The 112,593-nt window shown below is 39.8% G+C and overlaps 1 protein-coding gene and 1 long non-coding RNA gene across 3 annotated transcripts; both read right to left on the reverse strand.

Annotated features, from left to right (window-relative positions):
- Nucleotides 1-16,445: 16,445 nt before the first annotated feature.
- LOC309879405 lies at nt 16,446-21,093 on the reverse strand. The gene is made up of 3 exons (XR_014317738.1): nt 20,372-21,093; nt 18,165-18,360; nt 16,446-17,537 (listed from the first exon to the last, which is right to left on the reverse strand). It is a non-coding gene; the product is annotated as an uncharacterized lncRNA (long non-coding RNA).
- Nucleotides 21,094-26,090: 4,997 nt separating this feature from the next.
- CWF19L2 (CWF19 like cell cycle control factor 2) lies at nt 26,091-93,917 on the reverse strand. Of its 2 annotated transcripts, none has more exons than XM_082784007.1 (18): nt 93,816-93,917; nt 84,397-84,507; nt 83,567-83,686; nt 82,057-82,164; nt 80,012-80,131; nt 78,436-78,529; nt 77,163-77,278; nt 74,930-75,627; nt 70,075-70,171; nt 67,088-67,177; nt 49,761-49,886; nt 48,412-48,549; nt 36,756-36,968; nt 35,095-35,211; nt 31,407-31,562; nt 29,951-30,031; nt 27,537-27,638; nt 26,091-26,647 (listed from the first exon to the last, which is right to left on the reverse strand). In XM_082784007.1, exons 1-18 carry the CDS (start codon nt 93,897-93,899, stop codon nt 26,507-26,509), a joined length of 2,712 nt encoding a protein of 903 aa, XP_082640133.1. In that variant the 5' UTR covers nt 93,900-93,917; the 3' UTR covers nt 26,091-26,506. The 2 variants fall into 2 exon arrangements, with proteins under 2 accessions (XP_082640133.1, XP_082640134.1); XM_082784008.1 differs by lacking the exon at nt 93,816-93,917 and adding an exon at nt 90,814-90,914.
- Nucleotides 93,918-112,593: the final 18,676 nt, after the last annotated feature.

The raw sequence follows: 112,593 nt of genomic DNA on the forward strand, positions 1-112,593 counted from the left end.
TTCATCTCTCCTCCTTGTGGCACCCAACTGAGGCTTTGGTGTCTCCAAGTGCAGCAGTGATGGGGCCACAGCAGGAAGGCAGGTGAGACCCCAGGAAAGCTGTCCTCACAGTGAGCTTATGAGGAACCTGACACCATGGTGGGTGGCTAAGGGGGAGAAGTGGCACCTCCCTCCCGCTTCAGTCCATCCATTGATCACCAGCCAGCAACACTTCAGCAAAACTCCTCCTGCTACAGAGCCACTCCGTGTCCCAGAGTCCTGGGTGGTGAGGACTGGCAGCAGATAGGGTCCCAATGAGGCTCTTTTCTCATGTTGTTCCCACCAGGGCCTCCATCCATCCCAAGTACAGCCAAAAATCCTCCAGAGATGGAGGTCTCCCACCCTTCCTAGGCTTAACTACTCTTTTCACCACAGCACCAGCTGCAGACCCCCAGCTGAACTGCTCTTCCCATGGCTCCCTTTGCCCAGACCTCCCACCTCTCAGTTATGTGGTCCCAGCTCTCACGCTCATTCCTCGCAGGTCATGTTTTCCAGACCTCTGACAATTTGTGTTGCTTTACATTGAACTCCGTCCAACTGGGCCACGTCCTTCTGGAAGTTCAGAGCTGAACAGGACATCCCTGCCGAGGACTCGCAGGCCTTGAAAACAAAAGTCACTCCATTTGTCTTGCAGGCTGTAATTTGGTTCATATATCTCGCCATGGAGACGACCTCCCACCAGTGATTCATGCTTAGCCTTTGACTCGTTGTGACCCTCAGACCCTCCTCTGCAGAGCAGTGCTAAGGCAGGCATTTTTCCACATGCAGATGCTTGTTTTTGTGTAGGGTGGGAGCTCTCACTTGTCCCTGCAGAGCTGCTGTCCCCAGACTATTTCTCCAGTTTGACAAGATCAGTTGTCAAGCTCAAGCTGTGTCCTCCAAAGCATTGAGTCCTCTTCCAGCCTGTTGTGGTCTGCAAAGCTTATGACTTATTTTACAGACAACCATTAATAACAACATTGCCTGATGCTTCCCCGTTAATGACTCTATCTCCAGAAGCCAACTTGTTCATTCTTCACAAAGTTTTTATGTGGAAATTGGATTTGGTCACGGCAAGAGTATTCGTGACAAGAACAGAATATAAAAGCCTATTAAGAAACAAGACAAAGCAAGTGATAAGAGGTAACAAAGCTAAACTCAAGTTATTACCTGTCTCCCATCCGAGTACAAAAAATAATACATAATGCATGTCATCTGCATCACCTTGGAGCTCCTAGCCAGTGGCAAGTCAGAAACATGTCCATATGCCACTAGGATGCAACACAGCCGGGGCCAAGCTCCCAGCCCCATAAGCCAGTGTGTCCCAGCGAGGACCTGAAAGATGGAAGGGGTTGGTGCCTGGGGCACAGCTTGTCAGGGAGCCCCAGGGAGCTTCAGCAGGAGCTATTGGTGATGTTGAGGGTCAATAGGAAGCAGCCATCACTCCTGTGAGAAGAGAAAAGCTCTCTGGCTGCACCTTACTTGGCCAGCAAAGGACCAGTTTTACACTGTCTAATGTCCCCGTCTAGCAATGAACTTTGAGCAGTTGCCCAGCTGTCCAAGTTCATTCTCAACAAATGTGACCAGTTTCCCAACACCTTGCTGTCGTACTCCTCTCACCCTGAAAGCCACTCTCAGAGGACACAGGAGGCAGCAGCAGTGGTTACAAAGGTTGGATCACACCAAGCTGCTGGAATAGCAGTTCCTACATTTCCAAATCTGGGGGCTACCCAGCAACTGCTCTTCCAGGATACTCAAGACGAATGCTCATCCTGCAACTCTACTGCAGCTGCCCTCTGCCTGCCTGCTCTTTCCCTGCCATGCTCAGGTCCAAGGAGCATCACAGCTCTGTCCCACTGTGCCCACGAAGGCTTCTGCAGTAATGAAGGGATTACATATTTTTCCTCCTGTGGCTATACTAAGGGATTAGCACTGACAGTTAAAACCTTTTCTTTTCCGTGATCTCCTTCCTGCCTTTGTATTTTCAATATCCAGTCTCACAAGGAAAATTCATTTTTGCTTAAGGTATTTTCATTGTTTTTTTTAATTTCTTCCCTTTTTCCCCTTGGTTTGCAATCAGCAAACAGGCCCTTGGTGTGTATTAGATTAAAGAACACCTGAAACTCAGATTTGAGCCAGGAGGCTTGTTATTAAAGAATTTAGGACTTTGCAGACAGCATTTAGGAGGGTTTAACTCTTCAAATGTCCCAAGTTCCCAGACAACACAGAAAATATCAGAAGCAGGTGCAAAGAAAGAGCTCAAAAGAATAAACCTCCACGGCTTAGAAAACAGAAGGGATGAGATCGCATCTGGAAACTGATGAAAGTAGAAAAGAGACTCAGCATGCATAAACTGGAAGGGGGAGAATAAATCGGGAAGGAATTTAGAACTAAATCAAGGGACAAGTCTAGAGAAGAGTTTTGCCTTCACACTTCTGTCAGCAAACTACAATATACCCAGTCTTATACCAGTTCAGTCCTAGACAACATTTCAGCAGATATGGCTGTTTCATAGCACCTGAGCCTCCTGCTCAAAGAGCCAACATCAAAGTAAAATTGAGTTTCTCATAGTGATGTCCAGTCAAGTTCTGAAGGTTTTTTACCCAGGAAATATTCTTTTGTCAAAGTTGTTTATCTTCTCTCTTCAAGGAAGAGCCTTCTCTGCACCACCTGCAGAGAATTCCTTACACATTTTTAAGAGTAGTTGCAAAGTGGTTTTATATATGTGATACCAAAGCTGAGTTCAACATAGGGAACAATATTTAAATTATTCTCAGACAGCTTCTCTGAGACAGGTGAAGGTGTGGGGACAAGTAAGGGATGTATGAAAGACAGAGCGGGGATATTCCAGACCCCTTCTCACCAAGAAGTTCAACCTCTGTCTTTCCAATCTAACATAATGAGAAATCCTCCCTTCGTGGGCTCACAGTCTGGTGCTGTCCCTGAGTGGAGGACTGAGTGTTGAAGAAAGAGAAAAGGAGGTAGAGGTTGAAGTGAAGGAGCTTGCCCAGCTGAGGAAATGTTTATTAGCAGGGATGTGGGAGTCATCGCTGATGCCCTGGATGCCTGGAAAAGTTCAGTGTATGAGCAGACACTTATCCAAATAATTCAGTGGCATTGTCCTCCAGCACCCCAGCATAACAAATGCAACTGCTGATTTTCCTACCCTTCCAGTCCACGCCTTACTCTTACAGCAGGGAGGGTTTTGACCTTGACTCTAGAAGGAGGCTCTTCACCTTGGAAGGGTTAAAAAGTAATGAGAGATGAGAGGGAAACATGAAACTAAATTTAGTTCCTTGTTTGTTTTCTAGCTCCTCACTCAGCTTTCTTCCACAGGCAGAGCTAATTACTGGTGTGAATTGTTTTCACTGCTTCCTGCTGGAATATCCCAGAATCACTGACCCATGCCACTGCCTCTGGCTGCCTTCTCCCCAGGCAGCCAAAAGAGAGCAAAAAAATACAGCAGACATTGAGCAGGGACTTTTCTCAGTGAGGATCCCACTTCTGGGTGGTCCTGTGTGGACAAAGGAGTTGAACTCAATGATCCCTGTGGGTCTATTCCAACTGAGACATTCTGTGACTCTAACTCCTACGGGGAGTGACAGGGGGACAGGGCTGCCAGGGTGGAAGCTCAGATTCACCAACAGAGAGTAAATGGGAAAAGTTATATGAAAGTGGAAGACAAAGAAAATAGACTCTACCAATAGAAATAATAGAAATAGAAATAAATAGAAAAAGAAAATAGACTCTACCAATGAGTGTGACTCAAAAAGAGCACAATTCAGCTCTGTGGATACAATGAGAAGCTGTAAAACATCTCTCCCTTTTTGGCCTCAGCCAGTTTAGGGCCTCTTCCCTCACCTCACTCCTCTTCAGTGCTTCTCCTTACCATCCTGGGTTCTTCTGCCACTGCTCCACCCTAAAGCTGCAACTCTCCTTGTATTCTGAAAGACTCACTTGTACCTGTCATTGTTTCATGAAAACACTTCACCCTTCCTCCATTATAATGCTTAGAAGGAGGGATGACTATCATGTATCCATGAATATGTCCAAATCAACCATGCAGCTCCTGGCCTCAGCTCTGTTCCTTTCATTCCAGTCTTCTCAGCAGAGCATCTCAATATCTCCAATTACTTTGTGCAAAGGTGTCACCCTGAGTATTTTTGTTTTCCAGACTCCTGTAATCCATTTGCAATGAAGTCAGAAATGTGCCACCTTGTAGGTACCTTTCCTGACCCTTCATCACCTCCATCACACCTTTCCATCACCTCCTTCAGCATCAAGAGCTCCCACTCAGCTGTTCTCAGGAGTTCTTATTTTGTCCTGCTTGCTCAAGGTGCTGTAGACAAAATGACACACACAAGGACGCTGACTGCAATAATAAATATGGGGTAGGGAGCAGACACAATCTCACAGGGTACTAAGCAGGAACAAGTTGTTTGAAGAGTTTTATTTCCCACAAGCACAGGAAGGACTCAGGGTGGAAAGGAAGAAACAGGAGCAACTAGTTCCAAGGTGAATTGCAAAGATTTCAACAACAATAAATAAATAAATACATAAAACAAAACAAACAAGTAAATAATTTAAAAACCCTTTCCTTTGTACCAAGAGTACAAAGAGGAGGCAGAAATCTCAGAAGACAAAGGAGGGAGGAAGAACATCCTTAACACTTTCAAGTTCACAGCCTTTTTCTACACTCACACATTTGAAATTTGTTCATGTTCATATCCTCTCTGATAAGTAATTCTTTCTTAAGAAGTCTGTGAATGGTCCTCAGTAGCACCCATAGGCTGAAAGTTTCCACACACACATTGAATATCTGAACGCATGGACACAGCTGGTTCAGCCACACATTTGTTTAGTCCCAGCTGGGAGCTCAGGCATTCAAGCAGTGTCCAAAGAAATCACAGAGCCCTTATGCAGCAAAACGGACTGCCTGCCACTTGGCATGCACTCAGAAGCCTCACAACAGGGATATTTAACCCTTTCCACCTAGGCCTTGGAAACAGTTTTGATGTTTCAAGTGATTATGTTTTTATTGCCCTGTCAGTCCATCACCAGGTACTTCTCTTGCTCATCTATGCTGTTAAACTCCACAGATCCATCTATTAACGCAGGAGAGCACCAGACCTAAAATCAGAACATAACCACTGTGTACATGAAAGGGCAGCAAGGTCATATATCTTCATGGGTGGGTATCCAATATTCAGAGATAAAGGCCCCTGAGGTAGTTCAGTTTTCTGGTATAGCAATTCCTGTTTACAATTAGATATACTAGGAAAATTCATAACTCATCTGTTCTCAAAGGAAGGAAGGACGTTAGGAGGGACGGAAGGACGGAAGGACGGAAGGAAGAGAGAAAGAAAGAGAGAAAGAGAGAAAGAAAGAGAGAAAGAGAAAGAGAGAGAAAGAGAGAGAAAGAGAGAAAGAGAGAAAGAGAGAAAGAGAGAAAGAGAGAAAGAGAGAAAGAGAGAAAGAGAGAAAGGAAGGAAGGAAGGAAGGAAGGAAGGAAGGAAGGAAGGAAGGAAGGAAGGAAGGAAGGAAGGAAGGAAGGAAGGAAGAGGGCACTCTGGAATACACTTAGACAAAATGGTGTCATTCTTGTCATGACTGCCCCCAAAGGATTTGCATTAGCTTTGCATTATTATATCACTTTCATATTCCTCGTTCAATTAAGTATGTTGCTGTACACATCACTGATCCTTTACATGGCATTAAATATAAAACAGATGCTATGTCTGCATGGCAGGTACCTAAAAAAGCACTAGTCTTAGAAGTTATTTCTTGGCCATTCTGACTAGCTTTTGGCCCTCCCCATTAATAAAGAAAACTCTTAAATTGGCTGAATCCAAATGCAACAGAATGTCTTCTTGAATAATAAATAACCCTGCTTCTGGGCTGTGAAGATCTAGCAGTGAAATCCTGGGAGAGAAATCCATGCCCATTACTCTTTCAAATTTATTATTTGACTAATGTAGGATTTTGTACTGTGTATGCCCCTATTCTACAACTCTGAACCTTAGGGCTTGTTGGGGTCCACCATATAGTGACAAGGCTCACATCAGCTTCTCACTTTCTATCCATTCACACACACCATCCCTTCAAAAAGCAGCTGTAATTCACAGCTGCATGTGGTTCTCTCTTCTTAGAAAAACATGAATTAGATACCAGATGGAAACCCAAGACTTTACAGTAATGGTTCTGTTTCTTGTGCAATCCTTTACCCTGTTGCACAACAAGAGCTTTTCAAAATGTTTAATCTTACATTCCTGAATTCATGCCTATTTTGCCTTTAAGTCACCTTTGAAGTCAAATAGTCAGCCCCATCCACTCTTTCCCCATACCATTGCCTCTGTGGCACCATGTGGAGGACAGGAGCATTGATGTGACAGCCACTTAGAGAAACATTCACACTATATGATTTACATCTGAGAGTCCTTGTATTGATGGAGGAGCTCTGTCTCATATTAACTGTCTATTCTGGTGACAGACCTAATAAGTAAAAACCCCTTTAGCAGACCAGGGTCCCCATGGTGCTTGGCTCTGTGCAGCCAAGGAGCAAATGGATATTCCATGTTCTAGTCTTTTTTGCAATCTGAACACATTCATATCCACATGCTTGCATGCATAGAATCACAGAATGGTTATCACCTAGTTCCAACCCCTTCAACACCCTGAGTTTTTGACACCTTCCATAAGATCAGGTTGCCCAAAGCAGGTTTTGTTTCATCAGTGCATTAAGCAGCCTTTGGACATCACTCCCAACTGAAAAAAAAAAGCAATACTAGCCATTTGCAAATTCTGAAAGGAGTGAATTTAAATTTGCCTATGGATCAAAGAAGCTTAAATAATTAATATTAAAGCTGAAAAATAGGTGCCTTCAACACCTTGCAAAATGCTCGTGTCATGCAGCATGACCTCACCTCTGGGCATTTCTAACAAACTACCTCCATGACAGCAGTTACCTCCAAAAATGCCCTAGAAAGTTTCTTGTTTCCTCCTTCAAATCAACAAGTGTTGGACTCTAATCTGAACTGGAAAATAAACGGCATCAGAAGACACTGCAGTCTAGCAGCTCCTCTATGATTAATGGCATTCTTCTTGCAACCCACCACATTCCCTTTAGAAACAATACAATGCATCTCCAGCACTGCAAAGTTTGAACTTGGATCCTCATTAAGCAAATGTCACCAAAGTTCAGAGCTCTTACAAGCCAGCTTATTTCCTCTGAGAACATTTTAATGAAGTACTTATTTATATTTTCCCTGTAGTAGAAATATTGTATCTGATATTATCTGTTATTTTTTATTTTAGTAGAAGTTTTGTTTTTGCTTCCACAAGTGTTTCTTTGACCTGTAATAAAATCCTTACTGAAGTAATGTCTAATTCTGAACAACCAAGTAATTATTCCAGTAAATCCAAAGGAGGGTACAAACAGCTACATCCCTCTGACCTCTTTGTGCCTTGTTTCAGAAACGAACATGTACTTAGCACGGTAGAACAAAATTTCTTGTGTTGTGTGGTTCTGCAGGGTCATAGCAGAGTGCTGCCTATATTCATGCAATTAAAAAGGAGGTTAATGAATTGCTAAAATGCATGTTTCTAGTGGGTAAAACAGATAGAAAACATATTTAAATGGGCTGAACGCTTTATTAAATGAAATTATAATAGATACTTGTCCATTGTCATTTCAAGATGAATTGCTGTAATTCCTCACCTCTGCAAAGTCCATTAGTTAAAAAAGGGCCATAGTCTCTGTGATGCAAATCAGTATCATCTCTCGTTTCTTTTGACCTAAACTATTTCTCTCTCTCTCTTTTTAATCCTTGTCCTTTGATGTTTCACATCCCCTTTCTGATTTTTCTAGCAGAAAAAACAATCGGCCTCAACCGTGATTTCATATATGTGCTTTCCAGTGCCCATTACTGCATCTGAGATTTCGTTGTTTTGCCCAGCTTCACTGCAGTGTTTGCACAGACATTTCCATGGAGTGCAGCTGCCTTCCCTAAGCAGGCTTCAGAAGCTGATTTAGGAAAAAGACAGTCTTTGGGGTAGCTTTCAAATGCTGCTATCCTGTTGGACAGAAGATTGGAGGGACATCATAACACCCCTGCCAATTTGCCATATCTGGAACAGGTTCTTTTGTACATCTGTGAAGGAGGCCTATCCTATGCCAAGGTCTGGAGCCCTTGCTGAACAGGACCAAGCAAACAACATTTACTCCAGCACTGCTGCTCCTTACGTCCGTGTGAAGCTTTCATAACATTTTCAACAATGCATTTTACCCAGGGCATTCTAGCAGTGGTGATTAGAGTTTTTCTCCTTAAGTTATGATGTCTGTATAACCGGATTTGTTGAGGGAGAATGAGGTTTCCTCTTCCCATTTCAGAGGATGAGGATATGTTTTGAAAGAACCAAGCTGCAGTGGTAATTCAGCTTGGGGAGAATCTAAACACAAGGAAAAAACAGCACCTAATCTTCTTTCTTCTCTAAAGCATGATTATGAAGGATATTTTAAAAAGAAAAAAAAAAAAAAAAAAAAGAAAAAGAAAATGGGTTGTATCCAGAAAGCAGATAGCACCATTCACTGTTCTCACAATACTTTCAAGCCTCAAGTATGTAGAAGTAACATCTGGTTTTACAAGAACAAGTCTCCAAAAAAGTGCTACAATTTTAACACTTTGGTAAAATCTGTGTCTTGATTGTAGTTGTAGTACATATACCAAAGCCTCATTATGCATCTATTTTTTTTCTTGGTTCATCACAAAGGCCTGTCAAAAAACAACTACTGCCTAAACACCCAGTTCCCCTTCTTCTCTAAATGTTGCTTGTCTGCTGTTTCAGTTGTCTAAATGCACCTCTGTCATCTGTAATAAGGTAATAGACCTAAAAATTACTTAGTGTCATCTTGTGTCTTCCACTTAGGTACAGAAGATGTTTTAAACCTAAATTGATGCCTTTATTACATCTTTTTCTTTCTGTTGCTTGTAGCACTTTTAGATATCAGCTCCCAAGGACTACAAGAGAGAGAAAGAACATAAAACCACTCTAACATTAGTGTTTATTTCTTGTGCTGAAAAATCGCAATACAGAGTTTAGGTTCAGCTTGTACTATTTCAGTTCTATTTCAGCCTAACTTGTCATTTGTGTTTGCTGTATTAATTAAACAACACACAGATATTCCACACGATGAGGTCCGGTAGGAGCTGGTGTCCAGACTACATTGCCTGGAGCCCAGATAATGAAGCAGCCTTGCTGGCATTACACGTTCATTAATAGCTTGTGTGCTGAAGTTAAGTGGAGGGGGGGGAGGCGTTGGGGGGGAGAGAAAAATAATATCATGGCCTGACAGGAAAGAAGAGCAGGACAAATTACCAGTATCCGTGTTATTAATTGCCCTCAGCAATAAAGACAAGGTACCCTGTGCTGCCCTGGCAGGAGTTACTGGCCAGCCAGGATCCTTTCTCGGCTGTCCAGTGCTGGCAGGCCTCTCTCCTCCAGCACTTCTCTGCTCATATGCATATGATGTTGTGGTGGTTTCACATCAAGGGCTGTCTAATCTCCCCCATACTGCTCTCTCATTCCCCCTCCATCAAAGGCCAGGGGGAGAAAATATAATGAAAAAAGTTTCAAAGGTTGAGATAAGGACAAGATCACTCACTAATTACTGTTACAGGCAAAACAGATTCAGGACAGGGAGACTGACAGAATTTATTGCCTGCTGCTAACAGACTGGAGCAGTGAGAACTAAAAGCAAACTAAAAACACCTTCTCCCTTGCACCTCCTTCTACTTCCTCACACCATGATACACAATGGAACAAGGAACAGGGGAATGGGAATGGATCAATCCATGGCATTTCATCTCCGTCGCTCTCTCATGGTCCCTCTCTGCCCCTTCTCCCCGTGGGGTACCTCCCATGGGATGCCATCCTTCCCGAACTGAGCCTGCGGGGGCTGTCCACAGGCTGCAGCTCTTCAGGAACTGCTCCCACACGGCTCCGTCCCACGGGGTCCATCCATCAGGATTAAGGGCCACAGGGGAACTTGTGCTGCCTTGTGCCTGGAGCGCCTCCTGCCCTCCTGCTGCACTCACCATGGGGTTGCAGGGCTGCTGCTCTCTCAGCTCTCACCCCTCTCTCCCAGCTGCTGTAGCACAGCAGATTTCCCCTTCCTTCAATCCACTCTCCCAGAGGCCCACCCAGTGTCACTCATGGCTCGGCTCTGACCAGCAGCAGGTCCCTTTTGGAGCCATCTGGAGCTGGCTCTGATCTGACCTGAGGCAGCTGCTGGGCTCTGCTCACAGAGGCCACCCACGCAGCCCTCCTACTACCAAACCCTTGCCTCATAAACCCATTACCTATGTCCCCCAAATTATTTCCTTTTCATTGTCTAGAACAACTCCCTAGAAAATAGTAAAGTTTTAATTCCAGTGCACTTATCTTCTATCCCCCTTACACCGTACTGCCAGTGTAAATGGACTTTTTTGTTTGTGTAAATGGACTTTCACTTAAGCCAGTTTTATATATATCCTAAGAGATGCAGGCTTATTTTGCTGTCCAGTAAACATAAAACACCAAGTCAGTTTACTGAGCACATTTTCTATGGATAAACTCAGTTAAAAAAAAAACACCTGTTTGCTATTCACCCCACTCAAACTATGCTTGTGTTGCTTAAACCTCTTAGGATCACTTACACAAGGCCTTTCTTGAAATAGGCACTACAGACCATTAGTTCACTATTTGTATACCAGCAGAATGATGGCAAAAAGATACAAGTACCTGAAATTTCTCCAGGTTGTCAAGAATGATTCTGCAGCTGGACTGGGAGGACTTGGTCTGGTACACACAAAGCTCATTTTTCCCCTGCCTTTTTCTTCATCCCTCTTTATGTCTGTAAGCTGTTTGGGCTAGGCTCCATATTATTACATATGTAGGGTGTCTTCTGTAAGAACTAGAGCTTCAAACTACCTCAAAGAGCTGTTGGGTTTCTGCTCTTGCTTCCCTCCCAGGACTTTTCACATGAACTTCAATAGCTCTGAAAAGAAGAGCTCTTTTGGGAGAGCTTATCTTTGAGTGAGATAACTGCACTAATACAAGGGTTTTTTTAGTTTGTTTTTTTTTTTTTTTTTTTTAAATACTACTGAAAAAAAATTCTAACCAACATCCTGAATACTGAATGTTAGTTTGATGATGCTATTTTCAATGAGCGAGTTGAAAGTACCTTGAAAAGACAATACGAATAATGGGAGTGAGCCAAAGACTACAAAATGGCTATAGAGCAGTCATGTGCTTCCAGCAATATTTTTTCACATAAAGCGATTAATAAATTTTGTCAACCACAGCTACCAAAACCTGAGTCATAATTATATTAGAAATCAAAGTGTGCTGAGGCTCTTAATGTAGAAATGTAATTGATGATAGATTAACACAACTCCTCGTTAGATGATGTTGTCCTGAGCAGCACAGAAAGTTGAGAGCTAGTGTTGTCCATGGACTAACCAGAAAATCTTTATTGTTGAGTGGTAGCGTATGTGTAAAGTAACCCATACTGTTGGAAAACATGACATCTCCAGCTCCTAGGGCTGAATGTGCAGGAAGTTAGCTATTTCTTACTGCATTTTTCACTTAGGTGTCTAATGAAACTCCTCCCAGTAGTTTCACAAAGAACAATTTAAAGATCTTAGGAAAAGAAAATGGAATTTGATTTTCTTTAGGAAAATCACCTTAAAAGTAGCTAGAATATATCCTGTGCCAGGGAAACACAGCCTTTGTTGTTCCTAACCACAGTGTTTAAAGTACTAATTAACTGAGAAAAAGTTTCCAGAGACACTGTGATCTGTAGGTTCAGATTAATTAGGATAACACTCTAATTATTCAGTGGTATGACGTGTCACCTTTGGAACCAAAATCAACAAAAGTGGGTGTTTGCAAGTTCAGCAACTACCCCAAACCCATTTCCTTCTGGCAGCACTTAATGCAATCACAATTTTCTCTGCAAAGCCTAAAACCACCTCAGTTAGGCAGACTAATTCCCAGACCCTGAAGCATACCCTCAAGAGGAGAGAAGACTTTGCAGAAAAATAATTCACCCCCACATTAGAAGAAATGACTCAGACTTGTTCAAAACTCTTTTCAGTCTCTCCTAATCTTCACACTGCGCAGGAGTGAAAATAAGAGAGGAAAGCACTCAGTCTCAGCCTTTTCTCTCAATTGCTCTTCCATTTTTTCCCTTTCTTTCGTATTCCCAAACACCATTTGTGTACTTTCTCTAAGCAGCCTCAGCAGGTTGCCCAGTGTATTTTCAGGGCTGCCAGAGTCACTTTGTCATCCTCTCTGATCAGCTTTCCCAGCACTCCTAGACCAGCTTAGCCTTTTGTGCCGTGACTCTCTTTTGGGGTTAGCTTCTCCTCTGGCTGGCAGATCTCCTATCACACCATGACCAAAACCTATTAGTTATGGCTCTGCCACAGGTAGGAGTGCACATTAGTCTAACTAGAGGCAGTCAGAAAAACAAGGTTATTTTATTAGCAAGATTCAGCTGAAGTTTGGACATCGCTCAACTGGATAATTACAACAATTCCTTCCGGCTTCCAAGATGCACAGAGTAAAACAACATTATTTTCAAGAGGCCATATCCCTGCAGCAAGGGAAGCAGAGGGGCAGGCGCTGAGCTCTGCTCTCTGGGGACAGTGACAGGACCCAAGGGACCGGCATGGAGCTGGGACAGGGGAGGGTCAGGCTGGAGGTTAGGGAAAGGGTCTGCACCCAGAGGGTGGCCAGGCACTTGGACAGGCTCCCCAGGGATGTGGTCACAGCACCAAGTTGACAAAGTTCAGAGAGTGTCTGGACACTGCTCTTAGAAATATGGTTTAATTTTTAGGTAGTTGTGCGTGGAGCCAGGAGCTGAACTTGATGATCCTTATGGGTCCTTTCCAGTTCAGGATATGCTAGGTTTCTATGAAACATGCCATGGAGCAAAGTCATTATGGAAGCGATGCCAGATAGATCTAGTGCCATAAAATCGAGAGAGTCACATACAAACTTTGTAATTAGGAAATAAAGAGAGGCAATGAGTCATTACATTCAAGGCTGTGAGAGTTTGAGGGAAGGTTGTTTTCTGTAACTCGTGGAAATAACACATGACCTTTGACCTAGCTAGGGTTTTTTAATTATTATTTTATTGTTAGCAGATGTCATTGCAGTCAAGGGAAGCAGGATACCATATGGACACAATTTTGTAAGAGTAATTCATTTAAGTCCATGTCCTTGATAACATATAATTAGAGTTTTCAGGAATGCCAGTCAACTACAAAGCAGACTTCAAATATCTCAGATGCAAAGATTCCCAAATTAGCTCAGCTTTACTAAATGTATTTAGTATTGCTTACTGTGGTCTTACACTTAAGCAGATATCATTACCAAAGAAGGACTGAGACGGCTTGACTCAATGGAAAAATTGAATGAGAAAAATCACAGGAGCAGTCAGCAGTGGGACAGGTACTTTAATCAATGCTCTTTGACTCAACATCCTTGTATATTCTGACCTAGGTTTAGCCTAGGTCAAAAGTCAGTCCTTTGGGTACTGTGCAGGTAATGAAGAGAGGCGATACTTCCTGAGGGCAGTTCCTACAGCAGCCCTTGGTGCCTTTCAGGGTGGAATGAATCATTCCTGTGTTAAAGATGTTACCGACTGCCAAATCCAGCTAGCTCTGGTCTCAGAGGACACCTCCTGCCTGGCCACTGGATCTGGGGACCTGAAGTCAACCAGTGAGAATATGCAGGCCTTCAGCCTCCAGGTTCACAAGCACACCCACATTCACGGAGCCCTCAAATAGCACAGCTCCTAGGTCCACCTAACATCCATGCCTGTCCCCAGGACCCTTACCCACCCACTGTCCCAGACCTCAAGCCTTTGCAGGGGCAGGTCTCTTCCTGCAAGTCCAGCCAAAGTTAGCTGGCAGATGTGTACATATGCACAATGGATTAACCTAACTGGGGAAACGTTAACATAGGCAGTTTATTTCCAGTCACTGCCGTTTAGGCTTCTCACATACAAGCTGCTCTCTCCACTTGCTGACATCTAGACCTCCAGGCCCTGTGACCTGCAGCCCCTCCACCAGCTGCTGGCACTTAGACAAGCAGCATTCACACACGGCACAGAGAGATGAAGGAAAGAATAGTCAAGAAAAGCCTTAAATAGGAAGATAGGATAGATTTGTCCATCAGGTACAGGGCTCAGCCAGGCGAGCACACTGACCAGCAGCTTTTTACAATTGACCCTTTTTATCCCTCCTTCTCTCGTGTTTGTTGCATGAGACGGAGATTTCCTATATCAAGTGTAATATAAGTCCACAAAGCCCTTCTGATAGCCCATGATAAGCTTCACAGAAGCACACAATCCCCCTCAAATAACCAACAATATTCACAATAATCATGTTTTCCCTCTTTGACAAAGCTGAGGCTGACACCTTCAAGGAAGTGCTATAGTTTCTATACTGGCCCATTGATCACCCACCAGAGAGTTTGCATTCACTGTTGTCTCTGCTACCACCTGCTCATTAATGCTTGTGTGCCCTTGGGTTTAATTTATCATTTTCCTTAGATTATTTTTTTTTTCCAAACTGAACTAACTTAACTTAAACAAATAAGTTAATGAACTAGATGTTCTTTTGTTCCACCTACTTTATGTTCTGTAAGTACCTTTCACTCATTGTTGGCTGTAGAAGCCTGAAGAGCTCTTTAAGCAAGACAAAGCAAGGCAGATTGCTGGAGCTCAGATAAGGTTAAAGGAACCCAATCTGCCAGGTGTTAGTGCACCAGCCAGGTCACAGGGTATTTTGAGTGTCCACCATTTAGAGCCACTGAAGAGTCTTTAGCACATTTCACAGGAGGTTTGATGTGAGCTTTAAATTCTACCCAAATAAGTCACCAAATGTAAAGTAGTAAAAGATACCACAGTGTTAGATAACCTCCAGTCCACCCTCCTGCCAGGGCAGGGACCCACCATTTTCTGAAGATTTTAGCCTTTATTAATCCAGCTTAGCCTAATTCTAATTGGCAATTGCATTTTGCCTAAAAAGCAGTCTGCAATGCTGGTACTGGTGATGACTCCAGTGGTGACTCCAGTTGAATCACTGTCCCTGGGGGTGTTCAAGGAAAGGTTGGACGTGATGCTTAGGGACATGGCTTAGTGGGTGATATTGGTGGTAGGGGGATGGTTGGACCAGGTGATCTTGGAGGTCTTCAACCTTAATGGTTCTGTGATGTTACGATACTGCCTCAATTGAAACAGATGTTTGTCTTACCAAAGGAGGGACCTATAAAAGTCACTTTGTGTGACCATATTAGTTGCTTTGTGTGACCCTTTATGTGGGACCATAAATCCTTAAGTTTAGGAGTTGAACAAACCCAACAATCATGTTAAACACAACAAACATCACTAATCACAGCTGCAATGTCACAGGAAATGTTATCTTTTTGTACCTCGATTTCCCATCTGCCAAAAAAAAGCTCACAGTCCTTCCTTTCCAATGGATGATGATTTTGGGGGGACAGAAACTATTCCGCTTCACTATACACATGATATTTCTGTTCTAGTATTTTTGGAGACCTAAGCAGCAATAAAATAAAAGTGTGGTTTTTTTTTCCTCAGCTCTTAAAAATGACTTTGGTTTCATCAAAAAAATTACTAGTAGATAATAAAGTCATCATACCTGTGAAAAATATGGATTAATAGGCTGAAATCTATCTATTCAGGAATGACCAAACTCAGACTGGAACATTGTCGTGGTTCCGCTCGAGTGGGCAGCCGAGCTCCACCACAGCCGCTCTCTCACTCCCCCTCCTCAAAGAGGAATGGGGAGAAAATATGTGAAAAGGGCTCAAGGATTGAGATAAGGACGAGAAAATCACGCAGTAACTATTGTAACGGGCAAAACAGACTCGGCATTAGGAGATAGTAAGATTTATTGCCTACAACTAACAAGCGAGAGAAGTGAGAAAACAAAGGAAAAAGCAAACCAAAAGCACCTTCCCCCCCATCCACCCTCTTCCACCTCCTCCCCCCGAGCGGCGCAGGGGAACGGGGAATGGGGGTTATGGTCAGTCTACAGCACTTCTTCTCTGCCGCTCCTTCTTGGTCACTCTCGTCCCCTGTGCTGTGGGGTCCCACCCACGGGATGCAGTCCTTGATGAACTGATCCGGCGTGGGCTTCCCACAGGCAGCAGCTCTTCCAGAACTGCTCCAGATATGGGTCCGTACCACGGGGTCCATCCCTCAGGAGAAAACTGCTCCAACCTGGCTCCCCTACGGGCAGCAGCTCCTGCCAGGTCACCTGCTCCTGCGTGGTCTCCTCTCCACGGGCTACAGGTCCGGCCCGGAATCTGCTCCGGCAGGGGTCTTCCACAGGCGGCAGCCTCCGTCGGTGCAGGGCCACCTGCTCCACCGTGGTCTCCTCCACGGGCTGCAGCGTGGAACCCTGCTCCACCGTGGTACTCCATGGGCTGCAGGGGGACATCCTGCTTCACCATGGTCCTCACCACAGGCCGCAGGGGACTTCTGCTCCGGCGCCTGGAGCACCTCTCCCCCTCCCTCTACACTGACCTTGACATGTGCAAGGCTGTTCTCTCACTCCCTTGACTCTCCCGGCTGCTGTGTGGCGCAGCGTTTTTTCCCTGTCTTAAATATGCTCTCACAGAGGTGCAAAACAACATCGCTTATTGGCTCGGATCTGGAAAACAATGGGGCCCTTCCCAAACATGGGGCAGCTTCTAGATCTTTCTCACAGAAACCACCCCTATGGCTCCCTGCTACCAAAACCTTGCCACGTAAACCCACTACAAACATCACTGTGTATCATTTCCAAATGCCTGAACAGTTCTACCAGAATAAAGTTCTTTAAAAAAATAATACAAAAAATAAACCTAATTATACATAAACCTTCATTCTTCTGATACAGTTGTAATCACAAGTGAAGACAGAGGCCACATCCTGGGCTCCTCAGCCCAGAACCAGAGGTTCTTCTCATCTCTTTGACCAAAAGTTAAAAAGAAGAGAGTTTAGTTTTTTAAAAACGTAGGCAATTGTGATGTACAACCAAACTCCTGGTTTCTACAGCTGCATGTTATTATTTAAAATAACAATAATAATAATCTATTTCCTGCTGTATTTTTACATGGTATTAAACTGCTGAAATTGGTATACTAAAAACATCTTCTGCAAGAGTTTATTTTTGTTGTGGTTCTTGCAGTGCCTCCAGAAATACCAACCACAAGGAACACTAGATCCTTCAATGATATATTTCATATCTGAATTAAGGGGCCTGCTGTCAGCTAAAGCATCCGGAGCTCCACGCCTGCACGGCCTCTTCTTGGCTGTGTTCAGGACAGGAGTGGAGGATCGAGCTCTGCACCTGAATGCCTGCCGGTACCTGATGACCCGATGGAAAACTCTGTCAGCATTCTCTGTGCAACCACAGTGGTATGAAGCGAGAGGATTTCACCTATCCCTGGACAGAGACCTGTATCAGGAAGATAAAAAACGTCTAGATGATGTTGTTAAACTAAATGGTTTCTAAAAGCCTCCTCAACAGGAGGACTGAGTCAGTCAAACAAAGAGGCTATGGACATAACCTATGGAATAGCAGCACTGTTTGTGTAAGAAGGATGTGAGAAATGGAGCTCAGCAGAACACAATTATCATATAAAAAATAGGCCTAACTTAAGGGGAAAGACATAAAAATGTGAGCTGCTCTTCCCATGTTCTTTTCATTGGGGGTAGGAGAACAAGGACTGTGGGGAGGGACTGCTTCTTTTCATGAGTTAGCCCAGACGATGCATAAATATACGTGTAACCACAGCTTGTCTCATTCCCAAGGGGCATTTTCCTGTGGTGCTGAGAAAGTACTGTAGGAGTCCTGTCTGGTTACAGTAGCTCTTAAACACAAACTCTACAGACAAGATTGGTTTTCATTCCAGCAGTGGTAGAGGACTGTTGAAGGACAAAAGAAAGTTTTAATAAAAAGTTATAGTTTTTTTGAATATACCACTTCTGAAATGGATGTGTGTTCTTTGATTGTAGGGAAAGGGCACACGGGTGCCTTTTGGGATCGAAACATGTTGCTTCTAGCCGTGATGTGTTTACCTACTTCAGGGGATTTGGGACTGGAAAAGGAGCCTGATGGCCACAAGAGGGTGCAGAATAGCCCGGTAGAAAAAGATGTGCACTTCCAAACAACCTTTCTGCTGCACAAATCGTCAAGAGGAAAGTGATTTTCATACTCTCTTTCTTGGGCTGTAAAGCTCCATCTGAAAGAACTTTTTCACAGATGAACTTTAACGGGCCTGCAGAATTAAAAAAAAATAATAATTAAAAAAAATAGTAGAAATATTACAAGCTTTGCTTGGAGTGAAAGGTAAGGTCTTCCTTTGGCTTGAAGGAATGTGAAGACTCCCATGAAAAGAACTTCAAAAATTCAATTCTTTTTGAAACCTTCCTTAATTTCTTTTTTAAAGCAGGTCTTTCACAAGAGGAACAAAGCTATGGGACATAATTGTAGGTAATTGTATGCACACTTTAACATTATACTGTAATTTATAGTCTCTTTGTAAATATTTAATAGTCTACTGTAACAGTATTTTTACATCCCCCAAAGTACTCCAAACCATCCAGATAGTTTATTGCCGATTTTTCAGAGATTGGCATGCATATAAGTTGTTTAACATTTTGTTCAACCTCTTCTTTCCTTACTCTTGACTTGACTATTATCTACTTGGTAAACTTAATTGTATTATGCATCTGGTCAAAACTAATCTTTTTTTTTTTTTTTAAAGTTAAAAGCAAAATTTACTTCATCCATCCTTTGCACCATTGATTAATTGTTCTCCCTAACTCAGCAATGATCCCATGCTCCCATTGCCTTCTTCTTAGCGTGCACGTAGAAAACTCTTTCCTTATCTTTTACGACCTTACAAGTCATGAGGTCAGCGTTGCATCTTAAATCCTCTGATTTTGTCCCTACACATTCCTTCTATGTCCATGCATAGATCTCATGATTATTTTTCATTTCCATAAATTAGAAGTGGATTATCATCTTTCCAATTAAATGTTGCCCTGTGCTGACCTCCTCTGTGCAGGAGGGACTGCACTGTGTCAAGTGGCAATTCACACAAGCTCTCATCTTTCTGTGGGTCATTGCTCATTAGCAAAATGGGAGTGCAAAGTTTGACTTCTCTGCTCTGAGTTTTTTAGCCAGAGCTTAACCTCTTTATGACATGGCTGGCCTGGTTATGTGACTACGTAACAGCCAGCACAACAGCTGAGTTGGTCTGCAAGGATACCCGTGGCAATACAATATTAATAAATTCTAATTTATAATGTATTTGTTGTGTTTGAAAAACAGTTTCAAAATACTAATGCTAATACAATTCATTTCCTATTCTAATGACAGAAGTCATTAGCCATGACGGTATTTTTCTGTTAACAGCTCTAACTTTTCACTAGATGCTGTATATATGCAATTCTTCTAAGTACCCAGAAGTTCAAATACTGTGTTGAATATTTGCTACTTCAAGAGGACCTTGTTCAATTCTAAAAGTTCATTTCCCATCTCCAAGCTCTGTCTCCACACCTTTGGAGCCCCTCTTCCAAAAACATCCATCAGGAAGACAGCCTTCAAGGGGATCAAGCCCCTCTTTATGACTGCATTGGCCATTCATGGCTGTTACAGATCAATGCAGTCATCTTCTGGCCTTTAAGCAATGAACTGGGAGTAGATCTTCAAGCACAAGGAGACCAGGCATCTGCAGCCCAGCATGGCAGTAAGAATTATTTTGCCCAGAAGTGTGATGGCTTATTACATTTACCACAAAGGAAACCTATCCAGTTTCAATGGACTGGAGAAAGAATGAACCATGCTAGTGGCTGTCAGTGGGAGACAGACTTTAATAACTCTAAACAAAATAAAATTCTGTATTAATTAAATTCTTTAATCAAAGAATTAAAAGGAATCAAATTTTTCTGTCAGGCGTGCTGTCAAACTGACAAAGTGACTCAGCAAGCAAAATAATCGGTCTGTAATGTGATTATATTTGGGGATTCAGGCTGGGGTTTAGACATGCTATTAAAGACTAAACTGAAATAACAGATTTAATGCAAAGTTGTCAGACCTGCAGTTTTAAAAGGTCCTGCTGTCTGTCATTAAACAAGTAGGAACATAGCACAAAAAAAAAAAATAATTAGCTGCTATGTCACCATGCTAGGGTTTCGTTAGTAAATATCATTAATGCTGATCCAGATGTGGAACATGCTCCCTGAGGAGTTGGGAGCGATCACATTTAGATTAGTCCCCAGTACCTGTCTTCTTGCATAATGCAAGAAGCTCTCCAGAGCTTGGTGAGAATCGGAACCGCACCCCATCTCCAATAAACAGATGCCATCTCCAAAAAAACCACCTGTCAGGAAAGGAAAAGGTAGAGGTCTTCAGGGACTCCCCAGGATCTGGATAGGCCAATCTACTTAACTAAGTGGAAGTCAGATACAGGTGATAAGCATTATACCACTCAGAAAACACTTTAACCAGATTAACCAAAGTGCTGGTGCTACTTGGACAAACCATAAGCATGTCTCTTTTTGTACCTTCGTTATTATGCAATAGTAGCAAACCCTCTTCACCACCCATGGGAGAGGTTGATTCAGGCAAAAATGCGGTGTGTTTGTGCAGACTGGGAAACCTTAGTGGCTCACTGGCAGGACTTGCCAGTGCTGGCAAATATTACTAAGCCTTACCAAGTATCACTAAATCAATATAATCAATTGAAGATTGGCTTGAATACAAAAATGAAATCCTACTTCATCTAATAGCAGCCAAGAGAGAAGAGAAAGGGAAAAAAGAAAACAGTCACCATTTCTGGTTGAATTTGTTCACGTTCATTCTAAACTCAGCCTATATAGTTCCAGTCAGAGATGCTATCATAGCCACTATTACTGACTGTTGCCTTCTTCCACCTCACGGGGAAGTTGTTGTGAGAACTTGGACCTGCTGCTGGGGTCACAGATTCAAAGAGCTGTTCTGCACTAAAGGGGAGAACTCTGAAAGAAATGGAGGCGTTATAATGGTCTCCAACAGCTACAAAGCATGGGCCTGGGTCTAGCTATGACAGGCACCTAGACATGAGAAATCAGTTGGCATCCCTGAATGAAATCTTGTAAACCTATGACAACAGCAACGGAGAAGGCATACAGTGATAACTGCATTAATGCAACACTTAACATGCCAGCTTTGTTACGTGTTCATGTCTTGTCCTGCAAGTGTTGTTCTGAGCCATTTTAAAATCCAATACCAATATTGAAGAAGGTAATCTTAAAATCAACAAGGAAAGATCTGGGAGGGCCTTTGAGAAGTCATGTTGTCCTATCTCAAGACAGTACAAAGTATAACTTTATCATTCTAGATCGACTGGTGGTCAGTGGTTGAGCATCAGTGACCAAACAACACAAATCAAAAAATCTTGAATAAAAATATTGACCCCAAAGACACTGGTCTGTGGAGGATGCCTTCAACTTTAATCTAAATGGCTAATATTGTGAGTTCTTTTCTGAATTCCTATTTTACTGTGTACATGCTCTAAGATACTTTCATAAGAGTTTTAAATTGAAAAATAATGAATCGATGTATTTTCAGTTCTAAGAACGTAAAGCTGGTTCATGAGAGCCATTTCAGGCCACGAGTCTCAACCACTCATACAAAGGCACATGCAGCTTGGGCATTGCAAATGAACTTACCCACACTGGAGGAGTTTGGGCTGTGCTTTCTCTCATGAAACCAACACCCTCGTTTTGTGTTACGTGATGTGCCTCTGAGCTCTCTGTGTGCAGTGCTCAGGTCACACCTAGGAGGCAGGACACCAGGGAGGGCAGAGATGCTTGTAGTTAAAGATGCCCTGCAGTTATGCAGTCCTTCCGAAATGTAACTCTACTACTTTACCGACCCGTTACTGTAAGCATCAGAACAAAGGCACAGGTGGGCAGTGGTGCAGGACTGACCATCTTAGCAAGATACAATGCTTAAAACAACAAATTCATGAATGTCTACAATCACAGATAACTATTTTCCAAAGATTTCCTAGGTCAATTCTGGGGCTGTTGTATTTCCTTTCAAGTGTGGGACCCAATGAAAGCTTAAATGTTCTCTTAGAACTAACTTGCAGTGGTTCTTAATTTGAGAGGTTAAATTTACACTGGTTTCCCTGTAAAGGTGTAGCAGCATGATTTTCTTGAACAGAAACATATTATCCTTCCTCCTCACTTTAACTACAGAACAAAATACGTAAACTAGAAAAGTATTGTTTCTGCACAACTCTATCAATACGCCCATGAGAACTATGATGTTAGTTGGATTTGTAAAGTCTGCTCCTCTGTGCTGGATTAGGCTGTCTTGATTTGTAAGGGTTAACGAGTAAATAAATGAAGGGCACTTTTAGATAGGACATTAAGGGTCTTGCTTCCAACACAGCTATGCTTAAAAGCAGAGTACAGCAGCCTATGTGGTTCCAGCTGGAATTAGAGAGAGAAAACATGCTTTAACAACAAAAATACAGATGCAGAAGACAGGAAATACTGAAGAAATTTCGACCAAAGAGAATCCCTAAGGGTCACGTCAAATTGCTGCTTCTTTCAAAGATTTGTGATTTCTTGCTATGAGAGTTACCATTTATTTTAACATTTTAATTTCCAGTCAGAACTTATATGAAATTTAAAACAAGTTGGTTGAGCTCAGTATGCAAAAACCCAGTAAATCTCATTTGATTATGACCCTGGGACTAATTCATTCTTTGGATTCATGAACAAAATGAAAAAAAATAAAAATCAGTCTAACCAGACCTGAGATTGAATGCTGCTATATTCACTTTCTTGCAAAGCAATAAAAATCCACATTATATTCTTTCAGGTGTTCTAACAAGAGCAAAGCTGCGGTCCACCAGTGCTGCTTTAGACCAAAACTGCACAGAAGACAGCATCTTGTGGTCTTACCCTGGTGGAAAACCCAAGAAAAGAAGGGGAAAAACAAGTGGAATATGGATTCCACCTACCTGGAAGAATACCAGTACTTGGCAGAAAGCCTTGCTTTCCATTTTAGCCCAGTTTAACTACGCCTTCAGCAGATGACCTCAGGCAGTCACCTTGCTATCACCCACTGTGGTTATGGAGAAGGATGATGATACTGAGGTAGCTTTTGAGCTCCATTTTGTAGTTAATAGTGGTGTACAAATTCACAGTGCTTTCCTTCAACAACTTGAGCATAAGTAATAACCTCAAAACATGGGCTCTTAGTAAGCAGCCAACTGCCTCACGCTTCAGGCAGCCTTCTACAGCAACCACGTGGGCCCAGGGAATATTCAGGTTGAGAAAAAGAGATGGAGAGAACATCCCTCAGGAGCCTGTCAGCTCGTTTTCCCCAAGACAAGGCACTGAGGTCAGAGGCAGATGATCCCCTGGACTGTATCACCCGTGCTGGTTCTCTGTAGGAAGCTTAGCAGCAAACGTACCTGAACAAAATCTCTGGAGCCCAAGCTCCTGCTCAGATCTCACCTAGGGCACGAGCAAGCTGTAGCAACAGTGCTGTGCTGGTGCAGCACTCCTTCCCCGAACTGATGGAAAACCTGAAATGCTGGTGAGAGGATGCTATGCCTTTAGCACAGCAAGGAAATACAAATTCAGGGAAATGATCTCTTGTGCCCTCTCCCTCTCTCTCTCCCTTCACACAAGTCAAAGTGACACGGTAGCAGGGAAACGTTGCATTTTAGGCCAGGCACTGAGCAGAAAAGCAGGAGCACACAGCATATTGTAGGAGAATCTTCCTCTCTTACAGGGATAGACACAAATATGTTCCAACACCTGTTAGGATATACATATAGATTCACGTGGTGAGAGAAGTCCCTTTTTCTCCCTGGTTACACCAATAAGCACAGAGACACACTTTTATAGCAATGTTAAGAAATCCAGATTCAGATCCTTGTTCTCAAAAAACTTACATTTTCCACCTCAGCATCCCCAGACAATCCAGTTACTGGGTATTCTTCAGAACAGAGTCTACTTAAAATATTTTAATATTTTTAGGAGTAAGGACCAAAGTCTAAGTGTCCCGTTCCTTCCAAATAAACGTCTTAACAAGCTGTGCTCACTCTCACAACCTCATGAATATTTCAGAGGTATTTATGAAAAGGAACAGCCTATCCTGAAGCTGTCTGTGCCTGGTCTGTGACCAATTTCAACCAGATACTATTGGTGCATGTGGTAAGCAATCTCCCATTCTCAGGACTTCTAACAGACTAAGACATGCATCTTCCAGCATTACTACATTAAGATAGTTACCCTTACTCACATATTTCAAAGTCCTTTCTGGTCACAAGAAGATTAGAAGCACTGCTGAAAACAGAATAATAAAATATGCACAGATGATGAGTCAGAGAGGAAGATGTTTCTATGTATGAGTTAGATATCCTTTGTGCAAACCATACAGCTTCCCTCGAGGAAGGCAGATTTTCAAGCAGAAGTGACGCTATTTAGAAAAATTGCATGTCAAACACAGCATTTGATAGACTTTTCTACAACCTTAAAATACAATCACCTCTGTTGCTTCATGGCTATCCTCCGTGGAGCAGATGAGACCAGAGGCAACATGTGCTTTCAGAGAAAACAATTTTTAGTCATGCTTCATACACCAAAGACTGTGCTTTACCTAAATTTGCTTCAGCTTTACCACATTGTAAGCAACTTCTAGCAGCTACTATTTCACATCCTATTTGCTCCAGTAGCCTAAGGAAGATCAAAACTGACCGGAGAACAGTCGACATGGTTCTTTCATCCTGGCTTGCTAGTTCAAAAAAAATAATAAATCTCAGAATAAATCACTAAAATAATCAAGACAACTTATTTTTAAGCTATTTCTCTTATAGTAACACAAATTTACAAAGATTTTACAGAAAATAATTTACAATGTAGTAGCTTTCTACCTCTACCAGACTTGCAGGGCAAAATGAAAAAAAAAAAAAAAAAAAGCTTTGGGGTACGACAATAAAAAAGTATTAGTTCTTCAGAAAAGTTGCAAAAGACCACCAAGGGACTAGAAGTGAACAATCTTTCATCCCTGCAATATTTAGTGATCTGTTTCTTAATCCGAGCTCTACAGACAAGTAGTTAAACAGGAAAAGAGCGGCAGCAGGTTGGGACACCTGCACGCTGCTTTAGCCTCTGCTGTGCTAACGTTCTTCCACTTGCCTTTCTGGGGCTTTTCCATGCAACACTCAGTCTTTCATTTGCAAGTTGATTTCTTCTACCCATGCAGAGGACGCTGTGGCATCATCTTCATCTTTGTCCTTCTGTTTCTGTGCTGTTCCACTGGTCTGCAGCCTGAGACTGCTGCTCCAGCTTTCCCATGCACAGCGACTGATTGCTAGTGATGCGAGAATCTCCCCTTTCCCCCCTTCACCTTTTCCTCACCTCCACTTTTGTAAAATTTTACCCAGGAAAAAACAAACACAAAACCTAGTGAAGAGTAGGCCTTTAAGCAACTGACAAGCAGTCCCCAATTACGTAAGCAGGAACAAGTGAAAACTATGTATTCTTTATCAGGAAAGTATAATAGCAGACCACCTGCCACCTGAGGATGCTCAGGGAGAAGAGTTATTCAGGGAGGTCCCTGTGATGATTTTCTTTCTGGCTGGCCATCAGAGGTGTGGGGTTTTTTTGTTTTGTTTTGCTTTGTTTTTTTACCCCTTATGTTTCTTTCCCCCTCCTCTCTTTTTCCTTTTCATTTTTTTATTGTCACCAAAATTAACTGTTACTATTAAAGCCGAAATTTGCTGCCTACTATGGACAATCTCATCATTCTCTGTGCAACAAGTCTGTTTAAAAATATTACTTCATTTTGAACGTACAGAAAATGACATTAATTCTTGTGCAGAGGGCCAACAGGAGGTTTATCACATCTTAACTGAACATTTATATTGCAATGGCTTCAAGCAATTTACAATGCAATTGCTTCAACCAACAGAATACAGACTCAAAGCAGTGCAACAATATGTTTGTTTTAATCATGTTCATAAAATTTACATCGTTTTCTATAAAAAGTTGCTGCAATAATTAACTACTGGTCCTATGCTACAAGATAAAATTTTTTGTCGTTTCAAGTATTATAAAAAGCCAAAAGTAAAAGGTATACCTTGAAGAATTCCAACAGCCACAGGGACATTATTATTTTGGCTCAGATAAAAAATGAAAAAACAGAAACACTGTGCAGATCTGGTTTGTTGGGCTTGCAGGTTCACATGATACACAAACTATCCAAACCAGAAAGAGACAATCGGTTAAACAATATCCCTGGGTTTAAAACATCCTAGCAAAATATAATATACTGGTGTCCTATTTAACATATGAAATATCCTTTAGTATAATTTATGGCTTATGTAGTCCTTGACCTCAAGGACGTATTCATTCTTTCTTTTTGGTGAAATCATACGGCTTCCACCACTGTGCAAACTGCAACACTTTCTTCCTCTGCTCCTCAAAGTTCTGCCTCACTCCTTTTCTCCAGAGCCGTGGTTCCAGGTCCAGCATGCCACCAATGATTTCCTTTGCAAGTAGAACAAAGATAGATAATGGTAAGTGCTAAAATACTGTATCACTTAATGCTATTTTAATACAAAATATAATAGTTTTTTTCCCCAATTATGAAATCACTTGTCAATGTTTTTTACTGAGAGCTAGTTATAAAAACTGGAAATTCTGAAAAATATACCAATTCCAAATTACAAATGTAGTTTCCTAGATGATTGCCTCAGCAAAATTCTTTTAAGTACAACACAGCAACACACAGCATAAATGTCCTAACATTGCAAAATTGTTGATGGAACATTTGTGACTAAAAGAGGGAAGTTGAGAAAAAAAGCTACCCATCTTAATTCAAGCAAGTTATATCATTCCCCAATCCCTCTTAATATTTTTGCACTACTGACTCTTTTAATAATTGATCACTGTGACAGAATAAGAAAAGGAAGATTTTATTGCAGCACTTCCTGCATATACCCTCTATTCCACATGGGGTAATTTAACCACACAGGTATTACCACAGGAGCTGTCTGTGAGCCTGTGTGTGTATGTGCCCTATTTTATTCAAGCAGGAGTCAGTGTACCTATATGAGGACACCACTGTCATTAAAAACCAATCTTTTTTCCTTCTTAAACAGCTGCAAGTATTTTCCATCTATCAGACTACATGTCAAATCTCCAGAGTCCCTATTGATTCAAAAGAAAAATGGATCTATAAGTCTGAGGACCAACCAGTGAAGAAATCAGCTATTTCTTTATTCACAAGCTGAGTCATTATGACTCACCATGAAGAGATAAGCAATGAACTGTGATAAGGTACATCAAAGTGACTGTTCTGGCAGCAACTGGTTTAATTACTTAAAATTTACACAACAAAGTGTAGTTGGTAAATCGATCTTTTACACAACAATACCTTTCCGAAGTAATGAGGGAACTTGTGTTGATCTTCAATGACATGAGCAAATCCTCCTTGAAGGCCAAAGTCCACTGAGAAGTATGGCAATCCTTTAGGAACCTATACACAAAAAAATGCATTTTTAGATGTTTAACAGACTGTAGGCATTTAATTCATCTCCCCACAACTTCCTGAATTTGAAAGTGGTTTTACAGTTGGCAGTATGACATTTTATTTAAAACTACTTCTGTAGTTTCTGTATACTACACGTATGTGTAGTATAAAACTGCTACCGAGTAACAGTAAAACCAACAGGTATGGGGAAAGAAAATACACGTCAACTTGATAAAAAGACACCAAAACCAGAAGTAACAGTTTGCCAGGTGGCAGAACAGAGGACATCTACAGAGGACACCTTTGAATATCAGGTAAGAAACTGTGAGGGACAGACACAAGAGAAGAGCCAGACAGCAGCATGCACACCAAGCAAATGTCATCCTGACTTCACAGCTCTGCATTATATGGGACGAGTAGAAATTTTAAGACCGTTACCAGCAAGCTACATTTATTAAAGATCAGGTGATTTATGGTAAGAATAAAAATTTACCCACAGGAAATATTGATACTCTGGGTGAAGGGGGAGGAAGGAAAACGCCTCTACAGAGAATAGGTTACTGGAAAATCCCACTATGTGACTATAAGTCATGATTAACCTGCCAAATTGGATAATTTCATAATTCGCTCGGTTATTTTCCACTCTTAATTGTTGGAGATGTTCCTGTATAGATAAGACTTAAAAAGCCTCAAACACAAGCACCTCCTCTGCTACAACCCAAATAACTGCAATTTCGACAAGCAACGTTCCTTATATTACTTGTGGATGGAGTTCATTTTCTTCTTCAGAGCAGCCCATCTGGAGCTGTGCTTTGGACTAGTGACTAGGAAAACACTGATAACAAACCAGCATTTTAGCTGTTGCTGAATAGTGCTTGCTGCCAGGTCAGCTGTCCCAGCTGTGTCCCTTCCCAGCCCAAGGAGGAGAGTAAGAAACAGAGCAGGGTTTGATGCTGTGCAAGGGTTGGCTGCTTAGGCTCATGTACTAGGGTTCTGCCTCTGGACACTAGTCCCAATTTCTGCACACAATTAGCCCATTAGGTGTCTCAACCGTGTCTATTTTTGTGCCTGTTCTGTTTTCTGTTTTCATTCACCCTGCATCTTCCCTAAGTCTTTGCTTCAAATCAACTGAATTCTTTCTTGTCTGCACCTAATAGAGCTAGTGAAAGCGAACAGCTATGCATTATCATCCTTAAAACAAGCTCCTATATACAGGAAACCATCATATCACAGAATCATCTCGGTTGGAAGAGACCTCAAAGATCACTTAGTCCAACCTCTGACTTAACACTAACAAGTCCTCCAACTAAACCATATCTCTAAGCTCTACATCTAAACACCTTTTAAAGACCTCCAGGGATGGTGACTCAACCACTTCCCTGGGTAGCCTATTCCATCCCCTTTCAGTCTTTTCTTTCTTAGGCTACCCAAACCCTAAACCACTTTATTTAGTTAAGTTCTCTAACCTACACTCTCCTCCTCTATAACTGTCTTAGAACCAGAGCCGAATTTTCCAGCCGAGTCCTCACAATATATAAAGCCTCTCATACTGTGCAGCCACCCAACCTCTTCTGCATTTAATTTCTCACTGTTGTATTAGGCTTCATGTCCCGCTATTAAAACTCACCTCCTCTTCTTTCTCCTTCACAAGGATGTTTTAGCATAAAATCACTATATTTACTAAAAGATAGTTTCAGAAATTAGGTATTATTACTACACAGTAGTAAACTATACATGGTAAAAGCTATGCACCAAACAGCATTCACTTTCCTATTAAAAAGATGAACTAATCTTTGAACCTAAAATTTTCAGGATTATTCCTTTAAGATTTGTATACAAAGATGTTTCCATTTGGTATCCAGGAGACAGACGTGGTACTGTTTCTTTCTTTTAAAAATAAAGATTTATAATACTATTTATATCTTCACTTCATAAATTTAGCAACAGAAAAGGCTGTTCCAGGTCAATGCAAAAGAGACACCGTATTCTTTTCTGGACAGTAATTTGCAAGCCTTTTGATCTATCCTAATTCTTAAAGTTAATCAAGAAAATTATGCTGGTGCATGGCCTCAGCATGCCAGCTTTGTTCTCAACCAATGCTTGCAGCTCAGTCCATCTGTTGTTGAAATAAATGGGAATCTTTTTTAATGTCAATTAGGAGTTCAGTCAGACTCTTTAATTCTCATCACGACTATGCCATCTCCTGATCCACTAATTTAATTGTTTTCCCTTTCTTCTCTCTTTGAAACAGTTAATAACCAAAATAGACGAAAATAATTTGCTGAGAAATTCAGTGTTCAATACATTTCATTACTTACAGATTTCCGAATATCTTTTGAAGAAAGATCAATTAACTTCTTGTTCATGGACCACTCTTCATCAGACTCCATTATAGCTTTCTGTAAAATCATTTTTATCCAAATGTGAGAATAGTCCCTTCATACAGCAAGCAAAGTATTAACTTTTCAATGGAGTAAAGTGAATTGTAAGTACTTTGCACTGCAAGTACCAATTATTTCCTAACAAAGTAACTTCAATTTTGGCAACCTTCCTGATTTCAAGAACTTACGTACTTGATAGAAGTATCGTTTAATATCCTTAAACTCTCTTAATTCTATTCCTCTTTTTTTTTCCTGAAATTTATCTTTTGCCTGACACAAATTATCTTTAACAAGAAACTTTCAAATTATTAGGGACTAAAAGGTCACACTTTCTTTTTACTAAGCTCATGTTAAACCCACTGTGATTTTATTACACTATATTAGCATTTTTTTCTCCCTTTCCTTTAAGAGAAAAATCCAGATCAGAAGCCTGATTGCACTCAAGTACTTATAAAGCTGCCTCCGTATCTTCCATAGTATAGAAGTGGGTATAGCATAGGTACCTTTTAATTTTCATTTACTGTATATTTTAATGGTATAAGCTTGTACTTACATCTTTCTCTTTGTATTCCGAGAAAACACAAGTTTTACTAGCACTTAAAGCATAACCAATGATTTCAAACGTGGTAAAAGTTACTGCATTGCTATTTGTCACACTAACTGTTCCACTTCATCAAAAAACAATCACATTACTTATTTCCAGAAAACACAAATAATTTTTCAAAGAACAAATAAAATAATTTACTTATAAATATTAATGTGTGTGTGCACCCAGCTATATTTACCCTTATAAAAGTTTTTTCAGATACTAAATTGAATAAAGGTAAATCACAATCCAGTTTCTGAAAGTCAAAAGGCCTTGTAGAAGCATCAATGACATTTTCCTTACAGGGTTAGTTGAAAGAGACCAGAAAACCTATAGGAGAAATATTTATCATGCTACCTAATGCTCAACAGAAACCTAGGACACATGAAAATTTGGCCTACTGAAATAAAATGAAGATGATATAATGATATTTGTTAGATCAGTAGATTATTATTTTCTTATTTTATATGTCCCAAGGTACATGCATGGTTTTTCAAATTTATACTAAAGGACTTAAGCGAAGAGTATTGCAATCCTTACAGCTCTTCAACAAACTATGAATCTCTCATCTGTTTCCAGAACTAGTCAGTGCAGTCAGACTTGAGGCAAGCGTGACATACAGCTCTTCCACTGACTACTTGAAAAACAGAATCACCTCACAGGATTTGTTTTAAGATCAAGGAATATTTCTTCATCAATAATAAATCCATCTTTTTGATATACTTGTATATCAAAAATAGTTTTTCAAAAATAGATGAATTATGATAAACACATTCAAATGACCTAAGAAATAAAATTTTCATATACCTTAAAGTAGATTGGAGCCGTATCTCCTACTTCTCTTGGAAGAGGAATGCATTCGTACACCATGTGATATCGTTTCTTCATACTCATATTTGTTTCTATGAAGACACAGTCCAAGTCTCTTGCTTCAAACATTTTCACCAAAGCTGTTCTGAACATCTGTTTAAAGAAAAAGAATGTATAATTTGAATTAGGTTTTCAAACTTTCAGACATATTATTTTACTTACATATATATATATATATACATGTATATATATATATACATGTATATACACGTGTATATATATACACACATGTATATATATATATCCTTAGAAATCAATAATAAAATGGAACAGCAGCAATCATAGTAGGAAAATCCTGTATTCTTCAACAATTTAATAAGAACTACATTTGTTATGGCACAAACATAGGAAGTCTAGGAAAACAGCCCCCAGCTCAGGCCCTCGCTTCAGTCCTTGCCTGAGCAAAGTTTCAGGGATGCCTGTGCCTAGCTGTGCACCCAGCTGCCATCGTTCCTGACTTGCTCCTGAACCTCACTCATCACTGCAGATGTCTGGCCATCACTGGCTGTGGCTGACCCCGTCCACCATCATGGCAGTGAGGAGATGCTCCCCCAGCTTGCTGTCACCTTCCACCCCATCTCACCTGCCACCCGTCACCTTCCCTGCGGAGCAGCCTGATCTTGCTGCTCCCAGACTCTGGGCAGTTGGTATTTGCATCTAAGAGATACAAGAGCATAATGGTACAGCTTGCAGTGTAGTTGCAGAACTAAATTACTGAGTACAATAGATGATTTCAGAGACCCATTCAGACTCATTTTCAAATGCATAAAAGATTTTGACTTTGTGACAGGGTGGATGTTTCAGAAAGAGTCTCAAGTTAACATCCTGAAAACTGCTGTTTTAAATGAAGGCCCTTGTATTACACCCACTCCTTAAGCACTCCCATACTGTAAGCCAGGAATTCACAGAAACTGTGTGCTTCATAGACCACAAGTACCACAGGTCCATTACTTATGTAAGTCATAAATTAACCTTTTCGCATTGATTTTTTTTCATTCTTGATAAGTAACAACGCTTAGAAGTACAAACACCACAATTAAAAGGCTAACCCCATCTGAGGTTTAAGATTTCCTATTTTGATGCAATTGGAAAGTTGACAAATCAAACATAAGCAAATGAAGGCATTCATAAATATATCAAGTACTACAATAAGAGATGGAAAACGAGCCACTACCACAAATCATTACCACAACAGAACTAGAAGTTGAGGTCTCTTCTCCCCACCCCTTTGTCATCTTCCACAGTATAATAAACCAAAAGTATAAGAAACTTGATCAAATCTCTGCTTCTTAACCAAGCTCTCCAAATCAGACACATGTGCCCTGAATTCTTCCTTGTAACTAAGTTGTTCCACCCTGTGACAAAATAGTGCTACACCTTCCCCCCATAACAACCAATGAAACACAGCTGGAAGATACTTCCTACTAAACAGATCACTGTGCCCAGTGAACAGATCACTATGCCATGACAGATATGGGACCTTAATGGACACAGAGACAGGTAACCAAACTATGAGTTTGCTATCTTCTCCCCCCTCCACCTCCCAGACCTGTACTGCTGAAATGCACCAAAGCAGGTAGCTGTGGTGAGATAAGAGAAACATTAAACCAAAAGTTGAGAATTATTACTACTTAAAGTTGCTACCCTGCAATAACAAGTGAAATACAGATCCACTGAAAAGCATGGAATACCTACAGATGTTAGCTAACATTTCCCAGACTGCAGTTTCTTGTTTCTAAATGCATTGCACTTTTCCTCCAAATTCTGAGTGGGCCAAAATACCAACGGTAATCAGCATTGGAAAGGACAAAGCTGCTCGTAAGAGCAAACAAGAGGGCATGGCCTATGTTCAGATGCAGAGGATGTTGATACATGCCACTGTTCAAGCAACTGAACATGCAGATTTATATCTTTTCATATTAAAAAATTACATGTGTATTTACTTTGGCAAGTGAAGCGCATAAAAGTCTAAAACATGAATCGTTAAATTCAAGTGCCAGAAGCCAAATAGTATAAATGAACCTTTCCTGCTTTATTTGAACACATCTTGAAAAAAATCCCAGCAAAAATAGTTAGCTAAAACATGTGCTCAATCCAGTGTAACAGAGATGTTTTTTTCCCCTCAACCGCAACATCAGATATGGCTCTGGCATCATTAAGTTAGCTTAGCCAGTGACTAAGTGTATGTTTATACTCCTGTGGAAGCCTTCCAGACTCCTTCTACTGAATTACACAGGAGCTGAAAAATATCATGTCCATCACCCCCTAAGTACTTTCCTACAAATAAACGTTTAAACTGAAAATTATTACATTCACAGCATTGGTGGGTTTACCAATGAGCTGCATTTTCTAGCAAGGAAAAGTCATGGGTTGAATACAGAAACTGCATTTGCTCATTTTTTCTTTATCCTATTTTCCTTCTCATATACACTTAGGAAAGTGGTCATCTTTTACTTATAACTGTTTTGTCCACACCCCTACTTAGTTAAAAGCCAGCAGAATAAATAAAGGATACAGGATAAATATAGTTCTCTCTTCTCTCCAGTGCTCTGTTTTAACTCCTGATCCTACTCATCACACTTATTTGCTTCTTATACAACTTTCTAAGTCATTTCTGTCCTATGAAAAAGTTCTTTTCATTCCTGCTTGGGAGGAGCATAATTAACAAAGCAACACTGCATAAAAATTACACCAGCCATGCGAATCAATGCTGGGAGCAACCATGGAAAGTACGAGAATCCATCTGCCAGGCTTGAGGCAAGATCAAAGTTACTTAAACCATTTCAAACTCAGGGATTAACCTGTTTTTAAATCTAAGCAACTGTGCAAGCAATGACCTTTTTCCATAGTCTGAACTAGTCTCCAGTATTTTGATGTAAAACACAGGTTGTAAGTTATTTTTCCCTTGTAATAATCATAAAGGTGGGGCTGGGAGAGAGACTGATCCTTGTCAATCTTTTAGGCGTAAGTTTGTTACATTTCTCCCTTGATTTTCATTTTCCAAGGAAAACAAAACTCAAAACCTTCAAAATGTCTTCATATGACAGTTGGAAAGCATGAACCACTGTGCCTGGCACTTTATTCTAGTAATTCTTTTCAAAAAAAGTAGGAAATTGGATTCTAACAGGGACCTGACTTATATGAAGAAGAATGAAAATAGTTCTGTCTTGCTATCCGCCACAAAACCAGATTAGCTTAAAAAATTTCATGTAAACAACACATCTTTAGCCATTCTTTTATTATAAGTGATCTTTCCGTCCCGACAACCTTTCTTAAGACAGTTATTCCACTTTCTGTAAGGGATCAGCTGTACCTATGTTGTTCTTAATATGTTCCTCTAGCCTGCTTCCAAAGACCTCCAAGGATAGAAGCTCTGCAACTTTCTTAGGCAACATTTTTCTAGAGCTTATAAATGGGAATGTTTCTTCAGTGTTTACCCTGTGTTTCCCTTTACCCAGTTTTGACCACTAATATCCAACCACAGTGCAAGAATGTTCTGCCCCTTAGTAGAACCAAAAAGAGCTGACAAGCTGAAATTACGCAGTTACACATGACAAGTACAATATTATTCAAAACAACATTTTATAACAAAACCGTTAAAACATGAGAAGGTATCTCAGCTAACCTGGATTTCTTCCCAGATTTCTTCATCCAAAAGTGTGGCTGCAGTATGGTGCTGTAAGGGGGCTATCAGGCAGTGTCCTTCAGTAAGGGACTCGTTGCTCGGTAGAGACAAGTATACCTACAAAGAGTAAACAAAAACTGAAGTGCCTATCCTTCTTGTGTTAAAAACCTTCCTGTCGCTATGGCTAAGAATTACATTATCTAATAGATTTCAAACCAATAGAAGCCATTAACTTCTACTTACAGCAAGGTATTTACAGCAAGGACTTTAAACCAATTCAGCTTTCTCTCTGTTATTTACCTAACTCTTCAATAGTTAATGAACTTGACTGAAAAACACAGAACCATAGAATGGTTTGCACTGGAAGGGACCTTCAAGACCACCTGGTTCCAACCCCCTGCCATGGGCAGGGACACCGCCCACCAGACCAGATTGCTCAAAGCCCCATCCAGCCTGGCCTTGAACACCTCCAGGGATGGGGCATCCACAGCTTCTCTGGGCAATCTAGCCTTTACACCTGCTGAATAAAGAAATTTCTTCCAAATATCTAATCTAAATCTCTCCTCTTTTAGTTTTAAGCCATTACTCCTTGTACTGTCACTGCACTCCCTGGTAAAGAGTCCCAACTACTGAACCACATTCAGTAAAAGCCTAAGCAAGTGGGAAAAAATGATTTTTTTTTTCTTGTGCTGAAGTTTGTTTTGGGCAAGCTGCTCTTGGTGGCCTTGCATGAGCAGGGAGGTTGGACCAGGTGACCTCCAGAGGTACCTTCCAACCTAAACCATTCTGTGATTGTGACAGTTGGCATTATCCATCAGTAGCTCCAATGAAGTAGCAGTATCCAGACAGCAGCTCCACTGAAAAGTCAGTAATATCAGGCTAAGAGACCAACCAGTTATGAACCAGTTTATTATGAAATCACACTGGTTTTGTCCATTAGAATACACATGCTTTTTTTTTTAATATATCTTTTATATATATATATGTACATACAGATATGTATATATACATACAGATCCATACACACGTGTAGGTATATGCATGTGCATTTAATTCCTTGGTCTATAAAAAGTTTATAAAAATGAAAATCAAATGAAAAATATCGATAATAAACGACAACCTTGCATAATGATCAGAAAAAGCCTATATTAAAGCATTTCAGATGTTATAAATCCGAATATTTATACATATTTTAAAAGCATTAACAGAAACAAGAAGGTTCACTGTACCAAACTTTTCTTCATTTCAAAGGATTTTAGGCTTAAGAATGGAATTCTCCACTTAGTTGTCTTTGACATCATTGAGATACAGTTCGTAACCAGTTCAAATTTCCTCCAGTGCAGTGTGATTTAGTCTTTCACAAAACCACCTACAGTCTGATCTCTGCACTCCAATCTTTCATTATTGCATCTGTCTTCCACAAATCAGAAGTTCTGATATCAAAGACTAGCTTTCTAATTCATGACAGACTTGTATCCTTCTGTCGCCAACCCTCAAGAAATTCTTGAAATCAATAGGAAGGTCTGGGAGAATAAGATGAAGAACAATAAAACATTCCAAAGCAGCAATTGTGTTCTTAAACTTAGGCACTCTACCATTAACACTGCCTTCTTTTATTTCTTTTTTTTTTTTAATTTTGTGCTAAATTACTATTTTCTTACCTTGGTACCAATTGCAATAATAAGATGTTTAGAAAGTTCACTGCTATCAAAGCAGTACGGGCACTTTTCCATGCGTGCAGCAAGCAGTTGGTGCTCACGTATTGCTTTTCTTCTTTGTATTTCTTCCTCTTCCCCACTGCGTGCTCTTTTTGCTGCTTTGGAAACAAACATATCATCCAGAGTGTAGTACTCTCTGTCAGTTTTTTCCATCAGCTGAAAAGATACACACAAAAAAATGCATTTTTATACAAATAGGCAAGGAAAAAAAAAAAAAAAAAACTTAGCTCTTAGGAACATCCTTTACTGAGAAAACGATAAAGTATGTAGCAGCAGTAGCACTGCTGCATTCCATTCAGCACCTGCAAAACATGCTATTATCAGATACGTCTCCTGAGAGCAGTCAGACACAATCTCAGACAGCATAGATATTAAAGTATAGATGTGTGACAGCAGTGAGAGGAATATATTACTATATTCCATCTCAAGTTAGGGGCTAGGTATTTCAACATTACCCTGACATAACTCCAGCTTTAAATAGATGCACAATTTTTTCTTCATCACATATATCATACATTTTATTTCAGTCTTTCCTTTCCTCCTCCTCCTCTCCTATTACAACTATCACTGCCCATTAAACCATCTGTTGTAGAATAGCTACACCATAACTCTGCACCTCCTATTCATACTCTGTGGAAACATGCCAACAATTGTTCTTCTCAAGTGAACAATACTAAGCCATTTTGTGAAGAAAAGTCTTTCTTGAAAGTACCTGTTGCTAGATAGGCATAACCAACACAACATCACCAGAAACAAGGCTGAATAATTCGCATTTTTTAACGTTTGTTTACTAATTGTTACACTTTAGTTAAACACCATACGTTTAAAAGAAAGCTCTGAAAATATTTAGTATTTGTTACAAAGATGTGCTTAAGGGTCAATGGTATCTTACAGGATCTTTATTAAATGGAAACCCAGACAAAACGGCTGTGTCTCACCTAGACTTTGAAGGAATGGAGTCTGTAGCTAGGAACTGGAGGCGATGACAGGGTGACAGGGTGACAGCAGCAAGAGACAGTGAATGGAAAGGAGAGGAGGGCAGAAAAGCATGTATGTGGGTCACAGGACAAACTTAAATGACAGAAGATTTCACTAAGCTTCACCACTCAACACACACATGTAGATGTGCTTATAACATTAGCCTTTATCAATCTTTGGTGACAAATAAATCCCATGTGGTCTTGCCTAAATGAAGACTTAACAAGTCTTGATTACCAAGACTGTAAAGGATTTAGGAAAGTATTTATCCACTTACTTTTCTGGCTACTCTGTGTACCTTTAAAATAATGTGCCAGTAATAGCCTAAACATTCAACATAACTAAAGCAAAGGTAAAAAGCTTTCAAAATAATTTTTCCAAGTTTTTCCTCACTAAACAAAGTCCTTATGCTGTGATACTTTTATGCTATACCTGACTGCAATTTTACCTTGAATAGTTTCAGTAATTTCCTTATCAAAATGACAGGGGAAAAAAACCCAACACATTATATAGATCTCTTGATGCTGGAGGTGCTGGACCTTCAGAGCACTGGCAGATTTATGTATGAGTAGCTTTCCTTCAAGAATTAGCTATAGCATTTCCTTCAAGAAACAGCAAAGGTGTCTTTGCAACAAATCCTAATACATATTAAAATACAGACTGGGGTAGCATTAGTCCTTTGCTAGAGGTAACTGAAGACATTTTATTCAATAGGTAGATCGCTTTCTGTGACTGTGTAAATGACGTGTCTTTGTCAAGATAATGAAACAGAACCTCCTGAAAACTCTCTTAAAGCAGTTAGAAACATCTACCCAGGGAATAACTGAAGACCTGTACATCCATTTTCTCCTCCTTTTCAAGACCTGAAGTACTGTCCTCGCACGGAAAATAACATTGACATGAATGACGTTGTTCACTAGATATACTTAGACTAGCTGAAGCTTATTCTGCCTGCAGAGACAATAAAGTTGTATGTTTTCCCACAAAGAGCAGGTTTGAAAATTAAAGACTTTACATTTGATATTTTGAAGTAAAATATTAATATCTAGCGCACACACACAAAAAAAATTCTTTGTAGTCAACTTGCTAAATATCTCTTCCTTTGGGTATAAAGGGCTCCTGAACCTACAGATACATATTGTGAACATTCAAAAGATTCAAAAAGGTCTAGTGTCAAGGGTGTCGTTACAGTTTTATTACTTGCTGAGGTCTGATCTAAGGGGCTTCTCTTCAAATACAGTCTCTCAGATATTTTGGTTACAGGCATTTCATCTCATTACAGAAACAGTTATTAAATCCAATCGAACAACATTAAGTTAAATGTTTGATATCTAGACTATAAAGCTAAATAACAATGATTCAGCAAACTAACCCTCTGAGTTACAGACCCTCTGGAACCGTCTCCTTTGTAACCTACAAAAATCCTGTCACGATGGACTGTTGATTTATATATGTGTGATTTATTTCACATAATTTGCCTGCTTCATTTAATTTTCTTATACAAAGAACATATGGTGCTCGGAGTGGTCTGCCTTGTTTAATGTTCAAATGTAGCCACCATTTAAGACAACAGCAATATTAAAACCAACTGCCATAAGTGAAAAGTTTTCCTAATAAAAGAAAATCCTATGTATATCCCAGGAGTAGTCTGTTTAGATAACATAAGACAAAAAGAAAAAAAAAAGGAGGGGGGAACACTATTTTGGAGGGTAGATAGGTAGTTTTCCACCCCAAAACACAGACAACAGCTCTTACTTTTCCTGAATACTGAATGAAGTTCCCTAAAACAGATCAACAATTTCTTTTGAAAAGGCTCAGTACTTTCAGTACCAAACAACTGAGTTAATTATATAATACTAAACAGATAAAGTTATACGGTTATATATTAAGAGCCACCTTCCAACTGATATTTTAACTGAATTGAATAATAAAAATTATAAAACTAAATCTGGAAAATGCAATTCTGGTTTAAGATGTGACATTTTGTTCAACAGAATTGGATTAAGCAAAGTCAAGGAACTCAATAGCATAGACACAAGACTACTTCAGAGTAATAAGGGAACAATACAAAGGTAGGTAGCAATGCAGCATTTTGGCAATAGAAGCCACAGGAAAGGGATATAAAGAGTATGCACAGATCAGGTTTGGATCACTTCTAGCAACAAACAAGATACTGAATCATAGAATATCCCAAGTTGTAAGGGACCCACACAAAGATCATCAAGTCCAACTCCTGGGTCCCCAAAGGACCACCCAAAAAGTCAGACCATGTGTCTGAGACACTGTCCAAACGCTTCTTGAACTCCAGCAGGCTTGGTGCCATGACCACTGCCCTGGGGAGCCTGTCCCAGTGCCCGAGCACCCTCTGGGTGCAGACCCTTTCCCTAACCCCCAGCCTGACCCTCCCCTGTCCCAGCTCCATGCCGTTCCCTCGGGTCCTGTCGCTGTCCCCAGAGAGCAGAGCTCAGCGCCTGCCCCTCTGCTCCCCTCGTGAGGGAGCTGCAGGCTGCCATGAGGCCTCCCCTCAGCCTGCTCTGCTCTGGGCTGAGCAAACCAAGGGGCCTCAGAAGCTGCTCCTACATCTTGCTCTCTAGACCCTTCGCCATCTTTGTAGCTCTCCTTTAGTAGAGTAACTCTCTTAATAGTTTTATGTCTTTCTTATATTGTGTTGCCCAGAACTGCACACAGTACTCGATGTGAGGCCCCACCAGCACAGAGCAGAGCAGGACAATCCCTTCCCTCTCCCAGCTGGCAGTGCTGGACCTGCTGCACCCCTGAGTATGGTTGGCCGTCCCAGCTTCCAGGGCACACACTGAAATATCACTACAGATCCCACTGCAATAACAGAAGACACAAAAGACTGTAAGGCAGTTCAAGAAACCAACACCCCAGTTTCAGACATTAAATATGTGCTTGAAATAAACAAGATCTAAGAAGAAAGTTATTTCAACTTGCTTGTGCAATAAAAAAGCCTAGCCACTAATAACAACCATGCAGGTGTACGCTCCTCAAGCACCATATATACTTTCCCTTGCTGAAGAACAGGCAAGGGGGAACTGGAAAAATAAGGGCCTATTATTTTTTCCCCATTTTCACACATTTAACAAGTTTACAAGACCTTTATTCAAGTAATAAATCTAGCACACCAATGTACGCTGCCATTATACCGCAGTTTTGAGACAAAGAGACCCAGTTACAGATGGTCAGCCTGTCCCTGAATCTTTGTTTCTCGTCATGTTTTTCACATCCTTTGGATGACTTTAAAATAATGTTAAAATGGGACATACATTTGCTTTTAAAAACAACCGTCATGAAAGGAATAACATTTTCTTTGCAAATTCCCTATTATCACAATGTCCCTACAACATACCTGAAAATACTTCAGGAAGTTCAGAAACCTAAAGACAAGCACAAATATTATCCGGCAAGAACTGTGTATTCCTACTGAAATAAGATATACTACAAGTTTATGTCAGTTAATCTATTCAGCAATGTTTTTGCTGCCTTTATAAAAAAAAAAAAAAAAAAAAAAAAAAGTCTGCAAGACTCTGCAATACTGGAATAGTAGCAATGAACATCATTAACACATTCTTTGTCAGTAGCAGTTAAAAGGCCTCTGAGGGCATCAATCCTTAAATATCATCTTCCCTCAAGTGCTACAGATGCCAAGCACCCATGTGTCAGCACTGAAATGCAACAAAATGCAGCTGCTGTTACACCAAACTAGATAGTACTCTTCAATTACTACTCTAAACATTAGCTTTTCTTTTCAAATAAGTTATTCAGGAAGAAAATGGAAATTCTCCTTCCAAAAATTTATACTCTTGCTTTTCCAATAAGGTGTCCAGTATGTTTTGCCAATTGCATGATTTAGTTATAATGAAATCTCTCTGAACAAGGTACTAGGGAATTGAAAGAACAACAAGAGAGTTCTCAAAATATGCTAGAAGGGAAGCAAGGAATAAAAACTGATTTATTTCATAAATATCTTCTTCAGTACAAAAGATAGAGCTAGTACAAATCCAAAGAAGAAACTGTGCTGCTGTATTAGAGTTGCTGGAAAGCCCCTGTGCTGCATCAGGTGAGGTATCACACCTGTTAGACGTGGAAGGCACTGCATTCTGGAAGTTGTGCAGTTAGTTCCCTGGCCACGCTTGTTGCTACGCACACTGTATATCAGGTGCTGCACAGCAAAATAGGCAGTCACCTATGTATCACTTCTAAGTTTGGATGTCTTACTTACATCTCTGAACAGCCCAAAGTTTACATAAGAAGTTCAGACATCTATAAAGATGATGTACCTGAAGTCATAGTTCCTACCAGACACTGGACAATAACAAGAGCTGACTCAACACCCACATCCGAGGCAGCATCTTCTCAGTTCCTTGCCTTCTCTTTCCCATTTCACTTTTTAGTTCTGGGCTCATCTGACACATCCTTCTTTCATATGTGCCCTCTATTTTTCAACTTCGCCTTTGGCAAGCAACAATTAACCAGAGAATAAACAGGCAGCTTCAGTATGCTTAGCACCACAGCATCCTACACCTCACTGCATGCAACAGTCAAGTTTCTACCACCCATCTGATGGGGATCTGTTTTCCAAAACCAGGCTGCAGCTTTGGTTTAACCAACAGAGACGGCATCAGAATTTTGCTTGTCCTGGCCAACAAAGGTCTGCAATATACAAACATTTAGCAATAGTCAGGGAAGACATCCAAACGTCTTTCAAGAGCGCACAAAAAGCATCCTTTGGGCTCCCATTTAGACAGCTTTACTACAGTGCAAATGTGCAAATGTGGCAGACACCCAAAAAAAAAGAAAAAAAGATCTCTAACCATTCAGCAGAGGAATTCAAGAAAGGATTAGCATCTGACTGTGCATAAATGGGAATAATTTGAGATGGAAAAGTTACAATGTTGTATTTGCTGATGAAATCCGTAGCATACCCTTATTATTCATGTTAATTATCACATTGTGTAAGTAATTATATAATATTCATTTCATATTTTTTTTGTTATTTTTATTTTTATTTTTCCAGCGTTAACATTACTGAAGCCATTAGGCACCTTGGCATAGGGCCGCTTCTGAAAGTAACTTTTGTAGATCTGTATTCAACACACTCCAGAGTCAGCCTCATTTTTCTGCCAACACTTGTTCAGATCACTGGAACTGACTCTCAGTTTAATTTTACACTGATTCTGTTTTTCTTATTGCTACAGTAAAACCCCTGGAGTCTTATACAGTGCTGGCTGCCTCCATATTCAATCTGAAGCATGCTGCATCTCTTATCTCTCCCTCCGCTTCTATCACTTGCTCTCTGGGTACATCCTATGGAAAGAAAGCCCTACTGAAGAATTTAATATCGTCATTGAAGTTAACCTCAAGAGACAAAACTCCTAATCAATGGGCATTCCACCTACATAATACACCGAGTGTACCTTTTCCTCTTCATATTTCCTCTGAAATTTGGGGATGAAACAGGAAATTCCATTAAATGCAGTTAGCATGGTAACAAAATATTCCTGCATTTTTTTCAGGTGGATTTTCAGCTTATTTTCTTGTTCTATTTTTTATTTATGTGCTGAACTTCTGCTGCTTCTGTTTTCTCTCTAACACAATCATATTTAAAGTTACTTCCATATAAGCTAATAAAAGTAAATCTGCTTGGAAAATCTGTGAAAAAACGTATATAGATTGTATAAAATGTACCATTTTGATTTTAAATTGTCATGGCAACACTGACGTCTTCAACCTTAAATGACAGAGTTAATATCTGTGGAATGTTGTACTCATCATATATTTTGGGAAGCTGCAAAAAAGAATAAACTATTTTTTGGGGAATATAAACCTGAGTGACATAAGAACACATCTCACCACATTTAAATTTAGTCAACATTTAACACTTATTGTTTAGAACAAAATCACCTCAGAAAAAAAGCCTTTCTGACCTCAAACTGCATTTGTTCAAGCCATATCAAGATAAAGTTTTATCATGTTAATTTTATTATTATAGCTCCAACCTCCCTACAACAAAAGAAACTAATTTTGTAGGTTTTATTCCACAAATAATTCAACACATAGGCATTTCCCAAACCGATCTTCCCAGTGAAATCATACACTAAACACATAGCATCAAAGGATTTTAACATATCAGTGCACAGTCTTTTTAAGTCCTATGTCAGTGACAGGAGAACATTACAAATCATGCTGTGAGCAAGGTAGCTCGGGACCACCTTGGAGCAGCAGAAAGTTAAGCAAGAACCAAACAACAGAGGATTGTTCAAGGGTTAGGGACCACACTCCTTGCTGTTTCTGTTACTTGAAATGAAAATTGCTCATTTTGCTTCAAATAGTTACCAGGACAGATAACATTTTATGTAAAAGTCAACTGAATTTAATGTAAGCCAAACAAAATACCTTCAGCCACAGACTGTTAGAATTTTAACTTTACAGTTTTAGCATTTAACTTTACAGTTATCCCTGTCTATGCCTCGAAGTCATAAAAAAGGGCTGTCCTGCATAAGTCTCCATTTGTAACACACCTGGTACTTCTAACCTAATTCTTAACAAACACAAAACACTTATGCAGTCATTTACTATGAGCTGCATCCACACAGTTCCTCTTTTTCCCAAGTTTTCTTCTGTAATCTAGCTCTCGCAGGAACAGCTTTAATTTTGCATCCACACAATATACACAGAAAGCTGTCTACTGTATTAAACTGAAACCTAGTGGAACACAGGATAAGATGCTTGAAACTATCTGTCTCAGGTTTTTGTGTTAATGTTTCTACAGCACACCACTCACATGCTTAGATCATTAAGTAAATGTAAAAAGCAACAGTGCACAAGAGCTTTGTAAGAGTTTTATCAGGTGTATTAAATGCTGCACTAGAAGGGCTTCACCAGGTAAAGAAAGAAGAAAAACGTTTATTACATAATAGTAGAAGCAGCAGCAACATCCTGCATTTTTTAGTTTAGCTTGTAAAGTGCTTGCAGACTATTATTTTGCTTTATGGTGATGGAAATGCAAATATGTACAACAGGCAGGCTTGCACAGCAAGTGAAAATGATAAGGCTGAAAGCAATTTTCCATTTTACAGACTTCAGAACCAAGGAAAGGCAATGTGTAAATGCCCTGTTTGCTAATCTATAATACCAGCATATCTCTTTACTAAATCCGTAAGTGAAGGCCAGCATTACTAATGTACTTTTGTACTTATAAATAATTGTCTTATATGTTTAAGTTCATGTTACAGATTATTGCAGAGATTTTGAAATGAAATTAGTTTATGGGCAAAATTTAAATGGTCTGATGAGCAACAATCTTTCTCACTTGCTTTTTGTAAAACAATCAAAAAGGAAAAAAATGCCTTAGTAGAATTTCTGCACACAAATAAAAGGTAATTTCTATTGAAGTAATGTTCTAGAAACCAGTCTCCATACACCCACATGCATCTACTGATGAAATGAAAGGATTACATAAGTTTTAAGCATGAATTTGGGAAAATTGAACGACTTACTCAGTACTACTCACAGACGAGGGCAGAAGAAACTACAGACATGTTACTTAAAGCTAATAGTAATAAAAACTGAATACTTCACATATATTTTGTATTATAAAACTGTCAGTAAAAAAAAAAAAAACAACTCAATTTTCAACTTTTTTTTGTATCCTATAGTCATGCTTCTGTAGCAATGTGGTACATGCAAAGTTTAGTTTCACTCAGCTTCACGATTAGTACCATTTTGCGTTAAGAATGCAAACCTGGCATTCATCTGAATTTACTGCCTGGATACCTACGATCGGATCTCTTTCTCCTTATTTTAGAGGTCTGCAACACAATTTCCTGTGTCTGAGCTAATTCTCTTAATTCCTTTTATAGCCAAAAAAATCCTTTAGCAGCCATTCAAAATTGAACAGATGGCTCACACCACCAGAATATGTACTTGTCTCCAGTGACTCTCCAAAATGAATCTTGAGAATCAGTTTTATACAGGTTTTATAATGTTAGAAGAATCCCAGCTTTTTGTTTTGAAATTCTACCATTCTTTACAGTGAGCTCTGGTTTTGACAGTCCTGAATAGTTACGTAACAGTAACAAATCGTCAGGTTATACTTTCCTCCAGACGGTTTATGTACCTGTTAAGCAGAAGAGACTCCCGAAGAATCTATTAGTAAACTCCTTTTATAATAAAAACTAACCATTTATTCCTGTCTTCTATTTTCTTTTCAGATTGCCATTATACTTGCTGTCCTCTGTTCCCCAGCAGCATGGATAAATAACGGTTGCACTCACCAGCTCATGAGTTTCCATACTACTTAAGCAGGGACCATTTGGTTTTAGTGTTTGTTATTATTCATCTCAAATTCAAGTTTGGATTTAAAATGATGGATTTTTATAAACTGAAGCTAACTTTTATTTAACTGACACTGTTGAGACAGTTCATCATTTATTCTCCATAAATAATAGCTCATGCATAGGAATCTCTCTGACCTCATTTATAGTTAATACTAGAACCACTGAATAACTTAGGTTGAAAAGACTTTCAAGATCATCAAGTCCAACCATCAACCTGACCTACCAAGTCCCATCACTAAACCATGGCCCTTAATGTCATGTCTCAAATACCCCCAGGGATGGGGACTCCACTGCTTCCCTGAGCAGCTTGTTCCGATGCATAACAACCCTCTCCATGAAGAAATTCTTCCTAATATCCAATCTAATTTCCCTGGCATAACTTGAGACCATTTCCTCATGTCGTGTCACTTGTCACCTGAGAACAGAGACGGACATGCTCCTCACTGCAGCTTCCTTTCAGGTAGCTGTAGAGAGCAATAAGCTCACCTCAGCCTCCTGTTCTCCAAGCTAAACAACCCCAATTCCCTTACTCACTCCTCAAATGCAAATACTTCATTAGTTCTGTCAAGCACTCATCTTTCCTAAATGCTTTATTGATATCATTATCAGTTTTTAGCAACACAACATTCCTGCAGGCTTCTTCCAGTGAGCTTAATTCCTGATTTTATTGTTTTAGAAAACAAAACATCTACTCAATATAATTCTCTCTAGATCAATTTTCAATCTTTTTTATCAAAACCTACTTTCAGGCTGCTAGGCTCGGGTTCTGTTCCATTCTCCTTACTTGGACATGTCAAGCACTTTTAAATAACTGTTAAGTTTTGGATTTGATTTTTCTTTTACCCTCCAAAAGTTCTTTATTCTTCTGTTCACTCATCCTTGGATTTATTTATATAATAAAGTTTTATCCCATTTGTGGAAGGTGTTCTCTCCCTTAGAATGTTTTTGTCAGTAGCATACATTTGCAGTCAGCACTTAGTACTAGAGATTCCCAACAGCCTGCAAGCATTTTCTCTTTATGTATTCTTTTTCCAGTACATAGATACTGCATTTTTTTTTGTAATTGCTTCTTTTTAGAAGATAAACACTATATTACATTTTCCTCTATAAGTATGCAGTAGTTCAGTTGCCAAGGTTCATGATCTTTTGAGTAGAATTTTTACACATACCGAAGCCAGGCCATTTCTACCTGGATTGAATTTCAACACTATCCCAGAAAACCTTATAATGCAGGTAACTTAGATCTTTGAGGGACTGCCTGCAGGTAGAAGATTGCAACCAAAGATGCCATGCACACAGGGTTCATTTTTTTTTTTGTTTTCTTCAAATCAAATAATTATAGCCCATAGCTTTTAGCAGTTGGTACAGATAATAGAATGAGATTAGAAGTCACTGAAAGGAAGTAAAAGGGGATATTCAGTCCAATCCCCAATTACCTTAACAATCCATAAACCAAAAGCAGAGAGAAATACCAGCTATGGAATTATTTTTTTTTCAAATTGGTAATGGCCAGAAAAGCGCACAGAGGATGCATCATTAGAAATGTGACCTGCTTTTATACTTTCACCTAAGCAGTCACAGTCTAGAATAAATCCGAGTGAATCACTGGTAGGGGTGCTCTTACATGAAGTGTCTCAGTCATCAGAAACTTAGAAAATTTGTATTTCAAAGTTGAACAGAAAAAAAATACATTTACATGAAAAAAAAATACAAAGAAAAATTACCAGAATTTTCCCTTTGAAGACTTAGAAAACTAAATATCATAGAAGCCTTTGATCTCCGTTCAAGTTTGCTATGCTTCCCTGCATACAATCCAGTCCTTGCATTAAAAGTTACTTAGTACAACGTCAAAAATACAAAAAATGAAAAAGGGTAACTGAACACACAATAAGAATCTTTCCAGTTTGAAGCAAAGAAACTTGGAATCAACAAATATGGAAAGTATCTTTTGTGTATTCATATAAATTTTAGAAACTTCAGGGGTAAGCTAAGAAGAATGCATTTATAGCATGAAAATCTATAGGCAGAAAAACAGCACAATCAGTTCATGAAGGAGCTGAATGCACCATATTTCCTGCATGCATGTTTCTGTCTCTTTGATGTCAGTAAAATCATCCAACAGACTTGAACATTATTCAAGACAATCAGAATTCTCACCAAAAAGCACCATACCTAGCACAGTGAGGGTCATTGCCTCTTATTCTTTTGATTTTCCTTATAATAAAATGCAGAATCAGAAACCCATACACATCACACCTTACCTTTGATGCCATACGCATGAACAGTGCATTTTGATCCTCTGCTGTTCTTGTCTTCTCATTTTTGACTAAATCCTGCAGGTTCATACTGTCATCATCCGGAAAGTACCTTACTCTTTCTTTATCTACATGAGTAGTGACCTGGAAACAAACATATTGAATACAATAAAAACCTAGTGAGAAAGATCAAGAATGGAATTCAGACCCTGATAATTTCAGCAAGTTTAAAGAACAGAGGATCAAGCTAAGCACATCTGAAACAACAGGGCTTGCTGCTTCATTTGACCTAAGGAAAGGAGCAATGAGCATTTCCTATTCCTTCAATTGTTTCAGTAGGCCTAAATAAAAATATTGCCTTGTTTCACAATCACTATCTCTCTTATATCCTTAGGCTGTCAGAGCTCCAACACTACCAATTCAAGTCGCACAGTAATTCACTGAAATGGTTGATCAGTTCACAATGATGGAATATTCCAAAAAGTAATCTCCATTATTTACAGAAGTTTTTTTTTAATTCTCCAACTAAGACAGTTAAGCCAGGAAAGAAGGAAAAAAGAAAAAAAAAAAAAAAAGGAAAAAAAGGAAAGAAAAGAAAAAGCAATCAAACACATTATTGAAAACTTAGTAAATGTGGTACCTCTGCCATCTTAAGAGTACACAACTGCAAAATCGTAGGGTATGGTAATTAACATAACAGAGGTGGCGTTTTTCCAACATAGAAAGAACAGGAAGATGACAACCAATACCTCACCTCTTGTTCTTTTTACTCCTCCACAACGCTATTACAAACTGATCTGTTGTACTAATCAAGCATGTACTAGAAATGTAAGGTATTGTTTGCTCCTCCAGCCCCAAGTTCAAAACACTAGTTTATTTATTGCTGCAAACAAACATTAGAAGAATAAAATGTTCCTCCAGCCTCCAAGCTTCTCCATGTTCCCCAAAAGACTTTGCTGTAAAAGTTGGGTCATATTATCAGCAGCAGTACTTTTGATCAGAAGAAAAGTGAAATTACCCACAGATATTTTAGAAATATTCAGTTCAGATAAACTTTATGCAGTATAAACTGCTTTGCTAAGAGACTGATAATTTGAGAAAAGACTTACTTTTCCTTGACTGTATGTTTAAATAAGCCCTAAAACAGTCCAGAGGTCAACATAAGTCTGAAAATAAACTTAATATATGCTTAATATGTTCTCTAACACTTAATTACAATCATCTTCTGAAGAGCACTTTTTAACTACCTATCGACAGTCTGATAAGTCACACACATTAATTCATGCACCATAACAGTAAATTTACAAAATCATTTCTGAATTTCACTCCTTAGCACTCACTTCTGTAAAACTTACCATCTGTCTCTTTCTCCGTCCTCCTCTAGGCTCCTGTGGTTCAGCTGATGCAGTCACAGGCCATGCCCTTCCACTTTGATCTGTTCTGACAAGGATCACTTGCTCATCGTCTTGACGGCTTGAAGCCTGTGTCAGAAGATGTATTTTAAAACAGAGGTTACAGACAAAAACAAAAGCAGCACCTAATCTCACACTGAATAAAAGCATTTATTTAAAAGATTATTTAAAACATTTAAAGCTCTAAAGGTAAAAGAACAGGTTCTTTACATGTTGCATGTTTGTTATAATTCAAAGCAAGTAGCATTACATTACACAAGTTCTTTTCCACATTAAGAAGGGACAGGAGATTGAACACATATCCAACTACGCAAGTCCAGAGCGAACATAAATTTCCAAAAAGAACCAAGCTTGTATTTCTTGTTCTTTGTCATAAAGGTTCATCCCCAGAAGAAATACTATGCTTCTGAATACTTCAATAGATAATACTGAATAGCTGGTGAAAACTTTGGCTATGGCTTTTGAACACATTCCATTAGATCAGACTCATTTCCTACACAACTGGCACTGCAAGAAAGAGAATTTTACAGAGTGGTCCTTACTATCAGGTTAATTCCAAAACTACTGATGATGTTGGTTTTACTGTATCAGAATCCATGAAACAAGATGCCAATTGCCTGGTTTCAGCTCATTCTGTCAGCCAGCTACAGGTGAAGTCTCTATCATTCATATGAACACACGGGAGACCCCTTTATTTTTTTGCCAGATAATATAATTCTTTATTATATTGGACATATTCAGACTTTAAGGTCAGAAGCAAACATCTGCCTCAAGGAATTACCTACAAATGAGGTCATCTTAGCTTGGACAGAAAAGTGTAATCCCCAAAATCCCAGTTTACCCTTCAGCACCTAAGAGTTTACAGGCCTGTAGATCTATCAGTAGAGTTCTAGAGTTGTATTGAGTTATTCCTCCATGCATTCTCAAAACCTCTTCCATTTTGCCAGAGATGGATGGCTTAAATCTATTCTACATCCAAACCCAATCAGAATGCCTAGACTAAGCACCTTTATCCTTAAGTTTTATCCCTGGTTGGCTTAGTTCATGTCCAGCACTCATTAACACTCTTGAATTGCTCAAAAAAGGCTGCAAGACAGATTCCATGCAGAAAAACATGTCTTTTGGTGAAAATATTCTGGAGGAAAATCATTCATTTATGTGGGAGATTTAACTTCAGGGCAGCTCAAGAAATTGCAAATCCACCTCCCATGACTTCTCTGCCCACCAAGCAGGGAGTAGAGGAAATAGAAGAGGCCTGGAAGAAGCAAGACTGAAGAAAAGACATGAAGGACTCACTTGACCAGACAGAATTTATCAGTGCACCTGAAAAGTAAGGATTATCACATAGCCCAGTGATGAAGGCCCTCTACGGATCCCAGTCCTGTTGACACAATACCAGGGAGATGAACGAACGTATTCATTTCCCAAATGGCTTCTTAAATACTTCCCTGCACTTCAGCTATTGCAAATTCCATGTCCAGGTACTCAGTCCTAGCTTACACTACCACTGCCAGCTACCTAGAAGGAAAGCACAGGAGGGCGAGGTACTGCTTCACATCACCCCTTTTATGAACTCAGCCCTCAGTCTTCTCATACCTTCATCAACTAGTGTAACTGTAAAACCTTCTTTATCAGTTTATGAATTTATCTCCAACCACCCAGGTCCTCATTTGGGATGGAAGTTACCATCTTTACAGCTGAGCTGCACAATGAATGTCCTGTCAAGAGCCAGGTCAGTCCAGCTCCCTCCAAAACTTTCCCACTACATAGGGGTGCATCAGATTCAAATAAAGATAATAGACAGAGACACATTTGCACATATAAACAAAAAGAGAAAAGGTGAGAATTGTTCACCAGAAAAATAAGTATTCAACTTTATGGAAAGTTTAAGAATTAAAAAAAAAATATTAAAAGAAAGCCTGAGAGCTTCTTGATTACTCTAAAAAACAAAGATGTTTAGGTAAGTCAGATGATTAAATTAGAGCAAAAAGGAGGACATCACTAAATCTGGTGATATTAGGACAGCTTTTGTCAAGTCTTATAAACAACTTTATTAATCTCAATTTGAAGCTATTTTCCACCAAACAACTGACGTGCCTGCTTTACATCTGCCATCCTTGCCTAATGAAAGCCTGTCCCAGAAACCCCAATCAAGTCTAAAAGTTCTGTAGATACTGAAGTGTGCTGACTCTGATGGCCTAATCATATTTTTCAGGAAAAGTGACCCAAAGGTAGAAGTTACAGAACAAAAAACTGTCTAAGTAAACCAAAACTCTCTTCTGTATCAAAGGCAAATCTCATTTTTGCAGAGCAAACCAAGACGTCCAACACTGGTCTGGCTCCAATAAGCGTATTCAGGGAGGCATGTTGCATGCACCACCACTTGTTCCCTGTATCAGCCAGATTATCTGCCTCGGTTGTTCCTTTTTCAGAACAGAAGGTATTTGCTCTCTCCTGGGAGAGGGTAGGGGGAGAAGAGGTGATTCACTGAAACAGGGAAAAAAGGCTGTGTCCTGCACTTCCCATACTGTGAAGTTCAAACCTGCCTGATAATAGGCAGGTTTGAGACAGGCAACCAAGGCAGGAGTACGCTGTGTTTTCACACCATCACTGGGCTGTTCAGACAGATGTAAGAACTAGTTATCATCCCTGCACAAAATCAGCATTACTTTGAAAACATAACAGCAACAAAACACTCAGTATCAGATGCGCAAAGACAAAGGATGAGGGTGTAAAAGAAGCAGGACGTACACACAACTTAAATGGGATATAAATGCAAGTGGAGTACTCTGGGCATAATGACAAACAGGTAACCAGTGCAAGTTGCTAGGGCATTTGTCATTTCTTTCTGTGTGTCAAGAAAACAGGGAGACATCTGTGAGTACTGTAATGCTTAAATGGCCTATGACTTAGCACAGCTCAGCCCTGTGGTAGCAGAAATAATTTTAACAGTTGAGAGAAATGAAGAATGGAAAGTCAAAGAAAAAAATAAGTTCTAAAAAACAGGATTAGGAGGGAAATTTTGTGAGGAACACTTTGCTTGACAACAAGAAACTCACCAATCTGAAACACTTGAGTGAAATAACCACAAAATTTCATTTGAAATGGTAGAAAAAGACAAGAGAGATGCATGCGCTGGCTAAATTTTACCCCTAATGCACACGCCAACTAATTTTACCCTTACTGCAAGATAACCAGGTACAGGAAAAATCATAAAAAGAGCAGTATTAAAAAGTAGGAAGGGAATAACTGTAAAAAATTATGCACTGCAAATAGGGAAAGCAAAGACAGAAATAACATAACATATCATAGGAAACATACAGCAAATGCCTTAGTTCTTTAAAGACTTGGGTAACTCTACAGGTTTGGAAGCTGAAAATGTAACAGCTGACATTGCAGCGAACATTCAAAACCCAGAGATTGGTTTATTAGTCTGAAATGAAAATGACATTTCTAAAGGAAAAAAACGTACTGTCCTAAACCTGACAAACCCACCTGGCCAAGCAGGGACAAGCAGCTCTCCCATAAGGGCAAGTCAAATCCATATGCAAAAGGGGATGCAAGTAACATGAGGCAGGTGAGTAGAAAGACACACCTGACTAGGGATTTCATGTGAAGAGGACTCTTCAGAAATGGTTGCTTGTTAGATTATTACCTGAGAATTGTGATGGGTCCTGTTGCCTTCAGCAGATGTTGCTATGGAGTTTCTAAAAAGATGCTTATCTTAAGTCCCTCTCTCCCCACATCTTTACATTGTCAAGAAAAGGGACGAAAATTTTCCATAAAGAATGGCTGCATCATTTCCATTCCCAGTCTCTAAGCTTTCACCTCATTATATAAACGACTTTTCAGAAAGATTAACCATGAAAAACAACAGACATTACAACACCAATGTTGGTTTGCTGAGGAATTGCACAGAATGATAAACAGATTCTTCAACTTACAAGCATCTAATTCCTTCTGAGAACACCTACCTCAAGATTTACGTGTCTTCACTACAAATTTTAAAATGCTGCCATGTCAAAAAGGAAGCCATTTCAGCAGCGATTATTTTCCCAGAATGAAGGTTTACAAGGTATGCTACATCTCAGAAAAACAGATGTTACATGTTCCTGAAGACAAGCTCCAAAATACTAGATACTAACAACAGTTGCATTCTGTTTTTTTTCTGATTTCTGCCTGCTGTCACAGTAACATACAGGCAGAAGAACAGGCAGAAGTGGGAACGCTTCCATTTTTCCACATGCAAGACTTCAGATGGCCTTCTGCCCCATTTGGGGCATTACACTTCCAGAAAAATGCAAACTTAACAGGAGAGAAACTAGAGAAACATAAGAATGACTAAAGGCCTAGAAAAAAAATATTTTTAAAAAAGTTGAAAGAAAAAATTAGACATAATTAAGAATATGCTAGTAAGCTGCAAAAACTCAAAAGGTTTTGGCAAATGAACTGCATGATGAATAAAAAGAGTAAAATAAAAGGGTTTTAAATCGCAGAAGAAATGCAAGTTAGGTAGCAGAAAGGTTCTTCTAACATTAAAGAGTGTAAAACAACAACAGTACGATTACCTAAGAAGAACGTGGAATCATCATCATGTTTGGTTTGGTTTTAAAAAACAAGAAAGGCTAGAAAACTGCTAACAACCCCGGATGTGTACAATGGAGCTAGAGATGAAGGCAGCAGGGCAATAGACTTCAGCAGGCTCCTGTTCACACATGAAATGCTGCAGAGGATAAACAGATGTAACACATACTCTGAGCCAGTACCCTACAGAAATCAGGGTTTTTGTTTGTTTTGTCCACAGAGTCCTGGCACAAGACACACAAGAATAACCATATTTAGATTTAATATTCCAGAAGAATAGAAAAAGGCACAAAATAGAGTAATCTTTAACTTTAGAAGAGAAAGTACAAAAAAAAAAGAAGTCGTCCATCAAAGGGAATTTAAAATAAGCAGATAAAAGGATAAAATAATTTTGGACAGCACAAAGGCTAATGTGTAGTCATGTGAAAGACTAAGAGTAATTGCATACTATGAACCAAGATGAATCCAACAGATCAAATATGCCAGGCATGGTTATTCAGAAGATTAAAGCAGTTAGTAGAGGTAAAAACACCCTTCAGTAGCCAAAATCCTATCTAAATATAAAATATAACTGAACTACAAACTGCATAAATTTGGAAAGTTTATTGTACATTAAAAAAAAAAAAAAAAAAAAAAAAAGGCAAAAGTTAATATTGAAGAGGATCTCCCTAAAAATAAACACTAAAACTATTTCTAAACACACCAGAATCAGAAAGCTTTCTGACAGAAAAATAAGAGATGATCAAGCAGTTACTGCAATATCAAAAGTGATAAAAATAAATTATTTGCATTCTAAATTTAAGATGTTGCTATTCCACATTTTTTATTTTATTTTATTAAATCATGGAATAGAACTTAGGAATCATCTTCAAAGTAAAATGTCAGTAAAAGGTTTTCAAGAAAGCTGCCATGAAAAATGATTCTCTCAGATTCCGAAAAACAATTCCAATAGATAACATCCATACTCTTCAGTACACATCCTGTCATTTAAATAGTCCACCGTACAAAAATAGTATAGCGTGACGAGTACAACATAAATATTTTTAAATGTGCCAAAGGCTGATTCTGGGAATTGCAATGTATTTAAGGTTTGCAATGGACAAACTCACACAAGTATAAGTCACTTAAGCAAGTGTGGTATATTCGGGAAAAGCCTCTTCAAGGAGAGGTCATGACCGCAGCACCATTAGACTTTTCTGAAGGACTTAAAGCTATGTGGTTACCCATCTAACCAAAAGAGAGCACTCAGAACTCTCATTTATCTGCTGAACTACTGTCAGGGACCTCAATTAATTCAGAAATGCACCATAAAACCTCACATATAAGAGGAATTATCACTCCTCTCTCCTCATTTTATCGGTTGTTGTTTCTAAAACAACTCTATAGGTTTGCATTCCTATGACTATATGACACAGTACCTGGTAATATCCATTCAGCATAGTACAAAAATAGAGTAATGACTTTCTTCCTACTAATAATCTCTGAAATCACCCATAAGACCTTACAAATATTCCCTAGAACTGTACTATCTTTCAGAGAAGAGGCACCAAATATCTTCTTGTGCTTTAAACAGAGATTCCAGAGAGTCTGGATTCTGCTTCTGTTTTAACTTGCTTTTATTATCTGGAATATGGATTTATTTCTTTACACAGTGGCATGGCATTACACAGCATTGCAAAGCTTACTTTGAACCTTCTCGAGCTGCCAAATTAACCACTTCTATTAAATAAATGTTTTATGCTATAAATACAAAATTGATGATATTACTAAGTATTTTTCTGATATTACTATAATGGTGATACTGGTTATAGTAATAATGTGATTAAATTACATAATAATGTAATTAAATATGATACATATTATTATTATATGTTAAAATTGAAAGTGGCAAAGAGGCTCAGTCACTATCCTTGAACCCTGTGATGACTCTTACACAAATATTATTCAAAGTCCTAAAAAAGCAAGGATTGTCTGAATTCACTGAACTAGACTGGACTCATTTGTTGTCATTAGTGAAGGAACATAAATTCCTGCTTCAGGCCAATTAAATATGCAAAGTACACAGTAGTTCTCACCAAACATACAAAATGCTATAGAGCGATTAACACAACTGAACAAAACAGAGCAGACACGTCTGCTTTCAAAAGATAAATGCTTAAATTAAATACATAAATAAAATTCAGTTCTGAAAAAGATTTTTGAACTCTCCAGAGATTGTGTCTGTTCCTGCAGAAGGAAATAAAAAGGCTCTGCCACCACATGTGCAGGAACAGACATCCGAGTACCTAAGCAAACATGAAGTAATGAAGGAAAAAACAAAGCTTGGTGACAGTCTTCAGCAAGGACAAACCACAACAACTAAACACTAGCTCTGATCTCAAACGAATTAGGTGCTGGATTAAGAATATTTTTTTTTCTTTCCTTTCTGTTTCCTTTCTCTTACAGTCTATGGCAAATGGAAATGTTTTGAATCCATTGCTCTCTTATTCCTCTACTGGTCTAAGTGTCAAGGAGACACGTGGCACTAATCAGCGGGCTGGACATAGCAGAAGACCTATCTTCCATCCTCTGTCTCTTTTCCTCTCGAGGTGTTTTCTTCTCCCATTTCAATTACCTCTTACTCAGTTCTGTGGTTGCACTTACACTTGAGTTACCAGAAGGAAGAGTCAACCCCATTCAGGATGAACAGCCTGCCTCCTTCAGCGCTAACCATTTGTAAGAGCAGGTCTCACCACTGTACTCATTGCCTTGAGTGCCCATGAAAGGTAAGTTTCAAAGCATCTATGCTACCCCTTCAGGGTCTGCCACTGAATAATGCGAATAATGGGAGTGTCAACTTCAAAGGCAATACCTATAAAATCAATAGATACAGCATTTTCCGTAGTAGGACCAAGGTCTGGCTCTCCTAGCAAGGTGAAGTTAAAGTGTTACAGGTCTGTAGCAGCAGACCACAGTATAAAACTTCAGTTTGGGTTCTTGTTGAGAGGGAGAAAAAATAAAAATAAAAGTAAAAATTAAGGGAAATAGGAGCACAAGGAAGCAAGAGGTTCAGCCTAGGTTAGAAACTTAGTATTTCAGGAAAGACCCGGTAAACATAGTAATAGGCATCACTATTACAACTTTAAAAGGGATTAGGCTAATAGTGAAAGAAGATTGAAAAAAAAAAAAAAAGAATAGTTTTTACAAGACCAGAAAGTTAATGTACCGTAATCAGCACCCTGCATTTAACAGAGAGGAGATGCATTAGAAAACCTAACGGGGGCTGTAACACAGCAACAAAGTAACAACATCAGAGTATCTTCATCAGGTAGCGCTAGGTTTATGTAGAAAGCATGAGACTCAAAAAATAAATAAAGTCATAACTTCTAATTCATAAGTGAAAACATTCATTATTACAAAAGGTATAGATATAAATACTAATTGTTTTGTCTCTTTTTTCCCCACTTAGAGTGACATTAATAGCATGTTACGTAAAAATGTAATTTTGTCTTACAGATATAAAATTGGTTGCCCTTTAAATTCAATTTTTTGTTCTTATATTATGAAAAAGAATATTTTATCTAAACTGCTCATTACTCAGAATAACTAACCTTATCTTCTTATTCATCTCCTCTTTACATTGAACACCTCCAATCAACCCTGCATTCAATAATTTTTGTTTGCTCTCAGTACTTATTTTCTTAGAGTATCTCTGAGATGGCCGTACAGCCAGCCACAGGACCAATACTGTGCAATGCACAGCAGCTTGTGGTGTGTCCAGTAACAAGGAAATATCAGCAAGCCACATATCTCAAAAATACAACTTTAGAAGAAGGTTTAAAGATGCAATCTGGTATTTCAAATTGCTACCTACATTTTGAAATAGTTATATAACCATAGCACAAATAAGCCACTGTAAGCATGTGAAGCATCTGTAGGAAAGGAAGAAAAAGACTCAATAGCTTGTTTTTATAGCAACAGCATCACATACAAACTAAATTCTCAGACCATAAAAAAGAAAGGTATTGCAGCATATTGGTTCTTAAGTCCACAAATTCCTGTTTCATCTTATCAGACAGAAATGTCATATAAGACCGACAATGTGATAAGCAGAAGTTTGGCATGTGTAAACAAAAATAGTATTTAAGTATATGTTATTTCCTTAAGTAAATATGAAGATTTAGTAACAAGTACGTAGAATTCTAAGCCCAGTAAAAATACTTGAACAAATTTCTCTATTTAGAAAAGAGATTTTCTCTAGCTCTGATGCAAGAGGTATTTTCAGACTATATATCAGAAAAGATAGCTTTAAAAACTGAAAGCATCAGAGTATCCCAACTAGCAAACAGTCATTCAAGCTTATGGGGGGGGGGCATCATAATGCATCTTCATTAGCAGGACAGGTAGTTCAACTTGAAAAATCATCATTAAAGGGGTATATGTAAAATAAAATTTAAAACAAAAGCAAACAGGTTCCTCCTTTCCATATGAAATCAGAAGTGTGTGCTGTATCACAAAGGCTTTCCAGGAATAGTTTTGCTTTTCTTTTTTTCTTTTGAGGCAGGGGGAAAGGAAATTTGTGAAGAAAGAAAATTTCTGAAGAAAAATAGAATTCATTATGAAGAAATTTAGTGAAGGTGCAGACACACAGCAATAAAAATATGCAGAAATTCTGCTTAGTATTAAGAGAAAAACCGACCTAGAACTATGGCACCGCTGAGTGCAAGTGCTGCATGGCACTTGGAAAGGACTTTTATTTCTAGTGTTAGAACATACTCCAAAGCTTCACATGATCTGCTTGAAGTTTTATTCACTCTGCTCTTTTATCCCTGTTAATTGTACTGAAATCAGTAAGAAATATTTCTTTTACTTGCTAATCCAGTTTCTTGAGTACTTCTTAAATACAAAAAAAAAAAAAAAACAAAAAAAAAAAAAAAACAATTTCCTCTAAATTACATTTAGGAAGTTAAGAAACTTTGTCTTAATATGTTTTTGTCTTATAATTGTTTAATCTTCTCTAAATGACATGAGCAAGAGTTTTCAGGAAATACTCTCACAGAAGCTGCACATACCTATTATTTCTGAAAAGTAAGTACTAATGCTATTAAAGCTGTTCTGCAAATGGATGCCCACTTTATTATTCCTTGTTTTAGTAAGAGCGAGTCATCTCTCTGAATGGGGAAAACAGACTTTTGCTGAAAAAAAAGAATGGTACAGCCATCCTGCAGACAAGATTCAAGTGTGATGGAACAGCAATGATTAGAAATTATGATGCGCTGAAAACATTTGAGAGTAATCAGGCCAAAACCCATCTGTTGGAGTATCTCCACACCATCCGAAGCTCCAAACAAAATCACAGGTTTTCATCATGCATTTAGCAAGGACCATTAACCCTCAACAGTCCAGCTTTTACACAGGTTTTTTTTTTTAACAGGTGTTTCAGGTGTATTCTTCCATGAAAGTTTTAAATAGTTTTTAAATAATGTTTGATCTTTCTCCTAAGTCTTGGAGACTTACTACAACCGTACTTAGGTTCTGCATTGGGTATGGCACAACGAAAGGCCACTCAACCCTGTAAAATTAAAACATATTACAGGTAAGTTTTGACAACCAAATGTTTTTATTGCAGAACAACAATCTGCTTTTATATTCTCATTTCCAAAACCTAGAATGTTGGTACACCTGCAATTTTGAATGCTACTTTTCAAGGGTGGGGTTGTTTCAGTTTTCTAAACATTTCTAAACATTGCATTTGAGGTATTGACTATATTTCTTCTTTCACTTCTTGTTCCCAAGTATTAACTACTGTCTAATCGGAGTTATTTCAGTTTTGTTCCACAGCTGATTCCTCTCACCTACTCCTATTGTCATATGGTTTAGTTGTCTCAGGATAAAAACTGTACTGCAAAAGACATCTGGGCATGGTCCTGTGCAAACTACTGTTGATGTCCCTGCTTGAGCAGGGAGGTCAGACCGGGTGACCTCCAGAGGTCCCTTCCAGCCCTTACCATTCTGAAATTCCGTGAATTTCTTCAGATAAAGACCCATTATGTTCCATCCAGTCTCTGCTCAATCGTAATTGTACGTAATGGTATGTAATGGATTTTTGCATTTGAAGTATACTAAGTTCCTGATGTTATAAAGGTTTCCACTAAAAGATGAGCCCTACTTATGCCATAAAACTGGCTAAATTAAGAAGCAGCTTTTCCCTCCACTGTAACATGCCCTCCATCTGAGAGATGTACAAGCAATGGACTGGAGAGTGTTATCATTGTCTGGAAAAAAGAAAATTCTCCCTTAAAGCATTGTCATGTTAGTAATTTGCATGCTCTAAAGTGAAATATATTGCCTCCCAAAACTGAAGCCTATTGTTCTACACATACCTTGCCCAAAGGACTTTACAGAAGCACTACACACGCTTCATTAGGAAAAAAAAAATTAAAAATTAACAAATTTCTTCTGAGTTTTTTTGCTCTTTGTTGTGGAAAACATGTATCAAATGCCGTTTTATTTGTTATGTTTTAAGAATATTTATTTAATAAGTCCTACTAGATTGAAGACACCTGCATTGTCACAGAAAATTCAGTTATTCAAATGAAGACTTGCTATGCTGTAGTCATTCATATTTTCCTTACAATTTACCTCAAATGCATAACAGAAAAGCCTTTATTGTTTTTTCTGCTTTTCAGAACTGTACTCTCTTTTAAATACACTATGACAGTATATTTTCTACCATGTTATTTTGCTTAAAGTACCGCCTTTTACCTTCCATTCAATTTTGTATTAGTTTTTGCATTTTAAACACAATTCATCATTATTAAGAATTGTCTCCAGCAATCACTCAGCACAGACTACTTTTTGTTTTCTGCATACTGATTAAGTGCTGTGGAACCCAATAATAGGTTTTAGGTTGAGAAGGGTGATTTTTGTGTTTTGTTTCAGTTGGTTGGTTTGGTTTTGCTTTATATTGTTTTTCCCCCTTTAAAATGTATCTATTTTCAACTTTGAGTATAAAATTGCATTAACAATTTTTATAAGATTCATACATTTACATTTAATCCCCCACCATGAATAGAGTTCTAGATTTACCCGATTCTGTACCATGTCAATATATTTCCTGATCAGAAAACACAATTAAGCCAGTTTTTAGCAACACAAAGGCAGACTGTTTTTCATTTAACAGATTTGACTATTTCTTAGAGGACAACTGCAGGGAGCATTGAAGGAAGTGTGAGAAGAAAATGGAAAAAAAAATCTTAAAAAAATCAAAAAAAAAGAAAAAAGGTAGGGGACACAAAGCACATTGTAAACTATTTAGAATCATCACGAAGAACACCTTCTACCTCCAAATTAAAGCATAAATGCCTTCTCTAACAATGGCAAAAAGTGAGCACCTAATTAAGAGTATAAGAAGAAAGGATGCCTCCAAGCATTTGTGACTTGGTGACTTAAAGAGCCAGATACCATTTCTATACAATTCCCAAGGGGTTTATTTTTCATTAACTTTTTCAGTCTCTTCTTGAATTTATTTAAACTTCCTGTATCTACAACATTCGAGAGCAACCATTCTGCAAAGAATACTTCTGCATTTGTTTCCAATCTGGCTTTTGCTCATTTAATTTGTTTACTTCCTAGGCTTTGTACCACTAAAAACCATGGCAAACAAGCTGCATCAACAGAGTGGTAATGTTTTAGACAGATATTGTCAAACAAAAATTAAGAATAAAAGCATAAATTACATCAGTTATGACTGGTACTGACAATAGCAGAGATAACATCCTCAAAACTAACACACACTCACATCGGGAGTCATGTAGCACTTTCAGACAGCAGAAATACAAACTATGCTTAGAGATAATCCAAGAACAGGTAGAAGTTATTTTTTAAATGCTGAAGCCTCCACAATTTTCTGCTTTCTTGATACCGAGCCAGAAGGACATATGGTTTCCTCCCTGATAGAGCAATGGAGCCAAATTCAAAATGTTTTACAAGCAGATAGGTCAAACATTTACTATGTTTAGTTAAATAGAAGGAAGTGTAGAAACTTTGTATCCCTGATCTTACCTTACTTAATAATTCGTCAGTTTTATCCATAAGAAAATACAGACTTGTATCTCAAAGTGAGGACAAGATGACTCCAGCTTTGAGAATGTTTAGGAAGAAGATTAGGTGGGGAACTCATGGTATGCACATGTCCTTGGATGTGTGAATGACTTAGTTTAGTATGCATGCCTAAATTGAAACTGTAAGGTAAGAAAGATCAAGATGACCTGAGCATGCACAAGAGTTGGGTTCAACCAGGAAACACACTGAGGAAGACTATCAGTGACCACCAGCAGATCCCAAAAGACCACCAGTAGAAACAAATGCACATGTGTCAGGGACATTTACATGTTTTAATGAGTTCCAGGAAATAGTACAAATACATTAACTGTTCCTTGGAAATCTAATGAATACGTATATTTTGACTGCATGTAGCCTTTGTAGTTGGGCAACTCAGCGTGCACACTAAGTGGAGTGATCCCCTGTGCGCCTGCTGCCGCAATAAAAGACTGCCCGCTCTCTAAAACTCCAAACTGAGTCTTTGAAAGTTTTTTCGACCAACTTTTACAGTAACACTCTCTCCTTCTATTCTGTAAGTACTCATTTTTGTTACCTATGCTAAAAGAGAAACACTATGGCACAGCAGCCTTCTCTTACACAGATTCACTAGGGAACAAAGTGCATCTCTGCTTTTCTCAACAGACCAATAAACATTTACACATAGGCATTTGAACATGAGCATCATTTAATTCCACCTAAAATTAAATTCAGGGTTAGTCCAAATGCCTCTTTTGCACATTCAAACTTTTTTTTTCCATAGATTGAGAAAGTTGCCTTGTGCCCAAAGACAAAACAAGCACAATCTACACTTTGAATTCACTTTTTAAGAAGGTTCACTGCAAATGCATTCACTGTAATTGTATAAATGCAACACAAGTATTGTCTACCTGTCTCTCACTGGAGCTGACCATGCACAAGCAGTTGAAACACCTGTGCATTTTGCAATTAGTACTTGAATCACAGACTTCCCATGTCTAACAAACCCACAGTCTCTATCCCAAAAGAGCTGTTTAATCCAATGCACCAAACGTCAGGCTTGTTCAGTGTTTAGAGTGTTTAACCATGGGCTGTCCTGATCTAATTCCATGTTTCAAAGTAGAAAAATAGCATCAGAACACTTAGTAAATATTACTAATACAGAAAATAATCTGGGGAGCACTTAAGGATATCAGATGCTGACATATTTAGAGGTGCAAAGAGAAGAAATATTAATAAATTACCTTGTACTAACAGTTGTCTGCTCCTTTGCTAACTTAGAGCAGCCTGAGAGGCAGCGGTGTGACAGCACTGGGAAGTTGTATCTTCATTAATGCACTTTCAGGCATGAAGCCTGACACTAGCAGTGCTTAGCTCTCCTAACAGAACTGCCATAGCACACCAGTTCATAGGCTATTGAAAATAATTCATTTTCTATTTAAGTGTCTGATATGGATATAGATAGATATTTAGATATATTATCAACAGCATAAGGTACAAGAAAGAAGTAGGAAACAGCGTAACTGAGAAATGAAATATTTAAGATCAAAAACAATGTGGAAAAAATTAAGTAAGTTCAGTGAGCCAAATCCCCAAACAACATTCTCTAGTATTTTTCTTGAAGTACCAGAAAAGCAAGAGAACAGCTACCCATGCATTTGAGAGGAATACATATAAAAACCAACCTCTCTAACCCTATAAAAAGCTATTTAAAAATTCGTATCTCGGTTCAGACAAAATAATTTCTTCTATAAAGAGCCCCAAAACCCACAAGCAATTTAAGAACAATTCAACTAATAAAATTTTACCATTTCTGCACTTTGTACACATGGAAGGCTAGCAGTTGAAAACAAATTAAGTGCTAGACAGGCAAAATGAGGGCCACTAGTGCATAAAAAAAACACTTCAATAGTGCTGAAAAATAGTTTCAGACAAAGTCACTATTATTTTTTCTTTCAACATCAAGACAACCCAAACATGCTTTAGCCTGTACTGAATTTTAATCTGGGATACTTTCATACAACAGAAACTTACGATGTTATCTGCGGTTTTTCACTTTGATAGAAATGTCACATTAACTACTAAGAACAAAAAAGAAAACAACAAGCCTCTTCCTCAATATAAATTTTAGCTACACAATTACCCAAATGGGCTTATTCAAAATGCAGCTATGGATTTCTCCCTTGCTTCAGTATCACATACAATTTTCTTGCTATTCTAGGTTCAGAAAGATGGACGCATTCGTGCTTTTTGGCTTCTTTCAGCTGGAAATCTCCACTTGTAACTTCTAAAGGCATTACAAGCAGCAGGTCCTAAAACTAAGCATGACTTTGGCCAAAAGGAACAAAGTAAAAAAAACAGTCCTACCAGGACATGTAGGTTTGAAACATCAGGATTTGAAAATCGTGCTTAAAACCAACAATTTGGGGTCATTTGGGGGTAGAATTCTTGCCTAAATCAAACCAACTATAAAAACTAGGATCATCTCTATTCTCACTTAAATTAAATAAAGCAGGATTTAAGCCGCCACTTGAGAGTCCCTTCCCTCCGTAGTTTCCTGATCTCTTCAAAGCCAGCACTGTCCTCTCTACAAACCCCAGCCACCCGTGCATGCCCCCTTACACTACCATGAGTCTTTATTCAGTCACACAGTGAATCAAATTGGGAAATTGATCCATGTTCAATTAATCACAAAGGAGGAAAAAATAAATAAAAGACTAACTAGGGAGATTCATTCACTGCTTCTTGAATTATCTTCCCAGTCCTCCCAACAGAAATGAAAATACAGCAAAGCCATGTTTTAGGACCTTTCAGCACAATGTTGGCCATGCTGCTTCAAGGAACCAGAGAGAAACCTGCCTGAAACCAGCCCTGCTGCATCTGGAGGGCACCATTTCCACTGGCAAACCATGAAAAGTCCATAACACTGGAATGTCAGCAGGCCTGGTTCTCACCAAGTAAAGATCATTTCCACAAGACAGCTGAGCTAACACAGAAAATAAGCATTCTGAGGTGAAGAGACCTGAAAACCAAGCTCATACATGCAGGAATTATCTAAGATGCTGATCCTAGGCTTCAAAGAAAGCCAACACGGAAAGCACAAGGGTAAATGTTTTGCATCCAAGACACTTCAGAGGGGAAAGAGCCCTGTTTCTAAATCCCTTCAATCTTCAAATAAAGTTTAGATCAATCACAATACTAAGGTGGTCGTTGGAGGCTTAGCCAAGCCCCCGTGGACTTGAAGTATTAACAGTTTTTTTCCCCAATGTTTAAACGGAATACAGAAGGAGCAGGTGCCTTTTAAGTCTGCAGACCTGACTTAAGTCTATAAGCACAGAAGAGTGCAAAACTGAAGGTGGACAGGCACACAAAAGACACAAGAAAAATCAAATAGAATTGAATAGTTCAGTTGGAAGAGACCTACAAAGATCACCGAGTCCAAATCGTAATTATCTTATAGCATATTCTTGAATAGAAATAATAATTCCTTCAAGGCTTCAGGGCAGCAATCTGGTATGTTGTAGACTTTGCTATACTAGAAATATCTGTAATTCCTCAAAAAGACTCCTTCTGGACTACTTAGACATTTTTCAGATTCCAGTACAAAGATTGACTAAGAGCCATGACAGGCCTAATCAGAAGGATGCAAACATGTTCTTCATAAGTTTAATTTCTCAGTTCCCAAACCCTTGCATTTCTGAACTCAGTGCTTCTGCACATATGGAGAAATCTCCACATTGCACAGCCCCCATCACTTAGTAAAAGCAAAAGCTAGAAGATCAACCACTGCCAGGATGACAAGGGCTAGAATGGCCTCATGCTAAGTATATTTTCACTTTTTTTTTTTAATGACTCTCCCTTTAGAAAATTCAAGCAGTATTTACATCTTGTACTTTTGCAATGACCACATGTTGCTAGTTTTAAAAATAATTTAAATCAAAATTAAGATAAAAATCAGAGTACGGTTAAGGCTTAAGGCCGCTCAAAATTGTTATTCGTAACTCATTTTCCAAGGAATGTGTCTTTATAAACTTTTCTGAAGACCACCATAACCTCACCGTCTATTTCCAATTTTAAAACCTGAATATATTTTTCTGTCATTACACTACTCCAGTCTGCCTTTTTTTTTTTGTATATGCACAAAAAAACATGCTTAAGAATTGGTCTGCAGCAAAGCATACAGTTTATCTACACAGAGCCTTGGCAATACTAATTTCTTGTGAATTCAGGGACTGAGACTTAATACTTTAATATGACTGTCATGATGTAGAGGCTAGAGGTCAACCTCCATTTCAATCTGCCTTCTTAATGACAAGCAATATACTAGTCAATAGAAGAGGTCTGGGATTAACTCTTCCTGGAAAAAAATCAGTGGCTATTTGAACTCTGCTGACAACACGTGGATGAATTTTTACTGTTGAACTGGGGTCAAATTAGACAAATCTGTGATGTTCTTGTCCGAGTCTCTTCTCCATCAATGAGGACCACAGCCCATAAATGAAGGTATGGACCCTTCCTTACAAGTCATGCCTTCTAATATTCTTAAGTACATTTCATGTTCTCTATGATTCATCTTCTACTTGCATTAACATTGTATTAACACAACAAAAAATATTTTTTCCCCTTACCTCTCCACCAGACTTTGCTAGAATCTGCTGCTGAGTCTCTCTTAATTTGCGTGCATTGTCAAGTTCCTCTTGAAGTTTTGAAGCTAACTCCTTCAGAAAAAGTGGTATTATGAATTAGTTGAACCATTTTAAACTTTTAGAAGCCTTTCTATAACAAGTAACTATTCATTTAATTTCTTTACATTTTGATCTGTTTTTTTAAAACCCTAGTAACAAAAAAGACTAAAGAAAACATCTCAATATAATTCACACAGTTCTTTACCAGAGATAAAACACATATAATCAGCCAGAACAGAGGTATCTGAAGTATAGAAACATATATTGTAATAAGAACGCCAGAAAAATTATGTTTAAACATTACAGAGTTAACAATAAACGTTTTATGTAGCTAAGCACAGATGCTACTTCTATTCTTCTTTTACTCTAAGGATATTAGATAAGGAAGCCTGAACACGTAAAGTGTATAACACACACATACACGCGCACACACACAGAGGAAATAGAGAAACGTCTCTCAGAGAATTCTGATAATGCAGTTCTACATTTCTCTACATCACATGTCCAACTTGGCACTTAAAACCTGACACTTTGAGTGTTAAAATGGAGAGGAGATGGAAAATGAGAGCGATACACAGTCCTAAGAAAACTGCGTTTGACACTCCTGCTCTCTTGCCCATCTCTTCATGAAGTAAAAGGCAATTTAGATGCTCTTGGTTTGCCAAAAATTATCAGGTGACAACCTATTAATCTATAAGAAATACAATCATTTATAGTCTGACCATTTTGCCAGTTTCATTGATTGGACTCCAACAATCATGCCAACACTTAGCTCCCCCAGAATTAAGTAATTTGATCAGTGCCATGCAGCGAGTCAGTAACAAAAACAAACTTGGATTTCATTTGTCCCACATGGTCAACCTCGAGCTCCAGCCACTAGGATGTCCTGTTACATAACCATCTGTTCCGATGTGTGGGGTGAACTTGTTTAAAGTTCAAGCTGCATTTTCGATCTGAGCAAACAAAATCCATTAAAATTATTTAAAGAGCAACAAGGCAAAGATTAGTTATTTTATGATTTATATTGTTGGGGTTGTGCTAATTTTTTCATTTTCTAACCTAATTCAGAGTGTACGTGTAGAAAAAAAAATAAATACAAAATTAACAAAATTGTAATGTTGTCTTCTGCTACATGATTTTGGTCAAAACAAAACCATTTAATAATTAAAGAATTACTCTCTCCTCACACACCATCTGTATGTTTATTCAAAAGACTCCTATTCTGTTACTGTCAGGCTAAAAAGAAAGAAATACTTCTGCCCAAACTTTCGTCTAGACCATGCTACTGAAGCACAGCAGATGATGAAAAAGTCTCAATTTTTGCTGGTCTTCATGATAGCCTTTGGAAAACTTCACGCACACAGACACCCCACACACACACACCTTATAGGAATTAGTGTATAGATAGCTTCAACCATCTTCCCCATGGGAACACAGCGCTATAAAATAACATCTTTGAGTTGCTGGTACTAGTCCATCACAATCCTATAATATAATTACATTCATTCATAAATACACTTTTTCCTCACCAGTGTATTTCTATCCCTACATATTAACTAGAAAAACTACAGATTAAAGCATGGAGGCAAATACTTAAATCATTAAAATTCGTTATGTCTTAGTAGAAAATACGCAGCTGTAAGTTAGTTACTTCTAATTCACTTTTGCGATTGATAAGATTTTAAATGGACAGGATTTCAATGAAAAGTGTACTTGTTCAAATTTTATAAAGCTACATACATGCGTTTGTGTCTAAAGTCTGTGAAAAAGATCCACAAAATAAAATGTTTAAAAATATTTATGAAACACTTTTTCCTATCAAATTTAAATTGTGATAAGGGCTTTGTGAAAGACTAACACTATATCCTAATCCAGCAATAAATGGTATGAAAACCATCCTAAAACTTCCTACAGAGAATCAGCAACCCTCATGCAATATTAGCCTGATACTTGAATTCATAACATGCCTTGCTTGTTACTTAGTGATGCAGATTTTGGTGCACAGGCTGTTACAAGAGGCAAACAGATGCACTGATAATTAATTAAAAAAAAAAAAGTCCATAGTGATAAGATTTACTTCTAAAAGTAGTATCCTTTGAGAATCTTCATAAGAAGTCATCAATACTTTAGAGCAGCTACTCAAAGCATTTGTAAAACATACCTTAAAAACTAAGAGTATGACCTTGTTATAACTGAAATTTTCAGGCAGCATTACTGAATGCAAATAACTCAGTATAGCCATCCTTAATGTAATAAAAATGTACTTCCAGAGCTCAGTGTTCAAAAAGAGTAAATTTGTGATCTGTCAGGTTGCTGTCTGAAACGAGCCTTCAAAAGCAACATTAAATGTGCAGCTGTGGATCTCGGCTCCCAGCCTCATGCAGATCAGGCAGGGTAGGCATTTTGCAGTGCTGTCCACAAAACATTAAGTTGTTCCCACTGCAGAGCTGGATACAATAGTCTATGTGACTCTTCAGTTTCTAAATCCTAACCTAATGTGTTATGCTTATACAGCAGAGCTATGGATCACAAGCATCTTCTTATGACAAAATTAATGAAATAACAAAAAGCTCAAGACACTTTCTGTCATAAACACTGACTGGGAGCTTTGCAGTTTTCACCTGCTCCATGCTTAATAAAAAGACATTAAATCTTACAAAAAAAAAAAAAAAGAACATCTATTCTGAGATATGCTGCCTTGTATACAAACCTGGCAACCTGATCCCTCTACTCTAGTTTATGAAGCATGGCATTTGAAGAAGTTACATTAAAAGTACTATATTTATTATCTTCAAGTCTTATCTGATCAAAGTTCACAGAACTTCTCAATTGCTTGAATAAACACTTTTGTTGCTGTTGTTGGAGACTAAAGTACTGTTAGCTTCAAAGAAAAATTCCAGTAAAGCATGACAATTTTTCAGAAACATTACCATGTTTCCCATGAGCTCAGCTTTCACTATCCTGGCTCCCAGTCTGTTCATCTCTTCTTCACTAAGCACTCGAGGTGGCTCATCCTTTGATGTATCCCTGTAAAAAAAAAAACAAAAAACAGCAGCTCTAAACTCATACAAAAACAATGCAGTATTCATCTGTATAATTATTATATACCTACTGTATTGGCATATAAGCTCCAACTGTCAAAATAACCAGTAACAACGTACCATAGAAATGTATCTGCAGTCAGTAGTAGTTACTGCTTACAACACTTCTCTTTTACGAAGAACACTACCAAGGTGTCTGAAACCAAAAAAGCTTAAACAAAGCTTTCACGAGGTATGTTTCATTTTACTTTTGAGGTCATTAAAATGAAAAGCACTGTCTAATGAACACTTTATCAGCATGAAACAATGGTCAAGAGCCACCTGCAGTTATAAGCAAACAAAAAGAAAGGAAAAGATGAGTAGAAAGAGTAACGTAAACCCATCCTGCATCCATCCTTTCTGGCTTTGGGCATGCTCTTTTACTCGTCAGCTCCAGCAAAATCACCCGTTTCCTAGTTCCTCTGTATGCCAAGTAGTCTGCCACCTCAAAGACTATTTCTATGCCCAAATTTATCTACTTACAGCACAATCTTTGTTTATAACAATTTTTTGGCTGATATGGTAGAATTTCCATGGAAAATTAACTGGTACCATTTTTAAAACACGAAATCTCCCAGGGAGACTATTGCTAATAGCTTCTTATAATAAATTACACCTCTAAGAATTACTGTAAAAAGGTAAACAAGTTTTGCTCATTTTCTCTAACCTTAGAATAGACTAAAAACAACCAACCCTGAAAATAAAATAGTTAACAAAAGAGACATAAGAATATAGTTATGATATTGGTCCCTGCTAATAAAATGAAGAGAAACAATTCACTCACTACTCAATATGATTAAATCCTATAAGATTTGAAGAATGGAAGAACTTTGAAGTGATGTTTAACTGCCAGATCTCTCATGGAGAAAGATTACCAAAGTTACTTTTATCTGTTTTGAAGATGTTCAATCCCAGAAGTCAACGAGAATCTTTACATAACTACCAGAAGGAGAATCTAGATGATGTTCTTAATTCTCCTTAACCTGTATTTTCAAAACAAGCCAGAGCACCTCAGTAAAAGGATCAAGAGATAGTTATTACTTTATGTATGTTTTTAAAGCAGCATGAGTGCTTGAATCATCCATCACCTAAAATTTTGAGACTAATGACGTGTTTTTCATCCTGTCTCAGATTTAACTCTGAGGCAGTCATGTTATTAAGTGTGATTTTCAGCAAACGCTAGCTGGATGGACTTCTCCCATAGGGAGATCCCTTGGGCATCCAATCAGCACCTTTAATTAACCTGTGTCATAACTGTCCAAAACACTTTGATTTATAGGTTGAAGAAACTCCCCGTGTTTTAGAAGCAATAAAACCTAAAAGGTACATCGTCAGTGTGAGAGATGAGGAATTGAACCAGCAACACCTATTAATTCAAGTCTTCGAGTCAGTGAAGTTTACTTTTTGAGACTGACTGAACAACTCTGGAAGCGTACATGTACTACAACCCTTACAACTTTAGGAGGAGGAAGAAGAAAGTGGCAGCTTATAAATTGTTCCCCAAACTAACTGCCCCCAATAGCCAACCCTGAAAAATTGCAAGAGACAGAACAAAACACAGCTCTTCACTGAAGGGAGCAGGAACACAGGTCAGATGCTGTCTCAAACACAGCAAGATGAGGCACACAGGGAGCTGAGAGTCAGCTGAAAGGAGCTTGAAAATAAGCCAATAAGCAAAACTCCACTGTTTTCCAGACCTAAGAAATTTTCACTTTACTAATAAATCAGCTTGGTAATCAAATTGGTTAAGAAATAGAATTACGATATAAAAGCAGATGCACAATTGGGTTTAACAGTACTAAAACAGAAAACATGCAAAAGAAAGTATCAGCTAAATAGCTTCTATGCTTAATTCTCTTCTGTGAAAGAAAGAACAAAATTACCTCAAGTTACCTTTTCTATCATAACAATTTAATTCAATGTACTTGAACAAGCAAACCACTTCCGTACACAGTCTAGTTTCCCAAATTTTCCATTCTGCCCAGCTACAATTAGCATTGCACTTACTACACGTGGTAACCAAAAGGTAGAAGGTGCAGCTTTTGTACTTGTCATACAAAGAAGAGAGTCACCATTACTTAACAAAATACAAAAAATATGATTGTAAAGCAGTAGTTGCTTGTTTTGAGACAACAATCAAGTGACTGGGGTGCCCAGAGCCAGGATGAGAGGCAATGGGCACAAACTGGAACACAGGAGGTTTGGGGATTCTGTGACAGTATCACTAACTACTACTTGTTCTTTACATACTGTACTGGGTCTGGCAAGGATGGAGTTTATGCTCCTCATAGCAGCTCGTATGGTGCTGTGTTTTACACCAGTAACTAAAACAGGGTTGGTAGCACACCAATGTCTTGGCAATTGCTGCACGTACAAAGACAACAGTCCCCCGGCCCCACAGGAACCGAAAATCCATGGAGCAAATCAGAACAGATGCAGGGTCTTCACAAGGTCTCTCTCACTATCTGTGCTCTGGACGATCACCAGAACTCTCTTGTTGTTAATTGCTCATCATTGTCAAAAGGTGCACTGGATGTCAGAACTTGAATTTGACACCAGCTGTACGGCAGAGGTGTTAGATCTTGCTTCCTCCCTTTCCTTTCTTCCATGACAAAAAGAGATAAGGAGGGTAGACTTTCTAAAGGACTGTATGACATTTACACAGATTATTTGCTGCTAATCAGTGAAACATTAACAAGGTACAAGTTTCATATCTGTATAAAAAAGGGTATGAATTAAGACAAAAGGTAAAAACCTAACCACAAATAATTGTGCTTTTTTTTTTTGCTTTTTTTTTTTTTTAAATCTGTGCACAAAAGCACCTATGGATCACTGCTCCTTAACACGTTTTTATTTTCCCCAGGCATACAGCTCTGAGTATATTTTCATTTTCATGCAGTCTGTGCCTGAACTGCAGTGCAGATGCACTTTGTGCTCTACCAGCTCCTGATAGCACCATCCCTCCCTTACACAAACACCAAGGCTCCTTTATGGAAGGCAAAACAGACGGAAGACAAGTGTGGACCATGCAGATCTGGCACTTGAATGAAGTCATGAACAAAGCACGACTCAGGAACTAAGCAAGTCTCACATGTTCCAGCTGAGATAGGCCATAAATCATTCTAACCAGAAGTTTACAAACTGCACGTTAGTGGTAAGCCCCAGGCACTTCAGGGCAATAAATACTTCGGCAGTATCTGGAAAAACAAAAAGGATCGCTGGATTCGACCATCTAAACGTCTCGTACACTGCAGATGTAATGCTACCAGGTACTATTCTCAGAGTAACTAAAATGAAGATATATTTCTCATTTTCCATCGAAGGGAAATACTAAAACAAAACAAAAACAAACAAAAAAAGCATGACAAATACGAATGGGATTTCCCATAGTGTATGCAAACTGCTCGTAGCAGTATTGGGAACAACTCCTGCCACAATGCATACTCAAACTCATGTTTAGAAAATAACAATATACTATACATCATGCAATCTCTCTTCCTGCTGTGAAAGAAAATGTAAATTTCATTAGCTCCCTTCAAGGTAGAAAACGTGGTAAGTAAAATCTAGAAAAACTACCCAACCTGTGCAATACAAAGAACCGTGTAGACACAGCCACCTGTTTCTGGTTGGCCACATGGTATGATTTAATGCACAATTTTCCTTTGCAAAGATATAACAGGGTATCTGAAAGTACTATGTGTAGGAACAGTTGTAAGTAAAATAAATAATTTTAAGGTATTGCCTTGTTATTAGACTCCAACAATTACACATTAAATATAAATTCATGATGTCACTTAATTTTTTTACAAAAATAAATGACAGGTGGTTATAAGAAACAAGGAATTAATATCTGATTGCATTTCATCAACTGCTATTTCCAACTAAATCATATCAGCCACCTTACATACTCAGGCCAAGAATAATTAATCGTCCAGTTTTCCCAAGCAGTTAAAGTCTATGTGCCAGCATAACACCACCCTGACTCAAACGCTTTTGCACATGCTTACCTACTATCAGGAAGATCTGAAGGAAACCATTCACAGTAATTACCACACTACTCATACCACTGGAAGAGCCGGCAAGCTGGTAATAATGGAGAACAGGTGGCTTTGAATGGAGTAACAGCTTGGTTGTCTGCAGCTGATGTTTCTGACCACCCCTCCTTACTATTCTCCATTGTCTCTCAGTAAAGCAAGTCAGGCAGACTGAAATTCCCAGCACATTAATTTTGCATTTTCCTTCCCGTTCCTGCTCATTTTTTTTCTCATTTACAGAAAATACACTTTTCTAATCAGTACCTTCTACTATTTTTCATATGCTGTTAACTTAGCTTATAAACATATCTCACAAGTGGCAAATCTATCCCTTGCTGCAATAATTATGTCAGCTGCTACTCAGCATTTCCTACTATTTAATCTTTGTCTTCCCTAAATTAAACAACAGATGAAGCATGTATTGTTTTTGTTTTGTTTGTTTGTTTGCTTGGGGCAGGGGAAGTGCTAAGAAGCCAATTTCACTGCAGTGTGCACCAACTTTATAAAGACGCTGCAGAATAATCCATCACTGGCAGTTCTCAAACATGCTGAGGAGACAGAAGTAGGGGTGTTCATTACTTCTAAACAGATCCCAACAAGCTAACCAAAGAGATCTGACCATATAACTAATACTACACAAAGTCAACACAGTTTTAGGTGTAGTAAAATACCTGGAACATGATGTTTTAGTTTCAGATGATGTTTGTTTCTTCTCAGAGGTATCAGCTTGGTACTCCTTTTGTGATTTCTCTTTTTCATCACTTGGAGTTCTTTCACCATCAATTTTTGCCACAGCATCTGATGACTTCTGATCAGATACTAATTGTTCATTGCTGTCTTGTGTGTGTGTTTTTGTCCACAATGCAGTATCCTCACTAGGTTTTTGAAAACGACTGTTCAAAGAGCTATGAGCATGCAGTTTTGAAGAGGACTGCTGTGGCTTGTAGTCCTTTGGTGCACTGTAAGATGACAAATCATCTTCAGAGGGTTTCAGAAATTTGTGTTTTATGTCACTTAGAGAGAGACTCTTTCCTTGACTTTGTTTTTCATCCCTGTGTTTTTCAGCTTTGGAGCTGTAACCTCCCAGTTCTGAGTCTCTGCTACTGTGTCCACGTTTTTGGTCTTCTCTTGATCCATCTCTTTTGTAACCTCTGTCTTCTTGCATCCATCCCTTGTCATACCTCTCTCTCTTATGTCTCCCAAACGTGTTCCTATCATCTTCATGTTGTGTAGTGCTTTTCATAGGCTGTTCTTTCTTTTCACTTTCTGAATAATCAGTTTTCTTCCATCTATCACCTCTATAATAATTTTCATTTTTCGACGCAACTTTTTCAGCTGCTTCTAACCGTGACTGAAATGCCTCCATTGACTGCAAGAAAGAAGAAAAACGTCATACTGCTTTTAAGATCATAGGGTATTGTAAAACTCTCTAAGAAGTATTACAAGAAAGGCACCATTCTGTGAAAATGAGTCACTGTGCAGAGCTATGAGCCATGGAGTGGAAAGGAAGACTAATACAAAAAAGAGAATTTATAGTCTAGTGTCTGAGGTGCTCTGTTGGGATGGCATTTTGATCCCTTCTCGTAGACTATTTCTAACTTCCATTTGGTGACTCTATAGTAAAGTGCTGAAGCACTCCCGGAAACAGGAGCCAAAGCCCCAGAACTGTCTCCTCCTGGTAACTTGGAGATGAGGTGCTTAAGCTAGAAGAAAAGTTTCCTCTTTTTCGCTCATGAACTTCACACTTCGGCTCACCAGATGCGTACTTTCTATAGAACCAACGATGCTCCCACTAAACCACTTTATGATCCAGTTAAATTCTTAAAAACACAGGCGAGCAGGTCCAAAATATTTAGCTTGAAGCAGGCTCTAAAGCTCAGTCTCTAGCTTTCTGGACAAGAACTCTATCCATTAAGCAATTATACAAAATGTGGAGTGTTCCTCTTCCCTCTTTTGAGCTGAATTAAATGCCACCAATTACAGGATTTTGCTCAAAACATTGCATGCTGAGGTACATCAGGGAAGAATCTCTTTCAATCACTACCCTGGTACTGCAGCAGCTAGAACATTCAGGTTGTTTTTACCTAGTTTCTTGAAAAAGACTCTTAAATATAATATTCTTTAGAATCACTCATACCAACAAATTTCCACCAGTGCTGACCCTGTTTGTTTTATCATTCATATCATATGAAGTCATACATACTGTCTTATCCAAGACTTCCGCAATAAAGCCTACCTAACCAAAAAATAAAAAAAATAAAAAAAAATAAAAAAAAAATAAAAACCACCACCACAGAAAATTCAAATATATCACTATGGCTAACACATACTGAACTCCCCACACCATTGACCAACGCTTTTGAGGTCCATATTTCAATATGCAGGGGGACAGGCCTTAAAGAGTTAATGATGTTATGGTAGACAGTCATCTAAATTCATTTTTAAACACTTCAGATGCAAGCACCGTTCTCAATACATCTGGACAGAGTAGATCACAAGTAGTGAGAAGATTCATATCTGGTAAAATTTGACAAAGTTCTCTGAATTATATTGGCATTGCTATTATCCACAAACTGTATGTGCAGGAGAAAAACATATTTCCTAACAAACATAATTTTGAAAGTACTCTGGTACTTTGTAACTCAGATCATTTGATCTTCCCAATATAGAAGATAAGTATTTTAATATATCCTACAGAAAATCTTGATATTTAACAAAAGAGATACAAAATTAAGTTGAGTACCATTAAACTGTTCGTCACTTGAGAGAAGCTCTGAAGGCTGCTTTCTCCTGCTTCTTTCCTGTGTCTGACGCTGCTCATTAAGTACATATGCCTTCATATGAAAGTAACCTTTTCAAAGCATCTACTAATATGAAAAAATAATAATAATTAAAGAATCTTACCCCATATCTCTCAGCTACAATTTCCTCAACATTTCGTTTCTCTCTCTCAGCCTGTTCCTTCATCCTTTGATAAGATTTTCGTAACCAACTTAATCCAGCATCTTCTACCACCGTAACTAAAATATAAAACAATGAGAGGTTTTGTATTTCAGTAGTCACTTCTACTTAACAAATGTGCGTGACTTTAAACCTTCACTGGAAGTTACTGTAAAAACTGAAAGGATGCAGAAGAAATATAGAAGGAATATAGTAATGAAATTACATGTTTTTATAAGTCCATGCTGGATGTACCTCAGTCATATTTATGATTTAATTTAAGCTTCTACATTTTGTCATAGAACACAACATACACCTTCCATGACAGGAGGAGCACAAGAGAATTTTTGGCATTTTTTGTTTTTATGTTTTGTTTTGGTTTGTTGTTTTTTTTTTTTTTTTTTTTTACTCAAGTTAAAAAAGCTTCTCATGGTCTTCACCTTCTGTGCCCATTCTTTGGCCCACTTTTCTGTACAAACAAGTGCATTTTCCTTCTTATAAAATTAACAAGTAACCTGCTGTTTTTCATTTGAGAAGATAGCACAGGTCTTAACACTCAGGACACAAACTCACCGATGCTTTTATAGATCGCTGATCTCTGCTACTCTTAAAAGTGGGCACGAGCCTAATGGTTTGCAGGACAGACTGCCCACAGGGAAAGGTTCCCAAAGAGAAATGTCAGGGACGCTATTGTTCCCTGTCGACAGAATACAAGGACCCTTCTTATCACAGAATAAGTGTTTCATGACATTATGAAAAACATTTTTCTAGATGGTCTTACTGGAAATAGACAGGATAACCCAAGAGTAAGGAAAGAAGGTTACAGAAACAATATTTTTCACAAATTGCATCTGTAATGTACTTCATTTTAATGTGACTCAGACTTCTGTAGTTGAGTATCTTAAAACTATAATTTGTATAATGGAATGAAAGGAACCAAATGAGATGACAAAAATTTATCTTGTCTTGGTTAAATGATGCTTCTTTCTTTTAATTAGTTCAAAATTGAGAATTTCTATGAAGATGCTGAAGGTTAAACCACTCAAGATTCAAAACCAGTGAGGATAAGCTCCGCAAAACAATATGATATTAACCCAATATTCATTACTGAATTTTATTTTATATTCTACTTTATTCATAATCCTACTACATCAACATTAGCGGTAACTTAGCTAGCAACCCAGAGACCACAGAGCTTATATAGAAATTTAAGATCATTAATGAAGTTGCTATTTACCTTTTTTAACTGAAGCTGATTCACCTTCCGTCGGTGGCAGACCTGTACCACCGTCTTTCCAATAGGGGTTGAGTTCTCTCTCAGAAAGCATAGCCTGAAAAAAGAAAGAATTTGAATGTGTGTATAGCATATGGTTTGTATTTTTGAGAATATCTGATAAATTTTGTGACGCTTCTGTGGGCATAGAACAGCTTAGTCATAACTTGTGCTGGCTAAAGAAAGGTAGAAATAAACATGGCTCTCCACCCTGAATAAAAGCTCTCAAAGACATGCTTACTTGGCACCTATGTTACACAGAAGTTTTTCTGTTCAGCTTCACTGCCTGTGTAGCAGTAATGTGCACTTGTGTCTGAAGGAGGGATATAAGGGCTCTTAGTTTTGCCTCAAGTTCTTGTTTTTCTTTCTCAAACTAGATTGTTTATTGTGATTCTGTCAGCTGACTGCTATGGAAACAGGCAAAAAAGTCCACGGGAGAAGAGTCTGAATAGGCAATTCCTGCACCAATAAAATATTAAGTTTGTCTGTATTGTATTTCAACTCATCACCACCACCAGCATGCTATATACACCTATTGCACATATTGTTTTGGGGAAATACACCACATGCATTGTGGTGTAGAAAACACAAAAGTATAAACCTGCTTGGAAAGCAAGTAGTTCGGTGGGAGTGGATATAAAAGTCATATTCTTCCAGGATCAGAAGAAGCACATATAAACTGTCATTAACCATATAATACATGCTGACATTCTGGTAATGGTCCTTCAAGGGGTCATAAAAAACGTTCAGCAAAATATGACCTCAAAAAAAAAAAAAAAAAAAAGATTAGTTATCGTGTTTTGAACAGGGATTAAAGTGCCATGGCACACAAGAACAGTACTCCAGGTCAGTCTAGTTCTTAACAACACAACTGGAAAACCTAACAGTACCAAAAAGCTGTGATCAGCCACTATGTTTTCAGAACAGACCACACTGCATTTATAGAGCTGAATGAACAAATGAAGCAGCTAACAACTGTATGTAAATAGAACTAATTTAATAACTGCAATGCCTTCCCCAACTGTGCATCAACACATGGGAGGTTCAGAGTGCAGCTACTGCATGAAAGGCACAGCAACTGTTCTGAATTATTTCTTAATGAAAAAACAGCCTCAATACCTTATGCTTTAACACAGAAACTTAGGTGAGCTTTTATCACACAAAACAACAGTGCACCTTTCACACACAACATTGGGAAGAACTGACCAACAGTCTGTAACTAAACAAAATATTTCAGAAGCACTTCAAACATTACAGAACTTAGTACTTCCTAAGTTCTTACAGAACTTAGTACTTACTGGCTTTTTTCTTACCCATAAGACAACTAAGGACTTTTCTCCACAAGGTAAGCCTGCTGTATGAATCCTTCCCATCCCAGACAGAAAAAAATATCTGATCAATTTAATAGAATCACTATCATACAGAATATCAGGCATTAATTTAAATAACTTAATAACATAGAAACCTATGTATTTGAACCAATTCATTATACAAAATGTAGTAAAAACATAGAAAATATTGGTATATTAATTCCTCCTACCTGCTCAATTTCTTGAGCTTTCTGTCGTTTCAGTATTTTTTCTTTCTCTCTTTCACTTTTGCATGATGCTAGTGGCACAGTTTTCAAAGATGCGAAGTCTAAATTCATCCATTCGTCTCTCTTAACAAAAAAAAAAAAAGTAGTAAGTAGTAGTAAAGTAAAAGTACCTAATACACAAAAGAATCAGTGTTTGTACTTCCACAAAAAAAAAATCCAACCAGCGCAACTAATATCAAAAGCTACAGACAGTAAACAACATAGGTTTTACTAATATATATGAAATATTTTGATGAAAAGCAAATGTGATTTTAACAACTTCAGTCTTTTAATATTCATGTATTCAAGCATGACTTCATATCTTTCTGTAATTGGAAATAACTCTTCCCAATTTATGACACTATGCAAACCATATAGACAGCTTATTTTTTGCTTAAATAAACTCTGTACATCTAGACCAGTTCCCTTTCCATCATTATAGAATTTCATTTTGCTGCTTTTGTCTTCATAAACACCTACATCCCTTCAAGCATATACAAAGCCTACCATCAGTCACTGAGCATAGTTCATACCTGGGATATCTAGGCACCTAACAGCACCCTCAAATTAAACAGCTGTTCATCTAAATTCTGTGAACTGTACCCACAATAGCAGGTAGGTGCATTTACAAAATCTAAGCCAGATTGAGGGCATTTTAAAAATAAGGACTACTGTCTATAGAACAGCAGCATATAAACAACCTACCCAAATTTCAAGCACTTCTTTATACACACAAAACTTCAAGTCTCAAAAGAAAGCAGTGACATACACATTATTAACAACTACTATGCAAAAACAAGTGTTTGAAACACTTCTATGTACACTATAGCAATTATAATGATAAGCCTACACCTATTTTGAAACTTGTCCTTGTAGATGCGTCTTCATGTCTCTTCATTAAAGTTCAAGTCTGAGTTATCAATCTGAACAGATGTTGTATGGTACTATTTCTCCATTGCTCAGAAATGGTATTCCGTTGCTGTGCTGGGCTCCATCACCCACCCAGCACAGCAGTGCTGCCTGGTGCTCAGAGGGAGCCTCCTGGGTGCCCGGCTGTGCCCATGGCCTCCTGTCCTGGCACTGGGCACCACTGAGCAGAGCCTGGCTCCAAATGCTTCCATAAATATGAAATGGGTTTACATGCTCCAAAACTGTTCCATGAAGTGATCCAAAACACAAAAGGTAGGAATGACATGGAAATTCACTCCTCACTCAGAAGTAGACATACCCAGAATGAACAGGGCAAGTCACTTTATATGAGAAATACTTGGCAAAAATAGTGGCTTTACAGTATAAATTACCATGACATACTTAAGGATTTATATTTTGTTACTATATCATTTAAAAAAAATGATTCAGAGATCCTTTTTATTTCTCTTAACAACATATGCAACTGCAGAATGAGAAACAAGAATAGAATTAGACACTAAACGCAAAATCATCATTTTCACACAACTGAAAACATCATGACACCACATTTATGCAGCTAAGATTACAACAGTTCAACTCTGTTAACAAGCATAAACAGTGCTTACTGGGTACAGAATTCAGCTAGGGAAATCAAGAGGCCTTGATTCCATTATTATTGGTGGTGAAAAGTTCTGCATCTCCCTTCCTTAGATCTGTATCACTGTAATTACTGTAGAAGCAAGAATTCGTTCAACTGTAGAACAGAAACCTAAATTATGTAGAAAAAGTTGCGTCTCTAGTCAATACCTTTGAGTTGACTTTTTTGAGAAGATCAGGCCACGTTCCTAGGGCTTGAAAACTTGATGAAAAGAACTGGTACTAGACAACTGCAAGTGTTGCACCTTGTTAAATACTATGTAACTATTAGGTAGAGAAGTCTTCCATTGAATGAAATGTAACATTTACCCAGACAAACACAGACATTTGTCTATCAGATAGTTTTTGTTCAATACACTGCAAAAGAACTGTAAAGAAACATAAGCACGTTTCACATTTGGTCATGCTGAATCCACTTCTGGAATAGTTATCAGACTGCTCACCTGCAAGGAAGGTCCTTTCACAGCATCTGATTCCTTGTTGACCTTCCAAGCCTTTTCTGTGTTATCTGACTGTGACACATTTGACTCAACCCATTCAACTGAAGAATCCTAAATACAGAATTTAATATAAAGAAGAAGAGTATCTTAAGATACAGTGATAAAATTTATGATACTTACCAAGTATATAACTAGCCAAATTTGATGCTGATTGCTAAGCATTACTAATGTAATACTGTTTATTATTTTAAAATATTGATAATAAAAATGTAATCTTGATAGTCCCACAAGGAAATTGTTCCCTTACAATCAAAGCATACTGCTAGACTTCATGAGTATGTATGTGTGTAACACAAGTTCAGACCAGCAGTTGACTAGCAGCATAATGCTACTAAAGTTAAAACCATCAAAAAAAATTCAATAACAAATGTTTTCACGGCATTACGAAAGCAAAATTAAAGAAGTCTATGTTCATTAATATGTTTTATTATAAAAAAGTAAACCAGTAACACAGGTAAATCTAAACCAGTAATCTAAAGCTCTTTACATGCTATCTTCTCCCATTTTCCCACCTGACCACCTATGCTTGCAAACTATGCACTGTGATTTTACACTTGAAGCAAAGAGCGCTTCATTGAATAGCATTTCTTTGCTATTCATATGAACCTGTTATCTAAATAAGAGACTCTGGATCAAAGGAACCGGGATTGTGCTGTATCCTGGGACTCACTGATGTGATCTGAGCAATTTTGATGACTCCCACTGTAAACATGGGACATTTGTGGCTTACTTCCCATACTTAAAGCATAGTTGAATTCTGATTGCCTGTCCCAGGAAAATAAATCTCCTCACACTGCACGTTCATTCACTCAGTAAATTTTTCATATCTGAAAAGATAAATCTTTTTCAGATTCTCTGAAAAGAACAATTACACTGCTAATGGACTTGCACCAAACCACCGGGAGGGATGTTTTACACAACGTGGCCAGAAAGCAGCACCCTGATTTGTAATGCAGTCTCTGTACTGTTTTGCCAGATGTAAAATCTGTACTGACTACAGACGCAAATGCACAAGCCTAAGCCTTCCTTTAGAAAAGTGTACAACTCCCAGCTGAATATCTATGGAAAAAGGCAGCAGTAATTCATGCTTAAAATCAAAGTCAAACATGCAATTTTAGACACATTGTTTTATCACATACCATTGACTGCAGAGAATTATGAATTTTTCTACTCTATCCTAGAAGTCACCAAAAATCAAGATTTTTTCCCCACATTTTCTCTGCTGAAAAACTGTAAATTTATTTCCTAATAAGTGAATTGAACATTTTAAAGTTCTGAGGCACTCACATCATCTTCTGAATTGATTCAATACTTGCTATATTAAAGAGAGAAACTTTGCCACAGTTTTTTGCAATAGTCAGTCTTAGTATTATTAACTATGTGTACCCATGAAGAATAAAATGGTGCAGGTTTTTAAAATATCATTTGAAGCACTTTAAAGTTTGTTACTTACTGAAGAGCTATCACTGAAGTCATCCTTCTTTTCAGATTTATGTTTTTTACTTTTCTTCTTTTCTTTCTTAGATTTTTTTGAATGCTTATCCTTTTTCTTTTTTTTCTGCACAGAATGTTCCTACAAGTAAATGTTTGTAAATGAGATTCAGTAAACCAAGTCACCCACACACGAGCGGAACAATCACAACTTACTTACCAAACCGTACTGAGAAAGGTAAAACACATGGCTGGCCATAGCTACATTTTACTTCTAATACCCTCCCCCTCTCTTCACCTTGGGGTGGAGGGGAGCAGGAGGAATATGCTATGCCTCACACCCATAACCAGCTCCCCACCCAGCAGTACCTTTTTCACTGGAACTAAGGCACTACAATTCCACACAGAAGACCATCTACATTATGTTTGTTTCAGTCAAATCTATTTCCTCAGAAATGACTTCAATAACACGTGCCCTTTGTTGAAGCACCTGTACAAGTTTCTAAACCAATACTTAAGGTTGTGGTATCTGGTGGTTCCATTACAGCTTCTCCTGTGAATTACCACACACGGACTTAATACCAAGCCTTGTGTCCTCCAGAATTCTTCTCTATTCTTGTCTGGTAGGGCTTGCTCATCTGCATGTGGTAGAAATTAAAGCTGGAACTGAATGACTAGGTTTTTTTCCTCGAAGTGAAAGATTATTTCCACTTAAAATAACCTAAATTTGAAGCATAAGGAATTCAGAAACTGGAAGGTTTTCTCTATCACCTTAAAGCCCTCAAAGCTTCCTGTTCATGTGGACATGCTGCAGAGCCAACAACACAATTCAATGATGTACAGTTGCATCACCTTTTCCAGTTGTTCCACACGTTCATTCACTTCAGGAAGCATCCACGTATCTTCACCTCGCAGATGTTTTTTCAGCTTGCGCCTCTCCTCCTTCTCATAATTAATTTTGGCCTAAGACAAACAGAGAAGAAAGATAACCAAATGGAGTTAATAGCATTAAGTACAGACATCTTTGTAAGCCACGTCACCACAATCACACACCATTTTAAGGGCTGTACTTGAGAACTTCTCCTTTCAGAGGACAGCAATAAAAATACTTTAGGATTATGTTTTAGCTGAGTTTCCCATTTGGCATATTATGCACACTCCTTCCTCAAGTTACAGCTTTGCAGCTCCTCTAGCACTGATTTCCTTCTATCACACTCAGTAAGTGATGCAACGACATTCAACTTCCATTCTTAATTCAGTGAAATCTCCTGTTCTTACAGCCCTCGTGAACTGCATACTATATGTATACAATACAGTGGACTTACCTTCTGATTTTCTACTTCAAAAAATTAGCTGGGCAGTTACACCACTGCCAAGCACAGCTCACTCTCTATTAATTTTAGAAGTAACCGCTAGCAAGCCTATTTTTGTGCACATTCAACCTTAGAAGTATCTCGGCCAGGTGCAAAATGTGGATTACAGAAGTGCAGGCTCTCAAGAAGCATGTAAGTACTGGCACTGTGAGCTGCCAGATGTTCTACCACTTCTGGTTATGGAGAGAAAAATGGGAATATTTTTATTACTACTTCTGAAAAATTAATAATCACTGTAGCTTCAACTCCTGTAAAGGATTCCTGAAAACTATGTGAATAAAATAAGGACCTTTCCAGCCACTGAAGTTTCCTCTGTTGCATTCAACACAAGCCTGGTTTTCACAAACAAGTTCCTTCAAACATGATTAGTCATTATGAAAACTCTTTATCCCAAAATGCAATCATCACACTTGGTTAAGCAGGAAAAACTTTAAATTATTACAACTTGACTTCTGCAGTGTCTTCAACTGCTTGAGATAAACCATGCGAGTTTTACTGAAGTCAAAGCAAAAGCTGAAAGCAGAATTTGGTTTTCTTCCTGAGTTGCTGAGTTTACCAGACAGCCTTTGCAATGGTAAACCAGGGGACTGCACACAGGAAGAGTGACAATGTTACATAGTGGGAAGCGACTGTGTCCTTTCACACATTACAAAAGTATCAAACCACAAAATCATTCTCCTGATCCTTTCCTGTTTCCTCTTCAAGTCTTCCTCCTGAGCATCATTCACTGTTCTCCTTCCTGTATTTACTCCCCCAGCACCCTCCCAAGCCCACCTCTGCTTCACATTTCAGACATTTTCTTCTTAATTTGGAGCTGGAGAGGGGCTCCCTATCAATTAGGGCTCTCATTTATTTGTTGTTGTTTTTGTTTTTGTTTTTTTCCTGTGATTCAGGCTCATGCCCTCCTCTGTAATAAAAAGCATATTTTAAATGAAATTACTATTTTCCTCATGTTGCAAAATTTACAACTATACCTTGAGTTACGTGAAGCTAATGTTACAAATAAGGTACAAAGGAAACTTTTATCCTTCTGATTAGGTCTACAAATAAGAAAAAAAAAAAACACAGGCAGTATTTATGCAAAGGAGATACGTGATCCTAATAAAAGTGGCTGATCACAGCTTTGGCTGAAGTGCACAAATCCATATTCAGGGCACAGAGAGACTTGAGATCAGCATTAAGCTGCAGACCGCTGTCTCCCGAATTCTGGCTGGAACAGGCTTGTGTGAGATGAGTCTGTGGCGGCAATGCCACCGGACTGCTAAAAAGCGGGAGGTGCAAAAGCAGCAGCCTGAAGTTGGTTCTCCTTACACGGAGATACTACAGAAGATTTGTAACAATATCCTAACTAAAAACAAATGAGAAAGCTGCGTAGCCATTTAGAAAGACTCCAGAAGTTACATTTTCACATGAATTATCAATTTAACACCCAGCAAGAAAGGCAGAAGCAACAACCTCTGGTCCTTCCAATCGCTAAAAACTATTTACCTCCCTCTACCATCACATTACAATATTTATTTTTATAGCTGGTGAATGTTTTTCCCTCACAGCACACCCCTAATTATTTAAAGTGTCACCAGGGAGGAGGAGGAGATTTGTCTGCATTACTTTATTAGCTCCAAACGTCCTTCCTATTCCACTTGCCTTTTATAATCAATCACACAGGGCTTACTAGCATCCATCTATTTTTTCTTCCTTTTCTACATCTTATAATTAAGTCTGCTGTCAGCCTTATTCTATGCTACGAAGGCCAACTAATAGTTTCACAGCTCCCAACCCACAGCAATTCAAGCCTTTATTTCAAATGGAAGTTCATTAATACAACTCATCCTTTCACCCTTACAGACAAGCTCTTAACATTTGGTACATTTTAAGTTGCCACCACAACACCATTTGTGAGCTTCCTTCTGGGGGCTGGAACTCGATGATCTTTAAGGCCCCTTCCAACCCAAACCATTTTATGATTCTCCATAAATAGAGGATGTCTCATTTCTGAAATAACTCTGCTGCCAAGTAATGAATTAATTCTGCAAGTGGCAGAGCACACCAAACACAGAGGACCACTAAAAGCAACTAGCAACTTCTGTGGTACCCTAATAAAGTTGCTCGGTCCCATTTGAGGCAGGCACGAGGTGAAGTCTAACGCTGGCAAAGCTCTCTGCGAGGTCTGTTGGTGTCACATAAGCAATCACTTCAGAGCACTAGGTTAGTACTGCTTGCCACGGCAGCACAGCAAACTCTTTACAGCCTTTACCACACGCAGGCCAAAGGATCTTGGATTTCACAGTCCCATCTGAGAGAGGAAGGAAATCAAGCTCAGGGAAATTGCTTTCCAGTCTCATTACAGAGCTGAGGCAGGTCATGAGTCCCGGCCTGCAGGGCCGCTAACCACAGTAATTGCTGCGTGAAGTAAAAATCCTGTTCCCAACAGCTTGTAAAGCACAAAACACCAAAAGCTGCAAAAATGACAGCACATCACTGTAGGATCTAGCAGAAAGGATCAAACACCCTGCCAGTGGGCAGAATCCACAGGTCCCCAATAATTAGAGGTTGCTACAGGAAAGTACCTCACAGATGTCCAGAAGTGGGCATGCCTGCAGCACACCAAAACCCTGACCACCAACACCCTTTCCCGACTCTGTTTACCATTTCAGCTCTCACCAAGGCCACTGAAAGCTCTCCATACCACGACAGAGACCTTGCAGTTTCCCACCTTTCAGTGTGGCATTTCAGGGTAAGATGATCACCACCACCACACAACAGTTAACTTCTTCATTCAAAAGGAAGAAAACAATCACTTTTCCTCCAAGTAACAATCAGAAGTTGTTCCGCAGCACACCACCAGATCAGTACAGCATGACAGAGACAAGCGACAAAGAAGCCAAGCTGCTCTCAGGGCCAGCTGCCGTGGAAGGGCAGGGCTCCACTCCCACTCCTCCTCCATGCTCCCACCCCATATGTTCCCAGCATTTTCCTTGCATTTCCCTGCCTGTCACTGTACTCTGGCCTCAGGGGGAACTACCTCAACAGAAAATGCATCCCACCAAGAGCAGGGTACAGCTTCGTGCACATCAAGCTTCTAAGCTGGCCCCCAGGCAAGGTCTTGAAGGCTACCAGTTTCCATGCAAGAAAGAAGAAAAAAGATGTGTACTTTGGGTCCTGGGAGGAAGGAGCGTGGAAAAACTTTTGGCAACAGCTTTCTGTTAGGCAAGTTCAAAAGAGAAAACGCTTAGCCCAGTCCTTAAGATATCAAAACGAGGAATCCAAAATTCAGACACTGAGCTTCAACTCCTGATTTCAGAACTATCTTCCTGTCCTACCATAAAATTGGTCCCACCCATTTGCCACTTCTGATATTAAGCTATCAGAAAGGTCTCTGTGGGCAGTGTTGCTCTCACAACTTGCACCACAACAAAGCTCAGGGCTGGGAAGGCCTGGTTACCTGAGGGCACATCTCCAGGGAGCCCAAACAACCCCTTCCTACCGTCCTGATGCTCCTACACCAACTCTCCACTTAAGCACACTGATTTTCCTGTACGCTTACTGCTTTTCCTACCCTCAATGTTCTGATTATCCTTACACCCCTGAAGCTTTACCAAGGAGGACCTGCAAAAGGGCTGAGCTTCCACCCCAAGCTGCCACAGCTGAGCTGTGCCCGGCTGCTGGTAACCTCCGTCTGCTCCAGCCGTGCCAGCTGGAACATCACTGCTCTCTGCCACCTCCACCTGCCAAAGGGTGCAGAACACAGACCACTGATAAGATTGAAACCATTTAAGCTTATTGTGATTGGTACTCATTACAGAACAGAGTTTAAAGAAGAGGCTAGAGAACTCACAGCCAGGAGCACCCAAAAGGAAGGACTCGCAGAGCCTAACAGTGAAGGCAGCAGCAGGGCTCTGAACGACCTGGCTGTTCAACCAGAGGCACTGCTTGCAAAAGCGTATGTCAAAGTGGTTTAAAAGAAGTCTGAAAGCCTGTGGAAAGGCAGTATTCCTTTCTCACTGCTGTTACTCTTCTAATTTCAGTCAAAAATGTGAGTACAGTACCACAGTACCACCTTCCTGTAAGACAAAAATTATTTTTCTGTTAAAAACTGAAGTGTCAGATGCTGCCGAAGCATACCGCTACCTCTGCAGATCCTAGTCACTCCAACAACCCGATGGCTCTTCTAAGGAAACACCTACCCGGGCCTCAGGAGAACATGCTGATTTCATGGCTTACCTGGAGGTCAAAGGCTGTGCATTCTGTGATATCACTGCTTTTTATTTTAGGTTGTATTTTCAAAGAAAATAAATAAAAAATATAAAACAAAAATAAATGTAGATTCCGGAATCAAAAGCAAACACATTCCTGATTATAACAGATTGTACATCTCAAAATTATTTCAGAAATCTAAAGGACTAAAACTAATACACACAATTTCTTGTTTGTGCCGTAAGCCTGTTCCAAAGAATCATTTTATTTATATTGTTTCCTGAACATCTTATTTGTTTAAAATACTGAGTTCTCATTTACTTACACTTTTTTTTTTTTTTAAATCCCTCTGTATTGCTACCAAGAGAAACTCGCAATCTCTCAGCCATCCCTAATGATTAAAAGACAATTTCTGAATAAGCAATGGCCAAATCACATCAGCCTTTGAGACCAATGAGTGAAAGACTCGAGGTCTAATTCACAGAGCTGTAACACTGGAAGACAAAAATACACGTAGTAGCACAGATTCAGGGACTAATTCAGGATTGAATTATTGCCAGTATTTACCAAAAAAAAAATGTACTCACATCTAGGGAAAGTACACATGCCTGCACTTACCCAAACATCTATCAAATTATCTTCTCCTTCTAAACTCGCAAACTGAAACAGTAGTGTCATGAACATATCACACTCATCAAAACAAGATGCTATTTCTGGAGCTTGATAACAATTTGCATGTCAACACTTAATTATTTGATTACTGATCATTATCCATAAACATTACCAGCTGCCAGGGTTTGAGCAATGCAGTTGGGAGGACAGACTGCACAAATAAGATACATTTCCAAAATTTAAAAGAGAAATCTCAATCAATGGGTTGGTTTGATTTTCATAAGAAGTAGGATAAAATCAAAACCAGCAAAACCAGGAAAGTTTAATTAATAATAATTAAAAAAAAAGTCAGCAAGAAGCAACTTCTGGTCAGCTTGTTTTAAAAATAAAGGGTAATAAGTCAAGTCTACTTCTACAACTGTTTCAAAATTTGTAATATATTTAAATCTCTTTTTACATATGTGGATGTGCAATTTGCAAATAGAAAAGGGTGAGCTGATCCTAGCACCTTATTGTGCGTTCAGAGATTTTGGCAGAATTGCCTTTGAATATAGAGTTCCCTTGGACTCCTCACTGTCCTAGCCATCAAGAAAAGGATGGTATTGGTGACCAGGTTTAAAGGTTTCCTTTTCTTCATTGCCCTAACTACATTCTCTATAGAACAGAAGACAGACTAAAATTTTTCAATATTTTATAATCACAAGCTGAGTAATTATATTTATAATAAGTAAATTTATATTTACAAATACAGGTTATATTTTATAATTAAGGTGAGTCAGTTGAACATCTCATCTTTCAGAAATGGAACTGAAGTGTTTATGTTCATGTCCATAAACCTCTAAGATTATTAGGAGTGAATACTCAAAGACATACACAGCCTCCCAATTCCTTTCCCAAAACAAACAGCAGGAACTTCCAAGACTGCAACCATCAAATAAATGCCCTTAGAATATCAGTCAAAAGCTAGAAGTCACCGCTGTTCTACTACCCTGCCACACAGTGCTCCCAACCTCCACCTGGCCTCCTGCTCCTTTTTTTAAGCCACACATACTGCAGTAAATCCGTCAAACTAAGCCCATTTCTTTCTTGCCTTCATGAGCAACAGGGTCAAAGTTCACAAAGATGAAGTCTTGCAGTAGTTTCCTCCCAATTCTGTTCTGCTCATACAGGAACATGCAGTCTGACCATAATGAGATTAATCTAAGTAAAGCAGAGAAAGTCAACACATTTAAAATATTAATCAATGCTCACTTGTCAATATTACCAATTATGTATACATTAATCAACAGACTGACATCTTTAGGAGTTCGGAAAACCAGAAATACTTTGGTTTCTACAAATGAGGACTGTTTACCTTCCCCAATAAGAGAAGAAAAACCAAACCACCGATCTGTCATTTGCAGTTTTTCCTGCCTAGAACTTCGGGCAGAATACCACTGAGTTCTTTTAATTTGTCTCTCTCATGCTTTCTTCTTTCCTGAGCAGGCAGCGAATAGAAAAAAAAAAAAAAAACTAAACTGCTTTTAACATCATTCAAAAGAGAGTTTATTAAGAAAGTGCTAAAAAAAAAAAAAAATTGAGTTCAAACTCCACTGAGTATTGGCTATTGCTAGATGTAATGTGTAATGATTTCCTTTGTTCTTCATTCCTAATAATCTCTACCACTTGAATAGCTTTTGAATGAGCAATGATACAGCACCTTTATAGATCAATATTTTTTCCCCAGTTATTACTTTTGAGTGATAAAAATTAATTGTGAGCACTGATGTATACAGAAAATTAGAGTTGCCTTCCTTGTACATACTGCCTTACTCTCACCTACATTTAGGAAGGGGAGAGATGAAATTCAATCAGTCAATGCTATCTTGAAATATCCTTCTGGAACACAAGTCCTGTGAGGAGCGGCTGAGGGAGCTGTGGTTGTTTAGGCTAAGGAAGAGGAGGCTCAGGGGAGACCTCATTGCTCTCTACAACTGCCTGAAAGGAAGCTGTGGGGAGCTGGGGGTTGGCCTCTTCTTGCAGATAACCAGTGATAGGACTAGAGGGAATGGCCTCAGGTTGCACCAGAGGGGGTTCAGGTTGGAAATGAGGAGACATTTCTGCTCAGAAAGAGCAGTCAGGCGCTGGGACGGGTTGCCCAGGGAGGTGGTGGAGTCACCGTCCCTGGGGGTGTTCAAGGAAAGGTTGGACGTGGCGCTTGGGGACATGGTTTAGTGGGTGACAGTGGTGGCAGGGGATGGTTGGACCAGATGATCTTGGAGGGCTTTTCCAAGCTTAATGAATCTACGATTCTATCACATCCTTCTGCAATTCTTTGCTGTGTATTTTTCGTTAATAAGAGGCAAGAGTATTTCCTCCACTGAAGTCGTGATTTAGAACACAAGATAAACACCTCAAGTAGCACAAAGAGAGGTGGAATTTGTGCATTTGGTTTTATTTAGCATTGCAAAAAGCTGCAGATACTTTTTTTTTTTTTTTAATATTTCCACATAGGAATAAAATATATTCGTGGCATTTTAAAAACAGGCTAAATAATGTAATGTACTGTTTCTTTGTCAACTTGAAGAAAAAAAATAATGAAATTCGACACAGTATATCTTGTAATATAGCACAACTTACTGGTAAGAAAAGAAAAATAAATTCAGATTTTGTTCCAACCTAAAATCTCAAAATCAGATTTTCTATTATTCTTCAGCAAGGCTGATGAGCAGCATCTAGATCTAGAGGAACGTGTCAACATTTAGAGTTAGGACCCATGAAGCTACATCTACGTTACCATCAACGACCTCTTGAGACATATCCCAAGAGCAAGAATCACAGCCATTACAGCCAAAATATAGTGCTTTTTAGCACCAGCTTTGCCTCTGCCAAAGCCACCTTCACCCCTTTCCCCCCTACATCCCCATCCCTTTTCCCCCATCCTCTGTACGAGTAGGAGCCCTCACCACCAGCTTCAGCTTTTTCTCCATGGAAGCAGCTTTAGTTTCACTGCCATTGTGTTTCACTGCTGCAAGCCAACCTTTCTCAGCTTTACTGTGTCTCCTGGAATTTTGAGTTATTTTAGTGATGACAGGTTAAATACAAATTGGTTGAGTTTTCCACAGACTGCAGCATATTTAATATCACCATCCAGTTACTATGAAAACATCACAGAAGTGTTTAATGCTCTCTCTCTTACTTACAGTCAATAGTATTTTAGAGATATTTAGAAGACGTAAAAGGCCATCCATGGACATTTGGCAAGACTATGTCATGTCAAAAATTTTAAACAACACCCTCACAGAACAAGAACACTTCTATGTCACACTGCACTGCTGATGCAAGTAGAAGCAAAGAAGAGAAAAATGATTATTTGATATTGATGAACTACTCTGTCGATGCCTGACAATGTAAAATATTTGTACAAACAGAGCTGCATGTTCCCAAACAGCTTGCTGCATGAGAAGAGGTAAGGCAGGATAATGGTGCCCTACCTAAGTTTCACTTTCTTTAAGAATGTTTTGTGCACATCCAAGAGTTTCAACCGGGCAGGGGAGCACTCCTAACAGTATTATTGCATAGTGGTTTAAAGAGAGCAGAAAGTGCAGAAGACACATTAATAACACAAAAAAGAAACTTCTGCAGGAAAATACCATCTGTTGCTAAGTGAAAGGCCACTCCCTCCAGCTGCTGGTAAGGGGGGAACACACAGGACAGAACTGTCCCAGAGCCGTGCAGTCCCAGAAGGGGAGCTGTGATGCTTAGGAACAGCTCCCTGTGGGCTCAGGGAGACACCTGCATGTACCTAACACCCCCTCTGTGCCCCCTGCTTTGAGAAGTGGGGAGAGACAGCAGCACCAGCCCAGCCAGGACACTGCCACTGCTCCAGAAACACCTCTGTGCGGCAGGGTCTGCCTCCTCCCATGCTCTGGCGTAAAGCAGGCAGAGCCCCAGCCCCACCGCCCAGCACAACCCCCCTGAAATCACTCGGCGGCCAGCCCCTGCCCTGCCCCCGCTCCCCACGGGCTCCCACGGGCTCCCCCCGGCTCCTCCACCCGCCCCCAGCCCGGGGCCGAGGGGCTGGAGGCTCCCCGCGGGGGCCGGGCCGCCCACCTCCGCCAGCAGCTCCTCCCGCTGCTGCCGCCGCTGCTCCTTCAGCGCCGCCAGGCTCGCCTCGCTCTGCCAGCCCGACGCCATTGCGGGCCCCGCCGGGCCGGGAGGGAGGGAGGGAGGGAGGGAGGGAGGCGGGCACAGCGCGGCGGAACGGGAACCGGGCAGCGGCGGGGCCCCGCCCGGAGACGGAGCGGAGCGGAGCAGCGCCCCGCATGGCTCGGAGCCGGGCACGCAGAGCCTCAGCCACACAGCGGGAGGTGCAGGGGTCAGGGTCTGGATCCCGCCGGCATTCGGCCGCGGCACCTTCAGGCTCGGCGTGGTCTCACCTCCGCCGCTCCATCAGGGTCCCTCTCTGCCCCTGCTCCCCGTGGGGTCCCTCCCATGGATGCCGTCCTTCCCGAACTGAGCCTGCGGGGGCTGCCCACAGGCTGCAGCTCTTCAGGAACTGCTCCCACACGGCTCCGTCCCACGGGGTCCATCCGTCAGGATTAAGGGTTGCAGGGGAACTTGTGCTGCCTTGTGCCTGGAGCACCTCCTGCCCTCCTGCTGCACTCCCCTTGGGGGCTGCAGGGCTGCTTCTCTCTCAGCTCTCACCCCTCTCTCCCAGCTGCTGTAGCACAGCAGATTTCCCCTTCCTTCAGTCTGCTCTCCCAGAGGCCCAACCAGTGTCACTCATGGCTCAGCTCTGACCAGCAGCAGGTCCCTTTTGGAGCCATCTGGAGCTGGCTCTGATCTGACCTGGGGCAGCTGCTGGGCTCTGCTCACAGAGGCCATCCACTCAGCCCCCTGCTACCAAAACCTTGCCACGGAAACCCAACACAGCATTACACCAGAGAAAGGTCCCAGCAAACAGCATGTCATGGCACACATAACTCAGCAAGTGCCTGTGCTGCTTGGCTCACTGGACCATGAGCATGGAGCCTGGAAATACTGAACTGCAGACTGAATGTTGGCCTTCCTGCTGGGCCAAAATAGCCTCACATCAGCCCTCATCCCCTTATCTGGACCAGGATTCATAAGAACTGAACAAGGGGAGAACATGGCCTGACCGACTCTCACGTGCCCCCATGCTACCCAGTGCTTGGTGCTCCACATTGCCACCACAGCTCTGCACAAGGACCTGGCGGTTGAGAGCCTCTGGGCTCATTTGGCTTCAATACCTGGCAGGTTGGCAGCCTCTCGTGATATGCCTGCATGAGAGAGGGAAATTAAAAAAGGCGCTTACAAGTTGCAGTTGGCCAACAGTATTTGACAGGGCTGGTATACCTCAGGTGAAACAAACATGCATCCAAGACATAATTTCTTTGGGATGAGATCAGAGCATTATTAATGTGTGTCTGACACCAAACGCATTCACAGTTGCCAAGTAATAACGTTATGTAGGTGAAGGTCTGAGCGAAGCATTTGGTAATTTGTTAGCTATTTGCATTGGACAATATGTTTTCAAAGTGATAACAGTAATTTAATCATCATCTTTGTGGTGGTATTAAGTGCGTAAATTGCATTTGCATCTTTATGCTGTGTTTGATTTATGCCGTGACAGCTAACAACATCTCAAGAAAAACTGTCATAGATCACCCCTAGGTAGAGAATGATAACTGATAGAGCTTCATAAGCATTGTTTGGCAAAGTGGTACAAGAACCCCCTCTGGGGAGCCACTTACATAGGAAACAGATGGATACAAAAGACATTCCAGCAGGATTGGCAAATGCCATGCTCAGTCCATAGCTATCCGCAGCCAAGTACACTGGTTGTGAGAGGAGAAGCAAGGAAAGTGTATGTTTGGCTCAGTAAGGAAAGCCTCTTCTTTGACCATGATGTGCTCTTTTTGCAGCCAAACTGATTTCTCTCCCTCCCAGCTCCAAACAACCCCAGGGCAGGTCAGGTGGGTGCTCCATAATTCACTCCACACAGTCAGGCATATTTACCAAATAGATTTATATTGAAGCTAAATTGATAGCCCATGAGTTGATCTGACTAGTTTTGACTGAATCAGTTTAGGAGGTACTTGGAAGAGCTGCAGGAGAAATGAAATCCTGGTAACTGACAGAAATGTGGTTAGGAACAGCTGTGGTCAATTTCTTCCAGCAGCAATAGTGAAAGTAGGGAATGTGTGTTCCACAGCAGAAGGTCACAAAGAGAACTGAAGGCAGTGTGTGAGCTTCTGCTGTATTTGTTGTTATTCTTGATACCCCTAATCCTCCATCCACATCGTTAATAAAGCAGCAGTGTAACTTTTCATTTAAATCCAAGTTTCTACTACTCCCAATTTTAGAAGAGAAACTGTGATACAAATGCATTCTGGAATCTCAAAATCTGAAGAACAATTGAAGATATTTTACAAATGTGATCATTCTGCTGTTGGTTTGTTTGAGAGATGACTTTAATTCTGAGGTCAGCCATTAGGAAAAGGATGACATAATTTAATCTCATTTCTTCTCTTCATCCAAGGAAAGGATTTTTTTTCAGAGGAAGCAAGCACAAAAAAAAAACAAACAAACAAACAAACAAAAAAAAACTTTAGTCTGATTTCTTTCAAGGTATTACTGTCTGAGGACTTCTCACATATTCAGAAATCTCCAGTTCTTGGTACACCGCTTCTGATGGTCAGCAGGGCACCTCTGCTCAGTCATCTCATTCCCACTGCCAAAATTAAGCAGGCTAATAAAACAATAATGTTGTGGAGATACTGATCTTTGCTGAACTCCTACAGGGAGGCGCTGACCTTGCAGAGTGAATTATTTCCTATTTAATGGCGCATTTTATGCTTTCCCTGAAAGAAGCTGATGACTCTTCAACTGACCTGCTTAATAAACCTTCGTACTGATAACTTTCACTGCATGCCTTCAGTGCTCTGATATTTTATTTTCATATGAAAAAGGCTGAAAAAATCCTCTCTGCTCAGTGCAATCCTGTACAGTTTTCTTTACGTGAAAGGCAATGGATCAATAGTGAAAAGAGGCTCTATACTGTGAGAATATGGGAATTTTTTTCGGCAGAGGTGAAGAAGCTGCAAGCATGGTAAATCCAGCTTGCAGCTGGAGAGAATTTCTTGCCTTAATTTTAACAAAACATTTTGAAGTGTTCATATTGAAGAAGCACGGCATCCAGCAGGATGGTGGGGAGAGCACAGAGTAGGTACAACCAAGTCAAAATGGTCTGAGTTTCAGTTAATTCTCATTCTGTTCATTTTTTAAACCACCTGGTTGCCAGTGGTGCTGCTGAGCAGTCATTTAGATTTGATTCTGAAGGATCAGATAGACCAGGATGGGAATTTTCAATGGCTTGTCTAATAAAAATGGCAGTCCCTTGAGAAATGATAGGAAAAAAAAATATATGGGAAAATGCGTATTTCTTTTATAGAAATTTCATGATGTCTCCTCATCAGAAAATTAAAGTTACTGTGTCTAAACTCAGTGTCATAAAATGATGGACCACCTTGCCCAAAAATCAATGCAGTAGCCATGCCCGGGTTATTAGCTGCTTATGCCTGAATTGTGCAGTGAGGTCCCGAACTGAAAACCAAGACGACTTTCTACTGTCCGTCAAAAACAGTGTTCTGGGCAGCAGCAAAAGAGCTCCGTGACACTGAGGATCCTGACAGCCTGCTTCAGGAATAGGAGCTGGGTTTACGATGGAAATGAAGGAGACTGGTGAACCGAAGAATGATTCACCTTTTGTTCCATATTCAATAGCAAACCATGTGGGGTCTGCCCCGAGCAGCAGTTACTTCGTTAATTTGCTCAGCTACATTGAAAACAAGTGATCTCTTCAACTATAGTTCGTCAGACTGGGGGTGAGGTTTACAAACACATCCCGTTTCTCTCTCCCCACCCCAGCTTCATGACTGCGATAATGAGAATTGTTCATCTGGCAGATACTCTAGTGACAACTACTACCTAGTAAATGTTTTGTGAGGAATCCATATAAGCTCAAATCGCATTGTTACACAAGTGAAATGATAACATGTTCAGTTCATTTCTTGCTTTTTTTTTAAATCTTTTGAGACTTGAGGAAACAAAGGCTATTATCAACTGGCAAGCACAGAGCGGTGATAACACCTGTCCTGTCCTTTCTTTATTGAGTCTGATAACACATCTTCTTAAAAAAACCTTTATTTGAAGGAACGGGAAGGGCCTTTTCTATGCCTGCTCAACTTGGAGAGGTCCAGCAGTGCACATGACAAGGAGCTTCAAGTCAGCTGCTTCCAAAACCAGATATACATACTGACTCTGACCACCTGGCTGGGACAGAAATGAAAGCCTTGGGGCTTTGGGGTATCAGACCAATGCAACAAGAACCCAAACAACCTTAAGCACAGCTTCAGTGCAGTGCAATGGGTTTGCCTGTTCTGTTTTTAAAGTGAGATTGAGGTATATCTTTGCTTTCTAAAGCCAGGCCAGTTGCATAAGGCAGTTTGTAGCCCAGTCCCACAGGCAGCTGTATCAGGCTGATAGTTACAAGAGCAGGAACACCTTAAGCCGGTATTACAGACACCTTGTACTGAGAAATCACAGCCTTTGGCTGCTCCTGCTGTTTCCCCATCAGCAGCCACCTTCCAGAGACCTTGGGGCTGCCTGCCCTTTTCTCCTGCAGTGCTTTTGCTCATTCCAGTGCACACTCACATGGCCAGCACCCAGCAAAGAAAAGAAAGCTGCTGCCACGCTCCTGGCTGGACTCAGGGTGTGGCGTATCGTAGGAGAGTCTCCTCCTTTTGTTGCAATAGAGAATCAGAACACAGGTGGGGATGGCAGCTTGTCTTTCTCTAATGAGGTGGTGAACACTCCTGAAAAAAATGCTGAGACCAGTGAGGTCTTGCTCCACAGAAAGGGCTCCGAGCACTACAGCACCGTAACAAAAATTGTAAAGAGAATTTGACTGCCACTGAGAGTGCCTGTAATTGTCTCTTTTGGCAGCAACTTGAACAATTTGCTTCTCTTCAATTTTCACCCCACAATTCCTGAAATTGCTTTTCACTTTTCTTTATTTTACAGTACTGTGTTAAGAGGGAAGGGTAATTTCATACCCAACCCTTGCCTCAGCCCTTGACCCAGAAATAGCTGTATACATCGAGTAATTCCTCTAGCTCAAAGGATATGGGTAAACTTCGTGATCAGCATTGCTTCATTAAAAGGAACTGATGTGAACGCATTGCACTGCAGATCACTTTCTAATTTACATCCTTGCCACATACAGCCTGAGACACAAGTGCACAATATGTAAGCGTGTCTTTTTACTATCTTCTTCCTAGCATTGCCTCAGAAAGATGGGTTAAAGATCTTTTATAGTAAAAACAAGAAGCAAAATTCAAGCCCATTTTTTTAAAACATGCCTCCTGTACACTGACACAAGAACTATTCATGCAAAGAAAGGTTTGGCTTTAATGAACAGTATGGTAAATCACTGCTTTCACTGAACGTGTTTGCAATGCAGAATAAGGTGACATGGGCTAGAGATATCTTAATATGCAACTCATCTCTTTTCATTTAGTTTTCATTGAATGCAGACAATATGACGCTCTGTCTCCCTTAGAAATTTTGTTTCTCCATTATAGGCTTAGGTTGATCTGGATGAGAAGGAGACCACATTACTTTGCAAGAAAGCAGAGGGAAAAATACTGCAATGAAAGCTTTCCACTGCTCTGCATAAGCATGAAACCAAGTAAAGTCCAGGGACAGGACTCACATTCCTCTCAGATTTTGGGTACCAACAGAAGTGCTGGCTTCACTCAGCCAGAAAATAGGGACCATTTCCTTTCTGACAGGAACATCACATGGTGACCAGACTTTCTGTGACCTCCACCTTGGACGTTTGTACTAGGCACTGCCTTGAAGTCTACATGTAATGGTAAAAGTTGCAGGTGACAGCCCTCTCTTGCCAGTGCCATAGAAGTTCTTGAGCCAAATTGCCTTCCACAACCAGATGCCTTTTAATGTGTCATCTAAGGCGCTGTCTGCAAAACCCTGTATCACAGAGGCCAGAGTATGGAGCTTTGTCACTGGAGATGTGTAATTCTTTTGATTAAAGAAGATATTAGACTAGTTGGAGGACTCAGAAATAACTCTTAGAGCCTGGATATGGATGTTAGTTTCCACTGTCTTTGCAGTAATTTAACTACAAGGCAATTTGAGAGAACACAATTTAAAGGAAGACAGGGAACCAAACAATTGGGCCAGATGAAATACACCCTCCAGTTCTGCTGCCCTGGTGAGAGGCAGTGATGAACTCTAAATAAAACATCCTCTGATTGTCCATCCTTAAAATATGAGATGCAATGTGAGGTAAGTGAGGTTTGAAGTGAGTAGAGAGCAGAAATCACTAGAGTAGCAATAAAAAATAAATAAATAAATAAAATGAAATAATAAAAAGTATTCCACAAAGAAACCATGTTTACAGAAGGGCATAAGGGGCATAAAGGGGCCTCAAGAGTTCAGCATCTCATTCAATTCCCTTACGTAGAGCCCTCTGCAGGATGGCCAGTATCCTTTCAAAAGCCACTGCTTGATTACAACAGAACCAAATAAAAGCATATGTGGAAACGATTGCATAAAGTCCTGCAGCAAGGAGCCAATAATCTGAGGAGAGGTTTTGAATGGGAAGTATCAAGTATTACGAGTTTCAAGGGAGTTAGACATGGCATTGCTTTGTGAGTCAGAGGATCATTTTATTTCTTGTATATTAGGAAATCTGATGCAGGGGAGAGGTTATAGGCCATGAGGCCCAAGAGAGGAAACACGTACATTAATCAAGCTGCACAGATGGACAGTGCACACAAACAAGCCCTCAGACAGGGATGTTGTGCACAGAAGATTGATTTGGAAAGAGAAAACCATCAGATTTGTGTTGCTAGATTTAGAGAGAACAAAAGAATGTATCAAGACTACTGTGAAAATCACATTCAGCAACAAAGAAAGAAGTGGGGGGGGAATAGGAGAGAGAACGAACAACCTGGTTATCATCCTTGCCATCTTTAAGTAAGAGAATACAGCAGTGCAAAAAGCTGGGGAGTTTTGAAAATGGAAACCTGAAGGCAGGATTTGCCTTTCAATAGCAGGAGTACAGGATTCACTGTAATTATCCTAAGAGATTTAGATATTGTCAGATTGCAACTTGAGTGATTGCTGAAGAGAGCTGCAGCATCCTGTGAAGGACTGCCTCCCTGAGATGAATGCTTTAGCAGTTCCTCTGTTGAAAGTTTGTATTTTGAACTCATCCAAGGGTATGAGAAGTCTGACATTAGGGATTGATGTGTGTTTGAGCAGTGGAGTGTGATGAGAAATGTGCTTCTCCATCTTCTGCTTTGCAGAAGGCATCAAAGATGATCCAGCTGAGGAGACAGGATGGCTCAGAAGCAGACTATTTTCAATGTTAATAGTTTCTAAATTCTGTCTAGGACTTGGAATCTATTTCAGGTTTGATCTAGATTCTAAAACAAAACATCATGTGAAGAAGCACAAGATCATTTATAAAAATATATATTTTGCACTCATTTATTCTAGTGCCTTATGCTTCAGCTCAATAGAGTTTTCCTTTTAACTTAAATGTTAGTACAAATATAAGACAAAGACATAGCTAAGAATAAATATGCCATTTTATATTGTTGATTGCTGAGATAGAACACAGATACTCCTTTATTTTTATAGATATATGCTTTACAGCAAAGATCAGCTTGCCATCATGGTAGAGTGGTAATACAGGGTATTTCTGCATTGGAGAAATTTACTTGCTAATATTTCAACGACACAGATCTCCATCTTATTTGCTTGTGAATTGAATTCATTTTTTGCCTTTGCTGTTGCAAAATCAAAAGAAAATCAACTGCGGTCATTGGGGTTGCTGTTTTGTAATGGTGATGCACAGACAGCCTGCTCAAGGGGAAGAAATGAGTTTCATGTCAGACAGCTGTCTGTGTGTGCCTGATCCAGTCCATATTTCCTAGATGTACTTCCTTAAAGCTGACAGTGTGGAGGGGCTGCCCATGGTGTGGTCGTGGTGCCCTCAGACCTACAACCACAAAGTTGGTATTGCTGGCCTCTTATATCACATAGGCTATTTTTCTTCACTCCCAGGACTTAAGATCTTCTTTATCTTTCACTTAACATTGTGGTTCGTGATACATCCCGAAGATCATGAAAACAATGAAAAACTGGGGTGAGACAAAGAGGGGGTCAGTGAAAGAACACAAGGAGTGTGTCAAGACAAAATGAGAATCTGGGAAGATGATCTGCAGTAGCACACCAGATACAGGTATCTAACCAGATATAAATGTGGTAACATTGCATTACTGAGGCCAAAAGAAAATAAATGTTGGAGCAAACCAGCCATGAAAATGTGCAGCCTGAGAGAAGGTAACAAACTTTTTTTTAGCCACAGTGAGTTGTGTTTGCTCACTATCCGAAGGAGAGACCATGATTTTAATGTCACAAAGAAACAAGCCTGGAATGGAGAGTTTGACCTGCAAGTTGTCTGCATACCAATGATAATTACATTTGCATTTGTGGGTGAGACGACACCATGATAAGAAGAGATGAACAAGGGCAGAGCCTTATGAAGCCTATCTAAAGGATGGGAAGGAAGAAAAAACTCACTCAAGGACATGCATAGAGTGATTAGAAATGCAGGAGACTCAGGAAGGAAAAGCACCACAGGAGCAAGGGGAGGAGAAGATATCAAAATAAGAACATAGCTGGCATTCTCAAAGGTAAAATGAATGTCAGTGATGAGACTCAAGATCAGACTGCAACACTACTTCAAGTCGTGTCTGAGAAAAAGTCTTAGTTTTGTAACTCCGATGGGATTCAGCCTCTGACAGGAGACATATTGAGCATTATGTTCAAAATAAATTCAGTCAGATAAATAACACTGTCAGGTCCCCATTTGTCTCTGATAACTATTCAGGGTCTAGATGTTGACCTGAGAGGTAAGCATCAACACCAGTGTCTTTCAAAGTTAGATGAGGGGGCTCAGCCTAGAAACCTGTGGGTGAGAGCACCTTCAGGCAGAGGCTGTCTGCATTCAGCAAGCACCCCTGCAGCAAATACCTGGTGAGGAAGCAGGCACGAGATTGAAAATGATTCATTTTTGGCCACTCGAGCTGTCAGGTATGGCCTTTCAGAGCAGTTTGGACAAAGCCATGCAATTTTGATTCTGCCCCAGGAGGACATGTATTAGTCAATGCCAGGCAAGTTATTTGCATAATAAATTAGGGTCCAAATGCTGCTGTTGACAGCATAATCACTTCATATAAAGTGCATTAGCTCACATAAAAGAAATTTGCAATGATGAATTAAATGTCTTTCCTTCTTTTCTCCTCAGTAAATTATATAAAACCATAGTGACACACAAAGCGGTAATGAAGAAGTCCTTAATTGTAGTAGCAAGAAGAATACACAAAACAAAGCACACTGGAGACAGTAACTATTAATCTTCTTCAGTTTTTCTATGCAGATCTTTACCCTTTGCAAGTGGAAACTCTTCGGATGAACAGAACTGAAATTCTGAGACTAAATGTCATCTGTATTCCAGCAAATCTGAAAATCCTCTATGTACAGAAAACATTGTTGCTCTAAATCTCTCATTATAAAAGTGTTTGGGATGGCTCCCCATCCACCCAGTATTTCCCATACTTTGTCAGGGGAATACTAGCATAATTCAGAACATTTGCTAGTTGCTATATGTAGTGACAGCTGTATGACAATAATTTCTGGCACGCGGTTCCCTAAACGTGTTCATCACCTTTTACTTCATGTGGAGCATGCCCAAGCTCTGCTCAGGAGAGATTTACCTGCACAGCTGACTTTCTGTTTTGTTTTTTTGGGAGTTTTCTTCATCCTGTATGCACACTACCAGCCTGCGATCACTCACACTGATTGCTGTTTTTCCTAGCCTGTATTTAATATCTCTGATAGACATTTACTTTAATTGTTCCTGTTGGGATCATGCCATTTAACTGATAACTATTAGTCTCCACTCTCCACTCTCATGCTCTGTTATTATTAAGTTGTAGTTTCTAAGCTCCTATAAACTGTTCTTACAATTTCTTTGCTCTTTATCTCTTAATATATTAAAGCAACTTCCTGACTTCCTGACTAAAGACTGAAATGTACTCTAGTTACTTTATATCCAGTATCAACATAGATGTGATAGATGTCAACTCTCTCAGTCAACTTTAATCTCACTTGCATGTATGAAGCACATCTGTATTTGTATTTATGTGGACAATAAGGTCCAGCACATGGAAAAGTTTCACATGCTGTAATGGTTCTGCCAAGAGGAGATGACTAATCCTGGCATAAGTACAGGACATCATCATTTCCCAAGGCATGAAGAAAGATTATATCTCAAAGGAACAAATATTAAAAGTCAGGAAAATAAAGTAAAAAAGTGAGTAAAGGAAGGGAGATTATTTCAATGAGAACCAAAGCAAGTTCCAGGTATGGTTTAGGGCATAAAAGCATTGCTCTTCATGGTTCTTCACTCAAAAGGAAAAGCTCAGAAGAGCTCAAGTGGTCCATGGCTACATGAGTGAGGTAAACACCTCCAAGAGAAGAGGACTGAAACCCTTTACATCTAAATTTAGGGAATTACATTGAACATCATTTCTTCTTTCCAGTAATTTTCACAATACCCAACAATACCCACCCTTTAGGATATACAGAAATGTGATAGAACACACTTCCTCGGAGCTGCATGGATTATTTCAGGAACTGGTAATACAGTGGCCTCAATGGAAAAAGTTTCTTACTGGTAATCAGCACTATCAAAAAGCATCTCTCGTCTGCATTCAGGTTAGCAGAGAAATGTCCTCAGAAGTCATGGAACCTCAGTCTTTGGAAAACTTTTGAAGTTATCTGGACAAAGCCCTGAGAGCATCTTTCTCTAACTTTGAAATTAAGTCTGGTTTGAGCACTACGTTGGACTACATGGCTCCAGAGGTCCATGATTCTTTCTATGACCCCATGCCTGGCCTTTGGGCACATTGTAACACCCTCCATCAGCCACTTGCATTGCTTTGGTATTTCTACCTTCTGCCTTCCCAGCTACATGTGTTCCGTTTCTGCCTCTGACTCAGAGCATTCGTCCCCATCTCCTTTTCACTCTCTGTCTCCCCATTGTTACACTGCACTGGGCAAGAAGAGACCGGTAACATATGTTCAGCATTGCTCTTCACTCTCTGACCAACACCTTCCTCCTTTCCAGTCTCTGACTTGCAGCTTTTCAAGCATGAAGACAAGGTGCCCATTACACATAAGATGATGTTTTAGATCTTTCCACCTCACTGGCTCCATTGCTTGTCAATTTTTGAGGGAGTCTCTGCAGCTACCTTCTTTAAAACACACTTGCCTACACTTAACCACACAGCTCTCCCTCCTTGTCATCATTCCTCCTACCCAGGTCTCTTTTGCTCTTTTGTACTCCCCCAGCACTTGGAATCTCACTAATGGCATAGGAAACAATTTCTCTCTTGGTTCCTCTTCCTTTCTTTCTCTCTCTTTCTTTTTTTTTTTTTTTTTTTTTTTTTTTTTATCTTCTGTAGGTCCTATAAATCATTGACCCCTTCAACATCTTTATTTTCTTTTTTTAGTGTCCTCTGCAGGCAGCTGATCAAGCAACACCCATCCTTTATAGGCTGTTTTATATAGGGCAGGCCTTCCACCTGGCTCAGCATGCATGGATCTATGGGGAGGGTGAGTTGAGAAGGGTACTGCTGGAGCATCTGTCATAGCCCAGCTGCTGGAAGGAAATCCCCCCTTCCTTGACAAGAACCATGATTTCTCTACACCTCAGTGTCCAGGTAAGCAGAAGAGATGCCTGGGGAGAACAAGCTCTTAGTTAATGTTCTGGACAGCACCAGGACACACAGCTCCTCAACCCGCAGCATGTGGCAGGCAGAAAGACGTAGCCTTTTCTGTGTAACACGCCTGACTCCCCCTGAAACTTGTTTGAACTGTTCTGGTGTTGAGAGGTCCCAAAACTAAATTGTATAACAAGTTCAGAGGTTCAGCAGAACAGGGGAGTCCTTGGCTGTCCTATCCGTTATGGCAGGGAATGTGGGAGAGTAAGGAGGAATCGGCATCACCATTTGCACTACCAAAACTGCTGCTAACCAGCACAATCTCCCACAGCGTTCTCCTGGAGAAACTGACTGCTCATGGCTCGGACAGGCGTACATTTCATTGGATTAAAAACTGAGCCAGTTTTTAATCCAACCAGGCCCAGAGCCATGGTGAATGGAGTTAAATCCAGTTGGTGACCAGTCACAAGTGGTATCCCCAGGGCTCAGTATTGGAACCAGTTTTCTTCGGTATCTTTATCGATGATCCGGATGAGGGGCTTGAGTGCATCCCCAGTAAGTTCACAGATGACAGCAAGTTAGGCTTGAGCGCTGCTCAAGGGCAGGAGGGCTCTGCAGAGTGATCTGGATAGGCTGGACCGATGGGCTGAGGCCAACTGCACAAGATTCAACAAGGCCAAGTGCCGGGTCCTGCAAGTGTTTTTGGGACACAACAACCCCACGCAACACTACAGGCTGGGGGAAGAGTGGATAGAAAGCTGCCTGGTGAAAAGGGACCTGGGAGTATGGGTTGATAGTTGGCTGAATATGAGCCAGGAGTGTGTTCAAGTGGCCAAGAAGGCCAACAGCATCCTGGCTTGCATAAGAAGCAGTGTGGCCAGCAGGGCTAGGGAAGTGATTGTCCCCCTGTACTCGGCTCTGGTGAGGCCGCACCTTGAATACTGTGTTCAGTTTTGGGCCCCTCACTACAACAAGGACATCGAGGTGCTCGAGTGTGTCCAGAGAAAGGCTACAAAGCTGGTGAGGGGTCTAGAAAGTAAGTCTTATGAGGAGCAGCTGAGGGAGCTGGGGTTGTGCAGCCTGGAGAAGAGGAGGCTCAGGGGAGACCTTATTGTGCTCTACAACTACCTCAAAGGAAATTGTGGGGAGCTGGGGGTCAGCCTCTTCTCCCAAGAAACAAGTGATAGAACAAGAGGGAATGGCCTCAAGTTGCACCAGGGAAGGTTTAATTTGAATATTGGGAAAAATTTCTTCACTGAAATGGTTGTGGGGCATTGGAGCAGGCTGCCCAGGGAAGTGGTTGAGTCACCATCACTGAAGGGATGCAAAAGACACATAGATGTGGTGCTTAGGGACATGGTTTAGTGATAGACTTGGCAGTGCTAGGATAACCGGTTGGATTTGATGATCTTTGAGGTCTTTTCCAACCTAAATGGTTCTGTGATTCTATGAATTTAGCACTGACTCCCCCTAGCTGTGCCTTCACAGACAAAGCACGCTGTCCACAGCGTTGTTCTGACAGGTTTGCAGGCACAAAGACCCACAGCCACTGCACCACAAGTTGGGCAGGGAGGAAGAGCCAAGTACAATATCGCCTGCAACATATCGGTTATTCATTTGTATTATTCATTTTTCTGGCCCATAAGCCGTTGACATTTGGAAAGCATAGCTCTAGAGCAACCTTGTAATTGATTAAAATAGTCCTTTAAGAGACAGAAGGGGGGATATTTGGCAGGGAAGAAGAGTAGTATAGCATACAGTTATCTTTTTCTCCTTTTTCACCCTCAAGTTGCAGTAATGCAGTCCTCTGCTGTGTTTCAGACACTAAGACTATGTCAAACTGGCAACATTTTCACCCATTCCTTATTCTCCTAGTTTCCATTCAAAAATGTCTTTTAAAAAATCCTCCCTGGCAGAGCTTAATAGGAAGAAGTTAGCAGCAGCAACCCACAGAATTTTAACAACCTACAACCACTTGCCTAAGCCCAAACCCATGCATGTATCTGAGTTATTTCATTTAGGTTTTTGAATCTCCCTGGCACTGCACAGAGAGCTTGAGAACCAAGTACCAGACTGACTCACCCAGCCCGGGGCACCGCTGAAGCGAGCAACTGCAGTGCACAGAGATAAATCAGCTGGCAGCAGCCAGATGTGACAGCAACTTTTGACACAGTGCCACGTAAACACCTCTGGTAAGACTTGCCAGAGATGTTCTCTCTCTCCAATTAAAGAAATGATACACACACTGAGAGTTTGCTTTTGCCTTAATCTGCAAATATGTTAGGTAAATGCTGAGGTGTTGTTTTGTTTGGTTTGGTTCGTTTGTTTGTCTCTTCCTTTGTTCTGATATTAGCAGGGAGGGTCTGGGGACCATCACACGACACAGATGCTGATCCCTTTTTATAAGCTACTTGTATATTCAGGCATTTTCATTGTCCTGGTGGCTTCATGCAAAGCAGCACCTCTGTGTCTGTTCTTAGAGGAGGCAGAAACTGATGGCCATCAGCCATCGCAGAGCAGATCTGGACAGAAGGGAGGAAACAGAGGGAAAGAGCTTTTATTGCAGCTTTCCTTCAGTGAGATAGGAATGCTGGAAGTGCCTCGGGAGTAAAACAAGAAATCAGGCCATAATGGGCAAATTTCTAAACACAATTCAGAGTCAGATCAGGAATGCAGAATAAAAGAGATAAGTTTGACTAGCACAGCAGGCTGCTTCTGATTGCACATGCATCTCTGCAGAGCAGAAAACCACACTAACTGTTCCTGCTGGAGCAGAATCTGGGCACTTGCAAGGACTTTGCCCTAAATTCTGAAAATGTTCTACAGCAGTGAAAGGACTCATTAAAAAAAAAAAAAAAAAAAAAAAAAGTGTATTTTTCCATCTGCTTCTCACATAACTCAATACCCCATAGGAGTCAAGAAATCTTTTTGAAGGCTGTAACCTGAAGTACCACACATCCCTGAAGAAAGGTGAATTGTGAAGAACAGGTCCTCACCCAGCCACCCCCAGAGAAGCATCCCAGACACAGTGGCCCTTGGCAAGTAGTCACGCTTTCTAAAGAGATATCAGGGACTCATTTCAGATGATGTCTTGACCCCATGCTCGAGAGAAACAGTCATCTGACTTAATGCCATACAAGACACCTATCCCTGTGGGATTACCAGCCTTGTTTCCTCTCCTGCAGTTAAATCAGGCAGAAAGGGTCTGGCGGCTCACTGTAGCCACTTTCCTGGGCAGGAAGCAGTGGGGCTGCACCAGCGCAGAGCACAGAAGGCAATCCCTTCCCTCACCCAGCCAGCAGTGCTGGCCCTGGTGCACCCCAGGGTATGGTTGGCCCTTTTGGCTCCCAGGGCACACTGCTGGCTCACGTTCTGCTTTTGGGGATCAAAACCCCTAGATCCCTTTTTATGTGGCTGCTCCCCAGCATCTTGTCACCCAGTCTCTACAGATAACCAGGGTTGATCCTTCCCTAGTGCAGAATCCAGCCCTTGCTCTTGTGAATCTTCATATTGTTAGTGATTGCCCAGCTCTCTAATTTGTCCAGATCTCTCTGAAAGACCTCCCCACCCTTGAGGGAGTCAACAGCTCCTCCCAGTTTGGTATCATCCTCGAACTTGCTCCAAGAACCTCAAAGTCCTTCATCCAAATCATTTATGAAAGCATTGAAGAGGACTGGTCCTAAAATGGAGCCCTGGGGAACCCCACTAGTGACAGGTCACCAGCCTGATGTAACCCCATTTACCAGAACCCTCTGGGCCTGACCCATCAGCCAGCTGTTCACTCATCTTATTGTGCTTTTATCTAACTGGATTCTGGTTAATTTGTCTTGAGGGATACTGTGGGAGACAGGATCAAAAGTGTTACTGAAATCCAGAAAGATTACACCAACTGGCTTCCTTTGGTCAACTAGCTGGGTGATCTTGTTGTAGAAGGAAATGAAGTTTGTTAGGCATGACCTTACCCTAGTGAGCCAATGATGGTTCTGACCAGTGACTGCGTTGTCCTTTAGTTGTTTTTCAGTAACTCCCAGAATAGTCTTCTCTGTTATTTTACCAAGCACTGAAGTGAGACTGACAGGCCTGTAATTGCTAGGATCATCTTTCTTGCCCTTATGCCCTTTCCTTCTGTCAGTTTTGAAACACAGTAAGCTCTTTCTTCTGAATTCCTTATTTCACAGCCACTTGAGTCCAGAAGTTCTTTCTGAGGCCTTTTACTTGGCCTCCTCTGACTCGAACATCAAGCTGGTCAAGGGCACCTTGCCCATAACAGGCTGTTCTTCTAGGATGCACACGTTGCACCTCAATTCCCAGCAACAAGGAAACAGGGAGGACGGGGATGGTTCCAAAATAACATGACTAAAATTGCACTGACAAAACCTCCCACATCACAGCCTTGCAGGCCTAAGCATTTGTACTGAGTAGCTGCAGCTCTGCTTTGTGTATCCCTCCTACCTGTAACTCAAGGCAGTGCTCTGGACCCATCATGCACATTCAGGATAAATAGTGCTATGTGCTCAGGAGGTCCTTTATTTTCAACACAAACTATGGCTGAATCCTCTCTGCCTCAGCACTGGACTACCACTCTGTTTGTCAAACCTTCACTAAAATATTGCCCCTCTGAACAAGCCTGTGACATGTCTGAGATAAGATGAATTACCCTCAGCTCCAGACATTTTGTTCCTGTATCTCTCGAACCGCTGAGTACATAAATTGGGAGAAAAGACCTTGACCTAAATATCTGCATCTCTTGTACAGATTAATTGCTTTGTCTGCAAGGAGCAGACTGATGTCTGTAGGATTAAAGGGGAACTACCTGGCAGCTTCTTCCAAAGTGTACATCTTCCTACGTCCTCATTTGGCTTCACCATTCCCTGTCATGCAGTAGCTTTTCCAGAAGCAAGAAAATGGAGTGTTGTTTGCCAACCCAACAATATCGGTTTGGATTTCATTCCTTTGATGGTTCATAATTCACCTGTCACTTTTTGAAAAACCTTATTATAAACGCATCGTCATGCTTGCAAAACAAACAAATGGACAACAACAACAAAACCCAGAGAGATCAGGCAAAGCAAAACCTTGGGAGGGGGACAAATTGCATCTTCTGCTGTGGGGACCCACAGCACAGATCTGCAGGAATAACCTTCAGGTGGGGAATCTCTGCTGCCTCAGGCCTCTTTTCTCCTGTAGATCACATAGCTCACGCAGTTTTTCTCAGTGCAGCCCTCTCAAGCAGTTTTCAGCACAGCTGAGGGGTGGGACCTGCAGTGCATCAGAGGACACACCTCAGTGGGCCTTTGCCAGCAAAGAACGTGCAACGTGGAACCAAACCCAACGCATACAGCCACAGACGAGGAGCCAGCTACACTCACACTACACAGTGCACGCTCCAGAGAAGGTACAGATCACGGCAGCATAAAATACGGATGCAGATGAGGGGAGCAGTGAGTCAGCTGGCTGCGTGGCAGGGAATAACTATTCATAGCACCCTGTTCCAGTGTTTTCTAGCTTCACTGCAAAGGAGAGAAATAAGGGGACAACACCGTACATACTATAACTATGCAGAAGGCAAGGCAGAGAAGTTAACCAAATCCCATTTTGGAAGCTTTCTGAAATACAGTTCCCAGTAAAAAAAGAAATTTGTACTTTTTGTGCATTGAAACCTCTCCCAGATTCACATAAAATGGGAAAAACAAACAAACAGGCTAACCAGCCAGTCCAAGGGCTGAAGAATGATTTGCTGAGGGACAGTACTTGCGATTTTTCTGTATTTTTTTTTTTTATTTTTGCATTTGGTAAGCAAAGAATTTACTTAAAATGAAAGCTTAATGTTTCTGTATTTAGTTTCTTGAGCGTGGAAGTGGCATTTTGTTCACATGTAGAACTTCTCACTGACTGCACCTTTCATTTTAGATTTCACTAAAATCATCTTGGAAATTATACACACAAAAATAAAAATCTCGAGGAACCTCACTAAAAGTACGGCACCAGTTTGTTTGGTTATTTTTTAAAGCAACTAATACACTTGAGATTTCCATTGCTCAGTAAAGACCTGAACATTCTCTTAGAAAGCTCTTTTGGAATCACCAGAGATAGGTTCCTGAGTAGGTTTTGATGCTTTGATTAAGGACTGGCACATGAATCTACCAAGAATTCTTCCATCATACCAAAATTACCAGTGAATTTCCAAAATGGGGAAAATGCCTTTCCCACTGCCTTCCCCTCTGCTGAATTCATGTGGCCATGAGGATCAGTACGAGAGCTCATGCGAAAGAACTTTTTCACGGTGAGGGTGACAGAGCATTGGAACAGGCTGCCTAGGGAGGTTGTGGAGTCTCCTTCTCTGGAGATATTCACGGCCCATCTGGATGCCTACCTGGGCAGCCTGCTCTGAGGAACCTGCTTTGGCAGAGGAGTTCGACCCAATGACCGCTTGAAGTCCCTTCCAACCCCTACAGTTCCGTGATTGTGTGATTCATCTTCTGCTCACTCTGCTGAGGCCAGGCCTTCAAGCTCCCCGAGAAGAGGCCGAGGTCCCCACACAGCTCAGTGTGCCACCCCTTGCCATCTGCTCTCCTAAGCCTCTGCCTACAAAGCTGAAGTTGAGCACTTCAGGAGTAACCTGGCCTCCCTGAGACCTGGGGGAGTTTTGTCACAGGCACCACCACACCAGGACATGCCTTTGGTTCTTTGCAGGCTTCATTTTCTTGTCTGTCCCCAAGACAGCAAATGGCATCATTTGCACACTTAGCTTCCAGCAGGCCAATATTCTGCTGCCCTGGAGCACTTATTTTGCCAAGGACAGCGCGAGACATGAATGGACAAATGCCATGTCTGATGGGGTGGGGTGTCCCTGGGGGTCTCTGGCACCAGAGGCTGTGAACAAGGGGGACAGCGACCCCCAGAACAAGCTGCCACCTCTGGTCCCCACACCAGGTGTTTGCCTGCATGTGCCAAGAGTGAAACAAATGGTGGTATTTGGGGCA

The sequence above is a fragment of the Aythya marila genome (genome assembly GCF_965140915.1).
Source record: "Aythya marila genome assembly, chromosome: 1".
Classification (NCBI taxonomy): Eukaryota; Metazoa; Chordata; class Aves; order Anseriformes; family Anatidae; genus Aythya; species Aythya marila.

Coding starts and splice junctions, on each gene's coding strand:
- CWF19L2 (XM_082784007.1), bottom strand. CDS start 93,899: ATGGCGTCGGGCTGGCAGAGCGAGGCGAGCCTGGCGGCGCTGAAGGAG. Junction 82,165..83,566: donor ACTTCAGTGATAGCTCTTCA/GTAAGTAACAAA, acceptor TTCTGTATTTAG/GATTCTTCAGTTGAATGGGT. Junction 80,132..82,056: donor TGAAAGGACCTTCCTTGCAG/GTGAGCAGTCTG, acceptor TTTTTTGTTAAG/AGAGACGAATGGATGAATTT.